Source organism: Peromyscus californicus, unplaced genomic scaffold (assembly GCF_007827085.1).
Source record: "Peromyscus californicus insignis strain IS unplaced genomic scaffold, ASM782708v3 Scaffold_3__1_contigs__length_106647218, whole genome shotgun sequence".
In the NCBI taxonomy this organism is placed as follows: domain Eukaryota; kingdom Metazoa; phylum Chordata; class Mammalia; order Rodentia; family Cricetidae; genus Peromyscus; species Peromyscus californicus.
Window position 1 is genome coordinate 47,472,587 of NW_026294551.1, and position 119,593 is coordinate 47,592,179.

The 119,593-nt window shown below is 49.6% G+C and overlaps 4 protein-coding genes and 1 long non-coding RNA gene across 11 annotated transcripts; 1 reads left to right on the forward strand and 4 right to left on the reverse strand.

Annotated features, from left to right (window-relative positions):
* Positions 1-11,563: 11,563 nt before the first annotated feature.
* Positions 11,564-57,620, reverse strand: Slc43a2 (solute carrier family 43 member 2). 5 transcript variants are annotated; one of them, XM_052756081.1, is made up of 15 exons: positions 57,366-57,620; positions 56,303-56,503; positions 45,448-45,655; positions 44,081-44,136; positions 42,993-43,069; positions 26,520-26,612; positions 23,929-24,062; positions 23,634-23,836; positions 23,113-23,259; positions 20,141-20,152; positions 19,447-19,585; positions 18,115-18,244; positions 14,729-14,802; positions 13,455-13,578; positions 11,564-13,027 (listed from the first exon to the last, which is right to left on the reverse strand). In XM_052756081.1, exons 2-15 carry the CDS (start codon positions 56,460-56,462, stop codon positions 12,866-12,868), a joined length of 1,719 nt encoding a protein of 572 aa, XP_052612041.1. In that variant the 5' UTR covers positions 56,463-56,503; positions 57,366-57,620; the 3' UTR covers positions 11,564-12,865. The 5 variants fall into 5 exon arrangements, with proteins under 5 accessions (XP_052612041.1, XP_052612040.1, XP_052612037.1 ...); XM_052756080.1 differs by having other exon boundaries at positions 57,326-57,411; XM_052756077.1 differs by having other exon boundaries at positions 57,294-57,403.
* A 2,005-nt stretch (positions 57,621-59,625) lies between these two features.
* On the forward strand, positions 59,626-64,731 carry LOC128121679 (uncharacterized). The gene is made up of 2 exons (XR_008222234.1): positions 59,626-62,128; positions 62,308-64,731. It is a non-coding gene; the product is annotated as an uncharacterized LOC128121679 (long non-coding RNA).
* Positions 64,732-65,524: 793 nt separating this feature from the next.
* On the reverse strand, positions 65,525-82,144 carry Scarf1 (scavenger receptor class F member 1). Of its 2 annotated transcripts, none has more exons than XM_052756366.1 (11): positions 81,761-82,144; positions 81,383-81,441; positions 81,045-81,146; positions 79,775-80,297; positions 72,928-73,146; positions 72,425-72,553; positions 71,427-71,530; positions 71,173-71,290; positions 68,845-68,966; positions 68,604-68,750; positions 65,525-66,761 (listed from the first exon to the last, which is right to left on the reverse strand). In XM_052756366.1, the coding sequence occupies exons 1-11, from the start codon at positions 81,958-81,960 to the stop codon at positions 65,917-65,919; spliced, it is 2,568 nt and encodes an 855-aa protein (XP_052612326.1). In that variant the 5' UTR covers positions 81,961-82,144; the 3' UTR covers positions 65,525-65,916. The 2 variants fall into 2 exon arrangements, with proteins under 2 accessions (XP_052612326.1, XP_052612327.1); XM_052756367.1 differs by having other exon boundaries at positions 66,003-66,761; positions 68,604-68,713.
* Positions 82,145-82,260: 116 nt separating this feature from the next.
* Rilp (Rab interacting lysosomal protein) lies at positions 82,261-85,441 on the reverse strand. 2 transcript variants are annotated; one of them, XM_052756368.1, is made up of 8 exons: positions 85,029-85,431; positions 84,863-84,956; positions 84,666-84,772; positions 84,391-84,576; positions 83,973-84,118; positions 83,480-83,602; positions 82,975-83,058; positions 82,261-82,731 (listed from the first exon to the last, which is right to left on the reverse strand). In XM_052756368.1, the coding sequence occupies exons 1-8, from the start codon at positions 85,248-85,250 to the stop codon at positions 82,587-82,589; spliced, it is 1,107 nt and encodes a 368-aa protein (XP_052612328.1). In that variant the 5' UTR covers positions 85,251-85,431; the 3' UTR covers positions 82,261-82,586. The 2 variants fall into 2 exon arrangements, with proteins under 2 accessions (XP_052612328.1, XP_052612329.1); XM_052756369.1 differs by lacking the exon at positions 82,975-83,058 and having other exon boundaries at positions 85,029-85,441.
* A 468-nt stretch (positions 85,442-85,909) lies between these two features.
* On the reverse strand, positions 85,910-109,703 carry Prpf8 (pre-mRNA processing factor 8). The gene is made up of 42 exons (XM_052756364.1): positions 109,333-109,703; positions 108,716-108,884; positions 107,300-107,464; positions 106,930-107,148; positions 106,606-106,818; positions 106,364-106,489; positions 106,165-106,270; positions 105,445-105,635; positions 105,189-105,308; positions 104,919-105,108; positions 104,688-104,807; positions 104,455-104,589; positions 104,003-104,132; positions 103,498-103,694; positions 103,032-103,238; positions 102,754-102,917; positions 102,486-102,612; positions 102,180-102,372; positions 101,546-101,733; positions 101,143-101,381; positions 100,785-100,931; positions 100,391-100,601; positions 99,654-99,770; positions 96,869-97,116; positions 96,575-96,754; positions 96,252-96,387; positions 95,972-96,141; positions 95,683-95,812; positions 95,426-95,572; positions 94,759-94,919; positions 94,093-94,284; positions 93,447-93,684; positions 93,210-93,338; positions 91,418-91,531; positions 91,169-91,342; positions 90,318-90,511; positions 89,233-89,472; positions 88,997-89,138; positions 86,944-87,084; positions 86,698-86,837; positions 86,391-86,593; positions 85,910-86,232 (listed from the first exon to the last, which is right to left on the reverse strand). The coding sequence occupies exons 1-42, from the start codon at positions 109,430-109,432 to the stop codon at positions 86,078-86,080; spliced, it is 7,008 nt and encodes a 2,335-aa protein (XP_052612324.1). The 5' UTR covers positions 109,433-109,703; the 3' UTR covers positions 85,910-86,077.
* Positions 109,704-119,593: the final 9,890 nt, after the last annotated feature.

A 119,593-nucleotide genomic window follows, 5' to 3' on the forward strand; every position in this document is an offset into this window, starting at 1 on the left:
CCTAGAGGACAGTGCTGCACACGAGGGGAAACTAAAAACACAAACCAGCATCAAGGCGGGAGACGGAGTTGCCCTGGCAGGATGCTTGCCTGGCATTCACAGAGTCTTGAATTCAGTATCACATAAACCAGTTCTGGTAGCTCATGCCTGTAATACACTTCTGAGATAGAGACAGGAAGATTAAGGTCATCCTCAGCTACCCATTCAATTTGAAGCTAGCCTGGGCTACACAAGACCCTGCCCAAATAAATAAAAAGTAAATAAAAAAATAATTAATAAAGAAACCAAAGGGCTAGAGATATGGCTTAGCTTGGTTAAGAGTGCTTGCCACATTCCAGAAGACTGGAGCAACTATGTCAGCACCCATGTCACCCAGCGCCCATGTCACCCAGCACCCATGTCACCCAGCACCCAGGTCACCCAGCACCCAGGTCACCCAGCACCCAGGTCACCCAGCACCAATATCACCCAGCACCCATGTCACCCAGCACCCATGTCACTCAGCACCCATGTCACCCATCACCCATATCACCCAGCACCCATGTCACCCAGCACCCATGTCACCCAGCGCCCATGTCACCCAGCACTCATGTCACCCAGCACCCATGTCACCCAGCACCCAGGTCACCCAGCACCCATGTCACCCAGCACCCAGGTCACCCAGCACCCATGTCAAGCAGCTAGTAACCAACCACCTGGAACTGTAGCCTCCTGGGGATCTGATGTCTCTGGCCTCCTGCTTCTGCACGCCCATGCACATACACACAGATATAGACACATACACATAATATTTTAAAATAATAAGAAAAAATCGGGGGACTGTAGAGATGGCTCAGAAGTTAAGAGCACTGGCTGCTCTTGCAGAGGTCCTGAGTTCAATTCCCAGCAACCACATGGTGGCTCACAACCATCTGTAATGAAATCTGGTGCCCTCTTCTGACATGCAGGCATACATGCAGGTAGAACACTGTATACATAATAAATAAATTTAAATAAATATCATAAAAATAAACAAAACAGCAGACAGTGGCGTCACACCCTTTTAATCCCAGCACTTGGAAGGCAGAGGCAGGCAGATATCTGTGAGTTCAAGGCCAGTCTGGTCTATAGAGCGAGATCCAGACAGCCTGGGCTACAGAGAGAAACCATGTCTTGAAAAACCAAAAACAAATAAATTAAAAATAAAAGCCAGATGTAACACAAACCTTTAGTCATGGTACTTGGGAGAGAGGCAAAGGCAGGTAAATCCCTATGAGTTAGAGGCCAGCCTGTTCTACATAGTTCTAGGCCAACCAGGACTACACAGTAAAAATCTGTCTCAAATAAACAAACACTGCACGCACGCACAGACATACACACACACACACACACACACACACACACACACACACACACACACCCCAGAATGTGTGAAGCTTCCTCACTGACATCAACTTGAAGTAGTCTGTGACAAAGGTGACCATGGAGGACAGAAGGGTCAGTGCTGGTTAAGATTTCAGGAGGTGTCAGGTAGGGGTAGTACACTCCTTTAATCCCAGCACTTGGTAGGCAGAGGCAGGCAGATCTCTGAGTTTGAGGCTAGCCTGGTATACAGAGCAAGTTCCAGGACAGCCAGGGATACACAGAGAAACCCTGTCTCAAAAAACAAACAAACAAAAGATTTGAGGAGGTGTGGAGGCAGCTTGAGCTGGGGTAGACTAGGAAGGACAGCCTCTGCAGAGGGAAAGCATTGGAGCCATGACTGGCCTCCCGAGTGGGGGGCCAGAGGCCAGAGCAGCCACGCTGGTTGCAGCAAGTGGAGAACAAGGTAGCCTGCAGACAGGACTGAGCTTGCGACTTTGAGTTCCCTTTGAGCTGTTCCCTCTGATAAGGGAGCAATCAGGGGGCCTTAAGAAAGTCCTAACTTGGGGCTGGAGAGAGGGCTCAGAGGTTAAGAACACTGGCTGTTCTTCCAGAGGTCCTGAGTTCAATTCCCAGCACCCACATGGTGGCTCATTATCATCTGTAATGAGATCTGGCTCCCTCTTCTGGCCTGCAGGCATACATGAAAACAGAACATTATATATATAATAAATAAATAAATCTTTAAAAAAAAAAAAAAAAGACGCCGGGCGGTGGTGGCGCACACCTTTAATCCCAGCACTCGGGAGGCAGAGCCAGGCAGATCTCTGTGAGTTCAAGGCCAGCCTGGACTACAGAGTGAGTTCCAGGAGAGGCGCAAAGCTACACAGAGAAACCCTGTCTCGAAAAACCAAAAAAAAAAAAAAAAAAAAAAAAAAAAAAAGAAAAAGTCCTAACTTACCGTCCAGCTTGAACCTGGGAGACTTGCTAACTCCTGCTTGTCTCTTTTCTTTCTCCAAGCACTTCAAAGTCCCCAGGATAGGTCACCCCACCCCTCCATGCTTCACGGTGTCTACTTGGAAGGCAGATTCTGCCTTCGGAATCCACGGTGCTGTCATCACACTTAGCAAGATGAATCATTTCCTCTCTCAAAGATTTGCTTATTTATGGGCACTGGTGTTTAGTCTGCATGTATGTCTAAGTAGGGTGCCAGATCCCCTGGAACTGGATGGAGTTCCAGACAGTTTTGAGAAGCCATGTGCTGGGAATTGTGTGTGCTGGGAATTGAACCAAGGTCCTCTAGAAGAAGAGGCAGTACTCTTAGCCACTGAGCCACCCCTCCAGTCCCTTTTTTATTTTACTGTCATTTTATTATTACTATTCTTAATTATTAAAGTTTTGCATTATAGGGGCTCAGTGAGTTAAGGTACTTGTGGCCAAGCCTGACAACTGCATTCTCCAAGTTGTCCTTTGAATTCCACTCGTGTGCTGTGGCATGTGTGCACTGAAAGTGTGTGTGTGTGGCACGCGTGTGTGTGTTTGCGTGTGTGTGTGTGCGTGCGCGCGTGTGTGTGCGTGTGTGCGCGCGCGGTGTCCGTGTGCCACAGTGTGTGAGTGGAGGTCAGAGGACAGACACTTGTGAAAGCTCTCCCTTCCACTACATGGGTCCCTTGGACTGACTGAGGCTGACAGGCCTGGCAGCAAAGCCACTGTAGCCATAACACTTGTCTCACCAGGTTTTGTGGTTTTCATTTTTCAAGACGGTTTCTCTGTGTTTGCTTGTTTTACACATTTTGAGTTATGGGATTTTTCTTGTTAATTTGTCTATTCTATGTAGCCAAGGCTAACCTCAAACTGACTGTGTAGCTAAGGATGACCTTGATTTTCTTTTCTTTTTCTTTTTCTTTCTTTCTTTTTTTTTTTTCCTTTGGTTTTTCAAGACAGGGTTTTTCTGTAGCTTTGGAGCCTGTCCTGGAACTTGCTCTGTAGACCAGGCTGGCCTCGAGTTCGCAGAGATCCACCTGTCTCTGCCTTCTGAGTGCTGGATTAAAGGCGTTCGCCACCACTGCCAGCTGACCTTGATTTTCTAATCCTGTCTCCTCTACCGCTTGAGTCAGCGTACTTGGTTTATGCAGTGATGGAGGTTGAATCCAGGGCTTTATGCATGCTGGGCTAACACTCTAGCATCTCAGCCACATCCCCAGCCTCTGAACTCTGCTTCCTAAATCACTTTTTTACCCTGGCAAGTTTGACTCACCCAGGCATAGGCCTTCAGATGCAATGATCACACTGTTCTCCCACTGTCCCGGAGTCTCTACAGCTTCCTCCCAACATACATCCCTGGTGCCTGATGCCCGGGAGTCCCAGCCTCAGCACTTTCCTACCTGTGTGACGTTGGGTGAGTTACTTAACCAGTCTGTGCCAAAGCTCTTCATTCATAAAATGAGGACAGTGGTAAGTGTTGTAAATGGGCTTACAGGGACTCATTAGAGGAGCTGGTGCATCGAAAGCAGTGTGTGCAGCATGGGATATGAGTTCATGTTATTTTTATTATTGTTTTTTCGAGACAGGGTTTCTCTGTGTAGCTTTGGAGCCTGTCCTGGAACTTGCTTGGTAGACCAGACTGGCCTCAAACTCACAGAGATCTGCCTGCTTCTGCCTCCCGAGTGCTGGGATTAAAGACTTGTACCACTACCACTGCCTGACAATTTTTAATTATTTTATTATTTTCTGTGTATGGGTGTTTTGCCTGTATGTATGTCTATGTACCACTGTGTGCCTGGTACAGAGTAAGTCAGAAAAGGGCATCAGATCCCCCAGAACTGGAGTTACAGATAGCTGTGGGCTACCATGTGGGTGCTGGGAATCAAACTCAGGTCCTCTAGATGAGCAGCCAGTGCTCTTAACTGCTGAGCCATCTCTCCAGCCCAGAGCACTGGCTGCTCTTCTAGAGAACTTGAGTTCAGTTCCCAGAACCCATGTCAGGTAAGTCACCTGTAACTCAGTTCCAGATACTTCTAGCCTCTGAAAGCAACGGAACTCAAATGTACATATCCACGTACAGACATACACGCCTACACATAATTAAAAAGGATAAATATTATCTTCAAAGATTTTTAGCCAAGTGAGGTGTTGCATGCCTTTAATCCTAGCACTTGGGAGACAGAGATAGGCATATCTCTGAGTTCAAGGTCAACCTGGTCTACAAAGTGAGTTCCAGGACAGCCAGGGCTATACAGAGAAGCCCTGTCTCAAAAAATTTTTTATCTCATGCATGTGTGTGTGCCTGAGTATGTGTAGCATATACATGAGTACAGGTGCAGGGGGAGGCTAGAAAAAGATGTTGGATCCCTTAGGACAGGAGTTATAGGTGGCTGTGAGCCACCTGATGTGGGTGATGAGAAATGAACCCCGGTCCTTGGCAAGAGCAGCAAGTTTTCTTATCCGCCGAGCCATCCCTCCAGCCCCTATTTATTTCTGAGACATGATCTCACTATGTAGCCCTGGCAGGCCTGGAACTTGTTAGGTAGACCAGAGTAGCCTCTCTGCCTTTAAGCACTGGGATCAAATTGTGCACTCCCACAATGAACTCCCTGTTATTCTCATGGGGCAAGAGTGTTATGAGGCAGGATGGACCTTACTACACATCAGAGCTTCTTCTGCATGCTTCGACAGGGAAGCGAAGGGGCGCTGGTCTCCCTTGTCTCTTTCTTTGCCTCTTTCTGGCTCCATCCATACCTCCTGGTCTTTACTCCATGTCACTACCAGACACCCCTCCCCCCTTCTCCTTTCTCTCTCCTTTTCTTTCCTTCCTTCCTTCCATCCGTCCTTCCTTCCTTCCTTAATCTCTCTTCTCTACACCTTTCTCTTTCTGGTCTTACCCATCTTTCTACAGTCTCTCTCTTCTCTTTTGTGGGTGCTGGGAATTGAACCCGGGTTCTCTGGAAGAGCAGCCAGTGCTCTTAAGCACTGAGCCATCTCTCCAGCCCCCTCCTCTCTGGTTGTCTGTCTGTCTCAGGGGAGCATACCCTCAGCCTCTGTTTCCTATCTCCCTGCCTCCCTGCCTCCCTCCCCCTCTGCCCTTGCCCTTCATCTTTGTGTCTCTGGAGCTCGAGGCTCAGCCCCGTGAAGTCTCCCGGGCTGGCTGGCTCCTAGTTTCACTACCTCAGCTACAGCCACACTTGTAACCCATCTCTGCCTATCTTGGGGAGACTGTGTTTCACTGTTTCCATCTCCTGCCCTGCCTCTGCCTAGTTGGCCAGGGTGTGCTGGTCTCCTAGCCTGTTTCCCCCATCCTTCTCTCTCTGGCTTTAAGACAAGGCCTTCCTCTATAGCCCAAGCTAGCCTCAAACTCATGATCCTCCAACTCGCTCCTCCAGCTTCAGCTGCTGGGATCACAGGCGGGCACCACCACGCCTGGCTCTGTCTTTTTAAAAACTGGGCAGCTACTTCACACCAGTGCCATCTGAGTCCCTGGAGGGATAGTGATGACCAACAGAGGGCTCCTGCCAGCTCTCAAGGAACATTCATTCTGGTGGTAGACAGACACCGGACAAAGAGCAGAGCAGGCTGAAGGTGGGACTCAGTGGTGAGGCTCTTCGCTGGCTTGAAGCCCTGAGTTCTGTCCCCAGTACTTCTAAAAGAAACAAAATAAAAACAAATAACCCCTATTATCCATGACTCAACTGATCCTACTGGGCACAGGAGTCGGCAGGCTGGAGGGCAAGCTGCTGAGAATCTCTGACAATTCCCTGTCACTAAATAGGGACTTTGTGCCCCTCAGGAATTAGATTCAAGTGTTTAACCCATTTACTGTCTTTGAACAGCATTCGTTATGAGCCAGGCTGGGAGAGACAGAAATAAATAGAAGCAATTAAAAAACAAGACAAACAAACAAAAAACCCTTGTGATGCTGGAGGGAGGCAACATCTGCTCAGCCTGGTATGGGCAGGATGGAGGCCCTGGTGTCCCGTGAGGCAGGGGGATCCTTCACCTCCCCTCTCCTCTCACACTGCCCTATATAGGGTTAAAACAGATCTGAGCAGTTGTCATATTTTTCTTTAAAAACTTATTTTGAGCTAACATTTGAAAAGGGCGATATTTTATGTAAAACTCAGGATCCCTAGCTTCTCAGGGGAAAAAAATATATCAGAAGATCTGGCCCCATGGGGCGCATCTCCACCTGACAGGAACTGGCTGCCTCCCTTAAGTGGGGGCTGCTGTCTCCACGTCCTGGTTCGTCCTTGAGGCCGAGGTCAAAGTCAAGCTGCTCCCGCCTGGCCACAGAGTTTACCCTGTGGTTCTGCTTATCCTGGAGAAAGAGAGGTCTGTGTTGTCTCCATCCAAATCGGGGTGGGGGTGGGAATGGTGATAACACAAACCGGGCAGGGGCAGAACCCACCTTCGACATTTGCAGGCTTCACCTCATCTCCTAACATCTCAGCCCTGCATCACTTCCTGAGAGGTCCCATCCCTCTGACTGCCCCCTCTGCTGGGCTTCAGGGCCCCTCCCTCACAGGCTGCAGCGAGAACCATGCTTCATACTATGGGCAGGGAGTCTGAGCAAGCTTGGTGTGATCCCGGCAGAAAGAGACATGGAGCCACAGGCATTCTCAGCCATTCACAGCATACATTTATTAAGTGCTCACTGTGTGCCAAGGAGTATGTTGGGGGCTAGGAACAGTAAAGTGACAGGGAAGAGCCAAGGTCAGCTGATGAGTCATCAGTGACACTATGTGACCCTAGTGAACATAAGAAGAGCACACCTTCAGGCCTCGCTCGAAGGCTTGGGCTGGCCTTTGACATGGCCTGCATTCTGACCTGCCTAGATGCTCCTAGTAACACAGAAAGGGATGCAATGGGCCTTTCCTTCCTGCCTCCAGGTGTTACAACACACAGGCACCCCATGCATGTCTCAACACAGACACACCAGAACATCTCAGAACACACACCTACATACACACACGCAGGTGTTACAGCACACAGGCACCCCTACACATCTGCCTCAACACACACATCCCAGAACACACACACACACACACACACACACACACACACACACACACACACACACACACAGGCCCAGCCAAGCAGTCATTTTAAAAGGTAGTATAGAAGGGCGACCCCAGGGCTGGGACTTTAGACCTCAAGACTCTTTGGCCAAGCCTCTTACCAAGGTGTGAAAGACAAAAATGGAAGAGTGGGCTGGGGAGAACTTAAGGCTCCACTGTAGGAGTTCTGAGGGGAGGGGACCGGGGCCAGTCACCTTGTCAGCGGCCTGTCATATCAAGGAGGGGGCGCCTCATTCCCTGTACTGTCTGCCTTTCTCCAGGGCCACAATGGTTAAGTTTCTGCCTCATGCTACTACACACACTGTGTTCATGTGATTTAGTTACAGGTCCCCTTAGCCACACCGTGAGGGCATGGATGCCTCCATTTCATTGTAGGAAATGACACTCAAGCTTTCCCGGAAAATGTTGTGTGGCTGCTAACCTCTGTGCTTCCCTCAGAGGACAGTCAAGGTTAGGAAGAGACCCAAGGTCCCATCTTGGAGCTGTCCATGTAAGAATGACTCACTGCAGGGACCAAGGGGTACAGATGGTGTCTGTGGGGGCAGGGCCACGATGCCTTCCTGATGCCTTCCCAGAGGACATGGACTCTCCTGAACACTCAGGAGGCTCACACCCTAGGGCTCAGGTGAGTTAGAGCCATGAGGATACAGTCTCACCTTGACCCTTAACTCAGGGAAGGGCTACAGCCCCAAGATAAGCAAGCTCCCCTGAACCACTCAGGTGCTCTTATCCTCACAGGCCGCCACAGTCTGTGTGTGAGGGAAGTAGCCAATACACTTAGGTTGGGCCCTGGTCACTTACACAGCCAAGGAACCTCACTGCCTCCAAAGCCCATGGGAACCTAGCTTAGTGCCCTTCATTGGGAACAGCGCCGAGGCTGTAGTGGACCCTGAAGCCTGGCTCTGTGGAGACACTACAGAGCTCTGAGCAGGACACCCTCACCACAGGCTGTCATAAGCTTGTCCCCACCCATCACCAGTCACTCCAGATGGTGTATCTGCCTAGGTTCACACAGGCTGACAGGAAAGTACAACAGATCCCACTGAGCAGGGCATCCCAAGCACTCAGGAAGCTGAGGCAGGAGGATGGCCAGGTCAAAGACAATTGAGAGACAAGTGGGATTCTGCCTCAAAGCAAAACAAGAAAATTCCCCTTCCTCTACTTAGCTGAATGTGTTTGTGCTACTGTCTGGGACAGTTCTGTCCATATGACTGCAATACTGGGTATGTGTCCCTCCACCCAGTGTCCACGGGGCCTAGTACAGTCCTTTTGACTGCCCAGGCTGTCAAAAGACCATGATAAGACTTTACAAACAAATGTTTTTTTTGTTTGTTTGTTTTTGTTTTTTCGAGACAGGGCTTCTCTGTGTAGCCCTAGCTGTCCTGGAACTCGCTTTGTAGACCAGGCTGGCCTCAAACTCAGAGATCTGCCTGCCTCTGCCTCACGAGTGCTGGGATTAAAAGTGTGTGCCACCATCGCCTGGCTATGTACAAGTTTTGACCAGAACTTCTGGATGTGGGCATAGGGACTCAGAAAGTAGCCCCCAAAGGCTTGTGTTCTTTCTGTCTTTGACCTTAACGGTTGGAGCCAGCTGTGAAAAGGCAGAGTGTGATGAGGGCAGAGGCCCAGGGGAAGCAGTTCTTCATGAGTGCCTAGACCACAAAGGAAGGGCTTCCAGAGGTGCAAGCGAGCTTGACTCTGCCTGTCCTCACCAAGTGAAACCACAGGCCGGGCATCACTTCCTGTTCCTTCCACCTCCAGAGCTCACAAAACTAGGGGAAAGACGAAAAGGCTGGGGCCACTGGGGCCTCTGTCTGTGTCTAGCCTGTGCTTCTGTCCCTATCTCACGGTACCTCTCTTGAGGTTGAAGTCATCAGGGAATTATTCTTCCAAGTACCTATCGGCCTCCATGGCTCAAATGATCCTTGTGCACATAGCTTGCCCCGTACCTGAGAAAGCTTTGCCATCCTGAGCTCACACCCCTTCTCTGGGCTTTGCTGCTCTATTGAAAGGCTGGCACCCCTTGGACTGTTGCGTCCAATGGGACGGTCTGGCCTAGGCGGCCTTGGCTGCTTTAGTGACTGAGAGCCACATGAGAGTCCTTGTTCTCACTGTGAGCAAGTTACTCTCCCTCTCTGGGACTGTTTCTCCAAGCATTTACGCCATTCCAGGCTGCTACTGTGATCCAAAGACACTAGGAAAACACGTCGACTTTGTGCCAAGTCAGGGCAGACTGGCCCTTGACTAGGGAGTTCCCGACTCATCTGGCTTGCCACACACCGTTCCCTGCTGCTGCCTGACGCCTCAAACAATGTTGGCTCTGGGCTCTTTTCCATCTGAATGTCTAGTTTCTCAATCCTAGGATATTCCTGTAACTTGTCATGGTCAAAAGGTGTGGCCCCTCAGTGTGGCTGGGGACAGACAGCTCATGTCATGTCTAACCAACCTCAGTATGTCCCTAGCAGGGAGCGGCTTTGTCAGTCAGCAATCCTCAAGCTACTTTCCTCTTCCCTTCTGCATCTGAACTTCTGGAAGGCACCAGAATCAAACCAAGAAACAGGCGAGACCCACAGCCGACAGTCTTTTGTTTTTTAAAAGATGGATCTCCTGAAACCCAGGTTGGCTTCAAACTTACTATGTGACCAAAGATGACTTCAACACTTGACCCTGATGTCGCCACCACTCAAGTGCTGGGACAACAGGCATGTGCCACCATGCCCAGTTTTATTTGAGCATCAAACTCAGGGCTTTGTGTAAGCTAGGCAAACATGCTACCAACTGACCTATATCCTCACCCTGCCCCGGAGTCTACAATCTTAACACCGCAGAACCTCTGCAAGTAGCCACTTCGTAGCACACGCAGGAAGAGCATGGCTCCTGTGATCAGTCACCCACCACTCAGCCGCTTGTCACAATCTTGTGTGTGAAGCACGGTTCCAGTTCAGGCTGAAACAGTCTGGCCTTTCCTACCAATGCTGGCATTACCGGCTTGGGCTGTATTTCCACAGCTCTACCATTCCCACAGCAAGGCATAAAACTTACAATTTTCCTCACATCCTTGTAAACCCTAGTGGGTTTTCTTTCTTTTCTTTTTTTTTTGGTTTTTCCAGACAGGGTTTCTCTGTAGTTTTGCGCCTTTCCTGGAACTCACTTTGTAGACCCAGGCTGGCCTCAAACTCTCTGGCCTGGCCTCGAACTCACAGAGATCCTCCTGCCTCTGCCTCCCGAGTGCTGGGATTAAAGGCGTGCACCACCACCGCCCGGCCTAGTGGGTTTTCTTAAAAAAAAAAAAAAATTTAAGGACACGGTTTCATTGTGTAGCCCTGACCAGCCTGAAACTCACGTAGACCAGCCTAGCCTCAAACTTACAGAGGATCCTCTTGCCACCACATCTGGCGCTATATCCCTTCTCAGACAGCTGCAATGTTCACAAACATGGGGGGAAGAGCTGTTGGGTTCCCTAAACCTGAATACTCAACACCTGACCAGCGCTCTGATAGTGTTTCTGGAAAATGCCAACTCAGTTCTTTTGGGAAACAGAGCCTAAGGCCTTGTCCATGCTAAGAGTGAGCTCTACCATTGAACCATGGGAAGCCACAGCGAAGGGCTTCCAACAGCTCATTGTCGTGGGGGTATCATTTGAACAGATTGGAGCTAAGATTTCAGTTCGCTATTAGCACAGAGCCTGGGCTTGGCCTGGGGGCCCCTTGGCCGGTGTCCGCCCTCACCCCATCCTAACTAAAGTTATTCAGCCTATGGTTCTCCTGGTCACCACATAACAACCCCTGGGGTTATGAGTTGACAGGAAACAGTAGAGGTGAAGGCTTCCGGGTCAGCCTGTCTAGTTGGAACTGAGAGCAGAGGGACAGCCCACACTTCTCCACAGTCCCATCTCCCTGGACATGTCACTCAGGACAGAGCACCCGGGTGCAACGGGGCTTATCATTAGCAGACCATCTACAGTCTCACTGTGTAGCCCTGGAACTCTCCATAGACCAGGCTGGCCTCAAACTCTCTGGCGGCTTCAGCCTTCCAAGTGCTGGGATTAAAGCACGTGCCAATACATCTGGCCTTTTTCTTCCTGGAGGACTCTCTTGTCCTGCCTTTTCCCTCTCAATCTTACAACAGGCACATAAAGCGGTCAACTGATGTGAGGGTCATCCATTACCAACAGGAAAATGGATTTATTGCTTCATAAAAAGAATCCTGATAAAACTTAAGAGAAAACCATAGCCTTAAAAACTAATCCACCCCTCTTGTCACCCCAAGAGGTCTCAGACAGGATCTCTAGGGGCTGTCAACGTAAGTGGGTTATTGAGCCAGGCAGGCCAGCTCGGCTCCTCCCACAAACAGCTCCTGTGCCCTGGTAAGAGTCTGCCAGCAGGGGGCAGTGTGACCACACGGCTACACACAAGGTCCCCATCATGAAGCAAGGCAGACTCTCCCATCTTGAATCTGCCTCAGGCCTGGCTGGCTTCTGGTCTGGTCCTTTCTCGCAAAAGCAGGCCCTGGGGCTCCCCTCCTAGCATATGTGAACATGTATACACACACAAACACACACACACACCCCTGATTACCCGCCAGCCCTCTTCCCCACTTAGGCCTGACTGACTCTCCATGCCCCTCAGCCTCGGCCTTATTTCCACCCCAGAAAACAGCTGTGTGTGGGTGGAAGGGTGCCTTTGTGATGTCCCCTCGGTTCCCTTCAGGATGCAGGCGGGAACAAGGGTGGCAGTGGAGATGTACTTCCCCCACTCTGAGGAACAAGCCTTGCCCATGGCTCCTGAGGCTTTGTGTAACTGTTCTGTCCTCCATCCCTCCCCCCAGTCTGCGGCAGAGGGGCTTCTCCACAGGCCTTCAAGGAAAGGGCAGGCCAGGGACTAGTCATGGGGGGCGCGGGGGGAGCATTGGGATTACAAAGGGTTAGCACCAACAACAGGAAGCGGGTCCTTCCTTCCTCAGGCAGCCACAGACCGGCCTAGGGAGGTAAGGGGCCAGGAGAGGGAGTGCAGACGGTGCGGCCTTTGTCCTCAGGTAGGCGTGGTCGGTGGGCATGCAGCGCAGGGACAGGTAGTGTGGGGAGAGGATGGCAGACCCCTCTGCTTTGGCAAGAGGCAGACTCCAGATCAGTGAGGGAGAGCCTGCTTGCTAGGGGCTCCCCTTGGCTCCAGGTACAGGCCCCATGGAGATCCAAGACCCCAGAGTCCCTGGGGTGACCGCTAGGCCAGGCCAGCCTCGTGTCTGGCAGTGGGAGGCTCATCTGTCTTGGACCCTGTCCTGTCCCTCCACATCAGCGCTCCACTGGCAGGGCCAAGGCTTGCTGAGGAAGTACGGGCTCCAGTGCGGTGAAGGGCAGGATCCAGGGAGCACACAGGATCCTCTGGGGCGGGGAGATGGCAGCGGTCAGTCACTGAAGCACAGGCAGGAGGCCGCAGCTCAGAGGTGGGTGGGCACTAGACGAACGCCTCCCGGTTGGACGAGCCATTGACCTTCAGGTACAGTTTGCTGTCCTCCCTCCGCTGCTGAAGCTGCCTCTCCAGCTGGCGCCGGTAGCAGATCAGGTAAAGTGGCAGGCAGAAGCCTAGCATGCTCATGACGAGCAGACCCACGTTCACCTGGGAGGGCGGGAAGGGGGCTGGCATAAGGAGCTGTCTTCACCACGGGGCAGCGCCCTCCCACACGCACAGGTGAGAAAAGAGTTTAAAATAAACAGGAAGGTTCCAGAGGTCCCGGGGCGTCAGCCCACATTCCAGCAGCATCTAAATTCCCCGTTCCCCACCACAGGCCACTCGGCAGCCTTCAGAGACTGGGCCGGGCTTGGGACGACTCACAATATCTGCACTAGAATGCTGGTCTTTGCAGGGAAAGCCTGGGATCCACCCCAGAATCAGGTCTAGAGAGGCCATTTTTCTCCTGCCTGGCCACTGTCCCCACAAGGGGCCCCTTTGGACTGGATTCTGTCCAAAGCTCCCAAACTACCTCTTATCCTTGGGCCTCCCCTTTCCCAGGAGCTGAATGGAGAGACACCCCGACTCTTCTTACCCACAGAGGGTCTCCTCCGAGAGGACCCATCATGGCCAGAAACAGCGGCTGCTGCAGGAGAGCAAAGAGCGCGCTGACCAGAGACTGGAGTCCTGTGAGGCTACCAAACTGTGTGGAGGGGTACCTGTTGGGGCAATGAGACCAGTCACAGCCAGTGCCATTCACAGGCTTCCCAAATCCCTCACTGGCCTGGCTCGGGTATGCTGGTAACCGGGGCTGCACCATCGGTGCCTGTGGGAAGAGGCAGGACCAGCCTCAGGATGGCTGGGTGCCGGCCTGCCGAAGCTTCAGACTCTGGAGAAAAGCCTCTCCCATACTCAGACGTGCCCTCAGCCTGGGGGTGTAGGCTGAGCGGAGTGGAAAGCATGGTGCCAGCGGAGTTTGAGGCTTGGGAACCATTCCCAGGAAGCAGGTCGGAGGCTGAGCCTGGCTCTGCTGTACCCCCCTCCAAAGGCATTGCACAATCACGGAAACCCAGCATCACAGCTCTTGCCCGACTCCCTCACACCCTGCCAGGGCAGCCACAACTTCCTCCAAGCCTGGGGCAGGGGGATAAGGCGAGGGACAGGCGGACCTGGAATAATCCCTGTAAGATGTTGCTCAAGGGAGGGAGGAGTCCTGGGCTTAATCTCGGGGAACACAAGGCTCTGCTGCCCCCCGAGGTATGAGGCAGCCCTGGGCAAGTACGAGCGGCATTCAGTGGATGATAGGACTTGGGTGTCAATTTGTGGGCCAAGCCCTGGGCAAAAGGAGGAACAGCTGTGTGGCTTCTTGGAAAAGATGTAGATGTCACTGCAGGCAGGGTTCAAGGAGATTGTGGCCGGCAAATGGGCCCTTTGAAGCCCTGGGTGAGGACAGCCCAGTGCTTCTGGGACCAGTTATCCATGTCACTGCCCCTACTGAGGACTATTTACACTTCAGTATTTAGCTTCCGGCAGCTAGAACCCAACCCTGTCCCGGTGAGCAGCCAGGGACAATGCCAGGACTTGGCTGACCAGCAACCCCGAGGCCCTAAGGCACTGACCCCAGCTGAGAGACTGACTTCGTGTTAAATGCCATGGCTTGTGGGCACCCGACTGTCTGCCTACGGACTCACCTGCTGCCAGTACGTATGGTGGCCTTTACTGACACAGACAGCAGAAACCCTAGTACTTGTCCCTGATACAAGATGAAACATGCCAGAAGGGTAGGACAGGCCAGCTTCAGGGTCTCCACGCCACCAGCAGTTCCCTCGGGTCAGGGCCACCACACCACCCAGAGCTTCCAGGACTTACACAGCAGCATACAGGCCCCCTACTGCAGAGTGGATGAATCCTCGCACAATTGTGTGCAGGACGAAGGAGAAGATCTGAGGGAGGGAAGCAGGAAGAGCGTGAGCAGGAGACCCTCAGGACCCCCCCTGTCCTTTTTCCCCCTGGCTCCCGGGGACTTAGGCACAGGAACTAGCGCCACCTGGAGTTGGCTGCTACCAGCTCTCCAGTGCAGGGTGCTTTTTTGGGGGGGGCGGGTGTTGGTTTTTGAGATGAGGTCTCACTGTGTATCCCTGGCTGGCCTAGGACTCTCCATGTAAACCAGGCTGGTCTGGAACTAACAAAGATATGCTTGCCACTGCCTCCACCGTGGTGGGATTAAAGTCATGCACCACCACAATGCCTGGCCCTTGATAAAACTAACATTAAAAAAAAATTAGTCACAGTCTGATAACCATAGGCCTGTGCACACACACACACACACACCATGTGGGTGCTGGGAACCAAACCCAGGCCCCGTACAAGAGCAACCAGCGCTCTAACCACTGAACCATCTCTCCAGCTCCTCATTTTTGTAATTAAAAAAAAAAATATTACTAGAGAGACGGTTCAGCAGTCGAGAACACTGCCTGCTCTTCCAGAGGACCTGGTTCAATTCCCAATGCCTACATGGTGGCTCACAACTGTCTGCAACTCTAGTTCCAGGGGACCTGATGCCTTCTGGCCACTGTAGGCAGCAGGCGCTGTACTTGGTACACAGACTTACACATGTAGGCAAAACGCCCAGACACACACACACAAAAATGTTAAACTTTTCTCTTTAAAAAATGACATCTTTTTATTTTCGGTGCGCAAGTGTCACGGTGCGTGTGTGGAGGTCAGAGGGCAGCTTTCAGGGGCGGATTCTCTCCTGCCATGTGGGTCCCAGGGTCAAAACCCTCAGGCTTGGCAGCCAAAGTCTTTCACAACTAAGCCACCTTGATGACCCTTTTAAATTATATAAACTGACAACTAAGAAACTGGCTGGGGGGGGGGGGCTGAAGAGATGGCTCAGCAGCTAAGAGCACTGGCTGCTCTTCCAGAGGACCTGGGTTCAATTCCCAGCACCCACATGGCAGTTCATATCTGTCTGTAACTTCAGTTCCAGAGGATCCGACATCCTCACACAGACATACATGCAAGCAAAACACAATAATCATTACATTTTTTTTAAATTTCAAAAAAAAAAAAAAATGAAAAGAAACTAGCCAGACATGGTGGCGCACACCTTTGATCCCAGCACTCAGGAGGCACAGGCAGGCAGATCTTTGAGTTTGAGGCTAGCCTGGTCTACAAAAAGAGTTCCAGGACTGCCAAGGCTATTATTACACAGAGAAACCCTGTCTCAAAAAACCAATACATAATATAAAAATAAGAAACTAAATTGACTGTCTTAAAACAAAGACGACTGGCCGGTGGTGGCGCACGCCTTTAATCCTAGCACTCGGGAGGCAGAGCCAGGCGGATCTTTGTGAGTTCGAGGCCAGCCTGGTCTACAGAGTGAGTTCCAGGACAGGCACCAAAACTACACAGAGAAACCTTGTCTCAAAACAAAACAAGAACAAAAAACAAAGGCAATGAATGATCAGAGTTTATCAATTGCTAATTCTTTCACCAGAATGACTACTATTTGTTTTGAAGGTATCTTCCATATATTGTATATTATCAGCCATGGTGAGAGCATGCATGATGGCTTAAGATCCCCTTACCCAACCCTAAGAATCTATATTTGAGGATTTTCCCAGAGGTCTCCCTGCCTGGTGATACAGGTCCTACTGGCAAGTGGCTGTCTTTCTCTGCCTCGTAAATCTCTGTCACAGGTTTTGAAAGGCCTCTTCCTGTAGCAACCTCTGAGAAGGCCTTGTTAGTTAATGATCCCTGAGAGGCACTAGCCTGCCACCATAGAGCCAGCCCTGTGTCGGTCCTTTGTTTCATTAGGACACATCCGTGCCATTGTGCAGCTAGGACCTGCTGCTGGGACTGGGGATGGAGGGGCCAGGGCTACTCCTGGCAGGCTCGAAAGGTCATGCAGATGCGGATTTACACAGCCCTGTCTCTTCCTTGGCATGCATTGCTGCCTTTACACAACTGGCCTTCAATGAGAACTGAACTAAACAAAAAGTGGACAACTGCCTGCAACTGAGCATCGTCCCTCAACTGGACAAGATGATCGTGACAGGGATCTGTCAGTGCGCCGCGGCGCCGCCCCCCACCCCCCCCCCCAAACTGGGTGCGAGTCTCCCAGGGCTTACTCTGGTCTGCACACCCAGTGCCAGCATGTATGTGTGACAGTACTTGTGGGTGTGCACACCATAGCTCAACACCTGGCATCTTGTAAACAAAGAGCCTCTTTATTCCCTCCAGGAGCTGGCGTGAGACATATCTGCACTTGGGTTACACCCACTGGGAAGCAATGTTATCAGGTGCATCCCCCCTTCACCTTGTAAACTTGGGCCCCAATGGACAGGTAGAAACGTCTTCACAGACCAAAGGGTGGGGCTAGGCAGGTGCAAAGTCTACTTGGCTTACAAACTCTAGCAAGTTAGGCTTCAGAACTCAGAAGTCTTGTGCAAGGCGAACACGATGGTGTGTTCTTATAATCCCAGCACTTGAAGGGCCAAGGTAGGAGAATCAAGTCTGAGGCCAGCCTGGGCTACACAGAAAGACTCTGTCTCAAAAGACACAAGAAATTTTGTACAGCCAGGTGGTGGTGGTGCACACCTTTAATCCCAGCACTCGGGAGGCTGAGCCAGGCGGATCTCTGTGAGTTCAAGGCCAGCCTGGACTACTGAGAAAGATACAGGACAGGCTCCAAAGCTACACAGAGAAACCCCATCTCAAAAACAAAAACAAAAACAAAAAAACCCTGCCAGAAAAAGAAATCTTGTACAAAGGAAGTAAGCCTTTGACCCTTGACACTCAGCCAGGACCCGGGTCATTCTGTGTTCTCTCTAGGATAACAGTCATGTGGACACTGTTGTCTCTGCTTCTAAGAAGGCTGGGATTACAAGCGTGTGCCACCACACTCAGCCTTGGCCAAATCTCTTGAGCTATCAGATTTCCAGCGTCTGAGAAAATGCAAAACCGCACAGTTCCAGGAAACAGACGGTGGTGGTGCCCATGGCGTGCAAGGCACCCAAGGACAGAGAAGAACAACGTGCCTTCCTGGAGAAGAGTCCTACGAAAGGAAACTGGTCTTCGCGGCTCACCCTCCTCTTCAGCCCAGAGTTGGGGAGTGGAGGAGGCCAAGCCGACCTCCAGCAAATACTGGCAGCTGGCCGAACTGAATGAATGAAGTCACATGCACGTTTTAGCCTCTACACATCCCTCATCTGTGTCCCATCCCCTACATGGTCTCTCTCCAGACCTACCTGTAGAGGCAGATTAGGAATGAGGCAGGTCACCCCAAAGCCCACGAGCAGCACATTCGTAAAGGCAAAGGCCCGCATGGCATTTGTGACTTTCTGGACCTGCCTGTCTCGTTTCTGCTTCTTCTCACCTCTGTGGAGAAAGAGCACACGGGACTTGGGGTGGGGGTGAGGCTCCCTGGGGGAAGATGGCCCCCCCAAAAGCCAGATCTCAGGGATCCCAGGATGTGGACCGATGCACGTTCCATGGGCCACGCGACCACACCTTAGACCGGCACTGGGGACACTCTCCAGTCCATGATGTAGCCCTCTCACCCTCTCAGCTGAGCACGGGCTGATTCAGTGGAGGCTCTCACAGCCCAGAAGACGTCACCCCGCAACCCTGCTCAGTGAGCTCAGCTGATGGCAGGGAGGGGGAGGAGCAGAGTGTGCCGCAGCGAGGGTGCAGCCAAGCCTCGCTGCACCTGTATCTTGCAGGAAGCTGGTAACAGGCCAGATAATAAGCCAAATGAGGGAGCGAGTTGGTTTCCCCTTGGGGGGCAGGATGGGGTGAGGGAAATAAGTACACAGCAGATGGAACCAGGGTGGCAGATAGCCTTCTGGCTCGAGGGCCTAACCTAGATAACAGCCTCTGTAATTATTTCCCTGTGGATTAACTCTTACCGATTCCAGCCATGCCACCCACACTGAAACCCCCATGGATGATCACAAGAATGAACGGCAAATGTTCAGAGGAGGGCAGCAATTCCCAGGCCTACCACTTTCTAACTATACCACCTCTGTAAGAAGACTTGAGCACCGAGCCCTTGCCCTCTTCATCTGTAAAATGGGTACAACACTAACACATGTTGCATCATGGTACTGAAGCTGAAGTGAGCCATTGTGTGTTAAGTGCTTGGCATTGGGCCTGATACAATAAATAACAGCCTATCACATGCTGGGAGTTGTAGAAGAGAGCACTTAACTCACCCTCTGATCTTAGAGCCCAGCCCTTCCATAAAGCAGGCCTCCAGAGCCTTGGTTAATCTTTAGAATCAACACATCATTAGCACACTTGTTTGGAACAGCTTACAATGCAAGTAAGTAGAGTGAACCCCAGCAGCAAGGGACTTCAGAATGGTTCCTTGTGCGGCTTGTGCCAAGCTGGGGTCCTGGGTTCCCCTCTCCTTTCGTCTACCTCAGTAGCTCCCACACTTCATCACGTCAGAGAGTTTCCATGGAGGTGGGGACAGTGGGTGCTGGGCTCGCCAGGGTCCTGAGCGCACCTCTCGCCCCTCCTGTCCTAACACGCAGTATGACCCGGTTGTCTTTCTGTGGGCTGTGGTGCCTACGTACTGAGTGCTGTCTTTCTCCTCGGGCTCCTCGGAAGTATCTTCACACTCTTTGAGCCTCCAGTCCATGATGTAGCCGATGACAGGGGCTGTCAGCAGACAGAGCAGCTGGAGCGCGCCAAAGATGGAGGTGTAGAGGGCAACTGGGAAGGAAGAGGGCATGTCATGGGAGCTCCCACATCCCCGAGGAACAGCTTGAGTGGCATCTGCAGGCTCTCAGAGGTCTGACTTGGAGCCCCCTGGTCACAGTGGGCTGAGGGAATCTACAGACCTTCTGAAATCAAAGCTAGAACAAAGGCCCATTTCCCTGTAACAGCTAATGAAACCCAGTATGTCACAACGACAACCCCCTCCCCCACACCACAATTTCAGGAAGTCATTCTAACTTGGAAACCACAAAATCATCAGTGCCCATGACCGGGCTTTATATGTGACCGACCACCATTTTCTGTCTCCAGAAATGGACCAGGAAGGCACCGTTCTCAGGGACTCTGACGGCAGGGCTTCCCATCTTCAAAGAGACTTAAAATTGTCGGGGGTGGGGGACGAAAAAATAGTTGACCACTAAATGTTCCATCCTCACCCCGCCAGTTTAGTCAAGAGGGACGTTTGGAATTTGAAAATGGACGCCCCTGGGCTGATCAGAGAGGAGCTGCAAGGGGTATCGCAAGGTTCCCCGAAACAGTCTCCTTGCTTACCGGTCGCCATCACTTCATCGAGAAAGCAATGGTAGAAAAACAGAAAGGAGAGGTCAGTGGTACAAGCACAAAAAGACAGGAGATGGGCTAGACCAGGCTAGACCAAGGCGCGGCAGTGCACACTCCCCTTCCCAGGAGACCCCCTAGAGCACCCAGTGAAGGCCTTGCCCACTCCAGCTCCAGAGATGGATTGAGAGAGCCCAGCCCAGCTGACATCCTCCTGGCTGCTGGTTACTCATCACTGGCAGGCTGGTGAGTCAGGCCTGTAGCCCTGGCTAGGCACCCTGACGGGGAAGTGGCGTGCTGAAGACAGAAGGTCTGGCAGAATCAGCTCTACCATGTGGTGCTGTGGGAACGCCGCTCTGTCACTGTTACCTCCTGCTGCACTCAGAGAGAAGGAAAGGTCAAAGGAGCCCTGCCAGCTGCACAGTCATCTGACACCACACTTCTCCCTAGACAGCCAGGCTTCTCCCCTCACTGGCTCCCTGACCCTAGGGCAGCCCTTCCGAGCAGAGCCAGGCCTGTGCATGCTGGCTGCCAGAGACTGGGGGGAAACAGAGCTCCTGTCTGCTAGCCTCTCCACTTCCTCTCCCAATTCCCTCTGCTTCTGGAAGCTGTTTCTGTTTTTTTTTTGTTTGTTTGTTTGTTTTTAAATTTTTTTAAGGATTTATTTATTTATATGTATACAATGTTCTGCATGCATGTATGCCTGCAGGCCAGAAGAGGGCGCCAGATCTCATTACAGATGGTTGTGAGCCACCATGTGGTAGCTGGGAATTGAACTCAGGACCTCTGGAAGAACAGCCAGTGCTTTTAACCGCTGAGCCATCTCGCCAGCCCTGTTTCTGTTTTTTTAAAAAGTCTCATTGTACAGCCAAACTGACCTCAAAATCATAATCTTCCTGCCTCAGCCTGCCTAGTACCTGAGATTACAGGAGTGAATCAGGATGTCCATCTTTTGTTTGTTTTTCTAACACAGTTTGTGTAGCCTCGGCTGTCTTAGAACTCACTCTGTAGACCAGGCTGGCCTCGAACTCAGAGATTCACCTGCCTCTGTCTCCCGAGTTCAAGGATTAAAAGTGTGGGCGGCCACCACCTGGCATTGGATGTCTACCTTAAAATTGACCTTTTTTTTTTTTTGAAGTCAAGGTCTCACTGTGGAGATCTGGCTAGTCTGGAACTCACTGTGTATATTGGGCTAGTGAGCTGACCTTGAACTCACTGAGATTGACCTGCCTTCATCTCCTAAATGCTGGGATTAAAGGACTGTGCCACCATATCTAGCAAAATCAAAAAGAAGAAAATTAGGGCCAGTGAAATGTCTTAACAGCTAAGGTGCTTGTCACACAAGCCTCACACCCGAGTTGTCTCTGAAATCCACCGGGGGGAGGGGGGAGCAGTGGGTGCTCCTCAAAGTTGTGCTTTGAGATCCACAAGTGCAACCAGAGTCTTTACCTGCTAATCTGGTCCCAGCCAAAGACTTTTATTTAAGTGAAATACCAAAGATTAAGCTGGTGTGATGGTAATTCCAATACTTGGCTGAGACAGGAGAATCCCTATACAGTGAGACCAACCTGGTTTACTAAGCAAGTTCCATGCCAGCCTAGGCTACCACATCTCAGAAAAACAAAAATGTTTTACCACATAGGGTGGTCCACTATGTGGCAGTCACAGGTACAGAGGCTGAAGTAGTTGGGTGGCTTGAGAGTCTAGGCAAAGCAGCAAGCAAGACCCACCCAGGTATACTCTCTTTAACCCAGGCAGGCCTCCAATTTGCTACGTGACCTCGGATGACTCTGAATGTCTGATCTTCATGCTTCTACCTTTGGAGCGCTGGGGTTATAGGCATTCACCACCATATCATTTATGTGGTGCTAGAATGGACCCTGGGCTTCATTCATGCTAAGAAAGCACCAGCAAGCGAGCCACATTTCCAGTTCAAGACCCCACATCTTAAAACAAACCAACCAACCAGAAAGATTCCAGGGGTATAGAGTCCGGAAATTACCACTGGACTGAACAAAGCTAAAGGTCTTTTTCTCCTGTAAGGACCCTGAGGCCACTACTGTGCCCCATCATGATTTCTGCTTGTTATAGTCAGTGTCTTTCCACTTTCTCTCTCTGCTGGGGAGCCAGTAGGTGCCTGGAGCTTTTCTCTCTGTGAAAGCAGGCCTTCCTGTCCCTGTGGAAAACTGGTATTTGGCTCCTTGCAAGGACTGCGTTATCTTTCCCTCGGTAAAAACAAGTTAGCCAACGGAAGAAAGCGGCAGGCTGGCGAGGCCGTCAGCAGAGAGGATTTGCCCCGTGTGTTTGTCCTGCTTGCTCAGGATGACTAAAGCTGAGTCAGCCAGGCCCCGGGGAAGTACTGACTTTCTCTGCGAAGCAAAGCCCCTCGTCAGCTGAAGACCTGCTGCTGTTTTCCTGTGGGTTATCAGTTCTGTTTCCCAGAGTGAACAAGCCTCAACTGGATTACTCGTCCCTGGGAAGCCTCTGTTTTCCCTGGTTCCCAGGGCAGGACACTGGTCCTAGAACGGGCCTCCCCTGACCCAGAGTCCTCTGCCAGGATAAAGGTCCTTCCCTAGCCCCCAGGTTGTCCAAGCGCCAAGCCAGTCCCTTCAGATCAGGGATGTGACTGGGCTGGGCTGGGCTGCTGTCTTCTGCTCTGGGCAGTGTTTTTGGTACAGACACAGCCCTCAGCCCTCCCCACTGGCACTGGAAACATACACCCCACACCCTAAACACATGAGCTATTTCAGTCCTCCTCCTTAGCCTGGAAACCCTGGTGGGGACATGAAAGGAGAGTCGGTCTGTCTGATGACACAACCCTGACAAGCCAAGAGGGCCCTAGACACTGCCATTTCACAGCTCCACCGACCTCGCTCAACTGAGTACCTTCAGTTGGTGGGGCTGGTGGGCTTCACTTAGCACTGCCATACCCTGAGGGGGTGCATCAAGGCCCAGGCGACACTCACCTGTCTTCTGGTCACCGCTGACCAAGAACTCAAGGATGCTGTTCATGGCCCCCATGTAGAAGATGAGCCGCAGCTGCGTGACGCACATGGTGACCAGGCTGAGCAGCAAGATGGGGCTGAACACGCTGTGCATGAACGAGGGGGCAGCTGTAGGAAGAAGACACGGGGCTCAAGGCCAGGAAACGTGGCCCATCCAGGGCCTGGGGCAGGGAAGAAGGCCCCATGTGCAGGCTGTGCTGGAGGTGCGGATGATAAACCTCATAGTGAGGTTCACGGTGTTGATGCTCATCAGCAGATTCCCTAAGCTCAGTGGCGTGTGTCTGTAAAACAGGACAGGTGGTGCCTCTGCCCCTTTCGAGACAGAACAGGAATTCTGCGAGAGGACACCCAGAGAGCCTCAGCCAATGATTCCCAACCGAGGGGGCCCTGGGCTCCCCCCTCCCCCCGGCAGTAAATGAGGATGCCCCCCTCTCACAGGTCTCTTGGGCCAACCTGGAAGGCGAGAGCCGGGCATCGGGTACCTGTGGCGTCGGGCTGGCACTTCACCTCCAGGTCGACAGTGGACAGGCACAGCTTGTGGCCCTCCTGCAGCGCAGCCTGTTCCTTGGCACTCCTCATGGAGCTGCCCACGCTCAGGCGGCGCCCCACCGTGGTCACCTGCTTGTAGAACTGCTTCCCTGTGATCTTGTGGTCGAAGCCCAGCCAGCTGAACTTGATCTTCACCCTAGAGGCCACAGGAAGGGGGTCTGCTGGTGCCGCCACCCGGAGACCCTGGCGAGCAGGCGCAAGGGCAAGGCAGAGAGCGCGCCCACTTACGAGTAGTCCATGTCCTCTGGTCCTGGGAAGGGCTCTAGCGGCCAGTTGAAGAAACAGTTGAGGAAGACCAGGCCGGAGCAGCCAGCCCAGACCACCAGGATGACAATGAAGGAGGCACCAGCGTCGTAGATGAGCTGTTGGGTGAGGGGGCAGGGTTATCAGTGGGAAACCAGGATGGGCAAGGGACAGCTGGGAGCCCCTTTTTGTGCTGGGCTGTATGAAAAGGCACAACCCCGTGAGCTGAGCTGCTTGGCCGCCAGAAACCCTGTATTCTGATAATCCCAACCTTTCTGTCCCTGGAATCCAATTTGAACCAAATGTCATCTTTCTTTTTTTTTTTTTTGCTTTTGGAGACAGGGTTTCTCTGTACAGCCCTGGTTGTTCTAAAACTTGCTCTGTAGACCAGGCTGGCCTTGAACTCACAGAGATCCGCCTGCCTCTGCCTCCGGAGTGCTGGGATTAAAGGTGTGCAGCTAAATGTCACCATCTTTCTCCCCGCTAGACAGGGTTTCTCTGTGTAACAGCCCTGGCTGCAAATGCCACCATCTTAAGAGGTGACCACTTTATGGCTGCCATGCCTGTCTCACAGGGTCACAGTGACAGTGCTGGCTAAGGGCTGTTCTGCTTCTTCTGAGGGTTTTTCTTCTTTGTTTCGGGACAGGTTCTTGTGTAGCCCTGGCTGGCCTCAAACTCACCATGGAGTCTTGAACTCTTCTCCTCCTGTTTCTACCTCCCGAGTGGTGGGATTACAAGCAGCCTGGTCATTCTGCTGTTGGACTCACTGACTGTCTGTCTAGTTCCCCAAGGACAGGAACCTGGCAGCCTCATCCAGGGATGTTTCTCTAGCCTTTAAGAATACCAACGGGCCGGGCGGTGGTGGCGCACGCCTTTAATCCCAGCACACGGGAGGCAGAGCCAGGCGGATCTCTGTGGGTTCGAGGCCAGCCTGGGCTACCAAGTGAGTTCCAGGAAAGGCGCAAAGCTACACAGGGAAACCCTGTCTCGAAAAACCAAAAAAAAAAAAAGAATACAAACGGTAGATGCTCCAAGACACTCAAGAGACCGACCAACACAGCTCCTTCGGCAACTCCACAGAAGGGCGCTTTGGCCAGGGTAAGTGGTAATCCTTGGCAGAGGACAGACTGCTGTGCATCTTAGCATTGATTGTCGCCTTTTTTTTTTTTAACTAGGAACTGAACTTAGGGCCTCCTGTGTGCTGGCCAAGTGTCTACCAGTAAGCTTTACCCATGGCCCTTAAAAAACTGTGAGACGCCGGGCGGTGGTGGCGCACGCCTTTAATCCCAGCACTCGGGAGGCAGAGCCAGGAGGATCTTTGTGAGTTCGAGGCCAGCCTGGTCTACAGAGCTAGATCCAGGAAAGGCGCAAAGCTACACAGAGAAACCCTGTCTCGAAAAACCAAAAAAAAAAAAAAAAAAAAAAAAAACCTGTGAGACGCAGCGGTGGTGGTGGTGGTGGTGGTGGTGGTGGCGGCGGCGGCGGCAGCGCACGCCTTTAATCTCAGCACTTGGGAAGTAGAGGCAGACAGATCTTTTTGAGTTCAAGGCCAGCTTGGTCCACAGAGCTATTTCCAGGACTGCCAAGGCTACACAAAGAAACCTTGACTCAAAAAAACAAACAACAATAAAACAAACAAACCAAAAAAAGACCCCAAAAAACCAAACAAAAACCTGTGAGACAATTACTAACTTGCCCAGGTTACCCTTGAACTTGATGTGTAGCCCAAGGAGGCCTTGAACTTACTATCTCCTCCTGCCTCAGCTTCCTTAGTAGTTATGATTACAGGTATGTGTCCCCAGGCCTGTCTTGATCTCCTCGGTTCTCCCCAGACCCAGTGTGAGGGTCCCCTAAGTGTCCTAGCATGGAGCTGCTCAGCTCCCTAGGATGGAGCCAGCATGTACGAATATACAGAAGACAGGGAGTGTCTGCTTCCTCCACCATCCAGGAGCAAGAGAAAGTTCACAGGATGGCTGGCCCGGTTCCTACCACCCACCACATGGACCCCAGGCTCCCAGCCTACATCTGTGGCTCCCTTTCATCTTCACAGCACCCCACCCCCCTAAAGTCAGCTTCACCTTGATGCCAGTGCCTCGGGAGGGAAAAGACCCTGGTGACACCCCGACAGAGAGACCGAACAGGGGAGACTGTGAGCCTAGGCTCTTCCTGGTCCCATGTGACTTCCACAGGCTCAGAATCCTGCCTGGGAGGGAAACAGCTGAACTAACTTGGCGGACAGCAGAGCTCTGGCTAATGGAGAGTAACGTCAACAGGCTGGAGACTCCCGAGACAGCTCGCTCACCCTGCTGTCCCTTCCCCAACCAGCCTGTGGTCACACACCACAGCACACCACTCAAGCCCTCCCCGTCTGGGCCCCGCGGTTTTCTTTTCTCACTCCTGTGGTGCCAGGTGCATCCTGCCCAGGTGGGAGGGGCAGAAGAGGGGCCATCCCTAATGCCCATAATGATTTCTCCTCAAAGAGGCTGCAATGGCCTAGGCAGAGGCCTCTGCCCAGACGCTGGGAGAAAGCATGAGCTGGAGGGGCAGAGGATCACACGGGCTGACCACACCCTCACCTTGATTCCTGGGAAGGTAACTGCTGAGGAGGCGTAGGACCCAATCATCAAGGCGATAAACGTCGACCGAAGATCACCGAACATATTGGGCAGCTGAGGGATTGGAGGGAGGGAAGAAAGGCTTAGGTCACAGGTGTGTCTCATCTTTTGACACCGTGACGCAACAGTGTCATCTGCAAAATGCATACCAGAGAACTTCGCAATCGTCGACAGGAATGGCAAGAAGGCCTCGTTTTAAGTAAGCCTAGCGCTCTGTGTTGGGCTGCAATCACGACTGTCCTGGGCTGAGTCGGACTCAGTGGCCAGACTTCCCAGCTCACCGCTCTCCCTCTGTGGGATTCGCAGCACAGCAGACTAGGTAACTGCCACTAACTGCAAGTTTTCCCTTCCCGGACAGAGATGGAGAAGCGGCAGAGGTAAGGAAGAGACCCAACTCCGGAAGAAAAGACATGGCAGTGACTGTCTGCACACTCCCCACCACGCCTGACACAGGCCAGGGCCCTTATATCTGCCATGTTGAAGCAGGTATCAGAGAGCAAAGCTGTGAGCCGTAGGCTCCCCTCAAAGGGAAAAGGCCCGTTAAAAATAAGACTCTATTTGGGGAAATGAGTGTCATCTTATAAATAAAAATATCAGAGTCCCAGAAAGGACCAGATGTCAGCAAAAGCTGCTTTCAGTTTTGAGAGTGTGTTTCTGGAAGGCGCCCATCACAATCCTAACAAGGCAGGTGGCTCCCCCATTCCCACCTCTGAGTTTTTCCATGTAAGTAGAAGATTCTCCCCAACTCAACACTCTAGCCTGGGAGTCACCTGGCAGGCACCTCCAGAAAGCCAAGATTAGGAAGGCCCAGGTCTGTTTTTAACGTGAGCACCCTGAGCATGGTACAAAGCAGGAGCGGGCTCATCTGAAATGATTTCAAGGCCAAACCTCAATGACTCTCAGGCCTGGTAAGACACCACAACACGAGCTGGAGCTGGGGCTCAGCAGGTAAGAGCACTTGCCCTTGCGGAGGACCTGGGTTTGGTTCCCAGCACTGACAGGGTGGCTCACAGTCATCCCTAACTCTGACACCTCCTTCTGGCCTCTGTGTACTGCACACATGGTACACATACATATGCACATATGGACAAACGCTCATACACATAAAATAAAATATCTAAAAAGGGAAAAGTATAACGTGTTGTTGATTGGTCTTTGGTCTTTTGGGGGGCCCGCCACCCAGCTCCCAAATAAATCACACATGGAAGCTTATTCTTTTTTTTTTTTTTTTTTTTTTTTTTTGGTTTTTCGAGACAGGGTTTCTCTGTGTAGCTTTGCGCCTTTCCTGGAACTCACTTGGTAGCCCAGGCTGGCCTCGAACTCACACAGATCCGCCGGCCTCTGCCTCCCGAGTGCTGGGATTAAAGGCGTGCGCCACCACCGCCCAGCTGGAAGCTTATTCTTAATTATGAATGCTCAGCCTTAGCTTGGCTTGTTTCTTGCCAGCTTTCCTTAACTTAAATTATCCCATCTACGTTTTTCCTCTGGACTTTTCCCGTTCTCTTACTTCTATAAATCTTACTCTTACTCTGTGGCTTGCTGTGTAGCTGGGTGGCTGGCCCCTGGAATCTTCCTCCTTCTCCAGCTACTTCTTCTCTTTCTCCCAGATTTCTCTTTCAATATATTCTCTCTGCCTGCTAGCCCTGCCTATCCTTTCTCCTGCCTTGCTATCGGCCATTCAGTTCTTTACTAGACCATCAGGTGTTTTAGACAGGCACAGTAACACAGCTTCACGGAGTTAAACAAATGCAACATAAACAAAAGTAACACACCTTAAAATAATATTTCCCAACACCACTCCGCTGGGCTGGTGAGACAGAGCACAGGGAGTAAAGGCTTTTGCCATCAAGCCCGACGCCTGAGTTTGATCCCAGGATCCACAAGGTACCAGAGCACTGATTCCCAAGTCATCTTCTGACCTCCCAGAGTGCTTCCCTGCCTCCACAAAGTTAAATTAATTTAAAGTGACCACTACACAGCCATGGACGGACTCCAACACACGGGACAAAGTACACCCTCCCCACAGCTGGGCTCCCATCTCAGGAGCCTGTACCATGTCTTGAAACAGTGCCAATGGTGCTGGGGACATTCTTTGAGAGTTATGTCCACGTATCTCACTTAATTCAGTCAGTGTGTGTGAGCCTAAGCTAGGCTCCTTATTCCTTCACTTCCTGGGATCATTTTTATTTTTATCAATGTGACTGCAGCCTGAGCACAGAGGCACACACCCAGAATCTCAGAACTCAGGCGACTAAAGAGAGAGCGTCTCAAAGTTCTAGACCAGCTGAGGCTCATAGCAAGACCCTATCAAGATGAAAGAAAGCCATTCCTTGCTACTAAAATGGGGGTAGTTGGGAAGCTATGCCTGTCTCTCATGATTTCTGCCAATTTTTTTTTTTTTTGGTTTTTCGAGACAGGGTTTTTCTGTGTAGCTTTGCACCTTTCCTGGGACTCACTTGGTAGCCCAGGCTGGCCTCGAACTCACAGAGATCCGCCTGGCTCTGCCTCCCGAGTGCTGGGATTAAAGGCGTGTGCCACCACCGCCCGGCTGATTTCTGCCTATTTTTTTGCTCACGATTAAATAAATAAGCAATGAACATTACCAAAAAGATTTTAAATGTCTATGCTCCAAGATAGGCAGAAGCGGGAGGATCGCTACAAGTGTGATGCCAGCCTGGTCTACATAGTTAATTTCAGGCCAACTAGGACTACTACATAGAGTAAGATCCAGCCTCAAGAAAACAAAGGGAAGAGGTTGGGCATAACATTGCAAGCGTTAATCCCAGCACTTGGGAGGTAAAGGCAAGTGGGTCTTTGTGTGTATGAGGCCAGCCAGGGCTACAGAATGAGACCCTGTCTCAGTAAAATAGATAGATATGACAGATGGATGGACGGACGGACAGACAGACAGAGTTCAGTGGGTAAAGGCACTTTCTATCAAGCCTGAAAACCTGAGTTCAACCCAAGACTCACAAGGGAAGGAGAGAACCAACTCTCACAAACTGTCCTCTGACCTCCAAAAGGGCAGGGCATGCTCATACAGACCCGCTAGGGTGGCCATTCTAAGAAGATGTAACAAGAGTTGGTGAGAACCAGGAGGAAGTGGAGCTGGGTGTAAGCTTCCAAAAGGAAAATGAAGCTGTATTTGTTTTGGAAACAGTTGGTTTTTCAGACAGTTAAAACAAAGTAATCACATAACCCAGAAATTCTACTGCTACGTACATTCCTAAGAGAAATAAAAGTATGTGTTACACATGTATATTTAGGTCAGCATTCTATATAATAGCAAAAAAAAAAAAAAAAAAAAAAAAGGAAATAACCTAATGTCCATCCAGATGAATAGGTAAACAAAAGGCGATAAACACATAATTACAAAAAGGAGAGAAAGCAAGTAACACATGCAACCATAGGAGCAAACCTGGAAAAACAGTAAGCTAAGAGAAGCTAGGCATAGAAGACCCCACGTGGGCTGGAGAGATGGCTCCTTCCAGCACCTATGCGGTGGTTCCAGGGAATCCGAGGCCTTCTTCTGGACTCCATGGGCACTGCATGCATGTGGTGCACAGACACACATGTAGACAAAACCCCTTTACAGATTAAGAGCAATGTTATGTATGTGTCCATTGCATGGAATGTCCCAAGTTGACAAGTCCAAAGAGACAAAGAGTGGAGTAGTGACAGGCAAAGGCCAGAGACCACAGAGAGGACGGCCAGCGGGGACAGGATGACTGTTTGGGGTGATGATGCAGGTGATTGAAACGATGACTACACACCTGTGTAAATACACTAAAACTCACTGATTGTGCACATGCTATGTGAGATGAATGGTATGTGAATTACAGGTCAACAATTCTTTTCAGAATATTAGTAAGGAAGAGGACTATTTTGGGGGGAATCACAGGACTAAAAAGGAACATTAACAAATCTGTAAGTTTTATGGTATGAGGCCAGGGTGACCAGCCAAATTTCCTCCCAAATTCTTAGCACACCAAAAGCTTTTTCTTATCATTCCAGACTTTCTGGGAAGGGTGAGGTAGGACAAGTGAGGGACACAGGAGACGAAAGAAATGTGGCACGGCTAAGTGTGCACAGACACACCCAGGGGAGCACGAAGGGTAACTGTGCTCGCTGCACACCTGCCTGGAAGGGACACTGCAGTTCAAGGCCACCCCCGGTTCCCAAACGCACGTGTTCAGGTAGCAAAGCACGTTTGGAGGAAAGGCATCCATGGAGGCATGGAGGAAGAACTCAAAAGGTGACAGCTGCCTGTGGAAAGGGGGAAATACACCTGCAGGGGATTCTAGTCCAGTCAGGGCACGTGGAGAAAGGGAGAGAGATCAGAGAGATGAGAAGAGCAGGTGGAGGCCAAGCGACAGTTCTCCTCCAGGCAGGATGGAGCTGGGAAACTCAGGCATGAACTCACGCACACACAGCTACTCTGCCCTTAGGAAAAATTCCCCACATCACAATCGGCCCCGAGCAGAACCTCTCCAATGGAGCTAGGAAATGCCCCAAAAAAGCAGACCACATGGTAGTTGGTCCTTTTGTCTGTCTTCACCCCAAGCCTGCCTTAACCCTCCGCCAGGACAGAGGCTTGAGATGGTCATGCAGCCCTGCTTTGATCTCCTTACACAAGACTCAGGACAGGGACAAAGGGCTGCTCACCTGTTTTGAGGAAACCATGTGCCCTGTGCAGGATCAATGGCATTAGTTGAGCTATCGTCCTGTCTACCTGCCTAGAACATTCCTTTCCTGATTTGTTCGTCCTGTCTACCTGCCTAGAACATTCCTTTCCTGATTTGTTCGTCCTGTCTACCTGCCTAGAACATTCCTTTCCTGATTTGTTCGTCCTGTCTACCTGCCTAGAACATTCCTCTCCTGATTTGTTCGTCCTGTCTACCTGCCTAGAACATTCCTTTCCTGATTTGTTCGTCCTGTCTACCTGCCTAGAACATTCCTTTCCTGATTTGTTCGTCCTGTCTACCTGCCTAGAACATTCCTTTCCTGATTTGTTCGTCCTGTCTACCTGCCTAGAACATTCCTTTCCTGATTTGTTCTTCTGAGACAAGGTCTCTCATGAGCTTTCAATCTTGCTACCCAAGTGCTGGAATCACTGGCACGGGCCACCACACCCAGCCTCCTACCTGGAACAGTGTTAACAAACCGAGAAAATCCATGTTATTTTGGCCAGTATGCCATTCTTAGGGCAGCACAGAGCCTCGGGGTAAACCACATTAGACAGCTTCCCGCCAACATCTACACCTTGTATTTTCAATTATGAATATTTTTCCTAACTAGAAAAAGAATGCATGTCAATTGTAAAACATTTGGAACAAAAAAACAACTAATGGGAGTTGGGTCTTTCCTTCCACCAGTGGGTCCTGGGGATTGAACCTGGGTCACCAGGCTTGGCAGCAAGCACCTTTACCCACTGAACCATCCCACCAGCCCAACATACTCTTTTATAAACTTTTTCCTTTTTTTTTTTTTTTTTTTTTTTTTTAGGTAGTTGCACTATGTTGCCAATGCTAGTCTTGAACTCCTGAGCACAAGCCATTTTTCTGCCTTAGTCTTTCAAATAGCTGGGACTACAGGTGTATACAACTTTCTCTGTATAGCAGCCTGGCTGCCCTGCAACTCACTCTGTAGACCAGGCTAGCCTCAAACTCACAGAGATCCGCCTGCTCTGCCCCCAGAGTGCTGGGATTAAAGGCGTGCGCCACCATCACTTGGCTTCTTTACTCCCTTTTTCTGGTTAGTATTTTGTTTTATTCTATGCGTATGGGTGTTTTGCCGGCATGCATGTCTATGCACCACTTGCATGCAGGTACCCAAGGAGGCCAGAATGTATTGGATGCCCTGAAACTGGAGTTACAGATGGTTGGGAGCTGCCATGTGAGTGCTGGGAATCGAACCCAGGTCGGTCCTCTAGAGGAGCAGTCAATGCTCTTAACTGCTGAACCATCTCTCCAGACCCTACACCTGTTTTTTTTGCTTTTGTTTGTTTTTGAGATAGGGTCTCATGTAGCCCAGGTTAGCTTCAAACTTGCTATTAGGGGTTGGAGAGATGGTTTTCTGGCACCAGCTCCCTAAGAACTATATTACAGGCATGCGTCACTAACTTTTCCCTTCTAACCCGACATATTATTATAAAGTGTTTTCTAAAACTGTTTACTGTTCCTATCTGACTCAATCTGAAATGACTGCCTGGTATTTCCTTATCCAAAGGGTCTATAATTTAGGAAACCATGTCTCTGGTTTTAGACCTTAGGTCCTTTTACATTTATTCACAAAAAGATTCAGAAGCCAGGAGGTGGTAACGCACACCTTTAATCCCAGCACTCGGGAGGCAGAGGCAGGTGGATCTCTGTGAGTTCAAGGCCAGCCTGGGCTACAGAGTGAGTTCCAGGACAGGCTCCAAAGCTACACAGAGAAACCCTGTCTCGAAAAAAAAGGAAAGGGAAAAAAAAATATTTCGGTCAATTTTGGGGATAAGGAGCAGTACCGGGACCGTAACGAAAGGCCTGAGCACCTTAGGCAAACGCTCTATTACTGAGCTACATCTCCAGCCTTCCTTTTACTTTTTCTTTTAAACAGGGCCTCACTAATTCATCCAGGCTGGCCTTGAACCCACTCTGCAGGCCTTTAACTTACAACCTCCAACCCCAACCTCCCAAGTCACTAGGATTACAGGTCCTGGACTGCTAGGCCTAGCTAGTTTGCCAGGGTCTTAAAAAAACAGGGTCTTAAAGTACTACCCGTGATGGCCTTGAACTCATGATCCTTCTGCCCCCGCCTCCTAAGTAGCTAGATCACAAACCCGAGCTATCACACTCAGCTCAACGAATAATCTTAAGGATGAAAGTGAGTGCAGGTGCCTTTTAGCTCTTCAAGGACAGTACCCAAAGGAAGACTGTTACGGAAAAAGGAATGCATACTTTCTCGGGATTTACAATATTGACCAGCTGCCTTCCAGAAGAGATGTGCCAACTGATAGCCCACCAACAGTGTGTGGACCTTCCACCTCAGTCACTCCACCAACACCCTGGTAAAATGCGCTTGCCTGGTATGTGCCAGAGCCCCACATCCAATCCTCAGGACCGTGCACTCCAAACACACACTTAGCTGCATACATGGATGAATAATTACTGACAGTTGATCTGGAATAATCTGGATAGTGGTGTAAATGAAAAAAAAAAAAAAAAAAAACACTGCTTCTGCCCTTCTACAAAGATTCTTTTATATATTAAAGACAGGCATGGTCTGAGAGCATCGGTTCAGTGGGAGAGTGCTTGCCTAGCATGGATGAGGTCCTCGATTTAATCTGTAGCACGGAGAAGGTGTTTTTGAGGAAGAAGGGCTGGAAGAAAGTATCAGAATATAGAAAGAATATCAGCAAGGCACAATAATATATGCATATAAGTGTGTCCTAATGAAACCTATTATTTTGTATACTGAAAATTAATAATCCCAGCACGCCGGAGGCAGAGCCAGGTGGATCTCTGTGAGTTCGAGGCCAACACGGGCTACAGAGTGAGTTCCAGGAAAGGCGCAAAGCTACACAGAGAAACCCTGTCTCGAAAAACCACAAAATAAATAAATTAATTAATTAATTAAAAAGTAAGTCATTCGGGCCGGGCGGTGGTGGCGCACGCCTTTAATCCCAGCACTCGGGAGGCAGAGCCAGGCGGATCTCTGTGAGTTCGAGGCCAGCCTGGACTACCAAGTGAGTTCCAGGAAAGGCGCAAAGCTACACAGAGAAACCCTGTCTCGAAAAAACAAACAAACAAACAAAAAACAAACAAAAAAAAAAGTAAGTCATTCGGTATGTTGACATATTGTAAGTATGCTTTTCTTTGTAATCTAATTTCCTCTTAGTATATAAGTATATTTTTTTGTACTTTTTGTTTGTTTGTTTGTTTCGAGACAGGGTTTCTCTGCAGTTTTGGAGCCTGTCCTGGAACTTGTTCTATAGACCAGGCTGGCCTTGAACTCACAGAGATCCACCTGCCTCTGCCTCCCAAGTGCTGGGATTAAAGGCATGTGCCACCGCCCACTGGCCCTTTTTCGTACTTTTTTTAAACAAAAAAATTAACAAAAAGCCATATTGGAAATAGGTGATCAAGCTAGGGTATAATGGCACACTTCTGTAATCCTAGCACTTACGTAGCGAAGACAGGAGAATAAGGTGCATGAGGCCCGTCGGGGTTAAATGAGTTTAACTGTTTCAAAAAACGTGGGGAAAGGGAGAGAGCAAGACACTCCAAGTGTGTTTGGCTTAGGGACCACTGAGGACCACCGCGCTTGTACTGGCTGAAACTGGAAGGAGGGCAAGGCTGACCTTGACTAATGAAACCCAAGGTATAAACATCCCAATAGAGCGCTCACAAGAGGGTAAGGCCCAGAAAGAGAGGGTTTCCCTGTAGTATTGGTTACCTTGTACCTAAGTGGTAACACTAATTGTGTTTCCTCCCTCAGCCTGGGAGAAAGCTGTCCTGCCTGCTGGAGCTTTCCCTCATTGGCTGGCTCAGGGGCAGCTTGCTCAGATTTCATTCCCATTAAGTAGTATGTATACTAAACAGCAACTATTTTTAGCACCTGCTTCCCATAGCATCTTGAAAACCCTGAAAGCAACTATCTAAATGCTCCCTGTCACGTTCATTCAGCGCATACAAAACTTTCTGAGTCTAAGCTGGGCACGGTGGTGCACACCTGGAATCCCAGCCCTCGGGAGGTAGAGGTGGAAGGATCAGAAATTCCCGGTCATCCTTGGCCAGCGTAAGTTACACGGGACCCTACCTTAGACCAAAACACCTAAGAGTCAAAGAGCTCCCTTCCCTCAAGCTAGTAAAGGACAAATACAGGATTCGAACGTGCAGCCAGATCAAGGCCTGGTACGGATGGCACTTGTGTTTGGCTCGTAAGCCCTTTCTCCTCATGTCATCTCTCTCCCTTCCATGTTCCTTATTAAGCATCCTGTCCGATTCCAGCTCACTCGGGATTCTTTTTTTTTTAGATTTATTTATTTATTATGTATACGACATTCTGCCTGCATGTATGCCTGCACACCAGAGGAGGGCACCAGATCTCATTATAGATGGCTGTGAGCCACCATGTGGTTGCTGGGAATTGAACTCAGGACCTCTGGAAGAGCAGCCAGTGCTCTTAACCTCTGAGCCATCTCTCCAGCCCCTCACTGGGGATTCTTAATATCGCTTCAGACGCTCCTCTTACACCTACCAGCCTCAGCCCTCAGCTGACCCCTGGGATCCAGGACCATACCACCCAGGGATGTGTTTGTATATGGACTCGCCCTGTTTCTTCCAGGTCTGGATCCCGTCTCTCTGGCCTTGCCTCTCCTTGCTGATTCTCTCCTTCTGCCTCTGTCCAGTCTCAGCGGACAGAGCGGTGCTGCGGGGCAGAAGTGAATGGAGTGAGTGTTAAGCTGACCGCCTTAGCGGGGCCTCGAGGGCCTGCTGGAGGGGAGAACCAGCTCTGCTGCCAACTGGGAAGCTGGAGCCGTGCTGCCTGTGATACCAGGTGCCAGGGGAAACACTCCGCAGGAGCTGCTTCCTGGCTCCCAGGAACACTCCCAGGTAGGGCAGTTCAAGGCCCTCTCCCAGCTCTTGCCTTCTTCTCACGGTCGCTTTGCTGCCCCTGTTCTGCTGGGCAAAACCTGTCCTCCACGCCTGGGCTCCTGGGCCTCATGTAGGCCTTCCCTCAGCCTGATGACTCACGCTCCCTCAGTCCCTCAGCTGTACCGTAAACAGGCCCAGCTGTGTCACATTCCCAGTGGGGCAAACAGCAGCTGCAGGCCGCCCCTCCCCGGTGTTCAGGCCACTGGACAAGAATCCCCAGAGGCCATGGCCAAAAACAGTTTGGACCATCTTTCTTAGGGACCCTTTTTTCACAGGAACCCTCAGGGGAGGCCGTGGGGTGACACTCCTTGTCATATCCAAGGCCTCCTGAATCCACTCGCCCTGGGGATAGAGATACACCCTGACTCTCTAATGAAGTCAGAGCCAAGCAGTGGGTGGAGGCTAACATTTCTAGGCCTATGGACCTTTACAGAGATGACTCTTGTCCCCAGGTGGCTGGTATACACACCCTGAGTTCAGTAAGGAGCCAGTCTATCTTATCCAGACTATCTAACGAGGAGCTAGTCTGGACAAGCGGACTTGGCAAAGCTGGGCTGTTCCCTAACCGAAACAGGCAGGCACCCCTCAGCACACATCACCGGGAAGGTCCTTGCGGTCACCTTTCTGCTTCACTGGTGCAGGGGTGGGGAGGGAAAACTGCCCTCTCCCAGCCGCCTCCCGTTCCACCTGCCAGGCCCGGATCCCTGCCGACACCCCCACTGCCTCCTGTCAACCCTGGCACATGTCACGTGGAGCGAATTCATGAGGTAGAACCCCTCTGATGGTCAATTTTTCCCAGGCCAATGACCATCACCTGACTGTTTTGGCTTCCCAAGGTATAGATGGAAATAGGAAATCACAGGCTACGTGGGCTCTGGTACCAAGAGAGTCCTACCTGCCTGGCACCTGGGCTCTCCAGGTAGGGAAGCAAATGAAACCCTGCCGGCTGTAGAATGGGGCTGAGCAGGAAGGCTGCTGGGTACCCCCACCCGCTCACAGGGGACCATTTGCTTCCACATCTCCCTGGGGGTCTTTAAGAGATGGATGTATTCTGATCTCTTCAAACTCCAATCTAATTCCCTTGGGATCATTTCTTGCTCGGGTTTAAAGCCAAACTTCAATGAATAAAATGGGAAGGGCCCACAGAGAGATTTTTTTTTTCCTGAACATTTTGTAACCACTTTTCTGTGAGGGTTTCAGACCAGAACTCCCCATCCCGCCCACGCTGACAAGGGTCAGGGTAATGAAGTGGAAAAGATATGTTCACAATTTTGGCTGCATCTGCTCCCATCTCTAAGCAACCCAAGCCCTGGATTGTGGGGTGGCGGCCCAAAGACGCCACCTCAGCCGCCGGCCGGTGTTTGTGCTTCAGCCGATGGAGCGAGCTAAAGGGCTGTACAAACTAGAGACATTAAGCAAACAGACTGGAGTGTGCTGACCAGATGTCCGGGGGAGGCCAAGGCTCCACACCACCGGGTGTGCATGCACAGTGAATAGGCGTGCACCTCCCTCAGGGATGCCCACGCCTCATGCTGCCAGAGACCTGAGAGAACCAGCCCTGACTGTTAGATCGCCTCCGAGTCTCCACACTAGAGGAAAGGAGGACAGAGTATAGACTCCCAAGGCTCTGGGAGGGTGGAGGGCAGGAGACGAGGGTGGGGGTGGGGGTCTGTGAGGAAAAGGCATTTTGCCAACTTGGGGCCCCTTCTCCACCGATGGGTGTTAACAGCCCACAGCCCAGGTCATACAAAGCCCCTTGGGCCTGAGAAAGTCCCCACATAAGGGTTTCCCTGACAACACATTCCCCCACATTCCCAGGTTATCAAGGAGCCATTCTCTGTTTAAAAGCCCTTGTAGATTTGATTTAGGGAGTTCTAAAGGCAACCTTGAAGACTCCTTTGTCCCCAAAATGAAAACATGGACAGGAGACACAAACAGAAAGTGTCATTGTGCGCCAGTGCTGAGTCTCTGGGAGCCGGTCCTGACAGTTCTGCTTTTTAAAGGCCTGGGCTGTGTCAGAACCAGATTCAGCTCTGCTCAGCAGAAAGCCAGGGACGTCACCTAACAGCTGGAGTCTGTCCTCAACAACCCACTTCTTATTCCCTTTCAGGGTTTAGTCTCATGAGAGATCAGGTCCCGTGGGAAGCCTCATGGGACAAGGGAATGTCCAAGGAGAGCCCTCCAGCCTGGGGGCGGGGGAGGTGTGAGGTGTGGAGATGACTACAAAGTACTTAGAGGGCTAGCCTGAACACCCAGAGGGTACTGGGGGGGTCTGTGGGGGCGTTGACCCTCTACCCTTAGGTGGAGAACAGTGGAGCTTCTTGGAGCTTCTGGACTGAAGGCTGGCAAATGTTTTCCATAAAGAGCCAGACAGTAAACATTTCTGTCTTTGTGGGCCATATGGCCTCTGTCATAACAGCCCAACTGCCACTGCGGCATGAAAGTGTCCACAGACAACACGTGAGAAAACCCACATGATGTGGTTCAAGCAAAACCTTGTTTATAAAAACGGGCAGAGGTCTGCACCTGGCCTGGGGCAGCGGTTCACTGACCCCTGCACTCTAGATAAAGAAGAAGTCCGAGGACAAGTCCTACACCTCCCTTTAAGGATGGAGCCCCCCACCAAATGCTTCACACAGTACCTGCTCACCACCTAGCCAGGTACCTGGAGTGGGTGGGAGAGCCAGGAGCTACCAGAAAACACACACACACACACACACACACACACACACACACACACACACACACACACACACACACAGTGATGATGAAAGTAACCAATGTGCAAGCCAATGCCCCTGAGCAGAACATGTACACTGTTTGCTTGGGGGCTAAGTGCATAGTTTTTCTGGAGCCTATTCATGGAGACTATATAGAAATCTAAAAACCCAGAATTTTTACTCCTTCAGAGAGATTTTTTGTATTTCAAAGAGATTTGTTGCTGTTGTTGTTGTTGTTGTTTGTTTTTTTGGAGACAGGGTTTCTCTGTGCAACAGCCCTAGCTGTCCTGGAACTTGCTCTGTAGACCAGGCTAGCCTTGAACTTACAGAGAGTGTTGGGATTAAAGGTGTGCGCCACCACTGTCCCACTTCAAAGAGATTTTTACAAAGTAAAAAGAAGAAAAAAAAAAAAAGAAAATTTGATAAATGATACAAAGAAGCAATTCACTGAAAAGACACGATTACTAATAAAGAGGTGACAGGGGCCAGGGATGGTGGAACACATCTGTAATCTTGGCAGTTGCTCGAGTTGGAGGCAGGAGGATCAGGAGTGAAGGCTAGCCTGGGCTACACAGCAAGTTCAAAAGCAGCCAGAGTTACATGAGACTCAGTCTTAAAAATAAAGAAATAACAAGTAAAAAAGAGATAAGAGACTGTTTTGTCTCAGTTGTGATTAAAAAAAAGAATTTTAACTATGGCATCTAAGTTTTCACTGTGTCAAATTGCCTAATGTTTAAAAGATGAAAGAGGCACCTTTTTATTCCTAGCACATAGGAAGCAGAAACAGGCTCTGTGAGTTTGGGGTCAGCCTGGTCTACACAGCAAGTTCCAGGCCAGCCACGGCTACATAGTGAGACCTTAAAGAAACAAAACGAAAATAAATAAGTAAAAGATGAAAGAGGACCAGCAGGATGGTCTATTTAGTGTATAAAGGCATCTGAGACTAAGGAAGTTCCTTCCCCAGAGAGAACCAACTCAGAAAGCCATCCTCAAACCTCCACATGAGCTTCCTGTGCCTGTGCCTACAAACACACACAACAATCAAGTCAATCAATAAATAAATAAATGTAAAAAAAAAATGCTAAAGATGAATGATGTAGCCAAGCCGTGGTGGTGCCCTAGCTTTGGAGCCAGGCTGTCCTGGAACTCACTCTGTAGACCAGGCTGGCCTCAAACTCACAGAGATCATCCGCCTGCCTCTGCCTCCCGAGTGCTGAGGTTAAAGGTGTGCGCCACAAGAGACAAATAGATGAAAAGCACCATATGGGGAGTTCTTCTAGGAAATCCTACAGGAGCCTGCTGTGGTGGTGCATCTCTTTAATCCCTTTTTATTTTAAAACAACAACAAAGTAAGAAAAGTCAAAAGAATACTTAAGTACTTATGAGTTCATCAGTTTCTTTCTCTTTCTTTTTTTTTTTTTTTTGGTTTTTTGAGACAGGGTTTCTCTGTGTCATTTTTGGTGCCTGTCCTGGATCTCACTCTGTAGACCAGGCTGGCCTCGAACTCAGAGAGACCCGCCTGCCTCTGCCTCCCGAGTGCTGGGGTTAAAGGTGTGCGCCACCACTGCCCAGCAAGTTCATCACTTTTTCCTAAAAGTACCTTGGACAACAGCTTCCACCTTCACTTCAAAGGCTTTCTTTAATGTGGGGAGACAGTGAGAGGGAATATGAACAAGCAGCAAGGTAAATATGTGTGAAAATGTCACCATGAAATCGACTGTTCTGTATGCTAACTGGAAGAGTAACGAAAAGGAAGGGTGCATATACACACAAAATAAAGGCGTGCTCTTCTTCTTCTTCAATGTTTTTGTTTTGATTTGTTTTTTTGTTTTTGAGATAGAATTCTGCTACATAGCTTAGGTTGACTTCAATCTTCCCGAGAACCAGGATAGCATGCATATCACTGTATCTGCCCTACAGGATTTCTTTCCTTTTTAATTTAATTTTAATTTGAGACAGAGTCTCTCTGTGGTTCTGGCTGTCTGGGAACAAAATGTGTAGATCAAGGTAGCCTCGAACTCACAAAGATTCTTCAGCCTCTGCCTGAGTTCTGGGATTAAAGGTGTGGGCCACCACAGCAGGCTCGTATAGGATTTCTCAGAAGGAACTCCCCATATGGTGCTTTTCATCTATTTGTCTTTTGCTGTTACTGTTTGAGGCAGGGTCTGGTGGAGGCCATGGTGGCCTTGAACTTCCTATGTAACTGAGAATGGATGTTGTTACTGTTTGAGGCAGGGTGGCCCTGAACTTCCTATGTAACTGAGGATAACCTTGAACTTCTCCTGATCCTTGCTCCTCCTAAGCGTAAGGATTGAAAGAACATGTTGTCATGTCTAGCTGTCCTTTTTATTATTTCAGGGGTACAGAGTGCAAGGTCTCATTCTGTAGCCCAAAATGGCCTCAAAGTCACAGCAATTGTCTCACCCCTGCCTCCTGAGTGCTGGGATTACAGGCATGTACCACCACACCCAGCTCTTTTTACAAATGAGTGCTGGGGTTGGTACCCAGAGTCATGTGTGTGCTGGACAAGCACCCTGCCACTGGGCTACACCCCAGCCCAGATTTATCCCATGCTTCACGATGGCTAAGCCTGGCTCTGCACTTTGACGCCTGAGCCTAAGTCCCAGGACCATCTCAAAGTTCTATCCCTGAAATTCGGATCTGCCCTAACAGATGCCCAACGTGACTACAATAACAAGGGCCGAGGGCGATGATGCCAGGTTTTGATTTTTCATCTTGATTTTAAAAAGGTCAGTGGTTTTCATGCTGTCCAGGAACAAACAGAACCACGCATGACTCCTGTTTCACGTTTACATAACCCAGCGGGATTTGTGTACTTTTCACAGTGTGAACGAACATATTTCTCACTGTTTCAACATTTGTTTTCCTCTGGAATTATGAGAGGGGAGAAGATTATCTATTTTGATTTTAAATGTATCTCATTTTAAAAAACCAAAATAAAAATGCCCCGACAGATACAAAGTAAACCCGGAGGGCACCAGCAGAGGTGGAGTGACAGCACCTGGGTCTGTGTGTCACTCACCCTCGGACACCCACACCCAGGGCTCACCACACACGCTGCCTGCACTGGGCTTTTTTTTACAGACGAGAATGCAGTGAACTTTCCTTGTCTGTGGACACAGGCCCAGACGGGTAATCCTCCCTGCCAGGGAAAGCATAGGAAAAGGGAGCGGGAAGATGTGGGCCCGCAGGCTGGTCACAAAGGTGCCAGCACCTCTTGAGGCTCTTTTATCAAAGGACCAGAAAGGTCCCAGAGCGCTCAGGGTAAAATATCCACAAAAGGCCTCTCAGCAGCTTGACTCCTGACTCAAACGTAATGGGAAATCAGAACCAGAATGCAAAGAGCAATGGCGGTAGTGTATCCCCAGACCTTCTTCAGAGGTAAACTGAGTCGGTAGATGTCCCTGTTGACAGAAGCCTGGCCAGGTAAGTCTGCAGTCTTCCCTTGGGGAGAGATGTTCCTATTCCTTCTCTAACTTCCTTCAGCCCCGCCTCCGGCCCTCCTCCCAGCTTAAAAAGAACCCATTTTGTGGCATCCTGGTGGTCCTGCCAAGAGTACACTCCACATTCCAAGAAACGGCTCCACCTATCTGGCCAGACATCTGTGCCCTAGCCAAGAAGAGTGTCACAATGTTGCCGCTCAGTTCCAGGCACCTGCAAAGGTTGGGGCTGGGTGGTTCCAGGACAGGCTTGTCCACAAATGGCACTGTTAGCCAGAGTTCCTGGAGAGCCTCGGGACAGCAGCCATGGAAGACAAGACACAACATGGGCAATAGCCTTTGTTTTCCCTGCTCCTGTCTTCTCTGACAGGGACCTACTCCTTCACGCCAAAGGCAAGGCCAGAGGCAGCTGCAAGTCACCCCGGGAGTCACACCTGCCTGCTCTAGAACCAATGAGAATGGCTTTGCTGTCAGGCCACAGAACCCTTGGCCCTGTACTGCTTGGGACATCCAAGCATGTAGGGGAACAGAAAAAAAGGACTTGGAAACCAACAAATACGCCTCGAATCCACCATTCCCTCAGCTGAAAACGTTCCCGAACAAACCAATACTTACTGTCAACGAGGTGAACGTCATGCACATCCCCCCAAAGCCATTCAGAGCCAGGGCAATGAAGATGAGGACGGAGAGAGCTGTGGACAGACAGAAAGCCGTGAGGAGGGGACGGACACAGGAGCAGAGCTCCACACTGAGAAGGCTACAGATGAGCTAAAAATAAAGGACAGGCCGTCAAGGGTAAGCGACACCTGGAGAGCACTCTCTCCCTCACCCTCGCCCTCCTTCCTACCTCATGGAGCTTGAGTTCTAGAAAAAGATGACGCCCACTCTCTTTCTTGTTAACCCAGCAGCAATCAAAGGGCCCCAAAGAGCTGCTCCAGACAACAAAACCCCAGGTTCCTGAAAATCAGCACACGAGCCTGGCTCAAATGTTAGTGAAATTCAGGTCCTATTTTTTGGTGTTTTAAAAACCCTTAAACTCCTTGACTGGGGATGGGATCCAGGTGTTTCCTAAGCTGTTTTTCAAGGGCTAGGCTCAGTTGGGTGTGGTGCATCATGCCTGTAATCCCAGCCTTCAGGCTGAGCCAGAAGGACTACAAAGGTGAACTTGGATTTAGTCTCAAGTATCCAGGTGCTGGGGATAGTTCCTCAGTAACAGAGCACTTGCCTGGCATTTGCAAGCCCTGGGTTCAATTCCCAGGACTGAAACAAAAAAGAGGAGGAAGAGGAGATGGCTCAACCTACCATTTCTGCACCATGGAAGGCTATGTCCTGTAGCTGGCCTGCTCCATATAGCTTGTCTTTCAAGTGGCATCAGTGAGGCTACCACCAGGGACTGGGTTGGTGGCTTGGGGATGAGACAGGAGCCTCACAGACCCTGAGAACACCTCTCACACTTCTGCTTGGGGTGATTATTCTCTTACTAGCCATGCAGTTGAAAGAGCTAAATCCTAGGCAACACACCACCAGAAAGCTGGCCCGGCCACCCATGAGCTAAGTGAGTAGAGGGCTAAGGGGTATCCCTTTTGGCTTGAAGAGGGAGCACCAAGCCTAAGATAGCATCGGAGAACAGGTGGGCCAGTGAGCACCCGTGGATGATAGCACTTCCCCCAGCGTCTGGCAAAAAGGAGAAAAGACATACTCACAGTCTGGGCTACTTGCTCCATATGCAATCAGCAAGCAGGAGACGGCAAAGCAGGCACTAGAACCAAACAGAAGGCGTACTGTTGATACTACGTTACAATTGCTGTTGCTATATAGTTATTTGGGGGTATTTACTATGTGTCACTTCAGAACATTTTTAATCACTACTTAATAGTTCTAGGGAGACCAGGGAAGTATGCCTTATGAGGCATGCAAGATCATCCAGGAGGATGATGGTCTCTTGGGATTTATTTTCAGTGCTGAGAATTGAACCCTGGGGCTTTTGTGCTACACAAGTGCTCTACCAGTGAGCTGCAGCCTCAGCCTCACTTCACACTTGTTAAAATTTCATTCATTTTGCTAGGCAGTGATGGTGCATTCCTTTAATCCCTGCCCTTGGGAGGCAGAGGCAGGTGGATCTCTGAGTTTGAGGCCAGCCTGGACTATAAAGTGAGTTCCAGGACGGCCAGGACTACACAGGAAACCCTGCCTCAAGAAAACAAAAACAAAAACAACCAAACAAAAAAACTTCATTCATTTTAATTAACTGATTAACTTTATTCTTACTTTTTTTTTTTTTTTTTTCAGTGCTGGGGGTAGAACCCAGGGCCATGCACATGCTCACATGCTGGGCAAGCACTCTACCACTGAGCCTACCCATAACCTTTATATTTAAAGCACACAGTATTAGGAATGGCGTATGTGAGCTCTAACTCAGTTGTAAGACACTTGTCCAGCATACATTAGGCTGAGTTTCACATGCAGCAATTCTCACCAACCCCCTACACACACACACACACACACACACACACACACACAGGAGGAGGAAGAATGATACATGTATACCTAATCTACATCTGCATATATTTATACATGTTCAAACCTTCTTTCTTCCTGGAACGAGTATAAGACCAAAAGTCTTTGGAAACCAATGTTCTTTTCTACTTATTTTACTTTGCCGCGTATAGACACACACGTGTTGGTGTGTGCATTCCATGGCATGAGTGTCGTGGTCAGAGGGCAACTTGCAGGAGTCAGTTCTCGAGCTTCTACCATGTGGGTTCCAAGGATAGAACTAAGGTCGTCAGGCTAGGTGGCCAGCGTCTTTACCTGAAGAGCCGTCCTGATGGCCCCACAAACTAACGTTAAAGACCAGACAAGCGAGTTCAGTCATCACAGATGGGCGTGAGGCCCGTGGCTTGCATGTAGAACTACTGATTCTGCGCCAGGGAGTGTAGTAACCCTGCCTCAGGCAGGCATTTAGGGAGCCCCATGGTGCACCTGCTAGCACATTCCAAGGTTGCCTGCATCAGGGAATGAAGCTCGGCATCACCTATCCTTATCCTGCCCCCAAGGCACCCATACTGACCTGCCCAGCAGCCTGAGCTTCCTTGGACCATACTTGTCCATGATGATGCCCAGAGGCAGGGTGATGGCACTGAGCAGGAAGGAACCCACGGTGAACGCCAAATTCAGAATCTCATCTTGGGCTTTGCAGCTGAGCCAGCCATTCATCAGGATCACCTCCTCATGACCTGGCTCTGCCGTGCTCCCGACGGTGCCATTGGTGACATTCTCTGTGTATAAAAAGAAAGAGAACGTGGCAGGCATTCGCAAAGACCTAAGAGTCAGATGCACCTTCAGAACTGTACCACGGAGAAAGCCAAAGCTCGTTCTGAGAGCCTTGAGGCTCCGGCAACCGATAAGACGGGGCTACTTCCCCCAGACCCCCTACAGCGATAATGCAGACGTTTTCAACATTGGTAGAAATCACAGACCAAGCCGGGCGGTGGTGGCTCACACCTTTAATCCCAGCACTCGGGAGGCAGAGCCAGGCGGATCTCTGTGAGTTCGAGGCCAGCCTGGGCTACAGAGTGAGTTCCAGGAAAGGCGCAAAGCTACACAGAAAAATTCTGTCTCGAAAAACAAAAAACAACAATAAAAACCAAAAAAAAAAAAAAAAAAAAAAGGAAATCACAGACCAGTCAAAGAATCCAATAAAGAAAGTCATTCCTCAGAAAACACAGAGTCTCGTCCACAACTTCAAGGGCTTCATGTGTCCCTTGACGCCAACCATTAGACCCAGATTAGGATTCCCATTCTAGAATGATGGTGAATGCCTGTTGTCTAAGCAGGAGGATCAGAGGCTCAAAGTCATCCACAGATAATGAGCCTGAGGGCAGTCTAGGCTACATGAGACCCTGTGTCACAAGGGAAAGCTGGTGGTGGGATAGGATGGCTCAGTAGGTACAGGCACTTGCTTGTCCTAGAACTCACTCTGTAGACCAGGCCTGCCGCTGCCTCCCAAGTGCTGAGATTAAAGGTGTGTGCCACCACTGCCCGGCAAGAATTTCTTTCTTTCTTTCCTTCCTTTCTTTCTTTTTTTTTTCTTTTTTGGTTGGGTTTTTCAAGACAAAGTTTCTCTGTGTAACCTTGGCTATTCTTTTTTTTTGGTTTTTCGAGACAGGGTTTCTCTGTGTAGCTTTGCGCCTTTCCTGGTACTCGCTTTGGAGACCAGGCTGGCCTCGAACTCACAGAGATCCACCTGGCTCTGCCTCCCGAGTGCTGGGATTAAAGGCGTGCGCCACCACCGCCCGGCTCCTTGGCTATTCTAAAGAATAACTTTCTTAAAAGAAAAACTCCAAGGCCAGGCAGTGGTGACACATACCTTTAATGCCAGTTCTCAGAGGCAGGTGGATCTCTGTGAGTTCAAGGCCAACCTGGTCTACAGAGAGAGACCTGTCTCGAAAAACAAAACAAAACAAAGTGATTTCCATTCTAGAGTATCCTCTACTCTACACCCAATAACAACAGTAGCTCAGGGTCCAACCTTGGCTGTGGAGCCCCAGGCTATCTCAAACATTCTCAGTAGCGCTGTCCACAGCAACGCATGTAGCCACTGTGGAGGAGGACTTGGGAAAGATAAGCTGCTGGTCTCACCAGAAAACCTAGGTTTTCCACAGCCAATCTGAGCAAACTGGATGAGCCTCTTCGCTTCTACTTCTAAATCACAGCACAAGTCACATGACAGCTTCCACCCTCGACTTTCCATACCTCCAACCACCACACATTATAATTCAGAACCAAAGGGTTGGACTTCTTGTTTTGTTTTTGAGGTACTGGGGGACTGAACCCAGGTCCACGGGTACATAAGGCAAGCTACCTACCACTTAGCTGTACACCCAGCTTGGGTTTTTGTTCTGTGAACAGCACACAGTTACTTTTCTCTCATTTATCAAGACGTACCGTTCTTAGTTCTCTGACTGGAGCCCTGTGTTGCTGGCCACCCCCTCCCATAACCACCCCCCTCCCATGACCACATCCAGAGCCTGCCCCACACCCAGGGGGCACATGAGTGGCCCCTCCAAAGTTCAACCAGATCCAAAAGAACACAAAACAGGGAGGAAGAAAGAAGCACTGCCCTAGCAGGAGGGGTGGGGGCGAGCTTGGGAACGGGACGGAGGATCTCCTCGCTGGGACCCACTCCTTACGTGATGCTGACTACTCCTGCAGAAACAAGTCGACTAATTAGCTTGGAGGCTCCACCAAAGAGCCAAGGAAACGTCGTCCTCGGATTAACTGCCTGCCTCCCGGGTGCAGTGCTCTGTTGCCGGGACTGCTTAGATGAGGGCTACAAAGCCTTCCCAGGCCTCTCAGAGCCCCCCCAACTGAGAAGAAAGCACTTGGGGCGAAGAATGGCATATGCCAAGCTCTGAGCAATAAGCCGTGGTAGGGACAGGCAGAGACTAGGATGGCAGGGACCTGCCCTGGGTTCTAACTTCCCCTGCCCTGCTCCCTGCACTGTGTACCCTTACAGGTGGGACTTGATCTGGATCTGTCGGTTCCCTTATCTGTGAACTAGACATATAGCGGATCGTACATACCTCTAGAGCTCTGGGGACGATCCCGAGAAAAACCAGCTGGCATTCTAGAGCTCCCCACGGGCATGCAAAGTGTTTGGTAAATAACTACTGTTATTGCTAATGTCAGTTGTGCTGGGAGTCAGGACGGGGTGATCTAACAGGGTGGCAGGGAACACAGTGCTGGATCAACGTGTGATAGCGTGTGTGCTTAGTTGCCCACTGGGCTGAGTCTGAGGCTCCCACTGTCTTTTTCTGGCTACCGTGTCGCATTATCTCAGCGGGCCCTTGCCACAGTGGCTGTTTAATGAATGAGTGGTAACAATGAACCAGATTCCAGGGGCCAAAGGGGCCAAAAGGGGGAAGGAAACAGGACATGTAGAACCAAGCTGACCACAGAGGGACTTAGGAGAACAGAGCCTCAAGTTAACAGCCTGAACTCACAAGCAAAACCTTCCAGGACAGACTCCCAACCCCGCCACTTTGAATCCCCTTTCCAAGACATCTTCCACACTGACAGCCCAAACACACGGCAAACAGGGTTCTCGGGCCCATTGGTCCCATGTGTTGCTGCATTGGGCAGGTGGGAGGCAGCTCCTGGGAGGGAAGAGATGGTTTCGGGTGTCAGCCCTGCAGTGCGGGGAGCGGGGCCTCCACCCAACAGTGAGCATTTCTAGGCAATCCTGCAGGTCTGACAGCCAGCACAGATGAGAGAGAGTGGGCAGGTGGAGGGGGAGCACTCCAGCCTGAGAGACCTGACTGTGGAAGCCAGTGACTCGCACTCAAGAACTTTAAGTGCCGTGGGCGCTCTGACGACACGGAACAGGGGAGGAGGGAGGTTATGGGGATGGGGGGCAAGGCCAGCCCAGGGGCTCACAACCACTGAAATGACAGCTTCAGAGGACGCAATGCTTTCTGACCTCCAATGGCACCAGGCACACATGTGGTACATATGAACACATTCAGGCAAACATTTATACACATAAAATAAAGTAACAATGATTTTTTTTTTTAATCCTAAGATAGGCCAATCGATGACTAACAGGTAAAGGCACTTGCCACCAGTCCGGACAACTTGAATTCAATCCCTAGGACTAACATGGTTGAAGTTGAGAACCAACACGTACAAGTTGTTCTGACTTTCACATGCACACCGCAGTTCACACACACACCGCAGCTCACACACACACACCCCAGCTTACACACACACACACACACTGCACCTCACACACGCACACCGCACCTCACACACACACACCACAGCTCCCACGCGCGCACACACACACACCCCGTTGCTCACACACATATATACACACACACACCGCAGCTCACACACACACCGCAGCTCACACACACACACCCCCAGCTTACACACACACACACACACTGCACCTCACACACGCACACCGCACCTCACACACACACACCACAGCTCCCACGCGCGCACACACACACACCCCGTTGCTCACACACATATATACACACACACACCGCAGCTCACACACACACCGCAGCTCACACACACACACCCCAGCTTACACACACACACACACACACTGCACCTCACACACGCACACCGCACCTCACACACACACACCACAGCTCCCACGCGCGCACACACACACACCGTTGCTCACACACATATATACACACACACACCGCAGCTCTCTCACACACACACACACACACACACACATACACACACACAACTAAATGTAATTTTAAACATTAAAATCCAAAGGCACTCTCAGTCTCCTGATACGGTAGAAACAAGGATGAGGATGAACATCTGGAGTTATCTGACGATCTGTTCAGTCTACCACTAGGCACAGGGCCTTCGAGGAGAGGGGCTGAGGTAGAAGTAAGGGCGTCTGTCCTTCCCTCCTTCATGCTGGAGCCACGATACCCAGGAGCAGGGACCAATGCTTCAAGCGGCCTGTATCTGTTCTTAAATCCTTGCCAATGGGGCCACCAGGCCTCTGCTCATCTCCCTCCAGAAAGTGACATCTAGCCACAAATTATCTGGGGTTGGGGGAGCAAAGAGCCTCTTTTCTCTGTCTTGGGAGCAACTTGAGTGTCCCCTACATGGGGCTGAACCTTCAGGAGTCTGGAGTTCTGTTGGCAATAAACAACCCCACACACTACCTCGGCCCCCGCAGATGCCCAGTCCTACCCAGGCTGTTCCAGTTTCATCTTCTCCCACCTGGCCACAGAAAGCCAGGAAAGGGACAAACAGATATGTCCCTAGGAAGTGTCAAGCCCCAAGGTGTCCCCTGCTCAGTCTAGAGTGCAGCCATCGCCCACTCAGCTCAGGCCAGCCTGTTTGGGTCCCGCCTGCCCCTGCCATTAAACAGGTACCTCGACCGCGGGCGGGGTGGTCAGAGCGGCCAGGACTGGCGCAGCCAGGGAGGGCTTAACCAGAAGACAGGCAAGAAACTGGTGGGCCAGAGTGTGCTGAGAACAGGGCTGCCGGGGCCAGGAAGAGAGAACAATGCCCTGTACTGTTGGCTCCACTCAGAAGACTCACAAACAAAATCTTAACAGAGGAGGCAAGAGAGTTCCGTGACCCCGCTCAGGGCTCCCCTTGGCTTCTCTAGGGTCAGAGAGAGTCCTCCCCTCACCCCAGGCAAACAGAGAGAGTGAGGAACTCCAGAATATCTCCCTGATGGTGACGAGGGAACAAAGAGGCACATGGCTGGAGACAGCCTCTACGGTCCTCAGCAGTTCTTCCTCAGGCTGGTGACCGAGCCCCTCCCCTTTATGATGCTGACCCCAGGCCAGCCCTCCTGAGGGTACCTGCCCCAGCATCTCCTGCCTCTCTCCCATCCTTAGTCTATCCGGCAACAGGAAGCAGCATCTCAGCCCAGCAGGGGAGATGTGGGTGAGAGGTCGCCTAAGCCACAGAGCAGGCAGGACACAGGACACAGTCAGAGCACTGCTGGTCCCAGCAGCAGCAGCAGCAGCCTGCTGTGGACAGCCCGTGTCCTGGCCACTGTGTTCGGTAGGAGTCATTCCTTGGGCCGCTGAGTACCCTTCTCACATATTCTGACCCCATATTCCACAGCACTGTGTGTGGAATTGCAGAGCAGGTGCGTGTCCTGAGGAAGGTCTTGGGGAGCCAGGCCCGCAAGGCGTCTGTCTGTCAGAGCCCGAGACTATGACTATGCTGTCCTCGTGGGCTAGAGGCAGTCTGGAAGGCTGAGACAACAAAGCTAGGGAAAAGCTGGGCCCCACCAGACACTCTTCCTATCACCTAGTGAGAACGGGGCTGTTCCACGGCTTCCCCACAAAGCCACGGAAAGCCAAGCCGTGCCGACAGGACCTTCACGAGACACTAAGACAAAATAGGCCAGCAGATGTCAGGGAGGGAAATCAGGTCATGGGAAGGGTAAGGGTGGTGGCGACAGACAGGGCGCTTCTTTTGTGACACATTTTCTGAGGCTGTGGGCACCAGCTTTTAGCCCTCTTACTGTTTCTTTGGGAATTGTTCTGCAATCAAAATAAACTGGGGGTGAGCAACAGCTGTAGCCAAGTGCCAAAGCGATTACCTGGCACGAGTGAAGCCCTGGGTTTGACTCTTAGCACTGAGAAAATGAATCAAAAGACAAACTGGGGGGAGAGAAGTAAAAACAAGCCCAGTCTGGTGGCACACACCTACAACCCCAGCACTCGGAAGGTTGAGGCACTTTAAGTCCATCCTAGTCTACATAGTGAGTTCCAGGCCAACCAGGCTTACATAATAAAACCCTGTCTGAGAGAGAGGGGGGGGGGAGGGGGAGGGGGAGGGGGAGGGAGGGAGGGAGGGAAGGAAGGAGGGAGGGAGGATGAGTCAAGAGGATCATGAGTTCAAGGCCAGCCTGAGCTATATAGTAAGGTCCTGTCTCAAAGAAAAATAGAGACAATCGTGCTCATAAGCAATAAAAGTCCAGAGTTAAGTTTCCAAACTCTATCCATCACTGGCTTGTAGGTAGGGATAAAAGCCCGTAAAAGGGAAGGCCTTGGAGTAGCACAGAATTCTTCCTGTCCACGTCTCAAGTCTGGCTTTGTGCTGCTTCCCCGGGGGACAGCAGCCCCTCTGCCCTCAGAGGCCCAGAGTCCTTTTTCCTTGCTGTCAGGGTGAGAGGTCCTGCCAGGTACTGACTGCTGGTAAGGGCCAAGACCAGAGAACTGAGGCTTGGGGGTAAAGCACCCCTGTGCAAACAGGAACATTAGCGTCTGGTCTGCAGAACCCGTAGAAAAGCTGTGAGCTCTGGGCTCAGCAAGAGACCTGCCTCAATGTATTTTTAAAAGAGGACAGGGACCGAAGAATCCTGGCATCCACTTGCACGTGCACTCATGTGGCCATAAATGTGAGAGCATGGACATGGACGTGCACAACAGGGGTCCATCTTCATGTGTAGGGCTGGGCTGAACTCCTCTAGCAGGGGCCATGGAGATTTCCATCTTCATAGTCCTCATTCCGCCCACACCCAGCATGCGGCAAGCCTTCAACTGTTCAAGAGCCTCGGAGAGGTTCACTGAATTCTGGCAGTCCGCTGCCTCCCTGGCCTCCTCCAGCCTTGAGAATCAAATCCAGTTTTCCTTGCCTCCCGGCCCTTCCACCTGCCCAGTCATCTCCCTGCCGTACCAGCCTTTTCTGTCTTCCCCTCTGAGGTGTACGGCATGGCTCTCCTCCTGCCCTCCCCCATCAGCTCACCCTTCCTCACCCTCTAGGCTTCTGCCTTAATTTTAGGGAGACCTCCCACCTGGGGACAACCAGATCCCCCGCCACCACCATGGTCTCATTCCCACCACCCTCCACTTCTTGGAGTCTGTGTGTAAAGACTTGTTTGCGAAAAACCCCTAGTCTCACACATCAATAGGGTTTATTAAGCCAGATGTGGTGGCACATGCTTTTAATGCCAGCACTTGGGAGGCAGAGGGATCTCTGTGAGTTCAAAGCCAACCTGGTCTACATAATGAGTTCCAGGACATTCAGGGCTACATTACCGAGACCCTGTCTCAAAACAAACAAACAAACATAATGTTTACTGAATGTGTGAGCTAAATAAGAAGAAACAATATTCACAAATACCCCTAGCCCAAGCTGCCCCTGTCAAAATCCACTGAAAGGCCAGGTGTGGTGGCGCACACCTTTAGACCCAGCACTCAGGAGGCAGAGGCAGGTAGATCAGCCGGCCCAGTGGACACAGTAAATCCCAGGCCTGCCAGAGTTCTATGATGAAACTCTTGTCTCAAAAACAAAACAATAACCCAAAACTCCACCAAAGAACGAAAGAGAGCTGGGCAGTGGTGGCACGTGACTTTAGCCCTAGCACTTGGGAGGTAGGCGGATCTCTGAGTTTAAGGCCCGCCTGGTCTACAGAGAGAGTTCCAGGACAGCCAGGGCTACACAGAGAAACCCTGTCTCAGAAAACCAAAACCAAAACCAAACCAAACAAACAAAGAAGAACAGAGAAGATGAAGAATCATAGAGGTTACGTCAGGTGAGTAGCTATGGCGGTCATATAGGGGCCAGAGGACGCAGCTTGGGAAAGGCCCACTTTTCCCATACTACATACCCAATGGTCCGCACCAGGAAGACAAGAGAGGTCTCTAGTTGCCATTACCAGGTGAGTAGTTACAAAACTCACGAAACGCCCAGCCCAGCTCCCAAGCACTAGCCCCTGTCCAAGCTGTGACAGGCCAAGCGAATCTGCGGGGCAACAGAGAGGCAGGGAATTCCTTTCCTTTTCCCACAACCATCGAACTGGAACCCAACACCACATCTGTAGCCAGATTCTGGCGAGAGTCCCAACACAGTTCTGAAAACCTTTCAACGGGTTCAGGCAAATTTCCCCTGGTGAACAAACTCATGCCATCAATCTTAAAAACAACAAAAAGCTGAGATTCGCATCTCAATCAGCTGTATGCAGGTCAGCTCTTTAACAGTCTAAAGCAATCAGCTCAGCCATCCACCGAGGTGGACAATGTTGGGCCACAGAGCAGATCTTGACCCGAACCTTGCCAGGTACTCCCAGTCAAGGAAGCACACAAGTTTCTGGTCCCAAAAGTCAACAGGTTACTCAGACTCCGAGAAGCAAGGAGGCTAGAGAGATAAGCTTCGTGGAATCAGCAGGCTTTCCCTGCTGAGGATGCTAGGTCAGCGCGTTTGCCAGATAATCAGAAAAACCAAAATCAGACAGAGGGGCAAAGGCACAGGATAAGAAGTTGATGTTCAACCCACAGTCCTGACCCTTCCCCTTCCCTCTGGTTCACAGGAATGACCTGTCAAGTCTCCCGGGCACGTAAATACCAACTCAGCGCTATGCGGGCACAGTCTCTGGAAGGGAGAAGGTTTCATCAGGAAAGCAATTTCCAACCCCGTGGTGCCCCTACCGTCCAAGAAATTGTGTAAGTGGACAATTTGACTTCACCAATACCACGAGTCAAAGAAAAGAAAGAAAGAAAGAAAGAAAAGAAACTCTGACCACAACAGTCCTCCGGTCTGGATGAGATACTAAAAGTGTTGTCTGAGGATGACGATTTTTTTTCTTTTTGTTTTAAACTCCCAGTGCACCCTGCAACAAAGAGAGGAAGAGCCATACACCCCTACCTATTTCTTCCCAGGGGGCCATTAATTTCCTAACATCTCTTAAGCAGAACAGAAAGCTTGGTCAGGGAACAAGGTCTGACTCTCTCATCTCAAGATTTCTTGCTGATGTGGAGAAACACCCGCCAAGAACCCTTAGGCTATTAGGAAATATTTTTGAGTGCTAAAGGCTAAAGGTTGGTTATAAACGATAGACTTTCTGCCCTCTCCCAGATGGCCTTTGAATTCCCTCCCTTTCTCCCGCCCTTCCCCTCTCCTGCTAAGCTCTGTACACTAAGACTCCTCTAGGCAGGTCGGAGAAGGGAAAGGAAAGTTGACTCAGAGTTACAGGGAGTGGGAGCGGGTCCAAAGCTTTCTCTTCCTGCTAAGAATAAGAGAGGCTGGGTGATGTAGCGTAGGCTTGTAATCTCAGCACCCAGGAGGAGATGAAAGGATTACAAATTAAAGGCTAGCCTGGGCTACATAGCAAGATACTGTCTCAAAAATAAAAGAAAAGCCGGGCAGTGGTGGCGCACGCCTTTAATCCCAGCACTTGGGACGCAGAGCCAGGCGGATCTCTGTGAGTTCAAGGCCAGCCTGGTCTACAGAGTGAGATCTAGGACAGGCACCAAAACCACACAGAGAAACCTCGTCTCGAAAAAAATCAAATAAACAAATAAACAAAAGAAAAAAATCACACACACAAACACCACCTTTAGAGCAGGGTGGTGGTTCACAGAGAAACAAACAAACAAACAATCATCTTTAGACGTGGCCCTTGCCACTGGGTTTTGTCAACATGACGAACAATCACACGGTGGAAGAAAAGAACCATCAACCAGGAGTCGGCGGCCTCTGACTCTCCACACAGTGCTCTACCCCCACCCCCACGCCAGTGAATAAATACAAGAAAGTAATTTAAAGAAAAGAAAAGAAACTAAAACGGCTCTGTAAACAAAAAGGCATGCTCGCAGTGACCTAAGGAGTCAAATCCCGGCCGCCTCTATCCAAGTGGACTCAAGCACGGGGTGGGACGCAGCAAAGACAAGAGGCATGTCTTACAAGGATGCCTAAGGAGGAGGGAGAGGTTAGTAGTGCCTGGGCCCTAGGGATGGGCTGACTCTCCTGAGCTGCGGCAGTCAGGGTCAGGAGACAGTGGAAGATGAAGGGCTACCCTCAGCCCGCCTTCAGACTGCTAAGGGAGCTAACCCAGCATCCTTTTCCTCACTGTTCCCCCTCCTCTTCCTCCCTACTATGTTTTGGAAGCCACTGAGATGTTCTCACAGTTCAGGAGAGGAAATGGCCTTTGGAGAATCATAAAGCAGCAAAAATAGACAAGAAATTATATCTTGGCAAGCCCTTAGGAGACTCCATAATGGCCTGACTTAAAAACATGTACATCTAGATGAACCTTCCTTCGGGTGGAGGCGAAGCCACTTCCTCTCTCTTGCTGCACCCTGGCCTATGAATCGAGTTCCTCTTTCTCATACATGTTTACTGCAAGGCCCTAGAGGGCTGGGAGGCTAGCAATGTTCCTGGATGCACACAGGGTCCTGAGTCTATTACTCTGCAGCTTGGGCAAATGGAAGACTGGTCCCAGCCTCAGTTTCTCCATCCACAAACGGGGACGATGATAATAATATGCACCCAGAGAGTTGGACCAGGATCAAATGGGCCTTTTGGCACTCAGAGGCTTGGGCAGCAAGCGGGCATTGCTTAGATCCGCACCACCACCCACCCTCTCCCAAAGCCCCACTCTAGGAACCTGCCCCTGCCCGAGGCATCCTTCTCACCTGGCTTCGTACACAGGTAGGAGTAAAAGCCCTCCGACTTGAGCATGATGAGCAGCGAGCCCCATCCCAGGAGGACTGCCGAGAAGAGGAGGTTTTCCAACACAGCGGTGCAGGCCATCCACCAGCGGCGCCGATGGGCAGTGGCCAGGGTGGGCGCCATGGTGCGGTGTGGCGGCGGCCCGGCTCGGGCTCTGCAGACACCTGCGCACAGACCTCAGCTTCAGCGGTGGCTCCAACCCAACCCGTGTGGCCGCTGGCGCACAGCGACCAGACTGTCAACCCCCAGGAGCCCAGGCTGTAGGTGCACGCCGCAGAAGATTCGAACCCCATCCCTGTCTGGGACCTGGGCCACCCTGAACCCGCGACTGGCTGGTACCACTACCTTCGGCCACGGTGGGGCCCTGCGGGCCAAGTGGAGAGGCTTCTCACTCAGTTCACTCGGAGGTAAACTGAGGCATGGCAGCTGGGAAGGGACTAACGCATGCTCAAGGACGTGGAGCTGGTCCTGGCCCCAAGCAAAATTGAATAGCTAGTATGGGGGCCGTAAAAGGAAGCAGTTGGCCGTACGGGCACCTGAACAGAGGCACACCTGAGCGCTGCCACTCCCAGGGACCGACAGGCTCCCGCCCGCCCGCCCGCCCGCACTGAAGACCCTTCCTTAGAGCTTGTTCCTTCAACCACAAGATCAGCGCAGGGAGCTCCGGAACGGCCCGCCCACGGCGCCTTTATTGGCGGGACCGCAAAGGAACTGCTGCGCCATTGGCCAGTGTCTAGGTCGCTAGGCGCTACCGCCACGCGAACCCCGCATGGGAGAGGCGAAGCCGGTTCAAACCGGCGGCGCGAGCCAAGCGCGCGACCCCCGGGCCGGGCTGCTCCCTTAGCGATTAGCCCGTTCCCATAGAAACAGGTCCAGTCCTTCCATCCTCCTGCTCTCCCTTTACGCCTCCCGCCCGGTGCCTCCCCTCTGACAAGCATGCACCGTCCCTCTAACCCCGGCCTGCGAGCCGCTTCAGGTTCCCGCACCCTCGTCGGGGGCCCGGATCTCGGGAGTCGTCGCGCTCACCCGGCTCCTACCGGTGTGTATCGGGCCCGCCCGGCGCCTTTTCTGTCCCCTTTATTTCCAGCCCTTTTATTCCTACCCTAAGATGAAAAACACTGCTGCCCGTTGATTGGCCGAGTGGGGCTGGAAACAGGCGTTGGCCAATCAGCAGCTACCCGCCCGCCCCCCGGCGAGCAGAAGCCGGTTCCGGCCGGACTTGGAGACAAACAAGAGGAATGGGGGGGCTGGGGGGCGGCTTGGGCAGGCCCGGCTCTACCCAGTGACACTGGAGTGCCCCCCCCCCCCGACCCGGAGCCCCCGCGGGCATCGCCCCACACGCTGCTCGGAGCCCTCTTCCCGGTCAAATCCCTGGGTCAGCATTTCAGGGAGTCTTGGTCCACCCTGAGCTGGGCTCCAGCCCCGTGTCGCTCGCTCGGCCCGCCGTGTAGACCCGGGTCCCCACCCGGAGAGAACCACGGTTGGATGCTCCTGCTCCGCGAGCCATTGCTGCCCTTTGGGGCTGCGCTGCCCGGCCCGCTCCCGGGGCTTTGTCTGCGGGTTCCTCGCTGCCCTGCCTCAGTTGTCCTATCCAGGCGCTGTCTGCGGGTGTCGGAAACTCCCGACCCAGGCAGGTCCTGGTGTCGTGTACCGCATCCCTGCTACATCTCCCGATTCACCGGCCCCTTGCCCTCAGGTGCCTTCTGCCTGGCCCAAAGTCGGTGGTGTCTTTTAAGGATCTGTAGTCCGGTTTTAGGACCGAGACGTCCCTGGTCATCCATCCAGACGCCACCGTCCCCATCCGGTGCCCGTTTTTCTCGGTGCCCTCGGAGACCAGTGTTCAGACCGGTCACCTTGGTGCGCCCTGCCCTCCCTCCCTCCTTCCCTTTTCCCAAACGTCTCTTTCATGTGGCTGACACACTCACTCTTCCACCCCTCGGGCTGTGGGCAACTCCAAGCAGCTAGTCTAAGTCTGGCTTTAGAGAGCGCTGCGGGTCGCTAGGGGTCTGGAGGGCTCCAACCTTTCTGTATCATCACCAGAACTGCACTGCCCTGAGGACCTGCCGGTACGGGAGGCGAAGCCTCGGCTCGAGCGGTTCACTTTCCGCTATGTCTCCCTGACCAGAGGCCCTAGCCCCCCCTCGGAAAACACTCGGCGTCCCTCAGATTCTCCATACTTCAAGAGCTGACTTGCTAAGGGCTGTGGGAATCCCCCCAAGCCTGGCTCCGCTTCCCTCAGTTCAAGTGCGCCCCCTGGTGCCCTGAACCTTCGCCAGCCGTCCTGCCAGCCCATGCCCTCCCAGACTTGGTCTAGGCTTGTGGGTGGGTTTTGGGGGTCTGATGACCCACTATGCAGAATCCCACAAGCTCCAAGTTGGACCTGCCACCTGCAAATATACTCAGCCCTTCAATCTTTTCCCTGAGCCCTCTGCTTGAGGACTTTCTCCAGACATATCTCTAAAATGTTCTTCTTAAAATTGTGCCCCCGCCTTCTTCCTCGGATAATAGTACTATTTTTTTTGGGGGGGGGGCGCGGTATTGAGACAGGATCTTACAATGTAGTTCTGGCTGTCCTAAAACTCACTATGTAGACCATGCTGGCCTCTGCCTCCCGAGTGCTGGGTTAATAACATCTAATGAAGTTAGACACTGTGAACTTACCTCTTCAACAGAAAAGTTAGATAATCTACTGTGAGTCTCCGCTTCTCTTCCCCCTTCCCCTCCCCCCCTCCCCCCCTCTCCCATTGCATCAGTATAGCCAGGCGTTCCGTTTATCTAATCTGCCCATTTCTGTCCCTGAGACGCAACTATTCATCCAGCAATCTCTGCATCTCATATCCACCTCGCAGGGAATTGTGGGAAATGTAAACCTGACCTTGATAAACCTGACCTCTTGCTAGATCCTGCAGAAAGCCTCTACCATTTGTTCTGCTAGATAAAGTTCAAGTTCCCCAACTGACTCACCCATGCTGCTTCCTACACAACAGCCTTTTCCTCCTCCTGCTCCTGGGTGCTCCAACCTCGTGGAATTGCTCAGGTTCTGTTTCCTCTTCTCTCACTAGGGGCCCTATCTTGGGCAGCACCTCCTCTGGGAAGCCTTCCCTAGCCACACTCTGGAATGCCTGCATCTCTTTTTGTCTGATGTCTGTAATGCTTTATAATATGCATCCCCATTTTCCTCTCACTGGAAACTCCTTGGGGGCAGAAATGTCTTGGTCATTGGTACTTCTAGCCCTTCATACTAAAGTAAACTCTTTTTTTTTTTTTTTTTTTTTTTTTTTTTTGGTTTTTCGAGACAGGGTTTCTCTGTGCAGCTTTGCGCCTTTCCTGGGACTCACTTGGTAGCCCAGGCTGGCCTCGAACTCACAGAGATCCGCCTGGCTCTGCCTCCCGAGTGCTGGGATTAAAGGCGTGCGCCACCACCGCCCGGCTACTAAAGTAAACTCAAGCCGCTGTACAGTATGAGTTTGTGGGATGGAACACGAGCAAGGGAAAAGTAGCCGCTTCTAGGACACAAGATCGTGCACCACTGGAGGATTATGGTAGTGTCAATGATGGTTACCTTTTATTGATAGCTAGACTTTTCCTAGGTGCTTTGACATCCTCTGTGTCAACCATCCTAGATATAGCCATTATCCTTATATTCCAGATGAAAGACTGAGGATTTAGGTGGCTTTCCCAAAGCAATGAAACGTGAAAGGAGTCACTGTTGAGATGGCCCAGGTCCATCTGAATGAAACTTTTTGTTTTTAATTTGGGAGTGCCCAAGCTAGACTAGCAGGGCTCCTGGCAAATTTATAAGCCAGGAGTTGCAGTCCAGAGTGTAATCCCAGCACTTGGGAGGCAGAGGCAGGTGGATCTCTGTGAGTTTGAGGGCAGCCTGGTCTACAAAGCAAGTTCCAGGACAGCCAGGGCTACACAGAGAAACGCTGTCTTGAAAAACAACAACAACAAAAAGAGAATAAAGTCACACTGCCTGGCTTGAGACCCTGAAAAAAAAAAAAGAAGAAAGAAAGAAAGAAAAGGAAAGGAAAGGAAAGGAAAGGAAATTGTAAGTCATGTCTGGTGGCTCACACTTATAATCCCAACACTTAGGAGAATGAAACAGGTGGATTGCCATGTGTTCCAGGGCTGCCCGGGATATATATTGAGTTCCAGGTCAACCTGAGCAATAGAATGAGACTGTCTCAAAAACAAAAAGAATTTAATATAACCAGATAATATGTAGAAAAATGCAGTCACTTTAAAGGTCTGAAAAGAACCTCAACCTTAGAATGAACATAGAAATTCAAATAGTAACAAGACCTCTTTTTTTTTTAAGTTCACAAATGTTTTGTCTAATGTACACCACATGCATGCATTACTCACGGAGGCCAGAAGAGGGCATCGGGTCACCTGGAACTGGAATTAAGTGGCTGAATGGCCAAGGAGGTGATGGGAAGCAAACTTAGTCCTCCTCAAAAGCAGCAAATGATCTAACCACGGTGCATGCGTGTCTGCACACCAGAAAAGGGCATGGGATCCCATGGGACTACAGTTATAGAAGATTGTGAGCTGCCATGTGGGTGCTGGGACCTAAAAGATACTTTTCTAAAGGGGGAGGTGGTGCTGGGTATCAACCCCAGGCCCTTACATATGCTAAGCAAGCTCTCCATCATCAGTTACAGCCACAGGCCCGATGATGGGATGATGGTTTTGGGTTTTGTTTTGTTGTTTGTTTTTCTGAAACAGAGTTTCTCTGTGTAATCCTGGCTATTCTGGAACTCACTGTATAGACCAGGCTGGCCTTCAACTCAGAGATCCACCTGCCTCTGCCTCCTGAGTGCTGGGATTAAAGACATGAGCCAGCACTGCCCAGCTAACGGTTTTGGTTTTGTGTTTGTTTTTCTGTACTTTTCTGTTTGCATGCATGAGTACACATACTTGTACATGTTCATGTGTGTGCACCTTCATATGGAGGAGGCCAGAGTTCTGTATAAGGTGTCATCTTTTTTTTTAAAGATTTATTTATTTATTATGTATACAAAACCATCATTACAGATGGGTTTGAGCCACCATGTGGGTGCTGGGAATTGAACTCACGACCTCTGGAAGAGCAGTCAGTGCCCTTAACATCTGAGCCATATCTCCAGCCCGGGTGTCATCTTAATAGTATTCCACCTTATATTTTGACCCACTATGTGGACCAGGGTCTCTTATTGACCCTGGAGCTTCTAAAGTAGGCTAGGCTGGCTGGTCTGCAAGCCCCAGGGATCTCCCTGTCTCTGCCTCCTCAGCACTGGAATTAAAGATGCTCACATTGTACTCAGCGCTCCTAACACCACCACTTTGGGTTTTGTTTTTCTGAGATAGGATCTCCCTATATAGTCCAGGCTGGCATGGAATCCTCCTGCCTCTGCCTCTGTACGGGTATGCGCCAGAATGCCTATCATTTTTGAATGAATAAAGAACATTTTTTTTGCTAGTCTAACGGGATGTATGCCTGTAATCCCAGCACTTCAGAGTCTAAACATGAAGATCCAGAGTTCCAGGCCAACCTTGGCTGCCACAGTGAGACTCTGTCTCAAGAAAACAAGTTTTGTGTTTGTAGAAGGATTTTAAGTTTTAGCATATAATATTATATTTATTATTGCTTTTTTTGTGTGTCTAAATACTGAGCTACTATTTTTTTTTCTTGGTTTTTCGAGACACTGAGCTATTATTTTTAACCTGTCAGATTTTGTGTGAGGGAATGAGTACTCTCATAGTTTTTTTTTTTAGGTTTTTCTGTTTGTTTGGTTGGTTCACTGGTTTTTTTTTTTTTTTTTTTTTTTTTTTTGGTTTTTCGAGACAGGGTTTCTCTGTGTAGCTTTGCGCCTTTCCTGGAACTCACTTGGTAGCCCAGGCTGGCCTCGAACTCACAGAGATCCGCCTGGCTCTGCCTCCCGAGTGCTGGGATTAAAGGCGTGCGCCACCAACGCCCGGCTAGGTTTTTTGTTTTTTCAAGAGAAGGTTTCTCTGTGTAGCCCTGGCTGTCATGGAAGTCACTCTGTAGACCAGACTGGACTTGAACTCTGAGGTCCACCTGCCTCTGCCTCCTGAGTACTGACATTAAAGGTGTGCGCCACCACAACCACCTAGTACTCTCATAGTTTGTAAGAATACAAACCCATACGGTGTTTTGGAGGGCCATTTGGAGCGAACATATACATTCCTTAATGTTCTTATCAAGTCCTTAGCATCTCACTTCTAAGCAAGTGCTTTAATATACTCTCAACTCCACAGCATCATTTTGTATTGAAACAATTAGAAACAGCTACCCAAGCCAGGTGATGGTGACACACACCTTCAATCCCAGCTCTTGGGAGGCAGAGGAAGGCAGATCTCTCTCTCTCTCTCTCTCTCTCTCTCTCTCTCTCTCTCTCTCTCTCTCTGGTTTTTCGAGACAGAGTTTCTCTCTGTAGCTTTGGAGCCTGTCCTGGACTAGCTCCGTAGACCAGGCTGGCCTGGAACTCACAGAGATCCACCTGCCTCTGCCTCCCGAGTGCTGGGATTACAGGCGTGCGCCACCATCACCCGGCAGATCTCTTGAGTTCGAAGCCAACCTGGTCTACAGAGTGAGTTCCAGGACAGCCAGAGCTACACAGAGAAACCCTGTCTCAAAAAACGAAGGAAAAAACAAAATACAAAAAAAAAAAAAAAACCAAACCAACTGCTCATGGACAGGAGGGGTAGCTTATGATCTATGTTATTCCACACAATGGAATTCCATTTATTTTGGTTTTGAGACAAACCTAACTGGCTCCAACGTGCTATGTAGCCTGAGGATAACCTTGAACTTCTGCTCATCCTATCCCCACCTCCTGCTGCTGAGATTAGGGCCATGGACCACCACATCCATTTTGGTGTTGCTGTTATTTGTTATTGTTTCTTTAGTGTCATCAAATTTTATGAGAAAGCTTTATATTCACTGACACCTAAAAGTAAAGCTAAGTATGGTTACACATGCTTTTAATGCTGGTACTAAGGAGGTAGAAGCAGGTGGATTTCTGTGAGTTCCAGGCCAGTCAGTCAAGGTACATAGTGAGATCCTATCTTAAAACAAAACAAAATAAACAAACAAACAAAAAAAACCATAATTTGTAAGACAACAAGAAGGGATGCTTTTCACCATGTATCCTGAGACAGAAAGTGAGGCTGGCCATGTGGTCCAGTGGATAGAGGCACCTGCCACAAGCCTCGTGACCTGAGTTCCATCCCTGGAATCCACAAGGTAGCAAGAGAGAACCCATATCCAATAGTTGTCCTTGAAGTACCACAGGAATACATTGGAAAGGGTGCATGCACAGGAACATACAGGCACACACACATATACAGGCACACACACACATACACACACACATACACACATATACACACATACACACAAATATACACACATACACATACATACATATACACATACATACATATACACACACATACACATACACACATATATACACGTACACACACATACACATACACACATACACACAAATATACACACATACATACATATACACACACATACACACATATATACACGTACACACACATACACATACACACATACACACAAATATACACACATACATACATATACACACACATACACACATATATACACTTATACACACGTACACACACATACATACACATACACACATACATACACACACACACACACACACACACACACACACACACACACACACACAATGTCTGGAGGGATGACTCAGGGATTAAGAGCACTTGTTCTTGCAGAGGACACAGGGTTTGACTCCCAGCACCCACAGGGTGGTTCACAGCTGTCCTGTAACTCCAGTTCCAAGGGATCCACTTCCCTTTTCTGACTTCTGAGGGTACCAGGCACACACATGTCTTGTTTTTCGATACAAGGTTTCTCTAGGTAGTCCTGGCTGTCCTGGAACTCACTCTGTAGACCAGGCTAGCCTCGAACTCAGAGATCTGACTGCCTCTGCCTTCTAAGAAATGAGATTTAAGGTGTGCCCTGCCACTGCCTGGCATTAAAAGAAAATCCAAAAGAAAAAGAATTTAAAGAGAAGTTGGGATCAGTGATGTAGTTTGGCAGTATGTAGTGGGTAGCCGTTCCAGTTTTGACCTGGAAATACCACCCCCTTTGAGACTTTGGCAACTGTCACGCCTACAAGACAGAGCCGAGAGAGGACCCCTGAAGACCCGGGATCTGGATGTGGGAGCTCTCTCGGTTCCTGGACCCTGGATGCTGGAGGTAGACCCAGCAGAGTTCTTCAGAGAACACCGCCGGACTGCACTACACCTTTCCCAGACCCTGTTACCTATCCCTTCACTTGTAAGTTACCCCACAAAATAAACCTCCCTTTTAACCACGTGGAGTTGCCTTAATATTTTAACCAATAGCAGTAGGGCGGATGCTTGGTATGAATGAGACCCTGGGCCCAGTCTCAATACAGAACTGAAAATACAGTAATGGGAGAGCAGGAACTATACCGTGGCCTGTGCTTGTTACTTACTTTATACTTTCATGTATCAGGTTTTTAAAATTTTGATTGTTTTCCATATGTGTGTGTGTTGCCTGCATGTGTATTCTGTAAGCTGCTTCATGCCTCCTGTCCTCAGAGGCTGGGTTGTGAGCCACCATGTGGGTTCTAGAAATCAAACCTGCATCCTCTGGAAGAGCAGTCAGTGCTCTTAACCACTGAGCCATCTCTCCAGAGGCACATAGCAAATATTTTAGAATAACATATTTAGCCACTGTGCAGAAACCAGTTTTAAGAAATACTTGTTCCATTGGGCTGATGTGTAGCTCAGTTGGTAGCACACTTGCCTACCATGCCTGAAGCTCTATGAAGCAGAAAACTAAGGTTGTACAGGCCAGCCCTTGGGAGATAGAGGCAAGAGGATGATAAATCCAAGGACGTTTCCAGCCACAGGACAAGTTTGAGACCAGCCTGGGCTACATGAGAGACCCTGTCTCAAAAAAGAATGACTAGCCAAGTGGCTCAATGGTTAGAAGCACTTGGGTCACAGGCCTGGCAACCTGAGTGCCATCCCCCGGACTCACAAGGTGACAGACAGTAAGGAACTAACTCCCAAGAGTTGGCCACTGACCTCCAGGTTGTGGCACTACCCTTCCCTCAAATAAATGAATTAATAAATTTTCTAAGAGAAATACTTGTTTAATCAATCTTTATCATCAGGCATTTAGGTTGTTTTCCATTTCAGAAAAAAAGATGTTTTGAAGTGATGGAAAGAGTAGTCTTGGGACTGAGTCCAGGACAACAGAGGAAGAGCCCTGCAGCTACCTCCTTCCGCTGACCCCATTCCGCAGGGTCTCTATCCAGGCCTTCCAGCCCCACCTGGGGACACTGCCAGGGCCAGACCCACAGCCAGGTGGCCTCTAACCCTTGCCTCTTCCAGGGCATAGTTTCTGCTTAGTCTGCCGCAGCCTTGGCATCTGTTCCCGGCACAAAGCCTGATCTGGTCCATAACAGTTTCAGCGGCTTCCTCTCTCCACATCCCCATCCAGTCTTTCCATTCACCAAATGCGGGGTCTTCAGTGCTTTGGTGGCACAGACCTGAGTGCAACATTCTCATACAGGGGCTCCTCCGGCTCCTTCTCTTTGGCCTGCTTCTGGGAACCCTGTCCCAGGGAGCTGTTCCCAGAGACTGGCTCCTGGACGGTCTCTAAGCTCTCAGTGCCATCTCCCAGACCTCTGGATGCTTCCTCTGGCCTAACCATGGTATACTCTATGGTTCCAGAGAGCATGGCATCTGGAGCTGAGCCAGAGCTCTGGGAGAGCCCAGGGCTGCCCTGGTTCCGACCCGGAGATCGGCGTAAAGGCTTAGCGATGGCACTCTTGACCTTGGGTGCCTTCTGATCTTTCTGGTAGTTTCCCAAACGACGGATGACAGACCAGACAGAGCCCTCGGGTTTCTGGGGTGACCCTGCCAGCATGTAGATCGTGGCCACAGAGCCTGAGCTCTCCTGGATGCTGCTGGTGGTGGTTTCCACACAGTCGGCCACTCTCTGGTTACTAGGTGGGAGTTGGTGGTGACTAGTGGTAGCCTCTCTGGGGCTTGTGGCAGTAGGAGCATCCTCCTCTGTATTTGCTTGCTCTGGGCCTGCAGGCTCCTCGGCCTCCTGCCCTTCAGGACGCGGCTGAGCCCCTCTGGAGAGTCTCTTGGGTTTTCGGATGGGGCTGGAGAGATCCCCAGAGCTCCGGCCATTCTGTGACACAAACTTAGTACCTTCAGCAAAGGAGACAGATGGCCTCTTGGCCCGAGCCAGGCTGGAGGTGCGAGGGATGGGGAATGGTGTGGAAGCATCCTCAGGGGGAGGGAAGGGGCCTCCAGGAAGGCTGGCCGCTGGCGACTCTTTTTGGGCCACAGAGACCATCTCTGGCAGGGGAGAAGACAGAAAGAGCTTGTGTAAGGCTAGGCATGCTGCTGTAATCCGTTCTACCCGGGGCACAAAAGCACAGAATCTTCCCAGAGGCCTCACGAAGTGGCAGGGAAGAGTAAGGCAGGGGAGGGGCTGGTGCAGTGAGCTCCAGGCCTTCCCTCTTTTCTCTCTACCCCTCCCTGCTTTGAGCCACTACTGCACAGGGGCCCGTTTATCCAAAATGCCATCACTACTGCCTACTTATCACTTGCTAATTCCTACTGATTCTTCTAGACTCAATGCAGTTATTACTAACAGACACATGCCTTAACCCAGGCTACCCCAGACATGGGTAGCTTCGGAGTTCCTCCTTTTTTTACCTGTCCCACTAAAGCATGACTATTGTGACTGTCCTCTGAGCCAAGCAACTGCCATGTTGGACTGTTCAGCTGTGCCCTTGGAAAAGGATTATCCCAGCTGTTTACATCCTCTTATGGAGGGGTGGAGAGTATCCTGAGTATCCAGCCCTTCCTACTACCTGTTGTGTGCCTGGTTTTTTTTTGTTTGTTTGTTTGTTTTTGGCTTAACACAGATGCATGTGTTAAATGCATGTGGCCTCTGGGGAGGGGCTAGATTATATAGGCTGGGGAATACACAGGAGAGGAGGGCTCCATCCGTGTGGCTGGGTAAGCCCACATCCTATGGGTAAAGGCTTTCTAGATATGGCCTATTGCAGGGAGGAGCACCCATACCCCTATAAATAAACCCTCATTATACGGAAAACAGATAAATTCGTTGGTTCCCAGAATAAGCTTTGGTGGCATCGTGCCTCGGTTTGTTGTTGAGACCTTAATTTTAGGAGAAGGGGTAGATATTGCTTATGTTTCTCCCAGAAGGAATTTTAGGACAATTCTATCCTCTATTGTCTGGTAACATTTCTTTTTTTTTTTTTTTTTTTTTTTTAAAGACAGGGGCCTCTCGCCGGTGATGGCGCACACCTTTAATCCCAGCACTTGGGAGGCAGAGGCAGGCGGATCTCTGTGAGTTCGAGGCCAGCCTGGGCTACAGAGTGAGTTCCAGGACAGGCTCCAAAGCTACACAGAGAAACCCTGTCTCAAAAAGCCAAAACCAAAAAAAAAAAAAGAAAAGAAAAGACAAGGCCTCTCTACATACCTCTGGCCATCCTGGAATTCACTGTGTAGACAAAGCTGGCCTTGAACTCACCTGCCTCTGCCTCCCAAATGCTGAGATTAAAGGCATGCGCCATTACGCTCAGCATGACTTTTCTTTTTACTGCCCACCAGACCACAGGCGGGGGGAGGACAGGACTCTCCTTTGTTCTGAATTTGTTCTCAGAGCCAGAATCAGCAAATGGAGAAGAATAAGCACGAGACACATTCACTTAAGGAGCACAGACGGCTCCGAGATGGGCCAGGCTGCTGGGGCTGGGGCTGCTGGGGCGGGGGGCTGCTGGGGCTGGGGCTGCTGGGGCGGGGGCTGCTGGGGCGGGGGCTGCTGGGGCGGGGGGCTGCTGGGGCGGGGGCTGCTGGGGCGGGGGGCTGCTGGGGCTGGGGGCTGCTGGGGCGGGGGGCTGCTGGGGCGGGGGGGGCTGCTGGGGCTGGGGGCTGCTGGGGCGGGGGCTGCTGGGGCTGGGGGCTGCTGGGGCGGGGGGCTGCTGGGGCGGGGGGCTGCTGGGGCTGGGGGCTGCTGGGGCGGGGGGCTGCTGGGGCGGGGGGGCTGCTGGGGCTGGGGGCTGCTGGGGCGGGGGCTGCTGGGGCGGGGGCTGCTGGGGCTGGGGGCTGCTGGGGCGGGAGGCTGCTGGGGCTGGGGCTGCTGGGGCGGGGGGCTGCTGGGGCTACCTTCTCGAGGTGGCATGAAGTTGGCGTGACCTTCATCTTCTTCTCCAGAGTCAGAATCAGAGGAGAAGGAGTCATCAGAGGCCCAGCCGGCAGAGGGAGGCTCGATAAAGCTGTGGTTGAATGGGACCTCCGGGTCGTGGTGAGAAACTGTAGGGGCTCCAGGTCAGGTCTGCTGCCTCAAGGGAAGCCTTGTCCCATCGAGGCCCTAGACTGCTGACCCTGACCCCCAGTGCTCACTTACCTGTCACCCAGGGTAGCTTGTAGTTACTGAGAGAGCCACAGGACAGCGTGGAGCCCAGGCTGGTGAGGGCCCCCCACACCTGCTGCTTCATTCTGAACAAGGCAGCTCCAGTTCTCTCTGGCCTGAGAGGATGGCAGAGGGAGGGTGATCAATGTACAGGACCTAAGGGGGCCCAGGCCAGACTAAGAGGGTGTGACAGATGACTACATTTACTCCAGTGGCCCTGCGTTGATGATAGAATAAAACCCAAACTATGGAGTGTTGCAGAATATTTGTTTACACTGTGAAGGTATATGTCTTTGCCAAGGTGTCTTCTGGTCATTTTAATAAAGGGCTGAATGGTCACTAGCTAGGCAGGAAGAGGTTAGGTGGGACTTCCGGGGACAGAGAGGACTCTGGGAAGAAGAAAGGCAGAGACACTAGGAGATGCAGAGCAAGCAGGATGTGCAGGAGGAGGGTAACAGCCACAAGGCAGAATGGAGAATATATATCATTAATATAAATGAGTTAATTTAAGTTATAAGAGCTAATTAGGAACAAGTCTAAGCTATAGATCGAGCTTTCATAATTAATAAGACGTCTGTGTGTTGTTATTTGGAAACTGGCGGGTGGGACAGAAAAAGACTCGTTACAATGGAGCCCAAAATCTAAATCACAGAAGGAAGCATGGCTCTGGAGCAGTTGTTCTAACCCATGGGTCGCGATCCCTTTGACAAACTTCTATCTACAAAAATACTGATATTACAATTCATAACAGTAGTGAAATTACAGTTATGAAGTAGCAACAAAAATAATTTTATGATGGGGGGGGTCACCACAACATGGGAAACTGTATTAAAGGGCCACAGCATTAGGAGGGTGGAGAACCACTCCTCCAGAGCCAGGCAGTAAACGTGTTGGCTCTGATTGCACTTTTCTTGGCCTCCATGGTAACCATTGGCAGTACTAGGTACCTGCGATGGTTTCTCAAGAATGTAGCTTTTTGTGACTACCATCCTAGCTGAGTCCCAAGAACTAACCTCTGTTCCCACTTTACTCCCCCACCCCCCAAACTGGAGTGACAGCTTGTAAAATTTCTCTGACAGCTTTTGGACGAGTCCTCATCTTCAGCCAGGCGTTGGTGGCGCACGCCTTTAATCCCAGCACTCGGGAGGCAGAGCCAGGCAGATCTCTGTGAGTTCAAGGCCAGCCTGGTCTACAAAGCAAGTTCCAGGAAAGGTGCAAAGCTACAGAGAAACCCTGTCTCGAAAAAACAAAAAAAAAAAAAAAAGTCCTCATCTTCTTCTGGGGGTGAGGGGTGGGCTGCTTCTCTACCCTCAGGCTATATGCCCACCAATGAATGCCCCACAGCACCGAGGATAAAAATCAAGGATTAGGTCTCGTATGGTGGCACATTCCCTGAATCCTACACTCAGGTGGCCGAGGATGAGGATATCCAGTTCACGACAGCCTGAGCTACACAGTGAAGTATTTTCTCAAAAACAAGCAAGCAAACAAGGCTAAGGGTACAGCTCAGCATGTGCAAGCCCTGGCTGTGATTACTAGCATGATGGAAGAGAGAGAGCACTGGACAGAGAGCGGTGAGCCAGGCAGGGCCTCCTTGTGAGCCATGAGCAGCTGAGACACCACGAACCTCAGTGGCTTAGTAAACTGAGGAAAATGATCCTCTCACCACTGCGTTCCCTGTTCCAAACTCCCATGATGTGGTGATTGTCCAAGGGGCCAAGAGAGAGGAAGAACAATGCAACAGATGAACACATGCTCCCGGGGCCTCCCTGGGCCTCCCGGGGCCTCCATAATCCACCCCTCAGGCTGTGGTCTTCGCAAATCCACAGCTCAGACTTTTTCTCTTGTCTCTCTCTTTCTGGCTTTTTTTTTTTTTTTTTTTGAGACAGAGTTTCTCTGTGTATAGCCTTGGCTGTCCTGGAACTTGCTCTGTAGACCAGGCTAGCCTTGAACTCACAGAGATCCACCAGCTTCTGCCTCCCAAGTGTTGAGACTAAAGGCATGAGCCACCACTGTCAGGCTTTCCTGAGGTTTTGGGATCTGATCTCTTCCCTTCGCTTCTGAACTGAGTGGATTCTCTTATGCCCCAACCCTTGTCACGATGTCACAAGCTCAGCCTTCCGTTGCAGGTCTGACTTTGAGTCCCCAGCCACTCAGTAACGCCTGCTCATGTCCATGTGACTCAGACACTTCCTTGTCAAAGGTTTCTAAGGGAGACAAGCGGTTCCAGGCTTCAATCTGTACTAATTATTACTACCTGAAGTGTGACAAGTTCAGCCCTTCCCCACCCCAAAAGGAACACACAGAATGGCCAGTGTTTACCTGTCCTTGGGGTCCGGTCGGTTAGCTGAGTAGCAGTAGACACAGCCAATGATACCCAGGAGGAGGAGCAGCAGAGGTACCAGGATGCCCACAATGAGGGCGTTTTTACCATGATGGCCTAGGGACATGGGAGATGGTTACATATTCAGGGCCCTCGAGGATCCCATCTCTGAAGTGGGTCCAACTTTCCCTCAGGTGAGACTCCTGAAGACCATGAGAAGGACCAAATGCTCCCCCCTCTTCTCTCCACTTACCCAACTGGCAAGCCCCAGACACAGGGTGGCAGAGCCCCTCTGGACATTGGCAGGGGATAGAGCAGTTGTTTCCATGGAAGCCAGATGGGCAGGAACTATTGCAGCTAGGGGTAGATAATCAGAAAGGCCGGCTGAAGGTACTACAGGTAGGGTAGATTTCTGGGTACTGTCCCTGGCCCCTGCCAGGACGACCCCTCTGACTTCTAAGTCACATGCTAAGTGGCCCTTCAGTGTGGAGAGTCACGGTAGAGACTTTGGGTAGGACCCGCCTCTGATGACCCTCATCCCTCAGCCTTAATGTGGAGAAGCAAGGCACAGTGCATCAGGACCTGTCCCGCCCCTAATGCCCTGGACCTCCATCCCTTCCTCTATAAAAACAAGTCTTCTCACTTGATGCTATGTGTGGTCCTTAAATAGACACCTGACTGGACATGCTGGCTGCTTGACACCCAAAGTACTAGAGGAACAATATCGGGGTCCGGGTCCCACCCCTAAGTAAAGTCTTCATCTGAATAGTGAGTCTTCATCCCTTTTTTCCCTGATTATTTTCTTCCATTTAAAAATTCTTTTTATTGTTTTCTTTCTTTCTTTCTTTCTTTTTTTCATTTTTCGAGACAGGGTTTCTCTGTGTAGTTTTGGTGCCTGTCCTGGATCTCACACTGTAGCCCTGGCTGGCCTCGAACTCACAGAGATCTACCTGGCTCTGCCTCCCGAGTGCTGGGATTAAAGGAGTGCACCACCACCGCCCAACCTACTGTTTTCCTTTAAAAACAAACAAACAAACAAACAAACAAAAGTCTCATTTACTTTTTAGTCCTTTTAGATTAACCTCTGACTTTCTTCAGAAGGCGCCACCCCACACAGGAGAATTAATGTTTTAGGGTTGGAGAGAGGGTTTCTGGGAAGCAGAGAGGCTCAGTGAGGGATGTTTAGGAAACCTTACACAGAGGGCTGACCTCATCTCCCATAATTCCCTGTCCCCAAGGCCTTGTGCTTACCTGGTCCCCCAGTAGCCAGCACTGCAGACACATTCCCCTGTCACTGCATCGCAGGTCCCCTGAACACAGTCGGGGCAGGTAGAGCTGCAACCCTCCCCGAAGGAACCGAGGGGACACGGGTTCTCACATCTGGAGCCACAAAAGGGAAGCAAAACTCAGAACTGAGAGGGCAGAAAGGCCCTATAGCCTTTCCCATGTTCCTGGACTTAGACTCCCCAAAGGGTCATTCCCCTGCAGCAAAGCTCTAGTATACACGGCCTTGAAGCTGGAGCCAAACCCAAGTGGGTGACAATTTATGGGTCCCTGAAGGGAAAAGGAAAGGATGGAGTAGGAGGCAGCTAGATGTATACCCTTCCCAGAGCCCCTCAGAACCTTCTCTTCACCTCAGCAGGGCCAGGAGGCTGTCCCTGAGTTGTGTGACTGTGAACTCAGCTCTCCCAGAAAAAGCAGCTGAGAGGGAGGGTCGAGGAGACAAACGTATCCTGAGGAAGGTAACCCCTCACCTGTGCCCTAGCCAACCAGGGTCACAGCGCCGGCAGTACCCGGTCTCTGCATCACAGGGCTCTCCAAGCGAGCAGCGGGGGCACTGCTCATGGCACCTCTCACCAAAGGTGCCTGGAGGACATGACTGCTTGCACTGTGTCCCGTTCCAGCCCGGCTTGCACGATTCACAATTGCCCGTGACCGGAGAACACGTGGCATTCGGCTTGCAGTGGCCACAGCTGGCAAGAAAAAGTGTTCATGGGCTCAGTGGGGGCAGACTGAGTGCCATACCTTCCAACCTGTCAACTTCCCACACTGCCCACTCAGGCCTCGGGACACTGGAGAACATCCAGGTCCCAGATGGATCAGTCAGGCTGAAGCCACACCTGTGTTGTACATTGGAAAGTTCAGCTAGATCATCTCCGAGGGCTCACAGGCCTCCGCCTCACTCCTGAGACCCTGCTCTGTGACTCATCCTTCCCTGGGTTCACAAGGGATGCCAGAGGCTACCAGCCCAGCCAGAGCAGTCAAGTTACCACGCACCCTCTACCTCCCTCCCACCCATCCCTCTTCCTCCCCTTTCTCTGTCCTGTTTCCCATACCACACAATCTCTGAGGCTAGGACTGAGAGGCTGGGGACAGGGACACATGCCACATAAGGAACTGCTTAGGAGGCTGTGAGAGGACAACCACTTGAGCACAGGAATTTGAGACTGGCCTGGGCAACACATAGACACCCTGTCCTTTTTTATTTATTTTTAAGGTATATTAGTATAACTATAACAGAAAAGTCTACAGACTCATTCTTCTTTTTTTGGTTTGTTTTTCTTTTTTCTTTTGGTTTTTCAAGACAGGGTTTCTCTGTGTAGCTTTGGAGCCTTTCCTGGAACTCACTCTGTAGCCCAGGCTGGCCTCGAACTCACAGAGATCCGCCTGCCTCTGCCTCCCGAGTGCAGGAATTAAAGGCTTGTGCCACTACTGCCCAGCGACTCATTCTTCTTGAACACACACGTGGTACAGCCTTGGTGGCCAGTAGAAACCCTGTCTTTTTTTTTCTTAATGTGTATGGGTATTTTGCCCACATGTATGTCTGTACACCACTTGTATTCCTGGTGACCATGGAGGCCAGAAGAGGGCTTCAGATCCTCTGAAACTGGAGTTGCAGATGATTTCAAGTCATCATGTGGATGCTGAGAATCAAAACCCAGTCCTTTGCAAGAACAGCCAGTCCTCTTAAGTGCTGAGCCATCTCTCCAGCCCCTAAGACTCTGTCATTTCCAAAGATAAATAATGCTGGCTATAGTGGCACACACCTTTAATCCCAGCTCCAGGAAAATCAGGTAGCAGGGCAGAGGCAGAAGCAGGTAAGATCTCTGTGAGTTTATATATAAGAATGGACTTACAATGTACTTCTTGTACTATATAGTATAATATGATCTATATAGTGAGTCCTCTCAAAAAGAAATACATAGGCAGCTGGGTGTGGTGGTGTATGTCTTCAGGTAGGCAGACCTCTGTAGAGGCTAACCATGTGCCCATTCCAGGACAGCCAAGGCTGTTACACCAAGAAACTCTGTCTCAAAAACAAAAACAAAAACAAAACAAAACAAAATACATAGGCACTGGAGAGATGGCTCAACAGTTAAGAATAATTGTAAGTAGTGGCTCTCAGCCTGGGAGTATCAACACCTTTGAATGACCCTTTTACAGGGATCACATATCAGATATCCTACATATTAGATATTTACATTACAATTCATAACAGTAGCAAAATTACAGTTATGAAGTAGCAACAAAATAATTTTATGGTTGCGGGTCACTGCAACATGAGGAACTGTATTAAAGGGTAGCAGCATTAGGAAGGTTGAGAACCACTGTTGTAGAGGAATAGGGTTCAGTTCCTAGTACCCACACGGTAACTTACAACTGGATGTAACTCCAATTCTAGGGGACCTGGGGTCCCCTCTGGCCTCTGCAAGCACCAGTGCATAGACAAACGTGTTGGTAAAACACCCACACGCAATAAAATAAAAATAAAGTTTTTTTAATTATTAAAAATAAATAACTGGACAGTGGTGGTGCAGGCCTTTAATCCCAGCACTTGGGAGGCAGAGGCAGGTGGATCTCTGTGAGTTTGAGGCCAGACTCTACAGAGCGAGTTCTAGGACAGGCTCCAAAGCTACACAGAGAAACCCTGTCTCAAAACACCTAAACAAACAAACAAACTAATTAATTAATTAATGGACCAGGTAGTAGTGGCACATACCTTTAATCCCAGCACTCAGGAGGCAGAGGCAGGAGAATCTCTGAGTTCCAGGCCAACCTGGTCTACAGAGCAAGTTCCAGGACAGCCAAGTGCTGTGGGATGGTCTGTATGTCAAATCTGTTGCTCTGATTGGTCAATAAATAAAACACTGATTGGCCAGTGGCCAGGCAGGAAGTATAGGCGGGACTAACAGAGAGAAGAATTAAGGGAACCGAAAGGGAAAGGGAGTCACTGCCAGCCGCCACCATGACAAACAGCATGTGAAGATGCCAGTAAGCCACGAGCCACGTGGCAAGGTATAGATTTACAGAAATGGATTAATTTAAGCTATAAGAACAGTTAGCAAGAAGCCTGCCATGGCCATACAGTTTGTAAGCAATATAAGTCTCTGTGTTTACTTGGTTGGGTCTGAGCGGCTGTGGGACTGGCGGGTGACAAAGATTTGTCCTGACTTTGGGCAAGGCATGAAAACTCTAGCTACAGCCAAGGCCACACAGAGAAACCCTGTCTTGAAAAGCCAAAATAGATAGATAGATAGATAGATAGATAGATGATAGATAGATAGATAGATAGATAGATAGATAGATACATAGATACATAGATAGATACATAGATACATAGAAAGTATTTCATCACGATAGTTTTAGGATTAATTCATCTTAATTTTCCATTGTGCTAATAGGAACTTGATTCTTCTCTCCAGATACTTAATCACCTGGGATTCATTATCAGGGAGAAGAGGTGACCATAAAATCAGTTTAGCTGAGCTGGGTGTGGTGCCTTCTGCTCATAATCCCAGCAGTCAGAGGCAGAATCAGGAAGACATCTGCAAAGCCAACACCAGCCTGAGTTACATAAAAAGACCCTGTCGTTAAAAAAATTCAGTTTGACTGATTCTGATCAACACTCAGGAAAAAAAAAAAAAACCTACAGGCTGGGAGAGGTGGCCAGGACCTGAAACCCCAGTGCTCAGGAAGCAGGTCTGCCTGGGCTATGGAAGGAGACCCTGCCTCAAAAACATCAAAGAAAAGAGAGGGGAGGAGCTAGCTGGGGTGGTGCATGCCTGTAATCCCAGCACTTGGGAGGTAGAGGCAAGGAGCGTCAGGAGTTTGAGGTCAGCCTAATCTACATGAGATTGGAACCCACACCACACCAAACCAAGCCAAAGACAGAAAGGAAAAGAAGAGAAGAAAACAAACAAACAAAAATGGCTATAGTACATTCTTATTTTTTCATAGTAAAGGCTGAGTTTTATGTTGTCTGGTTACATTTTGACTCATTGTTTCAAATACCGCAGGTATTATGGGATTTAATGTCTTGCTCTACATTTTCCTCCCTGACTTTCTGGTGATGAAATTGAACCTAGGGCTTAGTGAATGCCAGGCCAGCTCTCTACTACTGATCTGCATCCCTGAATCCATTCCTTTTTTTTTTTTTTTAAATATAGTTTGTTGCTACTTTGTGGGGAGGGGAATCATTGAGACAGGGTCTTCATGTAGCCCAGGCTAGCCTCAGACTTACTATGTTGTTAACGATGGTATTAAAGGGATCCTCCTGCCTCTAGACTGTTACTACTGATCCTACATAATCTTGCTACCTCAGTGTGCAGCCCAGGCTGACATCAAATGTATGCTGGCATAACTGGATGTCAACATGTAAAAGATTACAAATAGATCCATATCTGTCACCATGCACAAAACTCATGTCCAAGTGGATCAAAGACTTCAACATAAATCCAGATACACTAAACTTAATAGAAGAGAAAGTAGGAAGTACTCTTGAATGTATTGGCACAGGAGATTACTTCCCAAATATAACACCAGCAGCACAGACACTGAGCACAACAATTAATAAATGGGACCTCTTGAAACTGAGAAGCTTCTGTAGAGCAAAAGACACGGTCAATAAGACAAAAAAGACAGCCTACAGAATGGGAAAAGATCTTAACCAACCCCACATCTGACAGAGGACTGATCTCCAAAGTATATAAAGAACTCAAGAAACTAGACATCAAAATACTGAACAATCCAATTAAAAAATGGGCTAAAGGGCTAAACAGAGAATTCTCAAAAGAAGAATCTCAAATGGCTGAAAGACATTTAAAGAAATGCTCAACATCCTTAATCATCAGAGAAATGCAAATCAAAACGACTCTGAGATACCACCTTACACCTGTCAGAATGGCTAAGATCAAAAACATTAATGACAGTCAATGTTGGAGAGGATGTGGAGCAAAGGGAACACTCCTCCACTGTTGGTGGGAATGCAAACTTGTACAACCACTGTGGAAATCAGTATGGCGGTTTCTCAGAAAATTGGGAATCGATTTACCTCAAGACCCAGCCATACCACTCTTGGGCATATACCCAAGGAATGCTCAATCATACCACAAAGGTACATGCTCAACTATGTTCACAGCAGCACTATTTGTAATAATCAGAACCTGGAAACAACCTAGATGCCATCAACTGAAGAATGGATTAAGAAAATGTGGTACATATACACAATGGAGTACTACTCAGCAGAGAAAAACAATGACAGCATGAAATTTGCAGGCAAATGGATGGAACTAGAAAATATCATCCTGAGTGAGGTAACCCAAACCCAGAAGGACAAACATGGTATGTACTCACTCATAAGTGGATACTAGATATAAAGCAAAGAACAATCAGATTGCAACCCACAGAACCAGGGAGGCTATATAGCAAGGGAGACCCTAGAATGACTGTGGCTTATAATAAGTTTTGGTTTTACTCAATTACTGGGCAAGCCTCAATGAAACATTTCACTATCACTATTAGGATAAGAATTTATAGTGTATCAAGCTGATAATAGAAAAATAAATACATAAATAAATAAATTAATTAAAAAATATATGTAGTTTGTTGCTACTTTGTGGGGAGGGGAATCATTGAGACAGGGTCTTCATGTAGCCCAGGCTAGCCTCAGACTTGCTATGTTGTTAAAGATGGTATTAAAGGGATCCTCCTGCCTCTAGATTGTTACTACGGATCCCACCTAGTCTTGCTGCCTCAGTGTGCAGCCCAGGCTGAAGTCAAATATGAGACCCTTATGCTTCTGCTTTCCAAGTGCCGCGATTATAGGCCTAACCCAACACAACAGGCTGGGCGGTAATTTTTGTTTGTTTTTCTTTTTGGAGAGTCTCACTTATGTCATGCTGGCTGGCTTGAACTTGCTATGTAAACAAGGCTAGGAACTTGCAGCCTCACAGGGAATCCTCTTACCTCATTCTCCTGACTATAGGGATTATAGAGATAGATAAATATAGATATAGATAGATGATTTTTTTTGAGACATGCTGTGGGATGTCTTTCTGTATGCTGTGAATATGTGTTACTCCCATTGGCTGATACATAAAGCTGCATTGGCCTATGGCGGGGCAGGATGGAACCAGGCGGGAAAATCCAAGAGAGTTAGTGAAAGGAGAAAGGAGAGGAAGGAAGAAGATGCCAGCCGCAGTCCAAGGAGCAACCTGTAGTGGGACACAGGTAAAGCCAGGAACACGTGGTGATACATAGATTAATAGTTATCGGTTGAATTAAGTTGTAAGAGCTAGCTAGTAAGAAGCCTGAGCCATAGGCTACGTAATTTGCAAATAATATTAAGCCTCTGAGTGATTATTTTATAAGCAGCTTGGGATGGGGTGGGGTGGGACCGGAGAAGCTTATGGCTACAGAGACAGGCTCTTACTATGTAGTTCTGGCTGGCCTGGAACTATGTAAACCAGGCTGACCTCAAACTCAGAGATCTGCCTGCCTCTGCTCAGAGCTGGGATTAAAGATATGCACTACTACGCTCAGCAATATATAAATATGAAATATAAAGTACAAAATACAAAATATAAAATTATATATATATATACTGTATCAGCAGTTCTCAACCTGTGGTCATGACCCCCTTAGGGGTTCAACAACCCTTTCACAGGGGTCACATATCAGATATCCTGCATATCAGATATTTACATTACAATTCATAACAGTAGAAAAATTACAGTTATGAAGTAGCAATGAAAGTAATTTTATGGTTGGGGGGTCACTACAACATGAGGAATAGCATTAAAGGATTGCAGCATTAGGGAGTTTTGAGAAACACTGCTCTGTAAGCTTGAGTATCTGTGTGGAGGTATGCGCACATGAGTACAGTTATCGCCAGTAGAGGGCAACAGATGCACGTGCTGATACCAACACTCAGGTCCTCTGAAAGAGCCGTCTCTCCAGCCCAGTGGTTTTCACCTTGTTGTTGTGTTTTTGAGGCAGAGTTTCTCTGGGTAGCCCTGGCTGTCCTGGATCTCGCTCTGTAGACCAGGCTGGCCTCGAACTCACAGAGATCCTCCTGCTTCTGCCTCCTGAGTGCTGGGATTAAAGGTGTGCACCACTGCCACCCGGCTTCTACTTTTTAACATTAATGGGGCTGTGAGAAGTAGGCATGGGTGGACGTAGATACAGTGGAGTTTTTTTTTTCTTTCATCCCTGCCTTATATATATTTTGGAGATCGCCTGAGAGACTCCCCTCCATACACCTGTCTTATTTCTTGCCCCCCTCTGCCTGCAGTTCCCTGTCCCTGTCCCTGTCCCCCTTACCTTTCTTTGCACTGTTGTCCATAGCGGCCAGGGTTGCAGGGCAGCTCACAGCGGGCTCCGTGGAAGCCAGGAGGGCAGGAGCAGTGGCCAGAAGTAACGCTGCACTGGCCTCGCACACACTGGCACCTCTGGCTACACTCAGGACCCCACCAGCCCTGCAGGCAGGTGCAGTAGCCAGAGTCCTGATTACAGGGCGAGGTGTGACATCTGCACTTGAAGCTGCAGCGGCGGCCCCACCAGCCAGGCGGGCACAGGCAGGCTCCGTTGTCCTGGTTACAGCGCGCTATGGGGTTGCACTGGCAAGGACGATTACATGCGAGCGACCACCAGCCGGCATTGCAGTGGCACGCACCTGTCTTAGGGTCGCATCGTCCGTGAGGGCCGCAGGTGCAGGGGGATTCACAACGACTACCCCAGTAGTTAGGCTTGCACTGGCACACACCAGTGTCTGGCTCACACTGGCCATTGGGATGGCAAGGGCAGGTCTCACGGCAGTCAGGGCCCCAGTACTGGCCTGGGCAGCCTGTGAGGTTAGCAATGGAAGATAAGTGAATTTAAGCCTGGGCACAGGTCCTCGCCCTTCCCCTTCCTTCAAGAGCCAAGGACAGACCCTGGGAACATCTGGCAGCCTCTCCTCCTGGGACTCAGCTCATTTCCGGCCCCAGATTCAGATGATAAAACTCAGCCTTGGCTTAACGTCCATTTCACATTCCAGAACACAGATCTTGAGTTTGACAGGGATGTGTCCAGACTCTTATAGGTGGATGGGATTTCATTCATGTCCCTTCCCCCTCCCTGCCGAGGTGTCCCCCTACCCTTGGTCATCACTGACACCTGGATTTCAGGTAGAAGATGCCCACCAGGATGGCAGGAAAGTCCATATGTCCCCTTTCAACCCAGAGATTCGTGGTACTTACTGCTCACCCTTTCTTGAGAGCCTAGTCCCGGCTCCAGCTACCCTCCACTCAAGTATAGGGTATAGTCAGCAGGGATCATAGACCTATGACGTCCCACCCACCCACCTCTGTATTTCTTCTTACTGAGAAGTTAGAAGCAAAGATACTGGATAAACAGGGTTTTATGGCAGTGGGTAAAACCAGGCCACCCAGGGCATCTCCTCTGATGACTGCCCATTTCTGAACCTGTTTCCTCAGTGACCTTTGGGGGATTTTGACCTTACACCTCGACGTTTACATCTCTGTTTGCGTTGCCCACTTCCTGCCCCTCACTCGCTTTTGCCTAACAACTTCACCCGGCCCTTGAAACTCACGGGAGCTGCACTGGGCTCCGAAGAATCCAGGTTTACATCGACAGAGGCCTGGCTTCACGCACACCTCGTCTTTCCTGCAGGCATCAGGCCCCTCACAGATGGCTGAAAAACACCCCACCCAGGCTGGAAAGGACTGGGACACAAACAAGGGCCATCCCTCCCCCTCCCCCCAACTCCTGGGGCTATGCTCCTTTTAAAGCCTCCTCTTCGTGCCGGAGAGGGGCATGTGTCACAGGGTGGACACTGGTTCCAGGGCTCAGGAGGGGAGCTAGTGTTGGAAGGGTTTACTGGGTCATATCCTTCCTTTCCTTGGCTAGGGGACTGTCCTGGCTACTCACGGATGGTGCATTCTTGATCTTTCTGCCTCCAGCCTGGACAGCACTGGAGCTCAGAGGGGCTGTAGGGCAGAAAGGGGACAGCAGGTCCCCATAGCGTGGGTCACAAATGCTGGCTGAGGTGTGGGGGTCTTCTCCAGCCCCACTTAGGATATCTAGCCCTGATGTCACAGACCATAGTCATAATATCCATGTTTCCAACCCCCCTTTTTTCCTTCCCTGACCTTCCCACCATCTGCCCTGGCCAGTTATTACCTGCCAGGCTGCCCCTCAGAGCCCCTTCCGTCAGGCCCATGACCTCTTACTCGCCTCTTGATTTTCCGAAATGACTTAACCCTAGTCAGCCACCATCTCTACCAGTCAGACTCCCACAAGACCCACCTGCTGCCTCTACAGACGTGCTGACCGGCTGGGTCTAGTGTGGATCCCTGTGTCCCCTGAGTCCAGAGCAGCAGCAGTGGGACTACCAACCCTAGTCCCATGGCGGCCAGTGTAGTAGGAGGGTCTGGTTTGATCTGGTCCCCACAGCGCCCAACCCCCTCCCTGCTTCCTCCCAAGGCTTTTCCTGAGGAAGCCAACATAGAGGGCGGGCTGCTATGAGGCACCTCCCTGAGAAGGCAGGCAGCTGAGCACTCAGAATGAAAGCTGATGGTGAAGCCTGAGTGGCCTTAGCCTAGAGGAGGCCAAAAGATTGAAGCCACGGGTTCTCTAAGTATTGGAGGCAGGCAGAGTGGTGGGGTGAGGGTGGGAGCCATACTCCCAAAATAAAGAGACGTTCCTCATCCTCAAAGAGGCGCCACGGAGACCTTTCATGAAACATCACCATGCCCCTGTTCCTGGCTGGGCTGGGAGGTAACAGACCACCGACAGACAGACAGGGAGCATTTTTAGGGGTACTATGGGTACAAGCTTTATTGCACTGATCACCTGCATAAGCCTCAGGGAGGTAGGCAGGCAGCCCTCTGTCTCTCAGTGGGGAAAGTGGAGCTCAGAGACACTGTCACCTCTGGCTCCGAAGTGTGGGACAAAGACATCAAGAAAGGGAGAGAGGCTGAAATCCCATCATGCCTAGTGCAGGCTAGGTATAGAGGGGAGCCTCGCCCTTGTTTGAGGTCACACATCTGTACACAGCCGGAACTCAAAGTTAGGCCTCTTGATAGCCGAAGCCCTCGGAGCAAGATGTTCATCGGAAGCACAGAAGGGCTAGTCAGGAGTTGGGGGCTGGAAGGCTGCCCACGGGTTCCATGTGGGGTTGCTGTGGGGTCTCTTCTCCTTCCTGTAGCCTGCTGGGAGCTGTGTTGCTGGTCTCAGTTTCAGGGGCCTCAGTTTCACCCCGATACCATAAGCCAAAGCTGGAAGGAAAACCAGGAGAGATGTCGGGGTGCAGGCTGAAGGCAGAGAGAGGTGAAGAGGGGGCTTCGGGGGGAAGAGGATGGCACACGGTCACAGGGATCTGAAGGCACTTAGGGCAAAGGGGCAGAGGGAAGACAGATCCGGGAGAGCAGTGTGAAGGCAGCCGAGCAGAACAGAGGGGTGGAGAAGAACCAGGCAGGCCCCTCCTCCACCTCCTCCTGCCCTCCCCTCCCCCAACATACAAATTTTGTATTCTGGATCCAGGAACTAGAGGAGCATCATCCTTGTCATTGGAGAGCAGAAGCCACGAGTCATCCTCATCATCACTAAGATAAAGACAAAAGGGCTTAAGGGACAGACACTGTGAGTCCAGCTCATATGGAGCCTCAGGGGAAAATGGAGTGGCTGCAGAGGCCTCAGGGCTGGAGAGCGGACACTGAGGAGACACAGGACACCTTGAGGCTTTCACTTTCTAGTCTGGCCAACAGGGAAGCCACAGCTTCCTTTAATAAAGAGATCCAGCCAAGGAAGGGAACAGAAATGAACGTGGAGAAGTGGCATTAACAGTTTCTTCAGCAGGTCGGACAGCAGCCAGGGTAAATGGGAGCCGCGGGTTCCAGACAGAAGGATGGACAGGGGGACAGCAGGTTCAGTGAGGTGCAGGGCATGGCTAGGCTGGGTCATTGGACACAGTAGAACTGTAGCAGGCAAAGGGTTCCTGCAGTGGGTACGGAGGCAGGATCTTACCTGCTCTCTGCTTCCTCTGGTGTCCCTAACATCTTGGCCTTGATCTTCTTTCGCTGTCTCTTCACTGCCACCTTCATGGCTTCAAGGAGAAGCCCAGGGACCCGGTGATCCGTGAGCAGCTCTCTAAGGAAGGGTGTGGAAGGGGGAAGAAAGTGGGAATGCCAACAGTAGGTTTCAATTGAGTACTATGCTCTGTTTCCCCTGGAAACACCTGCTAACACCTCTGAACTGAGCTTAGATGGCCCCTCCTCAGAATACTTCTGGCCTGCTGCTCCGGCCTGCTGGCCCTTGGTGCTGCCCTGTTTGAATGAGGTTCCAGAAGGGCAGGGACTATGGAATTTATTTCTTTCCAGTGCCTGAGCAGGACACTGGCAAATATCACTGCTGACTCTATAAATGATTAAAAAAAAATGAGGTGGGGTGACCTGTGGCCCAGGAACAGGGGTCCTAACTTCCGACCCAGGAACAGGGGTCCTAACTTCCGGCCCCTCACCGCTGGAAGTAGGCCAGTTCCTCCTTGAGCAAGAATACGTTGGCTTTGAGCTCATTCCGCTCCTGAAGGATCTGCTGAAGCTCCTCCCGGCTGAAGCCACATTGAACGGCCTCTGGAGGGTGCTCTGGCCGCTGCTGGGCATCCACCTGTGCAGGGTCAGGCACGGTCAGAGGGTAGCCTCTCTTAGCCCTCCCCTAAATCCCAGCGCTCACAGTAATGTTAACCGAAGCGTCTGGTAGGAAACCTTAAGGAACAAGGTTGCTACTACAGTAGGTGGTGGACTACTGCTGCAACCAAAACTCCGTTGCTGCCTTCCGATTTCCTGCAGACCTCTATACTGCACGGCACACCCAGGCCTGGCCCAAGCGCTGGATGCTGCGAGCTCTGGGATGTATCCTGACTCCGCTCCGGCTCTCACCCGGTCATCTGGGGTTGCCGCTTCGGGCTTCAGCCTCTGTTCTTCCGCCAGTTGGCGGGAGCCATCCCGAGCTATCTGGCGTTCCCTCTCCCGGTCCTGCGCCGCCCTGAGTTGGGTCTGCACTGCGGCCAGCTTGTGCCGCAGCTCCGAGTTGACCAGCAGGAGGCGCTGCAGCTGCTCCTGCAGCTGGGGGTGGAGCGAGAGAGCTAGTGGGCGGGGCTCCGAAGCCCGCCACGGCTCCGCCCCCTCCGTGCCCGCGTCCGGCCGGCCCTCACCGCCTCGGTCTCTTGGCTTCGGCGCATTAGATCTCGGCTGTGTGCCCGAAGCTCGTCCCTCTGTCGGTCTGTCACTTCCTTGAGCTGTCGCAGCAGCGCGCGCTCCTCTAAGGAAGGGGTGTTCTTAGCACCGGTCTCGGGGTGCGAAGGCCCCGGGTGCCCCTAGCTCACTGTGCTCCGGCGGGACCCGCACTCACCCTGCGGCCCTGAGCCCAGCTCCCGGCGGAGACGCTGGTTCTCCTCGCGCAGCCGCCGCAGCTCCAGTTCGGCCTGCTGCGCGGACACCTGCAGCTGGGGGAACCGGGGGACTCGGGGTTAGGGCCTGCTGGCTGCCCGGGGTAAGAGGAGGAGCCGGTGACTCACCGAGTCCGGCGCCGGCCCCACGGCGGCCTTTTCCAAGAGCTCCAGCGCCCGCACCACTAGTGGCACCAGCCCAGCCGCCGCGTCGGGCCCGAACCGGCGTGCCAGCTCCTGCAGCTCAGTGCCCAGGGCCCCAGCTAGATGGTACACGAGCTCCGCGGCTGACCCCGCGCCCACAGCTGAGCCCTGGCTGGGTGGCCCGGGCGCTGCTCTCCTGGACTCCATTTTTTCCTCTCCTAAGGCCAAAAGCCGCCCCTACCCTCAACTGGGGCAGGAAAAGCCCAGTTCCGGCCCAGGAAGTTTAGGGCCCTAAGGGGCGGAGTAGAAGTGACAAGGGAGGAGCAAATGGAGAAAAGGGCCTTGGGGTGGGAGAGTGCCCTGGGCCCCTTGAGCCCTGTTCTGGTCCACCTACAAGGTCACTGGATACAGGACAGCCAGCTTCCAGGCAGGTATCCAAGAGCTGAGGACCAGGGCTGTAAGTGGTCACTTTAGGCAAGCCCTCCCCATAGCGCCTGATCCAGGCTCCACCCCTGGACTTGGCTGCCAAGCACTCCAAAGAGGTGAAAGACTGAAGGTCAGTCAGCAAACAGCCTCCACTGGACTGCAGGGACAGCCACCAGGAACGACAAAGTTTACAGATGGACTGGGCACCACAGCTACAGGACCAGAGTCCTAGAAGTAATGTGGAAAACAGGTGGTTTCCAGGTACAGAGAAACAGCAAATATGGTCATAGTAGGGTGTCTCCGAGTCTAGAGTATATGGAGCCTCAAAGCTGTTAAGGCGGGGCCCAGTACCTCACAGTGAATTGCCCAAGTCAGTCCCCAATCCCCAAGGTTATTTATACCCAGAATTTGAACTCAAAAGAGCAAGAAAACAAAAGCACTCCTATTTATACAAAATTTATTACATTTCGTTCAGGATTACAGTCTATCAACAACACCAGCACAAAACACAAAGGGGCCAGGCTGCTGAATGTCAGCAGCTTGTCTGGGGAGGGTGCAAGAGGCTCCAGCCTTTGGGGACTCTGAAGCAGAAAGAAGCAAGGAAAGGACTAGGCGTAGAGGTCCTCTCTGTCTGCAGAGTAGACCTCACCCTCCTGCAGGAGGGCAAAGTTGAGGAAGTGGGAGGGCCTATGGACCTCGTGGTAGAATTCCTTGGGGTTTGCCAGCTGCAGCTCATATTTCATGTTGGGGTCATGCCGAACACCTTAGAGAGGGGAAACAGCAGATGTTAACAAGGGTCTGCCTGCCTCACCCAGCCTGGGCCCTGGGCAGGCAGACCCCACGAGCCAAGAGTGCTGGCCTCTCCTGCCTCCACCCTTCCCTGCTCACACCTCTCGCACTGTCTGTCACACAACCACGTACCCATAAAGTTGTAGTTCCAGGAGGACTGGGCAGGAACCATAAAGAAGCCGAGGAATCGGTCTGACAGGAGCATCTGGACCCTCTCGTAGTGCGAGGGCAGGTAGCCTTTGGGGTTGTTGCCTTTGTCCGTGTTCTGTCGGCCCCACTCATAGCCACTGGGGGTCAGCTTGTAGGCTGTCAGTGTGCAGGAGCCTGGGGTGAAGCTGCGGGGAGGGAAAAGACAGGCTGAGAGCTCAGGCCACCAGTCCAGGTCCTGACCTGCAATACCTGCCCTATAGTATTTCCACTCAAGGAGGCCCACACCCACCTGCAGGTAATGATAATTGTCTTCTCGCCATCCCAAGATGGGTTGTCCGCCATGATCTTGGCATGAGTGGTGACATCTTGGGGTGACAGCTGGGGAGACTCATTGGGCTGAGTGTGGATCCAACCTAAGGGTTCCATCTCCTGCAGGAAAGAGCAATACAGAGCTGTTCACCCTATCTGCAGACAAATGCCACTCATCAGGGTAACCTGGCAGTAAGTTCAGTTCCCAGGCTCCTCCACCACAAACCTTAAGGTACTCATGCTGGGGCAGCTGGCTGGGCAGGTGCACAGTCTGGTGAGTGCCCCACTGGGGCACCATCACAATGCAGCGGATCTCCTTCACCTGAGGGTTATCTGGAGGACTCACCCCGTACAGGTATCCTGCAATCTGGAGATGAGGGGGTCAGAAACTTCTCAGTACCAACTCAGAATGCCAGAATTTCTTCCCATTCTCAAGGAAAAGGTGGTTTTTCAAAATACAGTTACTTGTTCAAAATGTTACACACGAACCTTATCTCAAACTGTCCCCAGGGTCTGGGAGAATCAAACTTGGGTCATTAGGTTTGGTGGCAAGTGCCTCTCCCCTCTGCACCCCGAACTTCTTAAAAATTTATCATTGGAGCTAGAGAGATGGCTCAGTGGTTAAGAGCACTGATTGTTCTTCCAGAGGACCCGGATTCAATTCCCAACACCCACATGGCAGCTCACAACTGTCTGTGATTCCAGTTCCAGGAGACCCGACACCCTCACACAGGCATGCATGAAGGCAAAAACAATGCATATTAAAAAAACTAATTTAAAAATATTTAATGTACTGTTACTACGTATGTGTATGTAAGAGGACTTGTGTGCACGGAGTGTGGAGGTCAGAGACAAGTCTGTGGACTCCTAGGCTCTCTCCTTCCACCTTTCCAGGGTCCTGGGAACCAAACTCAGTGTCCAGCTTACGCGAGGTGCTTTACCTATTGAGCCGTCTCACCAGCCTCGGGTTGGCTGGTTTTCTTCTCAAGAAACGGAATCCAGGGCCTCGAGCATGCCAGGGAAATATTCTGCGACTGAGCTTTCTCTACAGTCTTTTTCTGTCCTCTTTAAATTTCTCTCTCTCTCTCTCTCTCTTTTTTTTTTTTTTGAGACAGGGTCTCAGTAGGTAGTTCTGGCTGTCTTAGAACTCACTATGGCCTCGAACACACATGGCGCTGTGTTACAAAAGATTTTCTTTTTTTTTTTTACTTTATTATTACGTGTGTACCTGTAGCTGAATGCACGCCATGGTGTGCATGTCAGAGTCAGGGGATAACTGAGGAGCTGGTTCTTTCCTCCCACAGTGGAATTTGGGAACTTGACTCAGGTTTTCAGCTTTGTGCAGCACATGTTTATCCTCTGAGTCATCTGCTGCCCAAGGATTTCTGGGTTTTTAGTTTTAAAACTTTTAAATATATACCTATTTAGTGTGTGTGTATGCATGAGTGCATGTGTGTCACACTGGACATATGGAGGTCACAGGACAATTGACAGGAGTCAGTTCTCTCCTTCTACCCTATAGATTCTGGAGCTCAAAGTGTGGCAGCAGACTTGGCAGCAAGCACCTTTACCTACAGAGTCATTTCACCAGCCTGACATTTTCATACAAGTATATAATGGGTTTTCATTGACTTCTTTGAGAAAGTTTCATTTGGTACCGGCTGGACCACAGAAGCTGGCTTTGAACTCCTGATCATCCTCTACTTCTCAGGAGCTTGGGTTATAGGCCTGTGCCACCACACCAAACTAAAATACAGCTGTCTCAGTTTGTAGCAAACGCTGGCCTTTAAACTTACAGCAGTCCTCTTCCTCAGCTGTCCAGGTGCTGAGATTAAGGCGTATACCACTAGGCCCAGCTGAGTTTAATGTTTCAACACTAAGATTATCAGTATTTTCTAATACTTTAGTATTTTCCATTCATATTTTTACTCTATTTAGATTTTACTTTTGTGAGTGGTTGGGAAAAAAAAAAAAAAAAAAGGACCTTGCTCTTTCCTATCTCAATATCATAAAGTATGCAGTAATAAGATTTGACTATGCATATAAATGAATCTATTTGTTATTTTCTGCCAATAAATTCTACCCCGATAATATTTTCTCTGAACTGCCATAGCTTTGTGAACTGTCTTGATACCCTCCTTTTTGTGCTGTCTTTTTCAAGTTATTCATTCATCCATGAGTCTTGAAACCAGCACCTCAGAGTTCCTGGGATTAGCAAGTGAAATTTACACACAGACTAGGTGGGCTCCCACACACGGCCCAGCTGTGCGCTTACTCACTTGGGCACGCAGATCGGATATGCAGATGAACTTCTTGAGCACATTCTTGGGAAGAATGTAAGTATAACCAGTTTCCTTGATGTCGTCAGATGAAACATAAATGTGATTGGTCCGCAGATGCAGGTTGGCAGCAGAGATGGCCCTATACAACAGACAGGAGTGTCAGCATCTCAGCCCAAGCACATCCGGCAACATGGATGGCCTGGCCACCCCTACCTTCTTGCCCCGCACAGTACCTGACTCTCCATTCAGTCTTTGATGAGAAGGTCTGGGTCTCGTAGTTGCTAGTGGTGGAGGTGATAATCTCATCACCATGCTTGTTGACAGTCCGAGTCTGTGTGGCAGTGAGCTGGGACTGTTCCTTGGTCTGCTTCTCAATCTCAGCTATCTGCTGCCGCTGCTGTGACGGTGCCGAGATCTCCATTCCTAGGATGATGTCTCGAATTTCTGACTGTGTCAGTGAAGCCACATTCACACTGTGGGGACACTGTAAGTTAAACAGGATCCCTCCCCCCGTCACTTTGGCCTTGATGGCAAAGTAGGGCCGGGCAGGAAGAGCATACTTTGCCAAGATAATCCTCAAGTAACGTTTCTATTTGTAAGGGCAACTTTGAGAGGTTTCTCCTCCACCTGTGGGTTCTAGGGCTTGAAGTAAGGCCCTAAGGCTTGATAGCAAGCACCTTTATCCCCTAACTATTCTTTGATGAAATGGAGATATAGTGACACTGTGGAGAATTACCACATCCCAAGAAGCACCACACAATAACACACATGTACTTTTAGCTACTCAGTATCTGTAACTCTTACTTTTTTTCAACAAAAATTGCCCCCATACAGGACAACTCTCAAAAATGGAAACCCCAAATTGGGTGTAGGGATACACACTGATAATCCAGCACTTGGGAGGTTAAAGCAAGAGTAGTGTTGGGAGTTCAAGGTCAGCCTGGGATACATAACGAAACCCTGTCTCAAACACAAGAGAAATCGAGAGAGCAAGAGCAAGAGAATGCATCTGTTCAAAATGGCATCGGTACCTTCACTGAGAATCAGTGGTCAATAGTGAGACTGGATATTGACTACCTTCTTCCTAAGCACCCCTGAGATGCTGTTTTTCTTTTGAGACATTACCTCATGTGGCCCACCTCTAACTCATGCACTTAAAGATAACATTGAATTCCTGATTCCCCTTGCCTCTACCTACCAAATGCTGGGCTTGGTTACAGGCATTACCAAACACAGCGGCTCAAGTTCGAAACCCCAGACCTCTCCCCAGCGGCGCACCTTGCCGTCCGCCCTGTGGCACCTGACCCTCCCTGCTCACTTGTTTTTCTTGCCGTAGTCGGCCAAGATCAGGTCCTTGAGCTGCACCTCCACCTTGATCCATTCCTCGTCAGTCAGCGTGGGCCAGATGTGGTGGGGTTCTGTGATGGTGGTTTTGTCTGGCTTCAGGATCACCTTGGCCCTATCATTGTTCACGTGCAAAGCACGAAGAATCAAGATGAGCCGGGAGAAAGCCTGGGAGGAGATGTGGAAGAGCGTGATGCTGTGGGATGGTCTGTATGTCAAATGTGTTGCTGATTGGTCAATGAATAAATCACTGATTGGCAGTGGCCAGGCAGGAAGTATAGGCGGGACTAACAGAGAGGAAAACTGAGAGAACAGGAAGCTGGGGGGGGAGACACTGCCAGCCGCCATCAGGATAAGGAAGATGTAAAGTACCGGTAAGCCACAAGCCACGTGGCAAGGTATAGATTAATAGAAATGGATTGATTTAAGCTGTAAGAACAGTTAGCAAGAAGCCTGCCACGGCCATACAGTTTGTAACCAATATAAGTCTCTGTGTTTACTTGATCGGGTTTGAGCGGCTTGGGACTGGCGGGTGAGAGAGATTTGCCCTGACTGTGGGCCAGGCAGGAAAACTCTAACTACAGCGTGAGGTCATCAGCCTTGTGGAGATTTCTCCCCTCACCCTGTCCTCACAGGAAAGCAAGCGCTATCTCCAAATTCTTAATGTGCCAACCCCTTACAAGTCAAAAGGCCTCACTCTTTGTATGCACAGCTCAAGAATTTGAAAATGACCTCATCAAGTGTCTTATGGAGATACTGAGGCACAGTATCTTCTCTCTGTTCCAGACCCACCCCAGAGACCCTCTTCCTAAGGAGTCAAATTACCGTGTAGGAGGAGATGGTCTTGAGCCAGTCATCGTAGAGGTTGAAGAGAACCATCTGAGGCTCTGTGGCTTTAAGAATGAGATCCCCAAACTTCTCCACCTTGAGACAAGCCTGGAAGGGGAGCTGGAGCTCGGATCCTTTGATCACAATGTTGGGGAAGTCCAGCAAGTGTACCTAAGGCAAAGTTCAAGGTCAGAGAGAAAGGCCAGAGGCTCAGGCCGACTTTCGTCTATCGTGTTCACCTCTCACCTCCAATGGATCCAGCATGCCCTTCCTGGTGACGATGATCTGTTTAGGCTGTTCCTCCACAGGCAGAGATCGGATCAGGGCAGCCACTTCCTCAGCTGTCTTCCACTTGGCCAACTAACAACCAAAACAAAGAAAACGAAGCTGAGTCTATCTTCCTCAATTAACTAGAAAAAAATCCTAATTTTGAACATTGACTGTTTCTATAATGAACATGAACACAGTTGCTTAACTTAGTAATTAGAAAAAGTTACCTACATGTATAATGATGAATTATAGTTCAGAAACAGCAAAATAAGACAGGGGCCAGAGCAATGGGTCTTACAGAGGACCCGAGTTTGGTTCTCATCACCCCCACCAGGCAGCCCACAATTAACTGCCTCCAGCTCTAGTTGCAGACCCAATGCTTCTGGCCTCTGTAGTTGCTCTCCCCTACATGTAACCACACCCCCACACACAATTAAAATATTTATTTTTTAGAGACATGACCTCACTATGCAGTCCTGGCTGGCCTAGAAGTCACTATGTAGGCCAGGCTGACTTCAAACTCATGAAGATATACCTACCTCTGCTTTTCAACTGCTAGGACTAAAGGCATGTACCAGCATGCCCAGCCTAATAAGATAATTTTCAAAAAAATCTAAATAAAGCCATGTGGTAGTGGTGCATGCCTTTAATCCCATCACTTAAGAGGCAGAGGCAGGTGGATCTCTGAGTTAGAGGCCAGCCTGGTCTACAGAGTGAGTTCCAGGACACTAAGGCTACACAGAGAAACCCTGTCCTGAAAAAGCAAAAGTTAAGACTACTAAAGCTAGGATTGGAGAGATGGCTCAGCGGTTAAGAATACTAGATGTTCTTCCATAGGTCCTGAGTTCAATTCCCAGCAACCACATGGTGGCTCACAACCATCTGTAATGAGATCTGGTACCCTCTTCTGGCCTGCAAGGATACATGAAGACATTACACTGTATATATAATTAATAAATCTTAAAAAAAAAAAAAATACTAAAGCTAAAGAAATGAATCTTGATGGATAAGACTGCGGTGAACACACACACACACACACACACACACACACACACACACACACACACACACACACACACAAAGACTGCGGTGAACCAAGTAAAAACAAGAGCTCATTCTAGAAAGAAAAATATGGACAAAGCCCTAGAAGTGAGATGAGCATTGAGATTTTGGGAGAGTAGGATCTTGGAATAATTATTAAGAGGACTTGTAATTATCATGCTATATGTACTATAAATATAGAAAAGAGAATCGTGACTGGGTAGGTACAGCCCAGCCTGGCATCAAATGTCCAGGAAGCCAAAGGGTACACATTCCCTTTATAAAGACAGAGGACAGAGGGAGAGGCTTAGGAAGATAATGAAGACCTTCACATGCTTGGACCTCCTCCAAGGGCGTGAAGAGCTGACTCACAGAGTCAAGGGTTTACCAGGCAAGTGTGAGGCCATAGTCTGGATTCCCAGCACCCACTTACATCTCAGGCACGGGCAGTCATAACCCTAATGCTCAAGAAGCCAAGTATGCTGACCAGCTCTGCAGATTCACACAAAACATGTCTCCGTCTCTTTGACTGTGTGCAGCCCTGGCTGTCCTCAAACCTATGGCAATCCTCTTCCCTCTGCATCCCGAGTACTGAGATATATGCCACCACACCCAGCAATGCCATCTTTCAATAGAGAAATAGGTATGTTTTCTCACGTTCCCCCTCCCCGCTACCAAGAAGGAGAGACAGTAATGTTCATGGCCTCACTATTATTTTGCGGCTTACCTGACCCAAACGCTTCTGTCCGGCCCACACAGATGTGTGGATTATCTTGAGGAAAAGCTGCCCTGTGCGTGGGTTGAAGATGAAGATGGCCCCATTGATGGGTTTGGTTGTCAAGTTCCCCTCAAAGGTCTAAAGAACAAGTATATTAGTTAGAATGGACTAGACATAACCACCCCAATTCATCCAATGGGTACACATGCTCTCACAGGCACTTGAAGTCTGCAAGCCCACTCTCACCTTGTGGATAGTCACTCTATAAACATTGGTGTCATCCACAAACCAGATAATCTGGTTAGAGAAGAGTTCACCATAGTTCTGAGAGGACAGGTAAGGTTCAGTGGGCTCAGATGAATACAGCTGCAGTCCTTTGCGTATCCGTTCACGTAACACATACAAGGCAGGATTTGCCTTCATGATCTTGGCCATAGCCTGCTGGATGAGAGGCTTGCTGCCTGGAAACCAGTTCCCATAGGCACTGTGAGGACGAAAGGGTCACAAGAACTTAAGCATAGGCAAAAGCCCCAAGGAAAAGGTGAAGGGACAGCAAAGGGATAAAGCCGGTTGGTCAGATGTATGTAACAACCTGCTAATGCATGTACATACGAGAGAGAGTCAGTGACCCAGTAAGATAAAACCTCGTCTTAGCCAGGCAAACTGAAACTGGTGTAAATGGGCTAACGTGTAAGGTGTGGTGGGACACACATTTAGTAGCAGCACTTGGGAGGCTCAGGCAGGCAGATCTCTGTGAGCTTGGGGCCAAGCTGGTCTACATAGTGAGTTCCAGGCCAGCCAAGGCTATGTAGTGAGACTCTGCTTCAAATAATGAAAGAAAACATAGAAGGTACAGAGCTAATGGAAACCCTGCTTCTGAGCCCTGACTCACCTGTGTAGATTATAGGCCAGGTCAATGGCAATGAGCACACCTGTGGGCGAAGGGTAGATGCTCATGTTGTCTGTGGTATAATCCAGGAACTTGGCCCGGGCGTAGCGCTCAATATCATGGGAATCATAGTCCCCCCAGCGTAACTGGATGTCAATCCAATACTTCTGTGTAGTTGTGCTGTCCATCACATCCCTAAGGGCGGAAAAAATTCAAGTTTCCAGGAAACCACAGCATAAGCAATGTCTCAGAATCGTAAGAAGTCCCAAACACTGCACTTAAATCTCAAAACCATCTCCTTTCTCATTCGAGATCAGCAAGATCCTTAGCCAGAGTGGTGATGGCGCACACCTTTAATCCCAGCACCCAGGAGGCAGAGGCATGTGGATCTCTGTGAGTTCAAGGCCAGCCTGGTCTACAGAGTGAGTTCCAGGGCACACAGAGAAACCCTGTCTCAAAAATCAAAATAAAACAAAACATAAAACAAACAAGAGAATGGTGCCTACTCTTGTACAGCACTGGGGGGCGCGGGGCGGTTGAGGCAACAGGATTATAAGGTCAAAGCCAGAATAACAAAACAAAAAGGGCATGGTTAATCCCTTAAGTAACATGGCTATCATAGTAACATAAAGTTCCTGGGTACCTAAAGCTGGGTCACAAAACACTTACTTCGAGTCTGCCAGCAGTGAGGGCCGGGAGACATTCCACTTATAGGAAGCAAAGAGTAGTATATCAGCACAGGAAGAGTTCATCTTATAAGATTTTCGGGGATGGATTGTCTCCTTCTGTACTGTTTCAATTTCCAGAGCATCCAGTTCCTGGTCAAAGACCTGGAGGGAAAGATGAAAAGATTGGACCTCATTATAGAAACCCATTTACAATGAGAACTGATAGAATTTATATGAGGCAATAAGAATCTAATCCTTAATGTGTCCAGGATAAATTTCCCATACTCAAAAGAGCAAGCTGGCTGGGCATGGTGGTGCATGATTTGAATCCCAGCACTTGGGAGGCAGAGGTAAGCAGATCTCTATGAGTTTGAGGCCAGCCTGGTTTACATAGCTCTAGGCCAGGGCCACATAGAAAGACTGTCTCGCCGGGCGGTGGTGGCTCACGCCTTTAATCCCAGCACTCGGGAGGCAGAGGCAGACGGATCTCTGTGAGTTCGAGGCCAGCCTGGGCTACCAAGTGAGTTCCAGGAAAGGTGCAAAGCTACACAAAGAAATCCTGCCTTGAAAAACCAAAAAAAAAAAAAAAAAAAAAGAAAGACTGTCTCAAAAAATCAAAAACAGCAAGCTAATTTAACTATGATCTCTTGGCCTCCACTGCTGCCCACCTGACATAAGTCCATCACGATGCTCTCATGGATCTTCTGCCACAGGTGAGCTCGGAATATCTGGATAAGAGAGATCTTCAGTGTGGGGATCTTGCCATGCATGAAGATTCCTGTCAGGTCCAGCTGCACCTGGAAGCCTACATATACCTGCCAGGAAAGAGAAATGACATTAGAGACCAGAGAGGCCAGTTCTTAGGACAAAATGAAAGCAACAGAAACACCTTTTCTTATCTCCCATGTTGGACAATCACACTCACATTGGCTCGATTGATTGTTGGGGACCACCAGAGGGTGAATCTACGATTAGGAATCTGGTTTAATCCTGATCGCTGAGCATTGGTTAGCTTCTTCCACTTCATGGACTCCTCAAAGCCACTGGCTTTCTCCCTGAGGGGCAGAGGAACCAAATAAGACATGCCCTTGCATCTCCCAGAGCTGGCTAACCCTCACAGGATAACTGAGAAGCAGCAGACCACTAAAGCCCAGCAGTGAGGAGCTCAGGTGGTTGTGACGAGTCCCTGTAAAGAGGACAGAAATAGGTCTTACCAGAACAGACCTTCCCAGGTAGGGAAGTAAGTGCCCTTGAAGAGAGTGTGCTCCAGAATGCCCTCCACACCACCCAGGGCCTGAATCATGTCTGTGCGGTAGTTGTTGAGGTTCCAGAGCTTGCCATCATGCCGCTGATGTGTCCACCAGAAGGGGTTCTGCTTCAAAACCTAGACAGTGGACAGGGACGGTGAAGCTTTGGGTGCCCACCACCGAAGTGACAGGGATGCCAGAAGCTAGTCTGATTTAGAGAATTCCATCCATTCACCACTCCACAAACCTGGTACTGCTTAAAGTCAGTTCGGACACGCCAGCCCTTGTCATAAGCCAATGTGTGCCGGTCCTTCTGGAAGAGAGTATTGATCCGTGGAATGCCTCGATCCCATGAATCTTCTAAATCTTCTAAAGTCAACCGTCTGCCAGAAAAAATAAAGTCAACATCCTTTCTCATGCAAAGAGAAACATTCAACATTCTTTGGCCAAGGATGAGTACAATCAGTCTTAACTCCTAAAAATATACTCTGCCCAAGAATCCACTTAAGACTCACAGTGTTGTGATGCAACCCCCAGTCCTTAGATTGGTATACCCTCCCGGATGCCCACCTGTTCTGAGCAATAGCCTCCTGTCTCTTGAGTGCATACTCAGCCCAGACCCGTTGAGAGTCAATGAACTCGCTCTCCCACGGCTGTATGTAGCGGTACAAGTTGGGAATCAGTTGGTCTTCTTCATGACTCATTCCTGAACGGAAGTGTGTGATACCCACATCTGTTTGCTTGGACCACCTGTTTTGGAAAATCAAGACAAGGGATAAAAGTAAAGTCAAAAGTAATGAAACACCCACTCCCCTCAGAGTCTAAGAAATGAGACTAACACGAAGGTTGCCAAGCAAGCCCTACCTGAGGTCAGACTGGGGGATGAGCACATGGCCCATTGAGAGCATGCCAAGCCCACCCAGCTCTTTAGGGGTGTAGAACACAACAGGGGGGAACCGACTTGGCATCTTGGAGTTCAATCCAATCTTGATACGTGTCTGGATCTTGTTTTCACACTTTACCAGTAAGTCTAGGAGTTCCTGTGTATTTACCACGGCCTCTCGAAAGTATGTCATAAGGCCGATGAGAGCTGTATTCCACTTATTCACAATCTGAAGTTAGTGGGAAAGAGTAAATGCCACATGAGCAATGCAGGCCTTCCAGATCTAGTTAGCTACATCTCTAGTACAAGAAAGCGTTAATCTTAAAATCATTAGTAATTAGAAAACTAAACAAACAACAAACAAAAACCATGAGGTTGCTAGTTCACACCCACCAGGATAGAAATAATCAAGAGAGGGAGGACTGGGCCACTCTGATGGTTCGGTGGGTAAAAGGACTGCTATCAAGCCTGAAGACTTGAGCACAATCCCAAAGCCCACAGAGTTGGAGGAAGAACCCACTTCTGCCTGTAATCCCAGTTCTTAGGAGGCTGAGTCAGAAGGATCAAGAGTTCAATAGCAGTCTGGATTATTGATAAAGTTTCTCTCAAGTAAGCAAACAAATAAACAAAACAAAGGAATAAAGTAAACAAGTTCAAACCCAACATTATGCTCTCGTAGTCTCTAAAAGCACTTTGTAAAATAATCCGGCAAACTGACTCACTATATGCATATTTCGTTAATTTTCACAAAAGCCCTCTGAGCTAGAACTATGGTTACCCTCACTTTACAGAGAAGGGGGAGAGGGCAAGGGTCTCAACAGACCCAACAATCCAACTTGACTCTAGATGTGTACATTAACCATGATTGGGAAGCACCTCCCTCAATTCTCAGTCACTCCTCCATCAGGCTCTGAGCAGTGCAGAGACAGGAGGATTGCTGGAGCTCACTGGCTTCCAGTCGAACCCCAAGCTCTAGGAGAGACCCTATGTTAAAGGACCAGGAAGAGGGTGAAAGAACAGCACAGCACCCCATCCTCCCCCAGTCAGCCAATCAGCCAGCCAGCCAGCCAGCCAGCCAGTCAGTCAGTCAGTCAGTCAGTCTCTCTCTCTCTCTCTCTCTCTCTCTCTCTCTCTCTCTCTCTCTCTCTCTCTCTCACACACACACACACACACACACACACACACACACACACACACACACACACACAACCTTTTAAAGGAGAGGCAGCAGGAATGGGAAGAAAACAAAAAAGGGTAAAAAGAGATAAATACAGTTATAACACATTGTACACAAGTGAATTATACCAAAAACAAAAACAAAAAAAAAAAGAAAGAAAGAAAGAAAAGGGAATAAAAGTAAAAAGCCAAAAAACAAAACCAAAAGGCCTGTCTTGACGAACAGCTTCCTCTAGGAGGCTTCTAACTATCTACTCCAGTTCTGGCAAACTGTCCTTACTGTCTCTACTCACCTCCCATAAAGTCTCATCCACACCATCTGGCTTCCATCCCAACCAGTTCTGAAATAGTTCTAAGGTCACCAGTGACGTCCTAACTGCCAATTCCACTGGCTCCCATTCAGTCCTTATCTAACCGAACTGTTCTTAGGCAACAGACACTGTTCAACACCTGCTCAACTCTGGACACCAGTTCCTGGCAGCCTTGACTGCCCACACCCCAGCACTGTCTCGGTTCTGCTCCACACACCGCAGCGTTTCCCATCATCCTAACCTGCCCTCCTGTCTCACCCTCCACTCTTCCTGGGAGTCTCATGAACCCTTGAGCTTTCAACCTTCACACCATGAGACTCCCAGATCTATCCCTTCCCCACACCCAGGGGTAAATGACAGTATCTTAGGACATGTTTGGTTCTAACACAGGGACTGTTCCTGGCATCTCTGATGGGGAGACGCTGGGGGTAGTGCCAGACAACACACAGAAACTCCCCCAACAAATGACATGGCTGAAAGCGTCCATGTCCATGAATGTGTAACATTACTTTAGGCAGGTGTGCTGGAAAACACCTGCCATTGCATCACCCATGGAGAAACTGGGCATAGCAGCACATGCCCAAAGGCCAGCCAGTCCAGAGATGAAGGCAGGAGGAACACTGAAGACCAAGACCAGCCTAGGTAACACAACAAGACTCCATTTCACCATGGGGGTACAAAAGCCAAGTGTGGTGGTGCACACCACACCTGGATTCTCAGCAGTGACAGGCTGAGGCAGGAAAGCTGTCTCAACTTTGAGACCCTATCACAGCAGCCCTCATCCCACAAATAAACCAGCCAGAACTGACATTCTAAACTACTACACAGTGAAGAATTATAAAGTTAAAGAGGCTGGGCAGTGGTGGCACATGTCTTTAATCCCAGCACTTGTGAGGCCAGCCTGGTCCACAGAGTGAGTTCCAGGACAGCAAGGCTTACACAGTGAAACCCTCTCTCAAAAACCCAAAAACCAGCCTAAGGGAAAATGCAAAATAGATGCTTTTGTTCAAATTAAAATCTCTTACTTTTGCCTTAATCTAAAATCACCAAAATAAAATAAAATCCTCAAATCCCCACAGATGCAGTCTGACAAATTCTTGTAGTGAATTCTCAGAAATAAAGCCCAGTTGACCCAACACTCTAAGCTGCCCTGCAGAAAGCATGGAGATTAGCACACTAGGCAAGGCTGGGAACGAGCAAGCTCAACCTCGGGAGGAGTTGAAAGGGAGGAAGGACGGACCGAGAATGGCAGGGAGCGGAGGCTTAGGGCCCTACATACCTTGGTAAAGGTGGTGGAGCCAGAGGCCATTAGAATCTGACGCACTCGGTTATGGAAGCGCTGCATCGACTCATCATCCACACGCAGGAAACACTGTGCTGTCCGTTCCTTGGTAACCTAAACCACAGAGTCAGTGTTAACTTGTCCCAGAACTTCCAGAGGGGCTGGCGACATGGCTTAGAGCAGGCAACGGTGCTTGTTACTGAGCCTTATTTCCTGAGTTCAATCTCCAGAACCCACAGAGTGGAACTGACTACAAGCTGTGCTCCAACCTCCACACAAGTACCATGGCAATAAATAAAGGTAATAAGCCTACATGGTAGTGCATGCATTTAATCCCAGTACTCAGGAAGCAGAGGCAGGGATGGATCTTGGTGAATTCAAGGCCAACTGGTCTATATAGAGAGTTCTAGGCCAGTCATCACTATACAGTAAGACCTTGTCTCAAATAAAATAAAAAGAAAGAAAAAAAGAAAACGGAGACAGCAGGCCATGGCGGCATGTGCCTTAATCCTAACCTGTGGGAGGTAGAGAGGCAGACTGATCTCTGAGACAATCAGGGCCAGCCAGGGTTACAGAGAAACCCTGTCTACACAAGCAAGGATTAACTGTGATCACCACTAAGCTCGACCCACCCAAGGCTCGTGGAGCTGATAATAAGGTATTTTTGTTCTGTGATCACCCCACTGATGCCAGAGTTACAGGGGTGGTGAAGCGATGTCCTTTCTAGGCTCTACCTCATTCTGCAGGTTCCAGACGCCGTCCTTGTGGGTGAATTCTTCATAGCTGGTACGGCACTTAGGCAGGATGCGGCACTCAAAGCCACACATGTTGAACAGTAGGTTGGGGTTGTCTTTACTGTACACAGACACAAAGCTATTCTCCCACTGGACTGTAGTCACTGATCGTGGCAGCCGGTTTTTGATGTCCCAAAACACTGCCCGACCCCTGTCCGGAGAACACATAGAAATTTCAGTCTGTTTAACACATTTGCATTCAAAGACCAGACAGAAGACACCCCAACAGGCCTATATTCCTCCTACCCAAGACACAACTTCCTCAATAGTAATTGCTTTCTGGGTCCCTAGGATTGGTGTCCTTTTAACTCTTACAAACCCAACTGAGACTCACAAGTTGACATCATGCTTCATGAGGCGCATGCGGGCATCTCGGGGCCAGCATTTCTTATTATTGTAGCCAACAATGTTCTCATTATTGGGGTCTGGATGCTCTGTCAGGTAACGCTGGATCAGATCTCGAGCCTCATCTGCCGTGAACCTACATTAAGGAAAGGTATATGTTGAGGCCCAAATACAGTAGGACCCTTTGAGAAGGCCAGCTCCATGGGTGGGGACCTCATGCCACTCTAGACTTCGTTTCACTTTACAGCCCCAACTCAGCCATTAGTCAACTAAGCTATAAGAGCCACTTCACAGGCACGACATGCTTCAATGTTCTTCAGGCTAGAGGATCTGTCCGTGTTCTTTACCTGAAGAAAATGTGGATGCGATCAATGTATCTACAGAAGAGGCGGATTGGGTGCGCAGCCTCGGTGGCTATGTCCTGGAAACTGAGAAAGTCATTTGGCATCTGAGGAGGCCCAGCCATCTCACTGGCCCGGTGCAACCCCAATACGAGCAAATCCATCACCAAGCCATAGTACTGTACAATGAACGAGGCAAACTGCAGGCCTCTGATGATCCCATATGAATTTGTATGGTTCATGTCCTAGAAAAAAAAAAAGAACCACAACTATTAACTATGGCTAAGGATGGCTGTGTGTGGTCCAGGTACTTCAGAGTCCAATCTCCTTCATTCTCCCTCAGCAAATCCTAACTCAATGGGTCAAACAACCCCTTAACACATTTTTTGCTACTTGCTCCAAGACGGACCTTATAGTTAATGACAACATTGTTCTTGGCTGTCATGTAGTCAGCTATGTTGTGGTCCACAATGAGTCGCAGCAGCCTATTAAGCAAGGTCAAGTCAATCTTTTCATACATCTTCTCAAAGCGGGACTCCAACATGACATTGCACTCGCCCTCACTGGTCTCCCACACATCCTGCAGGTTATTGATACCTAAAAAAAGCAAAAAGACAGAGCTATTGTTGATTAGAAATTCCTTCTCAGGTCTAGTAACCACAGCAGCTTTCAACACATTTCAAAACCCTCTATCTATCATTCATCCATCCTTCCATCCATCCATCCTGGCTGCTACAAGTGTCAGCTTTGCTCAACAACCATACTATTCACTTTGTTTGTTTGTTTGTTTTTTCAAGATAGGGTTTCTCTGTGTAGCTCTGGCTGTCCTGGAACTCATTCTGTAGACTAGGCTGGCCTTGAACTCATAGATCTGCCTGCCTCTGCCTCCCAGTGCCAGGATTAAAGGCGTTCGCAGCCACCACCAGGCAGTATTATTCACTCTTATCATGAAAAAGCGTCAAATGACTATGCAGCCTGGGTAGGAATTTTTATATAGAACACATCCCCCTTTCTCTGCGGGATGCTAACTCCGGCAGTTTTACCTTGGCACCACTTGTAAACAAGCAGCGGAGGTGGTTCTGTGTCAGCAGGCTTGATCCAGGGCGGGAAAAGACGGCGCTTATCTGCTTCATACCACAGGTACTGGTCCAGGTAGGCGTCAGTTATTTTCTCCAGTGGTTCTACATCATAAACTGGCACCAGGTGGCTATAGAGATCCATAAACTCAATGCCCACCTGTGGGAGAAGGAACCTGGCTCACATCAATTCACCTAGTCAACTTGGCACCCTCTAGATGCCAAGAATAAATAGCATAGACCAAATGAAAGCTCAGGGAGCATCTCACTCACTTCCTTAAAGGCTCTCTGTGTGAGGAGGTGACGCTTGATGCGGGACAAAGCCTCATGGGGGTTGTCGTAGGCTTGCTCGATCAGACCCAGCTCCTCCCTCTGAGACTGGTTTAACCTAGACTTCACACTAACAAGCAAAGGAAAAGGTGAATGAGAAAACCCAAGAAGATGCTAAACCAGAAGGACTACACCTTTCTTTGGACTCTGACCACAACGCCGTTCCCTCTCTGTTACCCTCCCAGCAGGAACCCTCCCCACCATTCCTCACCTATAAGCTTCCTTGAGGCGCTCCAGAGCCAAGATGAGCAGCTTGGTGTCGTGCTTGTAGGAGAGTGGAGGGAATGGGATGGGAGAGAATCTGCGGCTCTCCAGCCAATGCACAGTGGTCGTATACACTGCCACTGCCTCTTCTGCCGTAATGTAAGGACCATCCTGCAGGGGACATGGAGTTAGTCTCCCACTATCGTCCAAACCAGTACAAAGCAGGACCCCCATCTGCAGCCCACCTTATCACCCAGCCCTCACACCCGGCCCAGCTGGCCCAACCTTCAGGTAATTGTGCTGCCGCTCCTGCTCTGCCTTTAGGTACAGGCGGGTGAGACGGCCCAGGTTCTTTTTGCAAACAGTCTTGTCTACAGTGGCCCCACGGCGGATTCGTTCACGGTTGTAGTGGGCAGTATTGGTCCACCAATCAGCCTTGGCCTTAACGTACCGAAGAATCATATTCTCTATAGGTGTTGGCAGTCCTGGGACCTGAAAATATAAACACAACGGAAAAGTAATAGGAGCTGAGCACAGTGTTTCACCCCTGTGTCCCAGCATAAAGGCAGATAGATCTCTTGAGTTGAGACCAGCCTGGTCTGCACAGTTACAGGTCAGCCAGGACAACGCAGTGAAACAGTCTTAAGAAAGGAGGGGTTGGGAGCGATAGAAGGTGGACATTAAGGGTGCATTAATCCTAACCTCAGGAAGATGAATGGCTGTGCCTCCTTGGAGGCGGAGGAAAGCCTACCTTCCAGGGAATGTTGGCCTTCCAGCAGCGCCAGGCTTCACTGAGATGCTGCAGAATTGTCCGGGCCTTGTTCTGTTTGATGCCTTCAGGCATCATGTCCAGAATATCGTGCATCACAGCTGCCCTAAGCTCGAGGTCAAAATGGGACTCCACTCGTTGCTTTGTTACTGTCTTCGCCACCCCCTTTGAGTGACGGCCTACGAGTGAAGGGGGCCCAGAGATTAGATCAACAAACAGTAACAAGTGTCCATATGCTCCACACATGCAAAAAGACAAGCCACTTCAGACAGTCACAACCATACTTCGGAGGAACTTCTGCTGCAAATGCATGATAGCTCACATCCCACAGAGCAGCCCCAGAACCACACTACTAGGTCAGACTCATGTGAAACAAGCGAACTTAGAAGCAAGACTAGACGACACACGCAGACCAAAGCATGGGACAGCAGGCACCCTCATCTACCTGTGAAGCCATGAGACACCGCGGGTAGAGAAAGTCACTTACCTTCAAACTGCCGGGCCAGAAGGTTGCCCAGCCATCGCTCTAGCAAAGGGGTAATTCCACGCATGAAAAACAGCCAGACTCTCCAGCCAGCAGCCCAGAAACCACAGCCGGGGCCTTTTCCTACAGGGCCCTGCAGTCAAGCAGAAATCAGGAACATAAATGAACAATTCTTTTACAGAAAGATAGAGGTGGAGAAAGAAGAGCCATTTGTCAGGCTGCTGAGGTGACAGGGTAAATGCTCTGGAGTCCTCAAAATCTAGAACAGGGAAGCATATGAGAACTTTAAGGCATGGAATGAATCAGTGGTAGGTTTGGGGAGGAAGTGCTGAGATTCACCAAGTATGGTAATGACACAGTCAAGCGAGTCTCTCCAAGGAGGTCCCGGGGAAGAACTGACTTCAGGGAAAAGGCCAAAGAGCAGCTGAGAAGGTAGCAGCGAGGGCAGCTCTCACCGTGTTGAAGCGGTAATAGATGAGATGCTTCAAGTCCTTGCACATGCGGATCTGGCGCATCAGTTTGTATTTGTATCGATACATGCCAGTCAACTGCCCCACGTGGGCGAATATATACTGCAATCCATCTGCCAGCTGCAATAAAATGGCCCTCAGACTTAGAGCCTGAGCCCGCTCCACAGCCTTCACCCTGCCTCCCCACCTGGGCAGAGGTCCGGGCAGCATGGCCTCACCTGGAAGGCATCCACATTGCCCAAGCGATATTGCACATGACTGTCCACAACCAGCTTAGTTAAACGCAGTACCTCCCGACACAGATGGAAAGCATTCCCAAAACGAGATTTCTTTCTTTCCTGAAAAGCCAAGAACAGAAAGAACATTAATGACAGTGGCCACAAAAGGAGGTATACAACAGTGCCATCCATCCCTAAGCCCAGCGGAGCCCCGAGGTCTGATGACGGCACCTTGGTGGTGAGTGTCTTGACAGGCTTCAGGTTGAAGTTGTAGTCCAAGTGCAGGTAGTTGAGGTTCTTCCGGTGAATGAGGAGGTTGAGCATGTTGTAGCCTTGGCGGCAGACCTGCAGGCCCACCTCCACCCAGTCTAGCTTTGTGGACTGAAAGAATTTGGTAGCTTTGAACGAGCGGAACAGATACCTGGTGAGAATAAAGGAGAGTTAAAGCTGGCACATTGACTCTCCTACAGCGGAAGTGTAGCAGGGCCTCCAGCACCTTACCTCTTCTTCTGGGCTTTCGGGGGCCGATGCTTGAGGGCATTCAGCACATAGTACTTCAGCAGCTTCTGGTAGGAGACTCGCACCTTCACAGGCTGCCCAGCAGGACAGTGCTCCCGATACCTGTTTAAATTAGCCCATCAGAGAATTGCCCACCTCTCCTTCCAGACACTCTGGGAAAGGCTACATGCCCATCCAGATTGGAGTCTTTTCTCCTATGTTATACCTCTACTACTGGCCCCTTAGGTAGAAACCTTACCAGTTCTTGACAAGGGGTATGTCCAGGGCCCGGCGGGTACGACCAGAGCGTAAGTTAAAGGGCCGTGGTGCCCAAAGTAGGGCAATGCCATTGGCTGTATTGTCTGTATAGAGGGGTGTGTCCTTCAGGAAGGGCTCCACAAACTCTGGAAGTTCAAATTCCTCATCATCATCAGGCAGTGGTTCCTGGCTCTGAAAAAGAAATCCTCAAGTGTTCATTTTCCACTCACTGAGCGCAGACTTGAGATGAGCGGAAAACTCTCTGGGATGAAGCATAGTAGCTACACAGGTCACAAAGACTGGGATGCCGGACAAGAGAAGCCCTAAAGAGCCTGGCAAAGGATCCAAGGGAGCAAAGAAAAAGACAGGGCTAACCAGGAAACCAACCCTTCCACTTACCACTAAAAGTCTCCCAAAGAGCTCCCGTGCCATACCACAGGAGGTGACCGCTGCAGCCAGTTCCCACCAAAGGCCAATGAGCTTAGGGAAGGAGGCCTGAAACCCCAGCACTTAGGAGGAGGCTAAGACAGAAGGACTAAGAGTGCAAGACCAACCTGGAACTACACAGTAATTCTGTGCCAACCTGTACTACGCGTCCAAAAATAAAACTGTGGGGTAGAGATTGGTAAGAGGCAGAAAACTTACCTAGCATGCACCAGACCCCAAGCTCATTCAGGACTCTCACACCCCCGCACCTCCAAAGAACGTGATTTCCTCTTACCTTGACTGAGTGTCTATGAGAGATCGGGTTGATCAGAGGATCAAAGTAGAAAGCTGGCAAATCGGGATCCTCGGTCTTGATGAACACCACGTTAGGAGTGTGGTACCTACACGGAAAGAAGAGTCAGCCAAAGGTCTGCTCTGGCCCAAACCATACACCGGCTTTCTCCTGTCTAACTGCTGTGTTCCAGGCAACTTACCAGGTCAGGTGCACATGGTGTGGAAGGTTGTTATACAGGTAAGGAAAAGCAATCTTGTACTCAGTACGAATAGGCTGACGGATGATGATCTTATTAATATCATTGAATTCATTCCAGTCTTCATCCCTAGAACCGGAAATCAAATGAGTAGTCTAGTTCCATTGCTAGACAAAGATCTTAAGGATAAGGATTAGATTTTAATACATACAAAGTGCCTAAAATTGATATTCTCCCCAACTTACTGTAGGTTGATATCTCGAACCAGAGGTTCAAATTTGGGTCCTCCAGGAATGGCCATATTGAGTGCCTTAGAGGTAAAGAAGGCCTTCAGATCAAACAGATAGAAGTAGTTGTCATCCACCAAGTCAGTCAGAAGCTGATTGGCCAATCGGTAGAGAGTGGACATCATAGGCAACGTGAACTGCCAGCGTTGGTAAGTGGAACCATTAACATACCTAGGGAAAAGATGGAGGGCCCATATCAAGTAGGCATTGAGACAAGCCACTTACCTAGTGTCTTCCCACAGCTATAGTTTCCAGAACTCTCACGGGATTAGTTCCACTCACTTCCTACTGTCTCTCAATGGCTGGTGGTCATAGAACCAGTCCAACACAGGGGCATCCTCCTCAGGGTCCAGCTCCAGCTGAATGGCTTCCAGTGGCTCAACATCTAAGATGTTGTCAGCATAATCCAGGGGCGGTTCCTCATCATCAAAAGGGGGGAACCGCATCCTCTTGAAATGTCTCCTGTCTCTTTTTTCTCGACGCATCATGATCCACATTGACCTAAAAGGCAAGACCATCATACAACAGTTTCTACCTATGGATCCTCAGCTGCCACTGCCACCACCCCTACCCCTAAGCGCCATATGAGCCGCCACCACCCACCACCACCATCACCCACCGCTGCCACCCACTGGACTTCAGCCCTTCTCACCCCCACTGGGAGATGTAAACTGGCTCAATAACCCAGGGAATCTCGTTGACAAAGGAAATGGCTCCAGTGATGTGGTACAGAACAGGTACATCCCGAATCTGCTCCCAAGGCATGGGCATGTTCTCTAGAAGCTTGAGAACTGCATGAGGCATGTACTTGAGGGCTCTGCAACATTAGGAAGAGAGACCATTAGAAATGACCAAGTGTTCTGTTACTTGTCCCTTGCTGACATGCCAGAAAGTTATCACATGTTCCACAGAAAATGCTGCCTTATAGTCCAAAGCCCCAAATTAGGACTCAGGTCCTACATGACTAGGAGTCCTGCCTTCCCAGCTCCACCTTCATCTAGTGCCATTAAATGTCTTAGTTCATAATCCTCACTCAGCCTCTAAATGAACAGCTGTCCTTTCGAAGGCACCTTCCTTCTGCCCTTCATGTAAATACCAACATATCCACTATACTGCAACCATCTGTTGCTCTTCTATCATGCCACTCAACTGTATGCTCTTAAAGGAGAGGATCAATACTGTCTGCCCACAGCTATATCCAGAGCACCAAGAGCAAGATTCAATAATAATAGTAATGATGTTCGTTGTTGTTTGAGACAGGGTCTCACCACAGAGTCCAGGATGGCCTGGAACTCACTATGTAGAACACAAGATTCACCTGCCTCTGTCTCTCGTGTGCAGGGATTAAAGGCCTGTGCTGCCACATCTGGCTTTTGCTGATGTTTTTAACAGAGCTGCTCATGGAGTAGTCTAGGCTGGCCTCAAGCTTGTAATCCTCCTGTCTCTGCAACCCAGAGATTATAGTAATGTAGAGGCATATACTTCCGTGACTGGCTAAGAAATTATTTTTGGAATAAAACTTCCAAGGCTTCCCTACATCAATTCATTAACTAGCCAAATTTTTGTATCCAAATGGAATGCTAAGAATCTCTGCAGCTTAGGGTTGAAGAACTAACAGTAGTACAGAGATCCCAGGAATTAAACACCCTAAACCCCCAAATTCTGGTGACTGAACGAACATTTTACAATGACATTACCAGGGCAAAGCAAAACAATGGCGAAAGCAGAAGAGGTGACCATTATCACGGAATTCCAATGGTCTTGCCTTACTCTTACAATCATCACTAAGTGCGGTCAGGAGCTATGTTCCACGCTGAGCATGGTGGCATCTGCCTTTAATTCCAGCACTTGGGAGTCAGAGGCAGAGAGACCTCTGTGGGTTCGAGGTCAGCCTGTCCTGGTCTCCAGCCAGGGCAACAGAGAGAAACCCTGTGTGTGTGTGTGTGTGTGTGTGCAGGGGTGTCATGTTCCAAACATAGTCCCTCTATCCATCACTGTCAATGCAGTTACAGGGAAAGGAAAGACACCAAACTCCACATGAAATTATTCCAGGATGTTGCTTACTTACCCCAAATAGACCCTTTTGTCATGGCGGAACTTCCTGTTGGTCATGTCTCCATGGTCTCGAATGATCTTCCTGACATGTTCTGGGGGCATGTCTTCCTTCTGAGCATCCACAAACCCAAATTTCCGCTTCTCGGCATAGCGCTTGGCCTGCAACTGCTGCCATTTTCGAGCTACAAAGGCACCTCAGTGTAAAGGGCTGCACACTCTCACCCTAACTATCCCCACTCTGGCCCCTACGGCAACCCCCGGCATTCTGTGGCAACCCCCGGCATTCTGTGGGAAAGAGGCATACTCGCCGCCAAGTCTAATTCCGTCATTGTAATGCAAACCCCATAAGGGAGTGGTTTTGTCTCCACGGCTGTAAAAACACACACACACACACACACACACACACACACACACACACACACACACACACACACACACTTAGCTCCTCCTGCAAACAACAGGTGCTTCCAATCTTTCAATGATTTGACTGAAGGTAAAAAAATTAAACTCGGCTAACAGGGGAGCGGACCCCTGATTGACCTGCCTACAGAGAGATAAAGTGAAACCCGCCGAACACGTTCCGGCCCGCACGCGCGGTACCCACTCGTCCCGTTCCCACTCGCCCCTTACCTTTCTCCTGCAGCTTCTCCTCTGACATGTAGTCCGGCAGCGGGGCTAGAGGGCCGGGAACCGGGTTACCCGGCCCTCGGTAAGGAAACACTCCGGCCATGCCGGAAGAGTCGGGGAAGGACAGGGAAGCCAAAACTAAGCCGCTAGGCCCGGGCCCACAAGGGGCAAATGGAATGCGTCCGGAGCCACCTGGCCTGCACGCTAGCCGGGCTGAGCGCTCGCGGCCTGGGCCTGACGCAGCTCCTCAGGCCGCTCGGCCCACCCGACCGTCTGCAGCCCAGCCTCGGACGCCCGCCACCCCACCTGTCGCCCCTCACTCAGGTAGCGGCTCCGAACGCAGAGCAATGGCGGAAAGACGACGTCCGCCCCGCGTTCCCAACTCCAGGAAGTGCGCAACCGGGGTCAGAAACTCACCCAATAGGCGCAGAGCTGCTCTGAAGGATTGGCGAGCAGTCCAATTGACGTTGGAGCCCGCGCCGAGGGGGCGGGTCAAAAAGTGGAGGGGTGTGGCCAGGGTGGGCTCGCGCCCCGCCTTCCGCCAGTCGGATCGGCTTAGGAGGCCTTTAATAGAATTGATGTTTTAATTGCCTGTTGGCGTTGCTCCCCCAAAAGTCAAAGCCATTACAATTTTAAGAAGTTTACCTACGATGCACATTTTTCCTGTATTTATTGTCATGAATTCAGAGCTGATATGTAGTACTAGCTTCAACTCAATGAATCCTTTGTTCTTGTGTGCGTTTATTACATTATCGTTAGAGTTCCTACTATGTACCAAGGAGTCAAACAATTCTTGGAAGCCCAGAGCAACAGGAAGGCTGACAAGAATGCAAGATCTGGACTGGGAATGTACCTCGGAGTGCCTGTCTAATTGTACAGGAGACCCTTGCTTCATATCTTCTCTAGCACTGAATAGACCCGTGGAGCATGTCTTTAATCCCAGCACTCCTGTGGGTGAAGGCAGGAGAATCAGACATAGAAGGTCTGGGGCTGGAGAGATGGCTGAGTGATTAAGAGCACTACTCTTCCAGAGGACCTAGTTAGATTCCCAGCACTCACATGGCAACTCAAAACAGTCTATAATTCTGATTCCATGGAACTTGATACCCTCTTCTGGCCTCTATGGACACTGCACATACGCGATACACATAAATACATGAAGCCAAACACCCATACACATAAAATAATTTTTTTTCTTTTTCAAAAAGAAATTCAAGGTCATCCTCAGTCGTGTAGAGTTTAAGTCCAGTCTTTGCTACATGAGACCACATCTCAAAAACAAAACATACCAAAGATTCTTTCTCCCTTTTTTTTTTTTTTTTTTTTTAAAGTGTTTTGCCTTTGTGTATGTGTATGCTCCACATACATGCCTGGTGCACAAAAAGGTTAAAAGATGACATCAGATCCCCTGGGACTGGAGGTGGTTGTGATCCACCACTTGGATGCTGGGAACCTGGGTCCCCTGCAAAAGCAACAAATGTTTTTAACCCCTAAGCCATCTCTCCCAACCCCTAATTTCTTGTAAAATTTGTAATGCGCCGGGCGGTAGTGGCGCACGCCTTTAATCCCAGCACTCGGGAGGCGGAGCCAGGCGGATCTCTGTGAGTTCGAGGCCAGCCTGGGCTACCAAGTGAGTTCCAGGACAGGCGCAAAGCTACACAGAGAAACCCTGTCTCGAAAAACCAAAAAAAAAAAAAAAAAAAAAAAAAAAAAACCTTGTAATGCAGTGTGATGGGCACTGACTGCCAATCATGCTAAGTTGCTTTCAGGGCAAGGGTTTTTTAGCTTAATGCTTGCTTATTATAAGTGAGGCCCTAGAGTTAATGCCCGGCACTGCAAGCAATGAAATAAACTAAAAAATAAAATAAAAATCCTTCCAGTCATGGTAGTAATCCCAGCACTGGGTTGGCAGTATCAAGTGAATCTCCATGAGTTCAAGGCCAACCTAGCCTATATAGCAAGTTCCAGGACAGCCAGGGCTACGCAGAGAGACTGTACCAAAAATAAAATAAAATAAAAATCCTGCCGGGCGGTGGTAGCGCACGCCTTTAATCCCAGCACTCGGGAGGCAGAGCCAGGCAGATCTCTGTGAGTTTGAGGCCAGCCTGGGCTACCAAGTGAGTTCCAGGACAGGCGCAAAGCTACACAGAGAAACCCTGTCTCGAAAAACCAAAAATAAATAAATAAATAAATAAATAAAATAAAAATCCTCCCTTGGAAGATGGGAGGAGTTAGCCTAGAAAAATTAAAAATGTCTTAGGGGGATTTCATTGGTTGTATCTTTCTTCTCTTATTTCTCCTTCCTCTATCTGACAATGATCGCTTTTAACTCATGCTATAGACAAAAATTAATTCAGTGTGAATTGTAGACCTATAAGGGCTAAAAAACAAAAATCTTAGAAGAAAACATAGGAGCAAGACTGGGGATGTGTTGTAGTAGACCATTTCCCAGCATTGCAAGGAAGGGGCAGGCATTTTAGACTGTCAGAGGTATGTGGATAAGAAGGATTTGACCTAAGCAAATGAACAGAAACAAAGTAATTCCAGATAGCAGAAACTGCTACAATAGAACTCTTTTGTTTATATTACTCTCTGCATTGTTAAGAATTGAAGCCAGGCTGTGGTGGTGCATGCCTTTAATCCCAGCACTCAGGAGGCAGAGGCAGGCAGATCTCTATGAGTTTAAGGCCAGCCTGGTCTACAAAGTGAATTCTAGGACAGGCTCCAAAGCTACACAGAGAAACCCTATCTCAAAAAACCAAACCAAAAAAAAAAAAAATTGAACCTAGGCAGGCCAGGGAGTGGCACATGCCTTTCATCCTAGCACTCTGGAGGCTGAGGCAGGTGGCTCTCTGAGTTCGAGACCAGCCTAGTCTACAGAGAAAGTTCCAGGACAGGCTCCAAAACTATACGGAAAAACAACAAATAAATAAATAAATAGATAAATAGATAAATAAATAAATAAATAAATAAATAAATAATACAAAATAAAGAATTGAACCCAGGACTTGACACAAACTGGAGGGGCCCTCTACCACTGAGCTATGTCCCCAGGCTCCTGGAGTGAACATGCCGAAATAGTAGTTTCCAACACTGGGGAAGCAGAGGCAGGAAGGTGGGAAGTTGAAGGCCAACCTGGGCTACATAGCAAGACCTTCTTAAAAGAGGAGAGCAGAGGGGAGGAAATAAAAGGCCAGGAGAGGGGGCAGAGCAGAGGAGGATGGGGAGAAATGGGAATGAGAGGGAGGGAGGAGAGGAAGAGAGCAAATTTAGGAAGAGAAATCACTCTGTAGAAAGATCTGGCAGATGAGCCTGGCAATGGTAAGAAGTGTAGCTTCAGCATTATCATGGTCACCATAGTGAGGTCTTTGTAATGACCATGACTTTGTGTTAGACATCAGTCCACACTCTGTAAAGTTCCAACAGAGTCTGTAGTTTCATTAATGTGACAGTGCGACCATCAATGTTCTAGTCTGATTGTCACACTATGGTTATGTGTAAGTGTTCAGAAGCTGGAGAGATGGCTCTGTGATTAACAGCACTTGCTGATTTTGCAGGGAACCTCCGTTTGGGTCCCACCACCTACATGGCAGCTCATAACGACTTGTAACTCCAGCTCCAGGCAATCTAACACCCCCTTCTGGCTTCCACAGGCACCTGCATTGCGTGTGCTGCACATACATACACCCAGATGCTCACACATACTCATACAGAAAAAATAGATACATCTTTTTTTTTTCAGAGCTGAGGACCGAACCCAGGGCCTTGCGCTTGCTAGACAAACACTCTACCACAGAGCTAAATCCCCAACCCCCAGATACACGTTTTTAACAGTGTAAAACTTTGTTTGTTTTGATTGATTTTTTTTTTTTTTTGATACAGGGTTTCTCTATGTAGTCCTGGTTGTCCTGGAACTTGCTATACAGTCCAGGCTGGCCTTGAACTCAGAGATTCACATGCCTCTGCCTCCCAAGTGCTGAGATTAAAGGCATTCGCCACCACTACCCTGCAAAAGTGTTAAATGTTTTAAACTAAGTGAATAGTGTAGAGAAAGTCAACATAATGTTTTTCTTTTTATTATTAATTTTTAAGTTGAGAGCTGGAGAGATGGCTCAGCTGTTAAGAGCACTGACTGCTCTTCCAGAGGTCCTGAGTTTAATTCCCAGCAGCCACAGGGTGGCTCACAACCATCTATAATGAGATCCAGTGCTCTCTTCGGGTATACACGCAGGCAGAACACTGTACACATAGTAAGTAAATAAATCAAGAGAAATCCTAAAAAAAAAAAAAAAATTAAGTTGATACTTTAAAACTGTATTTTTATTGCTATGCCAAGAAATGTCTTCACATACATACACACACACACACCTGTACAGTCTTCTGAACCACATTACTAAGACAATTTCATTCCATGGAGTTCATTCATTTAAAGTGTTTAATTTAGTGAATTTTAATATGTCTGTTGAGTTATTATTATTTAATTCTAGAACATTCTCATCATTACAGAAAGAAATATTGTAACCATTAGAACTCTCTATTTCTTCCTTAGCCCCAGGATTCTGTCTTGGAGTTCACATATTCAATATTTCTTTCTTTTTTTTTTTAAAGATTTATTTTTATTATGTATACAACATTCTGCCTCCATGTATCCTTGCATGCCAGAAGAGGGCATCAGATCTCATTACAGATGGTTGTGAGCCACCATGTGGGTGCTGGGAATTGAACTCAGGACCTCTGGAAGAGCAGTCAATGCTCTTAACCTCTGAGCCATCTCTCCAGCCCCTCAATATTTCTTATAGATATATTGTTGAGCAGCGAGGTCTTTCGTGATTGGTAAAATTTCTTTCACTCCACATAACATATTTAAGGTTCACACTTGTTTTAGTATGTATGTCTTCTTTAAAGAAATGTCTATTCATAGCTGGGCAGTAATGGTACACCTTTAATCTCAGCACTTGGAAGGAAGAGGCAGTCGGAGCTCTGTGAATTCAAGGCCAGCCTGGTCTACAGAGTGAGTTCCAGGACAGCCAGAGACACACAGAGAAACCCTGTCTAGAAAAACCAAAAACAACAACAACAAAAAATATCTATTCAGAGACAGGGCGTAGTATCATATACTTGTATTATTAACATTGGGGTTCAGAGGCAAGAGGATTGACAAGATTTTTTTTAAGGTGCTAGGAAGAGATGGCTCTTCCAGAGGATCTAGATTTGATTCCCAGCACCCACGTGGCTGCTCACAACCTTCTGATACCAAGGCCCTGTTCTGGCTTCCTAGGGGACCAGGCACACACTGGATCCATAGACATACAAGTATTCAAACAAACACAGAAGGTAACAAATAAAAAGGAAAAAAAAATTGCTCAGATCCCTTGCACTTGTTTGATGAGACTGTGTTCCAGGCTGTTCTCAGCCTCATGGATCCCTCTGTCTCCATTCCTGAGTGCTATAATAACAAGTATACACCATCATACATTTGTGAGTTGTCATGTGGGTGCTGGGAATTGAACCCAGGTCCTCTGGAAGAGCAGTCAGTACTCTTAACCACTGAGCTATTTCTCTGGCCACCCCCCAGCCTCCTTTTTTAAACCTTTTATTTCATGTATTTTATGTGTATGAGTGTATACATGTATGTATGTACACTCCATGTTTGCCTGATACCCACAGAAGACAGGACGGTGGATCACCTGGAACTGGAGTTACAGATAGTTGTAAGACACCATGTGGGTGCTGGGAATCAAGTCCAGTTCCTCCGGAAGAACAAGTTCTTAACCACTGAGCCATCTCTCCAACCCCCTCCTTTTCTTTTGAGATTTATCTGTTTATTATTTTATGTGTGTATGTTTTGCCTGCATGTATGTATGTGCACCATGTACATGTCTGGTATCTGTGGAGACCAGAAAAGGGCATTAAATCTCCTGAAAAGTAGAGTTACAGATGATTGTGAGCACCCATGTGGGTGCTGGGGATCGAACCTGGGTCCTCTGCAAGAGGAATAAATGCTCTTAACCACTGAGCCATCTCTCCTGTGTACCAGCCTTGACAGAGTCTTAGTAAACTTTCCAAGCTGCCCTTGGATTAGCTCTGGAGCCCAGACAAGCCTTGACCTCGCTATTGTCCTCCATCAGCCCACCCGGTAGTTTGGATTTCAGGCCTGTGCCACCAGACCCAGCTCCCTTTCACTTTCTGGGTGGCGTTTAATGACACAGCATTTCTAATTCATATAAAGTCTAACTTGTTGGTCTCTTTTATCACTTACGATTTTGGTGTCACAATGATTGGAACTCATCATCTAACTCAGGTCACAAAGGTCTCAGCCTCCAATTTCTTTTTCCATGTTGGGGGTGCTAGAGAGGGAACCCCAAGGCTTGCCCAGGCCAGCAAGTGTTTTTGATTGGGTTACACCTCCACCCTACTCCTGATTTCTTCTAAGATTTTTTTTTCTTAGTTTTGACTTTTACTTATAGGGCTATGATTTACATTAAGTTAATTTCTGGGAGTTGGGGATTTAGCTCAATGGTAGAGCACTTTGCCTAGCAAGCACAAGGCCCTGAGTTCAGACCTCAAGTCTGGGGGAAAAAAAAGTTAATTTCTGGATATAGTATGATACAGGGATCCAAATGTCTTCTTTCACGAGAATGCTGGCTAGTTTTTATGTAAACATAACACAAGCTAGAGTCATTTTGGAAGACTGAACCTCAGTTGAGAAAATGCTCCCACCAGACAGGCCTGTGAGCAAAGCTTTGGTGCATTTTCTTGGTTGATGACTGATGTGGGGAGAGCCCGGCTCACTCTGGGCAGCACCATCCCTGGGCTGGTGGACCTGGATGCTATAAGAAAGCAGCTTGAGCTGCCTCCCGAGTGCCGGGCAGTGGTAGCACACGCCTTTAATCCCGGCACTCGGGAGGTAGAGCCAGGCAGATCTCTGTGAGTTCGAGGTCAGACTGGTCTACAGAGAGAGATCCAGGACAGGCACCAAAACTACACAGAGAAATCCTGTCTCAAAAAGCAAAAAAAAAAAAAAAAAAAAAAAAAAAAAGCAGCCTGAGCAAGCCAGTAAGCAACGCCATGGCCTCTCTATCAGCTCCTGCCTCCAGGTCCCTGTCTTGTTTGAGTTTTTGCCCTGACTTCTCTTAGTAATGGTCTGTGCTGTAGAAGTATAAGCTGAAATAAACCCTTTCCTCCCCAGGTTGCTTTTGATTGTGGTGTTTTATCACAGCACGAAACCCTAAGACAGCCAGCACAATTTATAGAAAAGGCCATTCTTTCCCTACTGAAATGCCTGGATACTTTTGTCTGAAATCAATCAACTGACTGTGTGTTTATTTTTACTTCAATGCTAGTCATTGATGTACATGCTTGCCTTTATATTCTTGTGATTGTTGCGCATGCATGTAAAAATTACTTTCAGTATAAAAGTTACTAATCTAATTTTTAGTTTTATTTATTATTAATGTATGTATGGGAAGGACAGCCTTTCCATGGCACACATCGGGAGGTCAGAGGACAACTTCATAGAGCTTGGTTCTCTCCTTCCACCGCTACATGGGTTCCAGACAGTGAACTCAGGTCCTCAGGTTTACGAGGCAAACTTCTAACAGGTCCTTGTCTATTTGATTTTGTGAGGCTGAGCACTGAATTTAGAGGCCAGCAGTGGTGGCACATGCCTTTAATCCTAGCACTCAGGAGGCAGAGGCAGGCGGATCTATGAGTTCAAGGCGAGCCTGGTCTAAAAGCAAGTTCCAAAACAACTAAGGCTACATAAAGAAACCCTGTCTTGAAAACAAAACAAAAACAACAACAAGAAAAAAGGAGAATTGAACTTCGGAGTACTTGAATGCAAATGCTCTATCACTGAGCCATAATCCCAGTCCATAAAAAGTTAATAAAGAAATAGAACCATGGGGCTGAAGAGGTGGCTAAATGGTTAAGAACTCAGGGGAGTCAGTTTCCAGCACCACAGAGTAGCTCACAACCCCTGTAACTCCAGGGGCTCAGACACTGTCTTCCGGCCTCCTCAGGTTTCTTTGTACACATAGCGTACATTCACACAAACACATACAACCAAATAAAAATAAAACCTAGAAAGAAAGAAAGGAAGAAATGGAGCACTAGATCTGGGACTGTAGCTCACTGGCCGAGTGTTTGCTTTCTATACATAGGATCCTGGGTTCAATCCTCAGCAGCACACACACACACACACACACACACACACACACACACACACACACACACAAAGGAAAGGAAGGAAGGAAGGGGAAAGAAAAAAGAAGGAAAATAGAACCAGTCGAGTGGCGCACTATAGTGTGGCTGTTTCTTCTCAGTTAGACTCCACCATTCTGGTCATGAAGTAGACCAGCTGTGATCACTCACATGAAATCCTAGTGAAAAATCACAAGGCTCACTCACCCACCCTCAAGGTCATACAGGAGGTAAACATTTGCTGGGCAAAGTGGCGATGCATTTTTTTTCCTGAGTCATCCCTGCTGGGGATGGAGTTCCTAGAAACATAGATGTCCAAGGTTACCCATGCTCTTATAAACAGCCCTGATAACATGAGGTCACCACGGTGGCCTGGAACAGAACCCTTTCTTTGGTTTGTTAATGTCCTCTTTATCTGGGGTGGATAGACATAACAAAGAAAAAAGAGAAAGTTGGGCTGGCAGGATGACTCCATGGATAAAGGAGCTTGCTACCAAGACTGATCCTGAGTCCCACCCTCTGACCTACACAGTAGTGGTAGGAAAGCGACTCCCTCTCTCTACACATACGTGCTGTGGGTGCTCACACACATGGGCTATGACAATAAAGTCTCATAAAGCTTGTGAAAAAGATTTGCTAACAAGGACAGAATCTTCTGTTCACGTTTCCTCCTCACAAGGAGGCCGATTTCAGCCCGTGTCATGGCACATGTCTATGTTTTGGGCATGGAGAGTTCAAAAGTGCCCTGGGCTGCACAGTGAGACTGTGTTTAAAGGTTGTTCACTGACTGAACTGATTATTTTAGTATGTATTTCCACATCACATTTCTAGCATTTCCCAACTAAGAAGCACGGCTCCTCTTGGGCCTTCAGTGTCGGGAGTTCCTGATTCACCTTCCCCTATAAAAAGGGACAGCGCCTGGCTCCCAAACAAACAAACCAAAGCAAGAAACGGTCGGTCGAGGGTGAGCTGGCACCACATCCATTTATGCAAAAATGAACTTGGTTTGTTTGAGTCAAGGTCTCACTGTGTAGTCCTGGCTGCCCCGGCCTTATAGACCATCTGGCCTTGACCTCACGGACATCTGCCCACCTCTGCCTCCAGCGTGCTGGACTAAAGGTGCATGACTTGGCTCAAAAATTGATTTTTTATGTATTTATATTGTTGCCATGGGGTCTTTTATAACCCAGCCTGGCTTCAAACTTGAGAGATGGGGATGACTGGACCTTCTGACCCTGCTGCCTGCATTTCTCAAGGGCTGGGCTTATAACCCTGCACTAACATGCCTGGTCTATGTAAGTGTGCAGTTGTAGGGATGGAGTCTAGGGCTTAGTGAGTGCTAGACAAGCACTCTACCAATTAAGCTACAACCTCAGCCCAGTTATTAACATCATCAAAATTTCAATCATATTGGGAGAAGTTGGGAGTAGATGGGAGGGAGTCCATGGGAAGCTGGAGAGGAGCTGTGCCAGTACTCAGGGGACTGATGTGAGAGATTTATTTCAAGTTTGGTACTGGCGTGGCTACAAAGTGAAACTCTGTCTCAAACAGAGAAAGAAAGAAGCATGAACTGGTTAATAAAACTGGAGAGCTATCCAAAGAGTTAAGCAGATGGGACCAAGTGTGAAGAAAGGCTCTTGGAATCTACAGGCCACTTGGTGAGTTTCGCTTTTATCTTAAGGAGAAAGCTACCCAGGATGCACTTTATACGTGTATGAAACTGACAAACAACAAATTCAATAAGTGTTAAAAAGAAAAAAAGGGCCAGGCCGTGGCGGCACACACCTTTAATTCTGGAGGCAAGGCCAGGCAGATTTCTGTGAGTTTGAGGCCAGGTTGGTATACAGAGCAAGATCGAGGACAGGCACCAAAACAACACAGAGAAACCCTGTTTCGGGGGGAAAAAAAGAAAAAAGAAAAGAAAAGAAAAAAGGAAGGGAGGGATATATGTCAGTGGTGGAACGCGTGCCAGGCTCTGGGTATCCTGCTCCTGACACACAGGCACGCACAAACACACCACTGGACAGTCTAAAGCAGGGAAAGACGTGATAGATTGACTTTC

Bases quoted from the DNA above. Each gene is read 5' to 3' on its own strand.
- Slc43a2 (XM_052756081.1), bottom strand. From the start codon at position 56,462: ATGGCGCCCACCCTGGCCACTGCCCATCGGCGCCGCTGGTGGATGGCC. The intron at 45,656-56,302 runs GTGAGAAGGATG...TTTTATACACAG, and splicing joins CTACCTGTGTACGAAGCCAG to AGAATGTCACCAATGGCACC. The intron at 18,245-19,446 runs GTACGTAGGCAC...CTTTCTCCACAG, and splicing joins GAGGAGAAAGACAGCACTCA to AGGTGAGAAGAAGCAGAAAC.
- Scarf1 (XM_052756366.1), bottom strand. From the start codon at position 81,960: ATGTTGGCTTCCTCAGGAAAAGCCTTGGGAGGAAGCAGGGAGGGGGTT. The intron at 71,531-72,424 runs GTAAGCACAAGG...ATCTACCCCTAG, and splicing joins GCTGGCTACTGGGGGACCAG to CTGCAATAGTTCCTGCCCAT. The intron at 68,967-71,172 runs GTAAACACTGGC...CCATCCTCTCAG, and splicing joins CGACCGGACCCCAAGGACAG to GCCAGAGAGAACTGGAGCTG.
- Rilp (XM_052756368.1), bottom strand. From the start codon at position 85,250: ATGGAGTCCAGGAGAGCAGCGCCCGGGCCACCCAGCCAGGGCTCAGCT. The intron at 83,603-83,972 runs GTGAGGGGCCGG...ACCCTTCCTTAG, and splicing joins GAACTGGCCTACTTCCAGCG to AGAGCTGCTCACGGATCACC. The intron at 82,732-82,974 runs GTATGTTGGGGG...TTTTCCTTCCAG, and splicing joins GGATCCAGAATACAAAATTT to CTTTGGCTTATGGTATCGGG.
- Prpf8 (XM_052756364.1), bottom strand. From the start codon at position 109,432: ATGGCCGGAGTGTTTCCTTACCGAGGGCCGGGTAACCCGGTTCCCGGC. The intron at 106,819-106,929 runs GTGAGTGGAACT...TCTTTTCCCTAG, and splicing joins CCATTGAGAGACAGTAGGAA to GTATGTTAATGGTTCCACTT. The intron at 106,271-106,363 runs GTAAGTTGCCTG...CTTTCCGTGTAG, and splicing joins CACCATGTGCACCTGACCTG to GTACCACACTCCTAACGTGG.